Raw genomic sequence first — 119,026 nt, 5'->3', positions numbered from 1 at the left:
TAAAGGGGTTTTGTCATTAGTAAAAACCTAGCCACTTCTCCCCAGGCAGTCTTACCGCATCTTTTAGCTCATCCCGTTCCCCAGGTCACGTCCCCCTCCAGCCAGCTCCTCTTCCTGTGATATGCAGGAAGCAGAATGCTGATGTGTGCTATATCAGTTCACTGCCTGGTTGGAAATGCCAAATCCTATGCCGAGCGATAGTGCACGTGTGCTGTCTTGCCTCAAGTGTACATTTACTACTGCTGCGAGACAGCGGAGGGGGGGGGGACGAACACCAACCGCCAGCCCTCCCACCCACCACGGAGAGGGGGGGGGGACGGGACGGACACCAACCGCCAGCCCTCCCACCCACCAAGGAGAGGGGGGTGGACGGGACGGACACCAACCGCCAGCCCTCCCACCCACCACGGAGAGGGGGGGGGGGAGACACCAAGCCACCCACCACGGGGGGGGGGGGGGGGGGAGACACCAAGCCACCCACTACGGAGAGAGGGGGGGGGAGACACCAAGCCTCCCACCCACCACGGAGGGGGGGGAGACACCAAGCCTCCCACCCACCACGGAGAGGGGGGGGGGCAGACACCAAGCCTCCCACCCACCACGGAGAGGGGGGGGGGCAGACACCAAGCCTCCCACCCACCACGGAGAGGGGGGGGGCAGACACCAAGCCTCCACCCACGGAGAGGGGAGGGGGGGCAGACACCAAGCCTCCACACCCACCACGGAGAGGGGGGGGGGAAGGACAACAAGCCTCCCACCCACCACGGAGAGGGGGGGGGAGACACCAAGCCTCCCACCCACCACGGAGAGGGGGGGGGCTGACACCAAGCCTCCCACCCACCACGGAGAGGGGGGGGGGAGACACCAAGCCTCCCACCCACCGCGGAGAGGGGGGGGGAAGACACCATGCCTCCCACCCACCACGGAGAGGGGGGGGGGAAGACACCAAGCCTCCCACCCACCACGGAGGGGGGGGAGACACCAAGACTCCCACCCACCACGGAGAGGGAGGTGGGGGGGAGACACCAAGCCTCCCACCCACCACGGAGAGGGAGGGGGGGGGATGACACCAAGCCTCCCACCCACCACTGAGAGGGAGGGGGGGAAGACACCAAGCCTCCACCCACCACGGAGAGGGGGGGGGAAGACACCAAGCCTCCCACCCACCACGGAGAGGGGGGGGAAGACTCCAAGCCCTCCACCACCACGGAGAGGGGGGGGGGAGACACCAAGCCTCCCACCCACCACGGAGAGGGGGGGACAGACACCAAGCCTCCAACCCACCACGGAGAGGGGGGGCAGACACCAAGCCTCCCACCCACCACGGAGAGGGGGGGGGGGAGACACCAAGCCTCCCACCCACCACGGAGGGGGGGGGAGACACCAAGCCTCCCACCCACCACGGAGAGGGGGGGGGAAGACACCAAGCCTCCCACCCACCACGGAGAGGGAGGGGGGGAAGACAGAAAGCCTCCCACCCCACCACGGAGAGGGGGGGGGAAGACACCAAGCCTCCCGCCACCACGGAGAGGGAGGGGGGGGAAAGACACCAAGCCTCCCACCCACCACGGAGAGGGAGGGGGGGGAGACACCAAGCCTCCCACCCACCACGGAGAGGGGGGGGAAGACAGCAAGCCTCCCACCCACCACGGAGAGGAGTGGGGGGTAAGACAGCAAGCCTCCCACCCACCACGGAGAGGGGGGGTAAGACAGCAAGCCTCCCACCCACCACGGAGAGGGGGGGGAGACACCAAGCCTCCCACCCACCACGGAGGGGGGGGAGACACCAAGCCTCCCACCCACCACGGAGAGGGAGGGGGGAGGGAAGACACCAAGCCTCCCACCCACCACGGAGAGGGAGGGGGGGGAAGACAGCAAGCCTCCCACCCACCATGGAGAGGGGGGGGGGAAAGACAGCAAGCCTCCCACCCACCACGGAGAGGGGGGGGGTAAGACAGCAAGCCTCCCACCCACAACGGAGAGGGGGGAAAGACAGCAAGCCTCCCACCCACAACGAGGGGGGGGGAAGACACCAAGCCTCCCACCCACCACGGAGAGGGGGGGGGGAAGACACCAAGCCTCCCACCCACCACGGAGGGGGGGGGGGGAGACACCAAGCCTCCACCCACCACGGAGAGGGAGGGGGGGGAAGACACCAAGCCTCCCACCCACCACGGAGAGGGAGGGGGGGGGAGACACCAAGCCTCCCACCCACCACGGAGAGGGAGGGGGGGGGGGAAAGACACCAAGCCTCCCACCCACCACGGAGGGGGGGGGGAAGACAGCAAGCCTCCCACCCACCACGGAGAGGGGGGGGGGAAGACACCAAGCCTCCCACCCACAACGGAGAGGGAGGGGGGGAGACACCAAGCCTCCCCACCCACCACGGAGAGGGGGGGGGGGTAAGACAGCAAGCCTCCACCCACCACGAGAGGGGGGGGGGGGTAAGACAGCAAGCCTCCCACCCACCACGGAGAGGGGGGGGGAGACACCAAGCCTCCCACCCACCATGGAGGGGGGGGGGAGACACCAAGCCTCCCACCCACCACGGAGAGGCGAGGGGGGGGAAGACACCAAGCCTCCCACCCACAACGGAGAGGGAGGGGGGGGGAAGACAGCAAGCCTCCCACCCACCACGGAGAGGGGGGGGTAAGACAGCAAGCCTCCCACCCACCACGGAGAGGGGGGGGGGGTAAGACAGCAAGCCTCCACCCACAACGGAGAGGGGGGAAAAGACAGCAAGCCTCCCACCCACAACGGAGGGGGGGGGGAAGACACCAAGCCTCCCACCCACCACGGAGAGGGGGGGGAAGACACCAAGCCTCCACCCAACCACGGAGGGGGGGGGGGGAGACACCAAGCCTCCCACCCACCACGGAGAGGGAGGGGGGGAGACACCAAGCCTCCCACCCACCACGGAGAGGGAGGGGGGGGGAGACACCAAGCCTCCCACCCACCACGGAGAGGGGGGGGGGGAAGACAGCAAGCCTCCCACCCACCACGGAGAGGGGGGGGGGCAGACACCAAGCCTCCCACCCACCACGGAGAGGGAGGGGGGGGGAAAGACACCAAGCCTCCACCCACACGGAGAGGGAGGGGGGGGGAAAGACACCAAGCCTCCCACCCACCACGGAGAGGGGGGGGGAAGACAGCAAGCCTCCCACCCACCACGGAGAGGGGGGGTGTGACAGCAAGCCTCCACCCACCACGGAGAGGGGGGGGGAAGACAGAAAGCCTCCCACCCACCACGGAGAGGGGGGGGGGTAAGACAGCAAGCCTCCCACCCACCACGGAGAGGGGGGGTAAGACAGCAAGCCTCCCACCCACCACGGAGAGGGGGGGGGGAAGACACCAAGCCTCCCACCCACCACGGTGGGGGGGGAGACACCGAGCCTCCCACCCACCAAGGAGAGGGAGGGTGGGGAAGACACCAAGCCTCCCACCCACCACGGAGAGGGGGGGGGTAAGACAGCAAGCCTCCCACCCACCACGGAGAGGGGGGGGGTAAGACAGCAAGCCTCCCACCCACAACGGAGAGGGGGGGGAAAGACAGCAAGCCTCCCACCCACAACGGAGGGGAGGGGAAGACAGCAAGCCTCCCACCCACAACGGAGGGGGGGGGAAGACACCAAGCCTCCCACCCACCACGGAGAGGGGGGGGGAAGACACCAAGCCTCCCACCCACCACGGAGGAGGGGGGGGAGACACCAAGCCTCCCACCCACCACGGAGAGGGGGGGGGGGAAGACACCAAGCCTCCCACCCACCACGGAGAGGGAGGGGGGGGGGAAAGACACCAAGCCTCCCACCCACCACGGAGAGGGGGGGGAAGACAGCAAGCCTCCCACCCACCACGGAGAGGGGGGGGGAAGACACCAAGCCTCCCACCCACCACGGAGCGGGAGGGGGGGGGGAAAGACACCAAGCCTCCCACCCACCACGGAGAGGGGGGGGGAAGACACCAAGTCTCCCACCCACCACAGAGAGGGGGGGGAAGACAGCAAGCCTCCCACCCACCACGGAGAGGGGGGGGCGTAAGACAGCAAGCCTCCCACCCACCACGGAGAAAGGGGGGGGGAAGACAGCAAGCCCTCCCACCCACCACGGAGAGGGGGGGTAAGACAGCAAGCCTCCACCCACCACGGAGAGGGGGGGTAAGACAGCAAGCCTCCCACCCACCACGGAGAGGGGGGGGAAGACACCAAGCCTCCCACCCACCACGGAGGGGGGGAGACACCAAGCCTCCCACCCACCACGGAGAGGGAGGGGGGGGAGACACCAAGCCTCCCACCCACCACGGAGAGGGGGGGGGTAAGACAGCAAGCCTCCCACCCACCACGGAGAGGGGGGGGGGGTAAGACAGCAAACCTCCCACCCACAACGGAGAGGGGGGGGGGGAAGACAGCAAGCCTCCCACCCACACGGAGGGGGGGGGAAGACAGCAAGCCTCCACCCACAACAGAGAGGGGGGGGGGGAGACAGCAAGCCTCCCACCCACCACGGAGAGGGGGGGGAGACAGCAAGCCTCCCACCCACCGAGGAGAGGGGGGGGAGGGGGAAGACACCAAGCCTCCCACCCACCACAGAGAGGGGGGGGGGGAAGACACCAAGCCTCCCACCCACCTTGGAGAGGGGGGGGGGGGAAGACACCAAGCCTCCCACCCACCACGGAGAGAGAGGGGGGGGAGACACCAAGCCTCCCACCCACCACGGAGAGGAGGGGGGAGGGGGGGGGGGAAGACACCAAGCCTCCCACCCACAACGGAGAGAGGGGGGGAGGGGGGGAAGACACCAAGCCTCCCACCCACCACGGGGGGAGGGGGGGGAAGACACCAAGCCTCCCACCCACCACGGAGAGAGGGGGAGAGGGGGGGGAAGACACCAAGCCTTCCACCCACCACGGAGAGAGAGGGGGGGGGGAAAGACACCAAACCTCCCACCCACCAAGGAGAGAGAGAGGGGGGGGGAAGACACCAATCCTCCCACCCACCAAGGAGAGAGAGAGAGGGGGGGAGACACCAAGCCACCCACGCACCACGGAGAGAGAGGGGGGGGGAAGACACCAAGCCTCCCACCCACCACGGAGAGAGGGGGGAGGGGGGAAGACACCAAGCCTCCCACCCACCACGGAGGGGGGGGAGACACCAAGCCTCCCACCCACCACGGAGAGGGGGGGGCAGACACCAAGCCTCCCACCCACCACAGAGAGGGGGGGGCAGACACCAAGCCTCCCACCGCCACGGAGAGGGGGGGGGAGACACCAAGCCTCCCACCCACCATGGAGAGGGAGGGGGGGGAGGACACCAAGCCTCCCACCCACCACGGAGAGGGAGGGGGGGGAAAGACACCAAGCCTCCCACCCACCACGGAGTGGGGGGGGGGGGGAAGACACCAAGCCTCCCACCCACCACGGAGAGGGAGGGGGGGGGGAGACACCAAGCCTCCCACCCACCATGGAGAGGGAGGGGGGGGAGGACACCAAGCCTCCCACCCACCACGGAGAGAGAGGGGGGGAGACACCAAGCCTCCCACCCACCACGGAGAGAGGGGGGAGGGGGAGAAGACACCAAGCCTCCCACCCACCACGGAGAAAGGGGGGGAGGGGGGAAGACACCAAGCCTCCCACCCACCACGGAGAGAGGGGGGGAGGGGGGGGAGACACCAAGCCTCCCACCCACCACGGAGAGAGAGGGGGGGGAAGACAGCAAGCCTCCACCCAGCACGGAGAGGGGGGGGGGTAAGACAGCATGCCTCCCACCCACCACGGAGAGGGGGGGGAGGGGGGAAGACACCAAGCCTCCACCCACCACGGGAGAGAGGGGGGGGAGGGGGAAGACACCAAGCCTCCCACCCACCACGGAGAGGGGGGGGAAGACACCAAGCCTCCCACCCACCACGGAGAGGGGGGGGGAAGACACCAAGCCTCCCACTCACCACGGAGAGGGGGGGGGGGGAAGAAGACACCAAGCCTCCCACCCACCAAGGAGAGAGAGGGGGGGGAGACACCAAGCCTCCCACCCACCACGGAGAGGAGGGGGGGAGGGGGGGGGAAGACACCAAGCCTCCTACCCACAACGGAGAGAGGGGGGAGGGGGGGAAGACACAAGCCTCCCACCCACCACGGGGGGAGGGGGGGGAAGACACCAAGCCTCCCACCCACCACGGAGAGAGGGGAGAGGGGGGGGAAGACACCAAGCCTCCCACCCACCACGGAGAGAGAGGGGGGGGGGAAAGACACCAAACCTCCCACCCACCAAGGAGAGAGAGAGGGGGGGGGAAGACACCAATCCTCCCACCCACCAAGGAGAGAGAGAGAGGGGGGGAGACACCAAGCACCCACGCACCACGGAGAGAGAGGGGGGGGAAGACACCAAGCCTCCCACCCACCACGGAGAGAGGGGGGGAGGGGGGAAGACACCAAGCCTCCCACCACCACGGAGAGGGGGGGGGAGACACCAAGCCTCCCACCCACCACGGAGAGGGGGGGGCAGACACCAAGCCTCCCACCCACCACGGAGAGGGGGCGGCAGACACCAAGCCTCCCACCCGCCACGGAGAGGGGGGGGAGACACCAAGCCTCCCACCCACCATGGAGAGGGAGGGGGGGGAGGACACCAAGCCTCCCACCCACCACGGAGAGGGAGGGGGGGGAAAGACACCAAGCCTCCCACCCACCACGGAGTGGGGGGGGGGGGAAGACACCAAGCCTCCCACCCACCACGGAGAGGGAGGGGGGGGAAGACACCAAGCCTCCCACCCACCATGGAGAGGGAGGGGGGGGGAGGACACCAAGCCTCCCACCCACCACGGAGAGAGAGGGGGGGAGACACCAAGCCTCCCACCCACCACGGAGAGAGGGGGGGAGGGGGAGAAGACACCAAGCCTCCCACCCACCACGGAGAAAGGGGGGGAGGGGGGGAAGACACCAAGCCTCCCACCCACTACGGAGAGAGGGGGGGAGGGGGGGGAGACACCAAGCCTCCACCCACCACGGAGAGAGAGGGGGGGGGGAAGACAGCAAGCCTCCCACCCAGCACGGAGAGGGGGGGGGGGTAAGACAGCATGCCTCCCACCCACCACGGAGAGGGGGGGGGAGGGGGGAAGACACCAAGCCTCCCACCCACCACGGAGAGAGGGGGGGGAGGGGGGAAGACACCAAGCCTCCCACCCACCACGGAGAGGGGGGGGAAGACACCAAGCCTCCCACCCACCACGGAGAGGGGGGGGGGAAGACACCAAGCCTCCCACCCACCACGGAGAGGGGGGGGGGGGAAGAAGACACCAAGCCTTCCACCCACCAAGGAGAGGGGGGGGGAGAAGACACCAAGCCTCCCACCCACCACGGAGAGGGGGGGGGAAGAAGACACCAAGCCTCCCACCCACCACGGAGAGGGGGGGGGGAGAGGAGAAGACACCAAGCCTCCCACCCACCATGGAGAGGGGGGGGAAGACACCAAGCCTCCCACCCACCACGGAGAGGGGGGGGGGAAAGACACCAAGCCTCCCACCCACCACGGAGAGGGGGGGGGAAGAAGACACCAAGCCTCCCACCCACCACGGAGAGGGGGGGGAAGAAGACAGCAAGCCTCCCACCCACCACGGAGAGGGGGGGGGAAGAAGACACCAAGCCTCCCACCCACCACGGAGGGGGGGGGGGGAAACAGCAAGCCTCCCACCCACAACGGAGGGGGGGGGAAGACAGCAAGCTTCCCACCCACAACGGAGAGTGGGGGGGGGGAGACAGCAAGCCTCCCACCCACCACGGAGAGGGGGGGGGAAAGACAGCAAGCCTCCACCCACAACGGAGTGGGGGGGGAAGACAGCAAGCCTCCCACCCACAACGGAGAGTGGGGGGGCAAGACAGCAAGCCTCTCACCCACCACGGAGAGGGGGGGGGGGAGACAGCAAGCCTCCCACCCACCACGGAGAGGGGGGGGGAGGGGGAAGACACCAAGCCTCCCACCCACACGGAGAGGGGGGGAAGACACCAAGCCTCCCACCCACCACGGAGAGGGGGGGGGAGACACCAAGCCTCCCACCCACCACGGAGAGAGAGGGGGGGGGGGGAGACACCAAGCCTCCCACCCACCACGGAGAGAGGGGGGGAGGGGGGGAAGACACCAAGCCTCCCACCCACCACGCAGAGAGGGGGGGGAAGACACCAAGCCTCCCACCCACCACGGAGAGAGGGGGGAGGGGGGGGAAGACACCAAGCCTCCCACCCACCACGGAGAGAGGGGGGAGGGGGGGGAAGACACCAAGCCTCTCACCCACCACGGAGAGAGGGGGGAGGGGGGGGAAGACACCAAGCCTCCCACCCACCACGGAGAGAGGGGGAGGGGGGGGAAGACACCAAGCCTCCCACCCACCACGGAGAGGGGGGGGAAGACACCAAGCCTCCCTCCCACCACGTAGAGGGGGGGGAAGACACCAAGCCTCCCTCCCACCACGTAGAGGGGGGGAAAGACACCAAGCCTCCCACCCACCACGGAGAGAGAGGGGGGGGGGAAAGACACCAAGCCTCCACCCACCACGGAGAGGGGGGGAAGACACCAAGCCTCCCACCCACCACGGAGGGGGGGGGAAGACACCAAGCCTCCCACCCACCACGGAGAGGGGGGGGGAAGACACCAAGCCTCCCACCCACCATGGAGAGGGGGGGGAAGACACCAAGCCTCCCACCCACCACGGAGAGAGAGGGGGGAGGGGGGGAAGACACCGGACTGTCACACGGACTTGTCGCTGTGGGGCGCGCTGTCACACGGACTTGCCGCTGTGGGGCGCGCTGTCACACGGACTTCTTGTGGGTCGCTGTCACATGGACTTGCCGCTGTGGGGTCGCTGTCACATGGACTTCTTGTGGGGTCGCTGTCACATGGACTTGCCGCTGTGGGGTCGCTGTCACATGACTTGCCGCTGTGGGGTCGCTGTCACATAGACTTCTTGTGGGGGTGCTGTCGCACGGACTTGCCGCTGCGGGGGTCGCTGTCGTACGGACTTGCCGCTGCGGGGTTCGCTGTCGCACGGACTTGCCGCTGCGGGGCTCGCTGTCGCACGGACTTGCCGCTGCGGGGCGCGCTGTCGCACGGACTTGCCGCTGCAGGGCGCGCTGTCGCACGGACTTGCCGCTGCAGGGCGCGCTGTCGCACGGACTTGCCGCTGCGGGGCGCGCTGTCGCAAGGACTCCTCGCCGCCGCGTAGACTCGCTGCCAGGTGTAATCCTGCCTGTGCAGGGAGGGGAGAGCTGTGTCTATTGTGAATGGTGGGTCCTGTGTTATCTATATACAGGTGTCACTGTACTTGTGTTGGGGAGGGGTGGGGAGTGCCTGCGTGTGGGCACTGTTGGGGGTGCGGTGGGGGCACTTAGGAGGGTCATTAAAGGGGGGGGTACTGTGGAGTACACTGGGGGGGGTCATTGTGGGAGGGCACTGGGGGGTGCACTGTGGGGGGGGTAACACTGGTGGGATCATTATGGGGGTGACACTGAGGGGTATGTGTGTTGGGGGCACTGAGGGGGTTACTGTGGGGGGGGGCACACTGAGGGGTCATTGTGGGGGGGTCACTGGAGGGGGACAATGTGGTAGGGGCACTGGAGGGGTTTATAGTGGGTGGTGCACTGTGTGGGCACTGTGGGGGTGACACTGGTGGGGGAAATTGTGCGGGGTGACACTGGAGGGGCATGTGTGTGGTGGGGTTACTGTGGAGGGCACTGTGGGGGGGACGACTGTGGGCACTTTGGGGGTGCACTGCGTGTGGGCACTGTGAGGAGCGGGCATGTGTGTGTGTGTAGGGCATGTTTCGTGCTACTTTCACTTCTGCTATTCCAAGTACTGCTATAGATCACGATCTCCTGCTACTGCTGTGACGGCTGTAGAAGGAGATTCCTTCATCTCCCGGCATGTCCTCTCATCACTGGACACTGGGACACTGTTGTCACCTTGTCCAGTGATGAGGGGGCACGCCGGGGAGATGAAGGAATCTCCTGCTACAGCTGTCATCTGTCATCTGGAATCTGCCTGCTACAGCTCTCCCATTGCTTTGAATGGGGCCAGCTGCCGGCTCCACTCAAAGCAGTGAAGCGTGCGTCTCCGTTATGACGCCGGTCCTCCAGTCATGTGACTGGTGTCATCTGGAGCGCGCACAGCTGAGGAGAGAGGCGCAGCAGTGCATCATGGGAACTTTCCAGCGGCGCCATCTTGGAAAAATTCTTCAGACCAACTTTATAAGGGGAAGAAAAGGAATAAAAAGGGCACACTGAGAGGGGTCATTGTGGGGGGGTCACTGGAGGGGGACAATGTGGTAGGAGCACTGGAGGGGGGTTATAGTGGGTGGTGCACTGTGCGGGCACTGTGGGGGTGACACTGGTGGGGAAATTGTGCGGAGTGACACTGTAGGGGCATGTGTGTGGTGGGGTTACTGTGGAGGGCACTGTGGGGGGGACGACTGTCGGCACTTTGGGGGTGCACTGTGTGTGGGCACTGTGTGTGGGCACTGTGAGGAGTGGGCGTGTGTGTGTGTGTGTGTGTGTGTAGGGCATGTTTCGTGCTACTTTCGCTTCTGCTATTCAAGTACTGCTAGAGATTACGATCTCCTGCTACTGCTGTGACAGCTGTAGAGGGAGATTCCTTCATCTCCCGGCATGTCCTCTCATCAATGGACACTGTTGTCACCTTGTCCAGTGATGAGGGGGCACGCCGGGGAGATGAAGGAATCTCCTGCTACAGCTGTCATCTGGAATCTGCCTGCTACAGCTCTCCCATTGCTTTGAATGGGGCCGGCTGCGGCTCCACTCAAAGCAGTGAGGCGTGCGTCTCCGTTATGACGCCGGTCCTCCAGTCATGTGACCGGTGTCATCTGGAGCACGCACGCTGAGGAGAGAGGCGCAGCAGTGCATCATGGGAACTTTCCAGCGGTGCCATCTTGGAAAAATTCTTCAGACCAACTTTATAAGGGGAAGAAAAGGAATAAAAAGGTGGGCAAAATATAGTTTTTTATGTGTAAAGCTGTTGTGTGTGATGCTTCTACTCTGCACTGCATTAATGGGGGGGGGGGGGAATCCGTTTGGGCGGCGGGACAACCTCTTTAAGCATCTCCTCACGGATATGGGGCGGAGGCTGGCCGGAGAGGAAGGATTGTTGCCAGGTTTCGGGATAGTAACCACTGTAGCCTTAAGCATTTACTAAGGGATATGGGGTGGAGGTTGGCTGCGGAGGGATGATTGTTGTCATGTTTATGGGATTGTAACCACCGTAGCCTTAAGTATCTCCTCAGGTATATGGGACGGAGTTTGGCTCGGGAAGAAAGGATCGTTGCCCGGTTAATGAATAGTAACCACCGTATCTCCTCAGATAAATGGGGTGGAGGTTGGCCGGGGATGAAGGATTGTTGCCCAGTTTAGGGATAGTAGCTACCGTAGCCTTAAGCATCTCCTCAGGGATATGGGGCGGATGTTGGCCAGGGAGAATGGATCGTTGCCAGGTTTAGAGATGGTAACCACTATAGCCTAAAGCATCTCCTCAGGGATATGAGGCGGAGGTTGGCCAGGGAGGATGGATCGTTGCCAGGTTTAGAGATGGTAACCACTATAGCCTTAAGCATCTCCTCAGGGATATGGGGCGGAGGTTGGCCAGGGAGGATGGAACGTTGCCAGGTTTAGAGATGGTAACCACTATAGCCTAAAGCATCTCCTCAGGGATATGTGGCGGAGGTTCGCTAGTGGGAAGGATTGTTGCCAGGCTTAGGGATATTACCCACCGTAGCCTTATGCATCTTCTCAGGGATATGGTGCGGAGGTTGGCCAGGGTGGAAGGATCGTTGCCCCCAGTCGTAGTAGTGGCCCCCCACAGTGGCCCCCAGTCGTAATAGTGGCCCTCAACAGTGGCCCCCAGTGGTAGTAGTGGCCCCTGTCGTAGTAGTGGCCCTCCCCAGTGTCCACCTGTCGTAGTAGTGTGCCCCCCCCAGTGTCCGCCTGTCGTTGTAGTGCCCCCCAGTGTCCGCCTGTCGTTGTAGTGCCCCCCCAGTGTCCGCCTGTCATTGTAGTGCCCCCCCCAGTGTCCGCCTGTCGTTGTAGTGCCCCCCCAGTGTCCGCCTGTCGTTGTAGTGCCCCCCCCCAGTGTCCGCCTGTCGTTGTAGTGCCCCCCCAGTGTCCGCCTGTCGTTGTGCCCCCCCAGTGTCCGCCTGTCATTGTAGTGCCCCCCCAGTGTCCGCCTGTCATTGTAGTGCCCCCCCCAGTGTCCGCCTGCCGTTGTAGTGCCCCCCCCCCAGTGTCCGCCTGCCGTTGTAGTGCCCCCCCCAGTGGCTGCCTGTCGTTGTAGTGCCCCCCCAGTGTCTGCCTGTCGTTATGGTGCCCCCCCCCCAGTGTCCACCTGCTGTAGTAGTGCCCCCCCCAGTGTCCGCCTGTCGTAGTAATGCGCCCCCCTCCAGTGTCCGCCTGTCGTAGTAGTGCCCCCCCCCCCCGTGTCCGCCTGTCGTACTGGCTGTATGCGGTTTCAGTCATATGATCACCGTTATCCATCGGATAACGGTGATCATATAAAGTTAAAAAGTAAAAATAAAAAAAGTAAAAAGTTTAAAAAGTTAAAGTTTCATCTCCGATTACGGATCGTATTCGTAAGGGGGAATAAAATTACGTACCCAAGGTCTCCGGATTTGTTCCCTGATGGGATGTTGATCCGCGGACCTTACCCCAGCTTCTGCACATGCGCCCGTCAGCATGATGGCGGACGCATGCGCAAAAGTGAAAGATTGCCCAAGAAATTTGAAATCTCCCTGCTGCTGGCTACCAAAGGTAGCCAAGAGCCTGGAGATGTCACGGGGAGCCGCGGTATGCGGTTACTGGTTACTGGTCACTGGTCACGTGATCGCCGTTATCCAATGCATAATGGCGATCACGTAAAAGTTCTTTAAAAAGTGGAAGTTTCATCTTCCCTCACCGATGCAATAGGTGAGAGGAGATGAAATATCTTCTCAGAGGCTTCCGCATTTGAATCCAGATGCGATTATCCTCCATGGACGCTTCCGGCTGCTGCGCAGGTGTCCGCCGGCAAAATCGCGGACACATTCGCAGGAGCCGGGGAGCCCAGGAAATTTTAAATCTCCTTACTCCCAGCGACCAACGGTCTGAGTGCTTGGAGCAGTGACCGGAGGCCTCATTGAGCGGTCCCTGGTCACGTGATAAATTAGCGATATAACATTAGGCTGGTTACGCATGACCGGAGAGGAATTATGGGTTCTGCATGCGCTTGATCAGCAGTAATCCACGGATCAATCGCATGCATTGGATTACACAATTCCCCCCAATTAGCGGGTCGGAATTACGGAATCCACTCGCAGAAAACAGAACACAGCATGTTATATTTTACCGCGGATATCCGCGACCTAGAGCCCATTGTGCTCTATGACCGCGGATATACTCGCAGCCCATATGCAAACACATTGTGAACGGGCTGCGGGTACCCGGGTCATCTCTAAGCCACGGCGCAGGAAATATAAACAAAAAACAGTGTACTGCGCATGACCGCCTATGTGAGTAGGCAGTTATGCGTAGTACATTACGTGCCTGTACACAGGGTCACAGCTGGAATCCGCTGCCGGCCTCCATAAGCGGATTCCACATCCGGCTGTGAGAGCCTGGCGTTATTTAGATCACTACCTGTAATCCGTAATTTACAAGAAGCCCCGGGAACGCTCGCCTTCATGCAGTTCCAGGAGCAGCTTATTGAGTGCCTTCTGTGTGAGACTGCCGTACCTCAGCAAGATTACAAAGCCTCACAGCTCCACTTTTACACCCCATCCTCGCCGCTGAGGTCAAGAAATATCCCAAAAAAAGCAAGAGGGGGGGGATACCCGGTTTTCTTGCCCCATGTGCTCATCCCAACCAGCCTCCGTAATTACCCCTGTCTTCGGACATAAATTGCAGTTTATATTACTTTTATCTAATAATTTAGGGAATGCCAAAAAATGGGGATGGCGGGAAGAAAGGGGGGGTGTATTTTTAGGAAGTCAATTTTTTTTCCGTATAAGTGGGCAATGGGGCCTGGAATTTATTCAGTTGTACCCTGAAATCCAGCGGGCATTCCCTCCATTATGGGCCTAGCCATGTGTCCTGTAAGTAGATTAGGGCCACAATGCGTATGGTTCTGAACACTGGACAAACGGGGGTATCCATTTTGGGGTGACCGTCTTCATTCCTATGTACACTGTACCAAAAAAAACAGTTTTTAAATTGACAAAATTGCCAAAAAATGAAAATCGTTATTTTTTTCCTTCTGCTTTGCTTACATTCATTCAAATACTGCGGGGTCAAAATACGCAGTACACCCCTAGATGAATTCGTTAAGGGGTCTAGTTTTCAAAATGGGGTCATTTGTGGGGGTTCTCTGTCGTTTTGGACGCTCAATGGCTCTACAAGTGGGCAATGGGGCCTGGAATTTATTCCGTTGTACCCTAAAATTCAACGGGTGCTCTTTCCATTATAGGCCTAGCCATGTTTCCTTTAAGTAGTTTAGTGCCACAATCGGTATGTTTCTTAACACGGGACAAACGGGGTTATCCATTTTGGGGTGAACTTCTTCATTCCTATGTACACTGTACAAAAAAACGTTTTTAAATTGACAAAATTGCCAAAAAAATGAAAATCATAATTTTTTTCCTTCTGCTTGGCTTAGATTCATTCAAAAACTGTGAAGTCAAAAAAGTCATGGTACCCCTAGATAAATTCGTTCAGGGGTCTAATTTTCAAAATGGGGTCACTTGTGGGGGTTCTCTATCGTTTTGGTCACTCAAGGGCTCTACAAGTGTGCAATGGGGACTAAATCTCCTTCAAGCAAAATTTCTGTTCCGAAAGCCACCGGTTGCTCCTTTCATTTTGGGCCCCATTGTGCATACAGACGTAATACTAGGGCCACAATGGGTATGTTTCTGAGCACGAGACAAACAGGGGTATCCATTTTGGGGTGAAAGTCTTCATTCATATATTTGCCGTACAAAAAAACTGCTTTTAAAATGACAGAATTACCAAAAAAATGAAAATCGTAATTTTTTTCCTTCTGCTTGACTTAGATTCCTTCAAAAACTATGAAGTCAAAAAAGTCATCGTACCCCTAGATAAATTCGTTAAGGGGTCTACTTTTCAAACTGGGGTCACTTGTGGGGGTTCTTTATCGTTTTGGTCACTCAATGGCTCTATTTTGGGCCCCGTTGTGTATACAGACGTAATAATAGGGCCACAATTGGTATGTTTCTGAGCACGGGACAAACAGGGGTATCCATTCTAGGGGGCAAATCCTCATTTTCATGTGTATTATAGAAAAAAAGTCCTGTCTTTTAAAATTACATATTTGCAAAAATATTAAATTTTAGTTTTTCTCTTCTAAATTGCATTGACTCCTGAAAAAAAAACTGTGGGGTTAAAATACTAATGACACCCCTCAGTGAATACATTAAGGGGTGTAGTTTTTAAAATGGGGTCACTTGTGGGGGTATTTATCATTTTGACTCCTATGAGCCTTTCCAATCTTGGTTTGGTGTAGGAAAACAAAGTGTTCCTCAAATGCTGAAAAGTAATGTTAAATTTGTACATCTCCTAAATGGTTAAAAAAATGAAAGTTTTTCCAATCTGCGCCCAAAATAAAGTAAACGGATGGAAATATATATCTTAGCAAAAATTTCTATATTATGTTTGCACATATTTGAGATATTGCAGTTGGAAATGTGAAAAAATTACGCTTTTTTTCAAACTTTTCCCAATTTTGGTGCTTTTAATAAATAAACACAAATTCTATCGGTCTTTTTTTTCCGCCTAAATGAAGTACAACATGTGGCGAAAAAACAATGTCAGAATCTCTTGGATATGCAAAACCTTTCTGGTGTTTTTCCATGTTAAAGTGACACATGTCAGATTTGCAAAATTTGGCCTGGTCATTAAGGCGCAAACAGGCTTGGTCACTAAGGGGTTAACTAAAACTTTGGAAAAACTTGGACTTTGATATGCTAAAGACGTTACAGTTACAAGCCAGCAAGTAAGGAAACAACAAATGGACTAAATATGGGAGCAGCAGAAACAGGACGGTGTATGGCGAACAGTCAACAGAACTTGCCTACTACAGTCCCTGTGCCCCATGATGGCCCAGCTGTTGCACGGAAAGACGCACCTCTCAAAGCAGCAATGATGTCGACGCTTGAACGAGGACGAGTGGCTCCTGGGTTTTCTATAGCTGCTACATCATTTGTCCAGTTTTGCATGATCTTTGCCTTAAGCAACAGGGCAGAAGTAAAATTTGCCACATAACACTTGCCTGGGCCACTCTTCCCATTTCAGGGATTGCAAATTGACTACACTCAGCTCCCACTTGTTGGGAAGTATGAGTATGTGCTTGTTGATTTCTTTTCAGTTCGGAGACCTACCCTGTTACCAAAGTAAATAAGCAGGTAACCGCACAGAAGCTCATGAATGAGGTAATCTGAAGATACGGGGTACCGGAAGTGATTGAGTCAACAAAGGTACACACTTCAGAGGTGAAATAATGCAACACATCATGTCTACTTTGGGTATATCCAAGGCCTTTCACACACTCTACCATCCACAGAGTAGTGGGAAAGTGGATCCAAAAGGCAATGGAGGAAATGGGCAAATTTTGAATTGAGTGGCTTCCATTAGTTGGTTTTTTTTCCCGCCGGTGGGTGCATGCCACAGTGGCCAAGTTTGGGGAATGATTCTCTTGTTAATTTTGTCATAGGTCTCTCTAAGGAATTGTCAATTACTAGAGATGAGCGAACGTACTCGTCCGAGCTTGATACTCGTTCGAGTATTAGCGTGTTCGAGATGCTCGTTACTAGAGGCGAGCACCACGCGATGTTCGAGTTACTTTCACTTTCATCTCTGAGACGTTAGCGCGCTTTTCTGGCCAATAGAAAGACAGGGAAGGCATTACAACTTCCCCCTGCGACGTTCAAGCCCTATACCACCCCCCTGCAGTGAGTGGCTGGCGAGATCAGGTGTCACCCGAGTATATAAATCGGCCCCTCCCACGGCTCACCACAGATGCATTCTGACATAGTTCAGGGAAAGTGCTGTCTTGCTGGAGTTGCTATAGGGAGAGTGTTAGGAGTTATTTTAGGCTTCAAGAACCCCAACGGTCCTTCTTAGGGCCACATCTGACCGTGTGCAGTACTGTTGAGGCTGCCTTTTGCAGTGTTGCACTTTTTTTTTTAATATCGGCTGTGCAGAGCATTGCGTCCTCAGTCTGCAGTAATTTTACATAGTATAGGGCCAGTAGTGCTGAGGCAGGGACAGTGAAAAAGGTGAAAGACATATACTGTCTATATAGGCAGTGGGCTTTTCCAAAAAAATTTGGGAAAAAACATTCTATTTGGGCTGCCTGTGACCGTCCTGAGTGTACTGCGTCTCTGCTGGGGGTAGTAGTCCTAATTAATACGCAGCCAGCTAAGTGTTACAGCAGGCTTGCGCAAAATTCTTTCCTGGCTCTGCGTTGGCCGTTACATCACCGCTGTCATCCTGTCCAGAGGGAAACAGTCTGCAGTAATTTTACATAGTCCAGGGCCAGTAGTGGTGAAGCTGGGACAGTGAAAGAGATATACTGTCTATATAGGCAGTGGGCTTTTCCCAAAAAATTTGGGAAAAACCTTTCTATTTGGGCTGCCTGTGACCGTCCTCAGTGTACTGCGTCTGTGCTGGGGGTAGTAGTCCTAATTAATACGCAGCCAGCTAGGTGTTACAGCAGGCTTGCGCAAAATTCTTTCCTGGCTCTGCTGTGCGTTCCGTAAGCGAAGTCAGCCTCCAACCACAGGCCAATAAGCGGCACATTTAATTACAGCGTTCTGTTTCTGCACTACTGGTAATACACCATGCTGAGGGGTAGGGGTAGGCCTAGAGGACGTGGACGCGGGCGAGGACGCGGAGGCCCAAGTCAGGGTGTGGGCACCGGCCGAGCTCCTGATCCAGGTGTATCGCAGCCGACTGCTGCGGGATTAGGAGAGAGGCACGTTTCTGGCATCCCCACATTCATCTCACAATTAATGGGTCCACGCAGTAGACCTTTATTAGAAAATGAGCAGCGTGAGCAGGTCCTGTCATGGATGGCAGAAAGTGCATTCAGCAATCTATCGACCACCCAGAGTTCTGCGCCGTCCACTGCTGCAACTCTGAATCCTCTGGCTGCTGCTCCTCCTTCCTCCCAGCCTCCTCACTCCATTACAATGACACATTCTGAGGAGCAGGCAGTCTCCCAGGAACTGTTCTCGGGCCCCTGCCCAGAATGGGCAGCAATGGTTCCGAATCCTCTCCCACTGGAGGAGTTTGTCGTGACTGATGCCCAACCTTTGGAAAGTTCCCGGGGTCCGGGGAATGAGGATGGGGACTTCCGGCAACTGTCTCAAGAGCTTTGCGTGAGTTAGGAGGACGATGACGATGAGACACAGTTGTCTATCACTCAGGTAGTAGTAATTGGAGTAAGTCCGAGGGAGGAGCGCACAGAGGATTCGGAGGAAGAGCAGCAGGACGATGAGGTGACTGACCCCACCTGGTTTGCTACGCCTACTGAGGACAGGTATTCAGAGGGGGAGGCAAATGCAGCAGCAGGGCAGGTTGGAAGAGGCAGTGCGGTGGCCAGGGGTAGAGGCAGGGCCAGACCGAATAATCCACCAACTGTTTCCCAAAGCGCCCTCTCACGCCATGCCACCCTGCAGAGGCCGAGGTGCTCAAAGGTCTGGCAGTTTTTCACTGAGAGTGCAGACGACCGACGAACAGTGGTGTGCAACCTTTGTCGCGCCAAGATCAGCCGGGGAGCCACCACCACCAGCATGCGCAGACATATGATGGCCAAGCACCCCACAAGGTGGGACGAAGGCCGTTCACCGCCTCCGGTTTGCACCACTGCCTCTCCCCCTGTGCCCCAACCTGCCACTGAGATCCAACCCCCCTCTCAGGACACAGGCACTACCGTCTCCTGGCCTGCACCCACACCCTCACCTCTGCTGTCCTCGGCCCCATCCACCAATGTCTCTCAGCGCACCGTCCAGCCGTCGCTAGCGCAAGTGTTGGAGCGCAAGCGCAAGTACGCCGCCACGCACCCGCACGCTCAAGCTTTAAACGTGCACATAGCCAAATTTATCAGCCTGAAGATGCTGCCGTATAGGGTTGTGGAAACGGAGGCTTTCAAAGGTATGATGGCGGCGGCCCCGCGCTACTCAGTTCCCAGTCGCCACTACTTTTCCCGATGTGCCATCCCAGCCCTGCACGACCACGTCTCCCGCAACATTGTACGCGTCCTCACCAACGCGGTTACTGCCAAGGTCCACTTAACAACGGACACGTGGACAAGCACAGGCGGGCAGGGCCACTATATCTCCCTGACGGCACATTGGGTGAATTTAGTGGAGGCTGGGACAGAGTCAGAGCCTGGGACCGCTCACGTCCTACCCACCCCCAGAATTGCGGGCCCCAGCTCAGTGGTGGTATCTGCGGCGGTGTATGCTTCCTCCACTAAACCACCCTCCTCCTACGCAACCTCTGTCTCGCAATCAAGATGTGTCAGCAGCAGCAGCACGTCACCAGCAGTCGGTGTCGCGCGGCACGGCAGCACAGCGGTGGGCAAGCGTCAGCAGGCCATGCTGAAACTACTCAGCTTAGGAGAGAAGAGGCACATGGCCCACGAACTGCTGCAGGGTCTGACAGAGCAGACCGACCGCTGGCTTGCACCGCTGAGCCTCCAACTGGGCATGGTCGTGTATGACAACGGCCGTAACCTGGTGGCGGCTCTGCAGCTCGGCAGCCTCACGCACGTGCCATGCCTGGCCCACGTCTTTAATTTGGTGGTTCAGCGCTTTCTGAAAAGCTACCCACGCTTGTCAGACCTGCTCGGAAAGGTGCGCCGGCTCTGCGCACATTTCCGCAAGTCCCACACGGATGCTGCCACCCTGCGCACCTTGCAACATCGGTTTAATCTGCCAGTGCACCGACTGCTGTGCGACGTGCCCACACGGTGGAACTCTACGCTCCACATGTTGGCCAGGCTCTATGAGCAGCGTAGAGCTATAGTGGAATACCAACTCCAACATGGGCAGCGCAGTGGGAGTCAGCCTCCTCAATTCTTTACAGAAGAGTGGGCCTGGTTGGCAGACATCTGCCAGGTCCTTGGAAACTTTGAGGAGTCTACCCAGATGGTGAGCGGCGATGCTGCAATCATTAGCGTCACCATTCCTCTGCTATGCCTCTTGAGAAGTTCCCTGCAAAGCATAAAGGTAGACGCTTTGTGCTTGGAAATGGAGGAGGGGGAAGACAGTATGTCACTGGATAGTCAGAGCACCCTCCTGTCTATATCTCAGCGCGTTGAGGAGGAGGAGGAGGAGCATGAGGAGGAGGGGGAAGAGACAGCTTGGCCCACTGCTGAGGGTACCCATGCTGCTTGCCTGTCATCCTTTCAGCGTGTATGGCCTGAGGAGGAGGAGGAGGAGGAGGAGGATCCTGAAAGTGATCTTCCTAGTGAGGACAGCCATGTGTTGCGTACAGGTACCCTGGCACACATGGCTGACTTCATGTTAGGATGCCTTTCTCGTGACCCTCGCGTTACACGCATTCTGGCCACTACGGATTACTGGGTGTACACACTGCTCGACCCATGGTATAAGGAGAACCTTTCCACTCTCATACCCGAAGAGGAAAGGGGTTCGAGAGTGATGCTATACCACAGGACCCTGGCGGACAAACTGATGGTAAACTTCCCATCCGACAGCGCTAGTGGCCGAAGGCGCAGTTCCGAGGGCCAGTTAGCAGGGGAGGCGCGGAGATCAGGCAGCATGTACAGCACAGGCAGGGGAACACTCTCTAAGACCTTTGACAGCTTTCTGGCTCCCCAGCAAGACTGTGTCACCGCTCCCCAGTCAAGGCTGAGTCGGCGGGAGCACTGTAAAAGGATGGTGAGGGAGTACGTAGCCGATCACACGACCGTCCTCCGTGACGCCTCTGCCCCCTACAACTACTGGGTGTCGAAGCTGGACACGTGGCCTGAACTCGCGCTGTATGCCCTGGAGGTGCTTGCTTGTCCTGCGGCTAGCGTCTTGTCAGAGAGGGTGTTTAGTGCGGCTGGGGGAATCATCACGGATAAGCGTACCCGCCTGTCAACCGACAGTGCCGACAGGCTTACACTCATCAAGATGAACAAAGCCTGGATTTCCCCAGACTTCTCTTCTCCACCAGCGGACAGCAGCGATACCTAAACAATACGTAGGCTGCACCCGCGGATGGAAGCATCGTTTTCTATCACCATCAAAAACAGGGACCTTTTAGCTTCATAAATCTGTGTATTCTATTCATCGTCCTCCTCCTGCTCCTCCTCCTGAAACCTCACGTAATCACGCCGAACGGGCAATTTTTCTTAGGCCCATAAGGCTCAGTCATATAATTTTTGTAAACAAGTTTTATACGTTTCAATGCTCATTAAAGCGTTGAAACTTGCACCTGAACCAATTTTTATTTTAACTGGGCTGCCTCCAGGCCTAGTTACAAATTAAGCCACATTAACCAAAGCGATTAATGGGTTTCACCTGCCCTCTTGGTTGGGCATGGGCAATTTTTCTGAGGTACATTAGTACTGTTGGTACACCAATTTTTTGGGGCCTTCGCCTACAGTGTGTGAAAGATGTAGTTTGGTTCACTGACATTGGTTCACTCTGCAGATCCCTTTAAGGCCTTCAGAGAAGAACACACTGGCCTGGTCATGAACTGTGTGCTGATTTAGCAGGTCACGTACACATAGTGATTAATACAAGGATGTTTGTGCTGGAAACTATCTTTATTATGGAACCAGGATGCATTGAGCTTGTGGGGTGCGTAGGGGTTATCCTTTCATTGTGTGATTTCTCAACATCTGCAAATTCCAATGTTTCTATGTCAAATGTGATATTTCGAGCTTGGGAAAGTCATTAATTTGCCAATAATGTATACTCCCATATGTCTTACCTATATCTTATTTGAATATGCCTTCCCTCATCTATATGTTGATTACGCCTTTCCTGTGTACTCAATAAAAGGTGGGTGCCTGGCTCGCCGAGCGCTCACTGCCATTAACTACATTCGGATGTCGTGTCTGAATTCTGGTTAAGGGTTAAGTCACTAGTGACTCTTATATTCAATTTTACCTGATCTAGGTGTACTTCTTTAGAAATTCTTTAACAAGTGTAATCCAATTAATTTTTTGCCCACCTGCATTAAAGCTGACGTTACATCAGCTGTGCTGGGCACTGCAATGGGATATATTTATGTACCGCCGGTGGCTTCCTGGGACCCACCCATGCTGTCGGTCCACATGGACTTCCCATTAAGGAGATGTACGTGCCTGTGTATACTTATTAAAAACTTGAGCCGAAGCCCACCTGTATTTAATCAGACGTTAGCTCTGCTGTCCAGGGCACTGCAATGGGATATATTTTTGTACCGCCAGTGGGTTCCAGGGAGCCACCCATACTGTCGGTCCACACGGACCTCACATTAGGGAGTTGTACCTGCCTGTGTCTATGTATTAAAAACCCCGGTCTGACTGGGGCATGCAGTGTGGGCCGATGCCCACCTGTATTTTATCTGACGTTACCTCAGCTGTGCAGGGCAATGCAATGGGATATATTTATGTACCGCCGGTGGCTTCCTGGCACCCACCCATGCTGTCGGTCCACACGGAGTTGTAACTGCATGTGTCCACTTCTAAAGAACCCCAGTCTGACTGGGGCATGCAGTGTGAGCCGAAGCCCACCTGCATTAAACATGACATTACCTCAGCTGTGATGGGCAATGCAATGAGATATATTTATGTACCGCCGGTGGCTTCCAGGGAGCCACCCATGCTGTGGGTGTACACGGAATTCCCATTGCGGAGTTGTACCTGCCTGTGACTATAAAAAAACGCGGTCTGACTGGGGCATGCAGACACCTTGACAGAAAGAATAGTGTGTGGCACATAGGTTCCCCATTGCTATGCCCACGTGTGCAGCTCCTGATGGAGGTGGCACAGGATTGGATTTCTCATTGCTTCTGTACAGCATTGTGGGCTATCGCCCCACCCCTTTTAAAGAGGGTCGCTGCCTAGCCGTGCCAACCCTCTGCAGTGTGTGCCTGCGGTTCCTCCTCATGGCAGACGCACTTATAAATAGACATGAGGGTGGTGTGGCATGAGGGCAGCTGAAGGCTGCGCAGGGACACTTTGGTGTGTGCTGTGGACACTGGGTCGTGCGGGGGGGGGGCAGCATGTAACCCAGGAGAAGTGGCAGCGGAGTGTCATGTAGGCAGTGATTGTGGGTTTCTAATGAGAAATTTTAAGAGGCTAATGCGACTAGCGGGGGTCCCATTGTCCGAAGAGAAGACGATGGGCCCGGTCACGTGTTTGACGTTCCTAGGGATAGAGATCGACTCGGCGGAAATGGTTTTCAGGTTGCCGGCAGACAAAGTGTCAAGACTGCGGCAAGCGGTCGGTGATGTGGCTCTTTGTAAAAAAGCAAGGTTACGACAGATTCAGGTCTTGTTGGGTTTATTAAATTTCGCTTGCAAAGTGATCCCCATGGGGCGGCCGTTTACCAGGAGATTATCGCTGGCAACCGTTGGGGTCCGCGAACCACACCATTTCGTGCGGGTGACTACGGGAATAAAAGCAGATTTGCATATATGGAGGGTGTTCCCTTATTCTTTCAACGGGCAGGTGGTATGCCCGAGGGAAGAAGTGGAAGGCACTGAAATAAGCTTGTGCGCTGACGCAGCCAGTTCGGGTGGTTTCGGAGTAATCTTTAAGAACCATTGGTGCAGGGAGCCCTGGCCAAGGTCATGGAGAGAGAAGCGGTGGACCAAAAATATCACGTTGCTGGAATTCTTCCCGGTAGTGGTGGCGATTGAGTTATGGGGATCAGAGTTACGGGATCGGAAAATTTGTTTTTGGTCGGATAACGCAGCGGTTCTGCAAACGATAAATAAACAATCGTCGGCGTCCCCGCCGGTTTTGGCTTTGCTGAGGCACGTGGTATTAAGATGTTTGCAGGGTAACGTATTTACGTGCAAAACATGTCCCAGGTTGTGACAATGGAGCGGCTGATGCATTCTCTCGCTCACAGATGGAGCGGTTCAGGGAGCGGCACCCACAGGCGGATGCCGAGGGGGTACGCTGCCCGCCTTCCTTATGGAGTCTGGCAGACGAGAGTTGCTGAAGCTGGTGGAGGCATCGGTGGCGGTTACAACGTGAAAAAATTATAATACCATCTGGTCTGCATGGTTAAAATTTGCCGGTGGAAGGATGGTAGGAGGCGGGAGAGCAAGGTCGGCGACGTTGGATATGTTGACGGAGTTGCGTGGTAGACGGTTGTCGGTTGGAGCGGCAACAAAACACTTGGCGGGAGTGGCCTTTTGCTAAAATTACACGGAATGCAAGATGTGACTAAAGATTTTGTGTTCCAACAGATAGTTCGTGGTTGGAAAAAAGAAAAGGTTCAGATGGATACACGCCGACCCATTACATTTTCATTGTTAATTAAGTTATTAACGGTTTTAGAGACGGTATGTTCAGATGAGTATGAGACGTTATTGTTCAGAACGGCCTTTTTGCTGGCGTTTTTGCTGCTTTGCGTATCGGTGAGATGGTCCGGGCAAGCAAAGTAAAGCCGGAATGTTTATGGGTAAATGACGTTATTGTTACGGGAGCGTCTATCCGGATAGGCATCAGGAAGTCGAAAACAGATGTTTATGGTAGAGGCGATTGGATTACCATTAATCGATTGGGGACACAATGGTGCCCAGTGGAGGTGATGGGCCAGTACATAAAAAAGCGCCCCCATAGTGAACAGTTCTTGGTACACGAGGCTGGGTCCCCCCTTATTCGTTTCCAATTCTCGGTGTTTTTTGTGGTCAGCATTAAAGAAATGTGTTTTGGATCCGGTGGAATGTGGAACCTATTCATTTAGAATTGGGGCCGCGACAACAGCGGAAGCCCACGGCATGACGGAAGATCATCATTTGTGGGGGGGGGGGGGGTTTCGGGGGTTTTGGGTCGGTTGTTGGTAATTACAGGGGTATTTTCTACGTCTATTTTCTTTCAGCCCTGGAACCGTGGCACGTTTGGATTGTGGGCTATTCATTTATTTACTGGGCGGAGAGAAGAGCGGCTACTCGACCTATGGGGAGGAATCTGGGTCTGAGCGGCGCACTCATAAACTGGATCGGTGTATGGGGGCTGCAATGGCCCAGGATGTTGCAATTTGTTCTGAAGATAAGCAGGTGGACCCCCCGGAGAGTCATACTGGTCGTTCACGCCGGGGGGAACGACTTAGGAAAAACAAAGATGAGCGAGCTGCTAGTGCTCATGAAGCAGGATATGCTTTGATTTCGAGACTGCTTTCAGGATTGCATTTTAGTTTGGTCGGATATCGTGGCCCGGAAATGCTGAGGAGGGGCCAGAGACTCGGATGCGATCGAGCGGGTGAGGAGATTAATAAATCTCAGGATGTCCAGGTTCGTGCAGTCGTTGGGCGGAGTGGCAGTCCGCCACTGGGAGTTGGAGGACAAGGAGAGAGGAGCATTAAGGGACGATGGTGTGCACCTCAACGAGGTGGGACTGGATACCTTTTTGTCTGGACTGCAAGACGGAGTGGAGATGGCGTTAGCTCGGGTTGGCGTTGTGGGGCGGGATGCGCCATAGGTTTACAGTGCATACCGCGTGGCCGGGAGCTTCCCATGCGGGCTACGGCGTAGAGGAAGGTTTTCAAGCCCAAGGAAGATCAGGCGCTTACGAACATCCTGTGGCCGTTACGGTTTTAAATTTCAGCAGTTTATCTTCTGTCTAACACCTTCCCATGCCGTAGTTAATATTAAGTTAAATTAAGTTAAACGGAAGATTAAAATATGTTTTAAATATGTTAATAAAGCTGTGGCCAACCCACGTTTTCAGCAAGAAGTTGTAAGTATATATTTGTTATAGGTAAGTGAGCATACAGTTACGGTTAGTGTGCCCCCAATCTTGTTCCTCTGAGAGTCTCGGCAGACTCATTGTTTCTAAGAAACTGTAAATGTCTTGTATATTGGCTGGCTCTGCCCGGTATAGGTTTTCAAAGTATTCGTATAGTATTTGACTCATCTCTTCCTGTTTTGTCGTAAGGGTGTTGTCATTAGTGTGTCTTAGTAATAATAATAATAATCTTTATTTGTATAGCGCCAACTTATTCCACAGCGCTTTCAGGCTTGGATAAATGCAAAACAATACAACAATTACAATGTGAGATACATTGGGTTAGACGCAAATGGGTTGGGGGTGGTACAGGAGGTGCAGGGGTTGGGGAACACAGGCAATAGGAAATTTTATGTGCAGATCATTTATATGAAGGCAAGGTTAGTAAGGTTAGTATTGGTTTGTGTGGCTGTCTTTGTTTGGCTAGATTTGCTAACAAACGTCCTGTCTTGTTGCCCCCACCTGTAAAATTTGTTTTTTGTTAATTGTGTTTGCCAGTGTGCGTGTGTATGAATTCGTTCAGCAGGTGTTTTGCTGTGAGAAATATTTGGTATGAGTCATCATTTTGGGAGTCCATGTGTTCTTTTTGTGCTGCCAAAAGGAAGTTATGTAAGGCCTCAAATTCTGTTTGAAATTTTTTCCTTCTGTGGGACACGTAGCCTATGATGTGGCCTCTCATCACTGCCTTTGAGGCTTGCCAAAATAGTGTTATATTGTCTGTGTTCTCTGTTATCGTCTGTGTAATTGTTCCAGTGTAGTTTTAAGTATTCTCTGAAGTCTTCCGATTCCCGTAGATATGAGGGGAAACGCCATAGCCATGACAATTTCCGAGAAGGGATAATTTGTAATGTTATTACGATTGGTGTGTGGTCGCTTAGGGATATTGGGTGAATTATGGACTGCTGGTGGCAATCAACGATTTTGTTTGATATTAAGAAGAAGTTAATTCGAGAAAACGAGTGATGGGCGTTGGAGCAGCATGTATATTCTCTGCTACTGGGGTTCGAGAGTCGCCACGGGTCACACACGTGGAGTTGGTCTATTCGTGTGATTAGTGCGTGCGTGGTTGAGATTGGTTGAATGGAAGGTCCCGTTCTGTCTAGTGAGTCATCTTGTATGCCATTAAAGTCTCCCCCTAAGATTATGTGGTCATTTGAATAAACTTGTAATTGTTCTATTAGTGTAGCATAGAATTTTGGTTGGTCTGTGTTGGGGGCATATATGTTCACCAAGCAGTATGTTTGTGAACCTATGTCAACCCTCAGCACCAGGTATCTTCCTTGCGGATCTGCTATGGTTTGTTTCGTTGTGTATGATCTTCCTAATTAAGGTGGCTACTCCTCGGGATGCTGATGTGTGCGAAGCTGTGTAACATGCGTCTGTCCATGGTGCCTTGAGCTCACCCTTCCCCTCTTTTTTTCCAGTGTGTTTCCTGCAGAAACACAATGTCTGGCTTGTGTCGCTTCAGGTGTGTTATTACTTTTTTTCATTTAATAGGTGTGTTAAGTCCATCTACATTCCATGATAGAATTTGTAGTGTTTGGTTGGGTGTTTGGTATTCTGTCGTCTCTACGTCTATGGGCATATTGATGTGTATGTTTTGGTTATATTTACCGTTGTGTTTGCCTCTTTGTTGTTGTCGCGTCCCCCGGTCCCAGCGAGCTGTGGGTGCAACTGAGTGGTGGTCGTGCCGTGTCGGCGGGGTCCCCCGATCTCCTTGTTAGGCTTTTTACTAGGAATCAAACGGGTCATAATGAAAAACATGGAAAAAAACTTGTAAACATTAAACATGGATATAGTCTTTTCTTTTGCATTAGTGTTGCCACATCCGCATTATTTGGAACAGGGTTGTGTTGGGGTTTAGGGACCCAGTTCTCTCTTCTTTTTTGTCTCATCCTTGTTCGTCATCTTCTTCCAGGCGTAGGTGTCTTCTTGCATCTTATGGAGTGTTGAACATCAGGAATCTGTTGCCGCCTTGGATCCGAAGTTTTGCTGGGTATAGTAGTTGGAAGCGGGTGTTTTGCTTGTGCAGGGCTTGACAGATTGGGGTAAATAGTTTACGTTTTTGTGATACTGCTACTGAGAAGTCCTGGAATATAAGAATTTTTGTTCCTTGGATTATTAGTTCTCCTCGTCGTCTGTAAGCCTGCAGGATGTTTTCTTTTGTTGCCCAATGCATGTATTTGGCTATCACTGGGCGAGGTCGGGTTCTGTTGTTGCGTCTGTCTCCTGGTGGGCCAATTCTGTGAGCCCTTTTAATTGTTAAGGGGTCATTTGGCACGTTGAGTTGAAGAGCCTGTGGCGAATCTGTGATTAGATATGTTAGGAGTTGGGCGTTGGTTATTGATTCCGATATTCCCACAAAGCGTAGATTATTACGTCGGTGTGTGTTCTCTAGGTCGTCTATTTTTTCCCGGAGTGTTTCGGTTTCTAATCGGCTTCTTTGTAACGAGGCTTCTAGAGTTGCAATGGAGTGTTCCGTGTTTTGGGTCTTTGCTTCTAGATCCATCAGTCTTTGGGTGTTGTCCGTGATTTGTGACAGCGCTGAGTTTATAGATTTGTGCAGTGTCTCTAGTCTGCTATCAAATAGTGGGAGTAGTATTTTTGAGACCTCTTGCGCCACCATTGTGGCCTGTGTCATTTCTGCGCTGTTGTCCATCAATGGTTCAGTGGTTTGTGGAGAGTGGGCTTCGGGATTTCGGTCAGATGTTATTGTAGCTCGGGGTGGGGTATTTTTTGGAGAGGCTGTAGATTGTTGTATGCTCTTGCACTCTTTTTCTTTGGTGCTTTTGATGGGTCTACTTTTCTGCTTTCCTCCTATATTTGTTTTGTCTGCGTCTATCTGGCGCGTTGCTCATGTTGAGGTGTTTGTGTTATGTTCGTTTAGATATTTGTCCATATTTTTGTTTTTCCAGTTCTGGTGAGTATGTAGATTATGCACGTAAGGATCTGCTTTTCCCCTGTGTCCAAAATCTCTTTTGCTTTGTTGCAGGTTTTTTAGTGCGGACGTGGCTTCTCATTTAGTTACTATTCTTTCATTTTTTTGCTTGTGGGATTTTGTTGGGATTTTCTAGCAATTGTTGTTTCTGTTAAATTTGCATTTTGTCCCCCTTTCTCACTTCCACTCTATCCGGGGGGGGTCTGGGACTTGTGAGGCTGTGTTCATATCTTTCTTGTTTTGTTGGGGCCCTGTCCAGCACTGTGGCCCGGTGGGGTTTGTTTACAGTTCTTTTTGTTTTGATGTTTTATTATGGGGGCTTTTGTGTGGCCTTCTCCTGGGGTGGTGGGGGCTTCCCAATCGTCTGGGGAGATTTCTGTGCCCTTCCCCTTACTCACAGGGTCACAATGAGGGTCCTACCAGCGTCGGGCCTCAGCTTCAGGCCTTGTCGGCGGTCTCCTGCCCATTGGAATTGGCGTTCCGGGTGCCGCTGGGCCGCCGTGTGTCAGCGGTCTCCTGATGGGGAAGTTGCCCTCTGAAGAGTCGCTGCGGCAGGTGTTATGGTGGGCGGGGCCTGTCGATGGTATCGCGGCCGGAAATTCAGGCCGCGGCTTCTGGTGCCGCTAGGCCACGGCGTTCCGGTTGTTTTGCGGGGGGATCGCCGCTCTGGAGAAGTCCCTTGGACCGTCCAGACGTCTTCCGGGGCTTCTCCCCTTGTGCTGCGTCGCGCAGGGGCTGTCGTGGCCAGGCGGCTGAATCGCGGCTCTCACCGTGGCCCGGCCTCCGTGTTTCCGCTGTCTTCCGGCGGACTTGCGACTCTCGACTGGTCTCCTGGGCCTCCCTGCGACTTCTCGGGGTCTTCTCTCGCAGCTCCGGTCAGCAGTTGTCGTGGCCCTCGCAGCCGGAAATTTAGGCCACGGCTTTGGGCGTCGCCGCAGCGCCGCGGGGGTCTTCGGCAGGTCTCGGGCAAGGGCTGGCGGTCCAGCAGGTCCTACCAGGGGTCTCCAGAAAGGTAAGGTGCCGGTATGTTGTGGGCTCCACTCCTCCTTCTCCCCTTGTCTATGTCCCGGTTCTCCGCGGGTCGTGTGAGGGGGTTTACCGGAGGCTTCCCGGGTGTCTTTCGGGTGTGGGGGGCTTCTGCCAAGCAAGCGGGGGAGGTATCCGTCCCCTACAGCTGCTTTTGGGAGGCACTAGAGGGTCCCGGTGTCTCTGGGAAGTAGCATTTGCAGGAGCTCTGAAAGGCACGTCCTGCTCCCTCTGTGTCTTGGGTGGAAACGTATCTTGCTTGTTTATTACTGAATTCCTGAATACCAGTTAAAAATGTTTTCAAAGGGTTGTAAAGTAAACCCATTGTTGCAAATACCAAAGTTAATAAATCTGCTCACTCTCAGATTACTAAACTGGATTTGTCTGTTATTTCTGTGACATATCATCTAAAGTGTCTAAATTAAAGTGTGGCATCACCGTGACAAACTGTATGTATGGCCGGAGGCCTAGTCTAAGTTCAGTGGTGCATTATAACTACCAAATCTTGGCGTCTACAAACAGGATAGTTCCTTCTGTGCCTTACAACCATAAAATCAAGATAACCTTGTGAGGGGTTAATTCACGTTTATGCCTTTTAAATCGATAAGTGTATTTCACAGAATACTTATGTGTTTATAATTTGCGTCTTCTTACAGCGACTCCATTTTGTATCTTTATGCTTGTATTGCTTCAATCATGTATCTGTATTAATTTCACCTCTCATACCTAGAAAATGTTAGACCCAATTATAATAATGACTTCGAATTCTTATCAGCTTCCCCTCTTTCTCATGCATTCTTTCCCTTGAGAGAGTTCACTCCTTTCTAGCAGAGGTGTCCAGGAATGTTTTGTTTTGTTACAGGTGTCACCGGACATTGATACATTGTTCGTGTAGGAGATTTCTTGAAAGATGTGTAATGCTAATTAAAAATCCGCAGATGTTATGCATGCCTGGGGCATGCGCAGTAATCAAATCAATACGTCAGCAAACCTTTCCTATATCATCTGTAAATTCTTTGAATAAACTTACTTCACTCTGGCAATCTCATCCTGCATGTGGTTGTCCATTTGTGTCGTCTTTGGGTACCCATATCTGAAGACTAATTTGGAAGCAGGCAGCATCCGCTCAACGGTCAGAGTTTGATTGACCCCCGACATTACTTGGCGCATCAACGAGGGGCAGAATTTAACTCCTTACCTGCAGCCGATATCTGACAACCCTGCCTGCCGACCATCCGGACTAGGGGACACGGGACCTCAGATCTACAAAACACCGGTGTAAGGTAAGCCATTTGACTTACCACTCAAAGATCTAAGCCCCCCTGTCTTCAAAAGCCACGTGTCGACAGAAAGGTTTGTTGCTGCATGTTTATAGGATACTTCTGCCTGTGTTATTTACGGTGTTCTTGATAACCGTGCTAGACGGAAGAACCCACATGTGTATATTGCCATGCTGTCTGCTGGAAGCATTGAACTGATAGCTTTTTGTTGTACTTTGACTGCCGCACTCATTTTTCCTAGCTGTAATTTGTTATAAGATTACAAAAGCCGCGTATAGAGGTGAGCCGTGGTCTCCTCTCTCTCCATAAAAGTCTACTCTGCTCTGTGCAACCTGAGGATGTTTGTGCATCCTCACTACTCTGCTCTGTGCAACCTGAGGATGTTTGTGCATCCTCACTACTCTGCTCTGTGCAACCCAGAGGATGTTTGTGCATCCTCACTACTCTGCTCTGTGCAACCTGAGGATGTTTGTGCATCCTCACTACTCTGCTCTGTGCAACCCAGAGTATGTTTGTGCATCCTCACTAATCTGCTCTGTGCAACCTGAGGACGTCTGTGCATCCTCACTAATCTGCTCTGTGCAACCTGAGGACGTCTATGCATCCTCACTAATCTGCTCTGTGCAACCTGAGGACGTCTGTGCATCCTCACTAATCTGCTCTGTGCAACCTGAGGACGTCTGTGCATCCTCACTAATCTGCTCTGTGCAACCCGAGGACGTTTGTGCATCCTCACTACTAAAGGTCTTTGTGACAGCCAGATAGGTCTTTGTGACAGCCAGATTTACCCAGAGGACGCTTTGTGCATCCTCACTACTCTGTGATTGGGTAAATCAAAAATGGCAAGCCCAATTATTAGTATGGGGTCCAGACAGTCTACGACTTTCTTGACCCCTATTGAGATAATCAAGGAGAGAGAGGGGGAGGACAGTTATAAACAAGCCCGTAAAGTTTACAAGCTGATAGGGCTTAAAAGAGCAAGAACTTTCAACTATGAGTTCTGGCGGCAGTACAGAACAAAACACACGAAAGCTATCAAAGACGCCGGTCTAGATAAAGGAATAGAGGCCATAATCAAATATAGTAGAAAGGCAAACGTAGAACGGTGGGATTGTGAGCCGAGGTTTGAGGGCATACTTGTGTATGCACCCCCGGTGCGTGATCCGGCCAGAATGCACCCGATTTTACCAACCGCAAGCAGCTCTGAAATTCTTCCTGAGTATCAGAGTTGTACCGCTGCAACTCCGCCACAAGAGCCCCAAAGAGAAAAAAACCTTATTGGCATTGTCCCAGATGCGGACAACAACACCCTTTACGAAAAAACAGCTTTAACTATGTGTAAACAGGAAAAGAATGAAACCGTTGAATGCTATTTTGGCAGACTAGAAACAAAGGCTAGAGACATGGGTCTCACCCTCCGTACAGACGAAGTGTACTACCCAATGATGTGTGAAGCGTTCATGCAAGGCATTGGCCCATCATTGGCAGATAAAATAAAAGCATGTACCCCTGATTGGCAACAAGCCAAGCCCAGAGACTTGTATAAAAAGGCAGTAGGGTTTGCTATGGATGAGAAGCGCCCTGCAGTGGTGGTTAAATACTATAGCTACCAGGAAGGGAAGGTCCAGCTCCGGTACAGGCCCCATAGAGAAAAACGCAGGTGTTATAATTGCGGCAAGGTAGGCCACCTGGCCAAGAATTGCCGTTATCCCAAAGGGTCCCGTGACCAGGAGACAGATCAGGGCGCCACTCCCAGCGACAACGCCGCGTCGCCCGAATCCGTCCCAATGAAGTCCCGGCGATCCAGCCCCAGTATCCCTACCGTGGAAACAGAGGATAGAGGCACTCAGACTCTCGAGCCTGTTTCCATATGAAGTGAGGAAGTGCCCTTCCTTATAGACACTGGGGCTACAAATCCTGTCTCAAAAATTCATGTGAAATAGTAGAAATGTTTAAGGCAAGGAGTATGCCTATATGGAAAAGCAAGTTAGAGAAATAACAAAGGACAGACAAAGCAAGTTAGAATTTTGGGGATCTGAGACCCACAAAGTCTCAAAGATTCAGAGATAAGCAAAAGTTGGGGAACGTATGTTAGAATAGATGGATTGAGAAACGTGTAGATACGGTAATTATCAGAAAAAGGGAATTCCTTTATAGTTTGTGTCCCTTTGGGACATAAAGCAAGTTCATGTAGAATCTGTGAATAATTATGTGTCAAATAACCAATATTGTCTGTGTGTCTTCATGTTATGTAATCTAATTTTTGTTATACGTTTAGTCTTTTGTCCTTTCTTTTATGTGTTTAACCATTCCTCTGCTGTCTGGGTTTGATAGTCAGTGCAGAGAAATATTAGGTTTTTTGTTTTGTTTTTTTTTTGTTGTTGCTTGGAGCCTGGATATTTCTGGCTGTTTGCCAAAAATATAAGATTGTTCTGTTCCAGAGAGAGAGAGACAGAGGAATGTGTGCTTTTTGTGAAAGCCGCAGCTGCAAGTCGCCCCCATCCCTTGTCTCCGAAAGGGGGGGGGGGTATATTGAGAGTTTACAGAGAAGGAATGCGTGCCTCTCAAGGCCAAAAAGATTAGAGCGGAGAACACTGGACGAGTAACTCTGCTTGCTTGAATAGAATGAAACCCATAATGAATCCAGTGAATCTTACTGTTTTTGCTGTTCTTTGTGTAAATGTTAGTTCTGTCACTGGTCGGACGTGTGCATAATTGCTAAATGTGTGTTCCTTTAATTAGTTTTACAAAGTGGTTGTTGTGGAATCTGGCAGTGATTGAATGCATTTGTTTGCAAGATGAGGACAGTTGAATCATACGCGTTACGTCCTGTGTGAACTCTTACTAACATTTGAATGAGACTTGACTGCATGAACGGATGAGAATTAATGTGTGATTGGTGCTGTGTGCTGATAATTTGGAAGCCTGCCAACAAGTCATAATTATACTGTTTCTGAGAATGCTCTATAGAAGAAACGTGCGGACGGCCATACCTGTACTTACACCTGCTGCCAAACTCCGCACCTTTCTGGGCCTTGTTTTCATACTGCACCCATTGGTCCACTTTGTTTTCGCTCTTATACAACTACTCATTCTTTTCTCTCACCCTTTTATACTTCATCCGTTATTCTTTTCTGTACTGAATTTTCTGGCCCGGTGACAGTATTGACACAAAAGTCCAGGGGACAACCACGGCCACCTGGATGCTACTAAGCTGTATCCAGTGGCTCGAGGAGCTCCCTCATGTGTTTGTGCGGTGGCAGCAGTACAGGCAATGGTTAACAAATCTTCGGAGTTGATATTGAACCAACTCCCCCTAGTGGTCCTCACCCCCCCATGACACCCGGAGCATATACACGCAAGTGCAACCCAAGCACTTATTTCTGGCCCGTCAAATCCAGCTACAATGTGCTCTTGTCATTTTTCTACTACCTTGAACTCGGTTACCCTTCCAATTAAGTACCCTAGTTCAAAAGGGGGGGAGAGAAGATATAGGTGATCTAGGTATTGCAGGTCAGCTATTTTTAAAGCTATTTTTAAATTTTTAAATTTTTTCTTTTTCCTTTTTACAACAAGGTTATGATCTATTTGAAATAGAATACCAATCTGATTGTTTAGCGGTAATTTGTGAAAGGGGCTTCAGAAGTGCCAATTCAGCTGGCAGAAACTGAACCGCTTGAGGTAATGTTTAAAGGGTCACGATACCTCACGCGCTTCCTTATGCTGGAAGGTCCTGAAAGCATATTGAGAATTGTGTGATGGGACCCTTGGGAGGTTGTATCAAACTTCACCTGTCCGGGGAGGCTCGTATACACCCCGGGTCTGAAAGTCACCCGACCTTATGTCGGATGGCAGCAGACCAAGCGACACCTCTACCCGTCCTCACTTTTACGTACGCAGAGGACCAAGCTCTTAGCCCCCTTGGTCCGTCAGTACCCCCTGGCACATGTCCAGGAAGATGCAATTGCAGACACTGTCTCTTCTTTACGTTAATTTAAAGCCCTTAAGAAATGTGTCTTCCCAGCCAATACCCCTTTTTGTTCCCCATTAACAGAAAGAGTTTAAAGGGCCAGCCAGACTGTCAGCATTTGTTTGCATTTATTTTCAGAGGGAAGCAGTACTGTTGGACAGTGCTGCCATAAGGGGCACAGAATAGCCCAAAACCAGTTTACCAGATGCATGAAGCTGATATTAGACGCCTGGCCAATTCCCGAGGGCACCACCCTCTTGTAATATGTTGATGATTTACTTTTTTTATGTACTCCTGACCCAAATAGTTACCTCAATGTATCACTAAGCCTTTTGTGTTTCCTCCATCAAGAATAGAAAAGCTGTAAGTTTACTAATGGAAGCCATCATGTTGCCAGAACAGGTGGCCATAATAAATGTTAACTGAAAGCCCTTGTTAATAATGTATATTCTGAGTTGTTTTTGTAGATGGTACCAGGGTAATTGACGACTCCACGCTGGATATGCAGTGGTCACGCGACAAGATGTCCTAAAAGCAGAATGCCTCCGCATGTCCCAGGACAGGAAGCGGAAGTACAGGCCCTCACTGAGGCGTGTGGAGTGGTAGAAGGTAAGACGGTAAACATTTACACTGACTCCCAGTATGTATTTGGCATAGCTCATGATTACGGCCTAACATGGAAGGCCAGACAGCTTGTTACCTCAGCAGGACAACCAGTTAAGAATGATGCAGCGGTGACAAAGTGGAAAGCTCATACCAATTCCTACAGCAGAGAAACAAGAGGCAACGCCATCACAGATCACACAGCAAAGGCAGCGGCCCTTAAGCCGTGGAAGAAAAGAAGAAAAGAAGAATTTAACAATAACTTTGGACTTTGATATAAACCTTGGACTTTGAATACTTTGATATGAACTTGGACTTTGAGATGCTAAAGACTTTACAGTTACAAGCCAGCAATGAAGAAAAAGACAAATGGACTAAATAGGGGAGCAGCAGAAATAGGACGGTGAATGGCGAACAGTCAACAGAACTTGCCCGCCAAGGTCCCTGTGCTCCATGATGGCCCAGCGAATGCACGGAAAGACACACCTACCGGGGGTCCAGAAGTCCGCCTTGAGGTCGTGTCCTCTGGCCTGCTCCGTCGCTTCCGGTGCCGTCCGGCATGACGTGCCCACAAGGGTCTTTCTGACTTTATTCCTGACAATGTTGCCTCCTGTGGCTAGAAATGCACTGACGCCGAAATCTGCGATCTGCACGGAGCCGTCTTCACCCAGAAGGATGTTTCCAGCCTTAACATCCCTGAGGATCTGGCCGTTCTTATGCAGGTACTCCAGGCCTTCTAGCACCTCCTTCAGCATGGTGGCGATGCTTGCCTCATCCAGCACCCCGTTCAAAGCAGCAATGATGTCGACGCTTGAACAAGGACGGGTGGCTCCTGGGTTTCCTGTAGTTGCTGCATCATCACTTGTCCAATTTTGCATGACCTTTGCCGTAAGCAACAGGGCAGAAGTAAATTTGCCACATAACACTTGCCTAGACCACTCTACCCATTTCAGGGATTGCAATTTGACTACACTCAGTTCCCACTTATTGGGAAGTATGAATACGTGCTTGTTGTTGTTGATGTCTTTCCAGGTCGGAGACCTACCCTGTTACCAAGGTAAATAAGCAGGTAATCGTACAGGAGCTGATGAATGAGGTAATCCGCAGATACGAGGTACCGGAAGTGATTGACTCAAACAAAGGTACACACTTCACACCTGCAGAGTTTAGACAAAGTTAACAGACTAAATGGTACGCTTAAGTTAAAAGAAGTGTTGTTTGGCTTTATGCCAAAATTGGGGCTGTATCATCCACAAGCCCTGCAGCAGGGCTATGACATAGTAGCCGGATGTGTAAAGCACCTGTGTGACCAACTAATGGTAACCCAGAATCTAGTCTTTTTCTCCCATTCCAGGCCCAGACAACCTAGGGGAATCTTATTCCCTACTACCTGGAGATTGAGTGGTCGTAAAGAGACGTGTCCGGAAATCCCTAGGGCCCAGAGTCAAAGGGCCCTGTCAAGTCCTGCTGACCACACCTACTTTAGTAAAGTTGAAAGAACTGTTGTTTGTTTTAGGACTAATGGACTTTTCACGCCCTACCTTTGCCCCCCCATGAGAAGGAAAATGAAGGACATTTTGTTTATTGATGGACTTTTGGACTCTTCACTCCATGCTTTGCCCTTGTGAGAGGGAGCAAAGGGACAATGCCCAAAACCACCTTGTTAGGCACCACCAAGTACTGTTGGACTTGTACACACACCTAGTGCCACTGGTTTTCCTTTCTTGGCTGTTCCTGTTCCATCAAAAGAACTGTTTGCATGGACAAATGAAAACTCAGAAACCAGAGATAGCTGGTGGGGTAACACATTTAGTTCTTTGAACCCTGCCAATTGGTTTTCTGGTTTAGGAGGTTGGTTTATGGGGATCCTACAAAGTATATTACAAGTTGTGATGATTTTATTATGCATTTATAGAGCAATTAAGGTTATAATTTCATGTATTTCTAAATGTACTGAAAAAGCTTTCTTTTCGCCGATATGAATCACGTGTTTATGGACTAGGAGTCATACTTGTCTTGACTCCATGTCCAAAACGGGGGAATGTGAGGGGTTAATTCACGTTTATGCCTTTTAAATCGATAAGTGTATTTCACAGAATACTTATGTGTTTATAATTTGCGTCTTCTTACAGCGACTCCATTTTGTATCTTTATGCTTGTATTGCTTCAATCATGTATCTGTATTAATTTCACCTCTCATACCTAGAAAATGTTAGACCCAATTATAATAATGACTTCGAATTCTTATCAGCTTCCCCTCTTTCTCATGCATTCTTTCCCTTGAGAGAGTTCACTCCTTTCTAGCAGATGTGTCCAGGAATGTTTTGTTTTGTTACAGGTGTCACCGGACATTGATACATTGTTCGTGTAGGAGATTTCTTGAAAGATGTGTAATGCTAATTAAAAATCCGCAGATGTTATGCAGGCATGCGCAGTAATCAAATCAATACGTCAGCAAACCTTTCCTATATCATCTGTAAATTCTTTGAATAAACTTACTTCACTCTGGCAATCTCATCCTGCATGTGGTTGTCCATTTGTGTCGTCTATGGGTACCCATATCTGAAGACTAATTTGGAAGCAGGCAGCATCCGCTCAACGGTCAGAGTTTGATTGACCCCCGACAACCTCACTGGCAACCCTCAAGCCATCGATGGCCCTGCAAACGTTGCTGTGCTAGTTAATGCTGCTGCACCAGTTGTTTAACCTGCAGAATCGGCCCCGGCGACTACTAGCACCCCTAGCTTTGCACCGCTAACCATACCCTATTGCCTAGGAGCACCATGGCTATTTAAGTACAGTGGCGAGCGCCACACCCTCAGAGAATTTAAGGAGAAAGTGGGATCAGTGTTCCGTTTGTACTCATTAGCCATGGACCAGAAAGTAGAAATTCTCATAGGCCAGCTAGAAGTTCCTGCTGCCAGAGAAGTTAAGACATGGCCGCGCGAGTACAAAAAGGCAGTAGAAGATATGGATATGCTGCAGGCTATCTTTGATAAACATACCATGTCAGAAATAAAGAAAGTGGGGGAAACCTTAAGAGAATATGCACTGTCCCTGCAGGAGGACATGAAGGCTGTAATAAGGGCCAACCCTACAGAGGCTGCTTGTGCAGACCAGGCTCTTAGGGAACAGTTTATTGAGGGCTTATTAACAGAGACTCTCAGGAGCCAGCTGAAGATGTTGGTGTAGCACCACGATAGTACATTTTTACAATTCACAGAACTGGCCATTGCTAGTCTGGGTACGGAACCCCAGACCACTGAGGGGGAGGAGCCTAAAGATGGGAATAAATGTGTTGTGTGAGTGCTTGTCCAGCTCCCGCAAGTGATGTGTATCGGCAGGCGGAACAATCAAGCAGTGATATGTCTGCTCCACTGTTTGACATTTGCTTCTGCATCTCTGAGCTGACTCTGTGTTGCCGCGCTGTGTCAGAAAGCCCATGCTCTATCCCTCAGCCATTACTGCCCGAGCGCCGGTTACCACTGGGATCGTATCGGCCGTCCGGAGACTATACACCCCCCTCGTGGCCATTTTGTGAGCATTGCCGCCAAAACGGACATGATATTCAAACATGCTACCGTTTAAATGGGCAACCCCTGGGCAGAAGGACTGCACCCCAGGAGGTCAGACAATAGGTCCACATGTGGCAAAGCGCATTTCTAAGTATGTAGACCCCTGTCTAGAAGTGATATTATATGTGGATGGTATGCCCCTGCGCTCATTGATACCGGGTCACAAGTCACCACTAGCCGCAAGCGTGAATTTGAGAAATACTGGTCCCTAGAAGTTTTCAGTTGCTTGCCACAACATTAACTGTTAAAGCGGACAACGGCCTGCCTGTACCGATAATGGGGTACTGGGAACCGATCGTTATAGCTGGGAAGGCAGAACGACATCAGCAAGGGATACTGGTGGTAGATGTGCCCGACAGTAATGCAGCAATCATCACGTTGGGCATAAATATACTAAACTGTTATGCAGAGATGTTGAAAGTGCTGCAGAATAATGTGCCCGCAGCATCACAGGCACAGAGAGCTGTACTAAAAGAAAACGCTATAAAAGCCTTAGCTCAGCAGCGGTTTGCCAATCCACAGGGCCATGTGGGAAGAGCCCGCATGCAGGACATCAGACCGGTTTTAGTTCTGTCGGAGTTTTAATTTGTCTTCTGGTGCCAGACACGTCCAGGCCTACATGGCCGTACTTATGAGGCAATAGTTGAGCTAATACCCATAGATGGTCACCCATATCTAGTGGCTGCCCGAGCCTGACTACTGTGACTAATGTGAAGGTGGTGGTCTGCCACATCAATATTGGGAATATCCCTGCACCGCTGAATAAATATACTGCTGTGGCACTAGTGTTCCTGCTGGAGCTACTGATGTGTTTAAAGGGGTTGTCTCGCGAAAGCAAGTGGGGTTCAGCACTTCTGTATGGCCATATTAATGCACTTTGTAATATACATCGTGCATTAAATATGAGCCATACAGAAGTTATTCACTTACCTGCTCCGTTGCTGGCATCACCGTCTGCATGGCTCCATCTAATTTCGGGGTCTTCTTGCTTTTTTAGACACGCTTGCGCAGAAGGGTCTTCTCCTTCTGATCGGTCCAGGCATGAGCGGTGTTCTGGCTCCGCCCCGTCACGTGTGCCGATTCCAGCCAATCAGGAGGCTGGAATCGGCAATGGACCGCACAGAGCCCACGGTGCACCATGGGAGAAGACCCGCGGTGCATCGTGGGTGAACACATCCCTTGGGTTTGTCCTGCGACGACCGGGGGGGGGGGGGGGGGGGGGGGGCCTATGCTAAAAAAAAAACCCTGTTTCGGCGCGAGACAACCCCTTTAAGAGTAAAACTGACAGTGTGTTGCAGGGGGCACAGTCCGTATAGGCAGGTTCCCCTCAAGCGCCCTCCTGGCTCTGTGCGCTACATATTGGGGATACTCAGACATCACCTGAGCAGGTGCAGGGAATAAAAAATGTGGCTCTAGAAAAGAAAGATGCTTTCAGCAGACATAGCCTTGACTTTGGCTAGGTCAAGGATGTCTGTCAGTCTATCTCCACCAATGGTCATGTGCCCATTAAGGAAAGATATAGGCCTATTCTGCCTTCCTCCTATCAGCAAGTTAAGAATAAAAATCAAGAAATGAAAGATCATAATGTTATTCAGGAGAGCCATAGCCCCTGGGCCGCTCCCATTGTACTTGTTAAAAAAAAAAAAAAAAAAAAATGAAGGCATCCGTTTCTGTGTGGATTACAGGAGGGGTTGTCCCGTGGCAGCAAGTGGGGTTATATACTTCTGTATGGCCATATTAATGCACTTTGTAATATACATCGTGCATTAAATATGAGCCATACAGAAGTTATATACTCCCCTTCCCCGCGCTGGCGCCCCCGTCTCCATGGTGCCGTTTAATTGCCCAATCAGGAGGCTGGAATCGGCACACGGGGCGGAGCTACGTGATGCCGCGTAGAAGAGGGCGGAGCCAGAACGCTGCTCGTGCCCAGACCGACCAGAAGGGAGAAAACCCTTCTGCGCAAGTGCGTCTAATCGGGCGATTAGACGCTGAAATTAGACGGCACCATGGAGATGGGGACTTCTGTATGGCCAATATTTAATGCACGATGTATATTACAAAGTGCATTAATATGGCCATACAGAAGTGTATAACCCCACTTGCTGCCGCGGGACAACCCCTTTAACAGTGTGACACACAAAGATGCCTATCCTCTCCCTCATATTAAGGAGTCTCTAATGGCCTTGGGTTCTGCTGCATATTTCTCCACGCTGGATCTGACCAGTGCATATTGGCAGGTACCCATGAGTGAGGCAGATAGGGGGAAAAAAACTGCCTTTATCACCCCTATGGGGTTATTTGAATTCAATTACATTCCCTTTGGCCTCTAACGCCCCTGGCACTTTCCAAACACTCACGGAAATATGCTTAGGCCATAAAAATTTTGAATCTGCCCTACTATTCTTAGATGATGTAATCCTTTATTCCAAAACTTATGGAGGAGCATAGCCCACATCTCAGTGAAGTGTTTCAGACTCTCATTGAGCATAGCTTGAAAATAAAGCCCTCTGAATGTCATCTGCTACAAACTAAAGTGCGCTATCTCAGACACATAGTCAGGGCCGAGGGGGTATACCCAGATCCTGATAAGGTGAGCGTTGTAAAGAATTGGCATACTCCTAAAACCTTAAAAGATGTCAGAAGCTTTCTAGGGTTTGTGGGGGTATTACAGGCGCTTCATCCCCAAGTTTGCGCAGATTGTGGGTCCGTTACAAAAGGGTTTTGCGCAGGCATCAGAAAGAGACTTAGTAGGCCCATTCCTATAAACTGTGAAGAAGAGCAAGAGCAGGCCTTCCCGGTCTTAAAAGAGACGCTAAGTACCCCCATTCTTGCCTATCCTCAAAGCACTGCAGAATAAGTTGGCGCTATAGAAATAACAACCCTCCCCACGGCTCCCCAGCCCACCATCAGCCTCAACATCCCAAGCATGGTGAGAAGAGGGACATCCCAAAACCCTTGATGGCAAGTTATCTGTAATCCCCTTGTCCCCCTCTGCTCCGTGAGATGTGGGTTACATGAAACTTCCTTCTGGATTACAAGTCTGGAGAACATTGAGGAACCGGATCAGGACTAGAAGGACTTCTGATAAGATGTTACACACTCCTGTTTATCTGTAGGCCTTCCTACCATGAAACCATAGAGGAGGAAGCTGCAAGAAGTTACAGGTCCTTTCCATCGTGCTCCATAGATTCCTCATCTGCTTCATAACGAACACCAATTGAGAACCTCCCAGCAAGGGACACAACATGGCAGGAGGAGGCCCAGCCATGTGTTATGGGCATGACCATGAGATCAGGGAGCAGGTCACCGGGCTACCGTCCAACCACAGCTTCCATCAGGGTTGCATCGTCACCCGGCTCTGCTCGAACCCTCGCTACCCTCTATGCCATAACCACTGCTTCCAATGAAGCACTAAAAGAACCACTTGGAGTTTTAGGAAGGAACTGAAGATTATGGAGCAGATGGGGAAGACAACATCTTATATTCATGATCCGAAGATTCCTCATCTGCTTCATAACAGACACCAATTCCATCATAATGACAGCAGAGGCTCAGACTCCAATCTTACCAGATTTTCCATCTATTGACAATCTTCCTATGAATACATATTATTTATCATCTTTCCGTCTGGTTGTTACTTTGTAATCTGCATAATTATGTTACATATCCTCAGAGAATCTAATGATATGGGGAGCAGGAAGTAGCAGTAACAGTTACACTGGGCCCTGTATCTTGAGGGGCCCAAAGAGCCCTCTACCACATAAGACTACACCAGAATTATACACATGGCACGATAGGTGGAGCGCTCCTTACCGGCGGATGGGTGCAGTTGATAAACTATTCCCCACTCCATACCTGATGGGTGCAGGGTGTTTCTGACTGTCACCTGCCTGCTAGCCCATGGTCAGAGTAAGTTCCACTTGAAGTTATTAACTGTTTGGATGCTTTTTGGGAGCATAGTGAAGGGCTCCCAGGTCTGCCATGCATTGCAGTCTATTAAGCTCTGCCTGTGCAGGGCTTAAAGGGGTTGTCCAGGGTTAGAAAAGCATAGCTGCTTCATTTCTAAACAGCACCATCCTTGTCTATAGCGTTGTGTGTGGTATTGCAGCTCAGCTCCTTTGAAATGAAGAGTAGCTGAGCTGCAGTACCAGACTCAACATGTTTTTCTAACCGTGGACAACCACTTTAATAAGTTGTAGTTAAAAATAAAATCTATAGCAATAATGAAGGATTACAGTATATTGTAAAAGTAATAAAACATTTGTAAATTCAAGTCCCTTACGGAACTATCAAAAAGTACAAGTTAAATAACATTTTTAAAAGTATTTTACAAAAGTGTTAAAAATCCTTTTGCCCTTTCTCATGTTAAAATTTTTTTTTACACATTTTTTATATACACACACACACACACACACACACACACACACACACAAAATTGCTATTGCTGTGTCTGTAGAGGTCTTAACTATTAAAGTATATAATTTATCCTTCATGGTGAACGTCGTGAGAAAAAAAAAAAACAGTATATATAATGCTTAAATTGCAGTTTTCTGGGCAGCCCGTGTCCTACAAAAATTGAATAAAAACTTATGAAAACATCATATACACCCTAAAATGGTAGTGACAAACTGTTGATTGGCACACACAAAAAAAGACTAAGCCTCAGAATATGGCGACAGAAAGCAATTCTATTTTTAAAGAGGATTTTTTTTTTAAAAGCAGTAATACATGAAAAACTAGAGAAATCTGGTATCCCCACATTTGTACTGACTGCAGAATAAAGATAAAATGTCACATTTACCTCATTACACCGAGAAAGAAAGTAACACTGAGAAAGCAATTAGTAAAAAGACAACTGCCAAAAACATGTCTATAAAAACCCTCAGAGAACTGCCACAAGAGTGCACAGATATATTTCTTCAATGTGCAGCCTATTTAGGGGGTTTCTGTACAACATTCAGCCTATATAAAGGGGTCTCTGTTAGTGCAAAACCCATGCTCCAGGTATATTTTCAAGTAGCCAAATTCAAAGAGTCAATGTTAGAGCTTGAGGAAGCTTATAGATCACACACAGCATTGAATGTGATTAGAAGTCTCCTGTTACTTGACACTATAAATTAAGACGCAGTGCTAATAAAACAGAACATATTCTTGGGAAACTGGTGCTGATAACATCAATGTCGCCAGTCTGGATTTCTTGTACCACTTTGGCAAGACTAAGATATTATGTCTGGAATGCTCTAGTTATGGAGAAAAAAAAAATCACACGGTTTTATGCTATAACAGCATATAAGCATATAAGATGGATACATATTTACTGCTCTCACATTTCCCCCCCCTTTTTGTGAACACGTCAAAACCTCAATATAACTATCTGTCCCTACTACTACAATAGGTGCTGCTTGTTTATTTGCCATTGATAAGCAGCTGTACGCTATTCATCTAAATAATATGCAGCCCAAAAGTTTACAACCAGGATGCTGAATTATAATCTCCTTCACTATAACTGTGGGACAGGAGCTTCTGATCATCATGTGTAACTGAGATAGGAGTTTCTGACCCCTCTCACCATGAAAAGCTTCTGCGATATCACACAGCAATTGTTCAGACTGGGAAAAAACGACCCTTGAAAGAACGTAAAGCCAGGTAAACCTCAGGTGGTCAGAATGAGATCACATGACCCACCTGAAGAGAAAGACTCCAGGAAATTTCAGATAGAAAGGAATAACTGACCAAATTAATACTAGCTGACATATCTATTGAGGGGTTAGTTACATAAGGAACGCAAAGCCAATCGTTACCCCTTCGCACTTACAAGCAAACGTTGACTGGGGATGATCCAAAAAGCATTTTTAACCATTAGACCAAAAAGAAACATGGAGGTCCTGGGAAGATGTAAAAAAATAACTAATACACTTCTACAAAATGTTAACCAAAAGCAGTGAAGCAAAAATTGAGATGGTTAAAAGAGTTCTGTCACATGAACTGCCACCTTTTTAGATTCACGTTTTGTGGCTCCCCACACAAGTACCATGCATGCGTGAAAACCGCTGAACTGTGTTGTGTGTGGGGCTGTCTGTGTCCAAGTCTGTGAGAACACGTAACAAGGAAACCTGTATCAGAGAGTCACAATAAAACCAGTTGACTAATGAGAGTTAAAGTGTACTCGTGCTTTCAGAATAAGCTGCCAAGTGTGTGCAACTGAGGAATAACACTATATCTGGCTATTATATGACCTGCAACTGGCGGTAATCACTACTTTACCCCCTCTGTACCTGTAATTATCGGTTCTTTCTGAGCTGGTCAGATGAGTTGCAGCTATGCCGTCTTTTATTCACGGTGAAGAAGAATGCCTATGTTCTCTAACTCTCTAGAACGCACACAAATATCAGCATACAGGACAATGTACAGCAGTACTGAGCAGTGGAGATGCGATTTCAGTATCTGACAGACACTAGTAATATACTAAATACTATCGAGGCAGAGTTAACAGAAAAGCCTTCTATTGATAACAGAGTAATCTCATAGAAAGACTAGAAGACATTTTATGATGAATTTCTAATCCAATCCCAGACTGCTTAGGCCATTGATTTGGACACGTAATCCAAAATACGTCTGCTCTACCCATGACTTGATATTTATTTGTGGTAAGTTATGTATATTCCGTTTGGAAGGGTCCGAATTTACATTTGTGCTTTGGGCCCAGCACACAATTAACCCTGGCATGCAGGAAAACCCTACTTCTCTTGCAGACGACTCTCACCTGCCCCTACAGACTGACAGCTCTTAAATGGTTTTGTTATAGAAAAATTTTATTCTGTATAGTTTGTTTTTTTTGCTTTTTCTTGGTGACTACTCCTATAAAAATAAATTGTGAAATCCTAGAAGTGTAGAAACTTGATTACAGGAAAAGTGGGGGAGCTGCCATTGGCTGATCATTTCCCCTACAGTATTTACCACCAGCATGACATGTGTGGATGGCCTTTAATATGGACTTTGCAGTTCCTCTGGTTGGAGCTGTTCATATGCCCTGAGAGCTCATATGGAAAGGGGTTGCCAAGAGGCGACAACCTCATTTAGTCAGTAAGGGGTCAAATGTCAATTACCAATCTGTCAAGAGGGCGATTTCAATATTTAATGGCTTCAATGTGTCTCCAAATAGGTCCAAATAATTAGTGCTAGCAAAAATGTTCCAGATACATCCAGATGACAAGATGTTCAAAAAGCTTCAGAAGATACATTTATTATTTCTATACCCAAACTGAACAATATTACGCAGTGAAAGGATTGATCAAACTTTTCTTGCAACTTTGTGTACAGAATAGATAAATACAACTTTTTTCCCCCATTTTCTTTTTATGCCCAACAAAAATAGTCAGATTGGAATATCTTGTTCATATGCCAGTACAATCAGTTAGTGGTTACATAGCAGGAAAGTTTCGTTCTTTGGTATAAAATATACACAGGTTGGGGTCTTTAAAATGTACACTGCAGGCAAAGCTTGTACTTTGTAATCTGCCTGGTGCAGGACCTGAGGGGTGGAGCATGGCACAGGGATTCAAAGAACACTAAAGAGGTAATGCCTGTGTCAAAAACTGCTAAAAAGTATAATATATTTTAAATATATATATATTAGTTATCCGGGTCCCAGATATTTATGACCTATCTGCAAGATCAAATAGAAAACGGTAATTTTTTCACGTATCAAAAATCACACTTGCCTGTGTGAATACAACCTAGGGCTGCGGTCACACGTTGCTGATTTGCTGCGGATTTGTCACAGATTTCTGTGCAGATCTGCGCAGATTTCACCATTTCATCTGAATACAAATTGTATGGGGTCAAATCTGCTGCAGATCGGCACCAAAATCCATGACAAAATCTGCAGTAAGTCAGTGATGTATGAACGCACTCTTAAACTGATATCACACCAAAGCCTTTCAGACTTCAGAAACTGACACTTTATAACTGTCATTCTCTTGCTTGGCTATAAATATAGTGACCCTTGAATGAACAGGGGACAAATACATTTTAAGGCTTTACAAGAGTCTTCATAGGCGCTCCAGGGTGAGAACCTAAAAACAACCACATTGAAATCACTTAACATTTCCACCATAAGTTAAAAATCAAATATGACAATGCAATAAATAATCAAGAAAATATACAAATATCATTGGCTACATAAAATACAACGGTTCCAGTGTAATTAAAATACAAAGTCCTATAAAACAAATGGGAACAGCAAAAATCCAGTTTCTTCTCGGTGATTTGGGATTACTTTGCCTTGGCCATTGTGGGTCGGAGCTGTAAAGATCCTTCTGCCCAGGATCCGGGATACTGTCTCATCTTGGTCCAGAGACTAAGCTCTTCTCCTGTAGAGTCCATCCAGTCTACAGGTTGTCCATTGTAGAAGCCTACAAGGGTAAATAAGGTTAAAACTTACTTTATACACCAGCAGTATGTGCTTTTTTGCATGGGACGACCTGTCCGGTGCAGATTCCCTGCAGGTCATCTCAATCATTGCTGTGATAAATCACTAGTTAATGGAGGTGCAGCGGGTCGGGGATCGTTCCAGATTGTTAGTAGCATACATGAGGTTCTGGGTTGGATTGGCTTGTCTCTTTGTTGCTGTGAACAGTGACATGTTCAGTGTCCATTTACTGGTATTCAGACATGAGGTGAAAACTGTCTTGTTCAGTTTATGTTGCATTTTTCCTTGTTAGATGGTAACAGGCAGTAACCTCTATGGCGAGCCAGGCTATTAGGATCCAGCGTGGGACCGTCCCTATTGGATCGATCGCCCTGCTTGCTGGCAGGACTTCCAGGGGTTTAAGTTGTCTTGTTAGAGTAGGAACTCAAAAGACAACAAAGATTCTTGACGTGGGATCGTGAGCTTAAGTATTTTGGCTGAAATACTGATACCTGGTATGTGCTTTAGCTATGCCATCTGCCCAAGTGCCTGTACTACTGGCAAGCATTTTGCCACCTGTTGTCATTGTCCTTGCGGTTGTTTGCATGCACGCCCGGTTTAGGTTTGATGTTGGTGTCCGTTCATGTATGCATGAACAGCAGCTAGCGGCATCACAAGACTGCTCATCCATGTACTCGCTAAGGTACTTGAGCACAATGTAAAGTCAGAAAGTTATACGGAGCACGTGTGGGAGAAACCCGGCTGCAGCCGGACAGCCCTTCCGGCACTCTGACCTTCCACTCATTGTCCCATCATGCACTGCTCACAGGATGTTGGAGCTACGGACAGAGGAGGAAGTAGCAAATGTGGACAAGATGTCAGAGGAAGTGGAGGTATATTTCAGGCGGAGGGTCATGTGAAAATGAAGAAAAATATCCAGAGCGCTACAGAAGGACTTATTGTGGTGATGGACATTTTACGTTAGCCTGTGCACGGAATACCCCTATAAAAAGGTCAAAAAACCTGCATAATATTTCAACTTCATAATTATCACAAATCATGAATTTTTCTGAAACTAGCACAACTAACTGGTAGCTTCTATCTAAATCGGGACAACATAACCTGACCTTTCTGGAGGCTACCAGAGTAGGGTCTCAGTAAAATGGCAATACTAACTATCGGAAGGATCTGCTCGATACCTCCAACTCCTACACAGCATAAAATGCTATTCTAGTTAACAAAAGATATTAATTTTAGGTGAAGAAAAGACGTGTTGGTGGGTCATTCAGTAGAAGGCATATTCATCATTGAACTCCGAGCACAAAGCATCTATGTGTTCTGCTTGTTCATCATTGCACTCTGAGCATACTCCGGGCACACAGCATCTATGTGTTCTGCTTGTTCGTCATTGCATCTCTGGAGCACTCTCGAGTCATTCGTTATTATGGCCTGAGCATACGCCACATCCACAAATGCCTCAATCACGGTGAACCAACAACAGCGGTTGCAAGAGGTCGACTGGTTTGTTTACTTAGGAAGTACAATCACTAATAATGGGGACGCAGAAGATGGTGTCCAGTGTCGTATCGGGAATCATGTGTAAAGAAATGGGAGAAAAATGGGTGGAGCAACTCCGGTGGAGAGGAAATAAATAATGGAAGTAAGACGCTTAGTACTGTCGTGAAGTGAAGAAGGTTTCTTGTATGTGGATAATGCTGCCCACTCTAAATGACGTTATACCATAAAGAACTCTGTTTCAGGATAAACAGTTAGCATCTTTAGATGTGTAACCCCAGCAAATATTGAGTAAGAAGTTTCCAAACCTTGAAATAGATATACAATCTAGTTTTAATAATAAACAGAGTTTTTTTTGGTAAAACACCTAAACTCATGCAATTTTATTACGTTTGAAGGTTGCACTACGTTCACTATTCCAGAAAATACATTTTTCTCTTTCTTCACTCATTGGAAAGTTGCCCATGCTTCCCGATACGTCGTCTACATCCTACAGGAGCTACTGCCGCATTCCAATCTAAAAGAAGACATGACATCTGAACACTATCGTGATCCCAACTACACTATATGTATCTGAAACATGGAAGGCTACTACACGAGTCAACTGGCAACTTGAAGGTATCGCTGTTGGGAAAACCTCGTCACCTGTCTAAGGTCACTTACCACGATCAGGTTACCAATGAAGAAATCTACCACTGCTCTGGTAAGTGGCCACTCCATTCCCGAGTCACCAAAAGCCGCCTCAGTTTTGCGAGGCACATTCTACGCCTCCCTGAGATGAAGCTGGCAAGAATCACTATCTCTTGGAATCAAAAAAATGCGAAGCATTGGTGAAGAAGGCAATGTACATTTATAGAGGACCTGCGTATTGTTGACCTTTCAAGGGATGATACAGAAACTACTGCCTTTATCGCCAACAATGGCATGGTTTTGTTACCTGATGCGTCAAAATACATGTGGGGACCTAAGTCTAAGTAATGTGCTCCAGAGATACTCAGTGCCATGATGAACAGGTAGAATATGGTTATCACACTCTGAGCAGCATGCTCAGAGTGCAAGGATTACTATGCCTCGAAAAAGCCGACCATTACTGAAGAGGATCCACATAAGTTACAGGACATGAATTCCTAACGTAAATCATGGGACTATCAAGGTAAAACTGTCTTTTAGATCATCTACAAGACAAAATGTTTCCTGCACTCACCTGTCCCCGGGCCAAGTCTTACTCCGCCCAGAAAATCATTGCTGGACAGCGGCTCTCGATCCCAAACGGTCAGTTCCAGACATGTGGTCTGCAGGTCTTCAGGCTTAATTCCATTATACACAAAGGTGTGATTGTAGTGCGGATTCAGGCTCTTCTTCATAACTGGTGTTTTACGCTTGGTACTCCTGCTTTTGATCGGCAACATGTAACTATGGAGAACAGAGAGAAAAAGGCAAAAATTCCTAATGGGTCAAAACATAACCACCCCAAGTACCGTATATGAGCAAAGTAATCACTGTGAAGAGTCAGCATGCCTATTTTAATTAGAAGGCAGTAAACCACTAGCCGCCTTCTCTGGCAGTGGCTCATCTCGTGTGCAAACAAAGGATTGAGCATGTTAAAACCCAATATGTCCGAGCCTTCCTTACCCAGTCCTCTGCCATTGGTCGAGATGCAGGTGGCTCCACATACAGATGATTGGACACTCCTACCGAAATTGATGGGTTCTGCTGTTATGGCAAATATGTATGGGCACCTTCATGTTGTCAATGAATTCAGCTTTACTGCAAACTGTCCCAGATAGGGAGGCAGCTCCCAGGGCTTCGGTGGGTGACAGGCCCGTTATTTATGTGTGTGGATGTTTTATTTCTTTACTAAGCAAAATATAAAACTATTACACAGTACACACTATCTAAAGCTGACCAAACATATAAGATATTGGTCAGACGCATTATGGCCAATAGATTGTCCTTCAGATTGTTCATAATAACGATCTCACCAATAACACTACATGTGTGAACAACAAACGGACTCCATGGGGACTGAAAAGTAAATGGTCACATGGATCAGGCCAGTCTTGCCCTACACTTGCAATTGCAGATGGCCAAAATTTTCCAATAGGACAGAAGAAAGAAGGTTTCTACACAGACATAGGAGGTACTTTACGGTAAGAGCAGTGAGACTATGTAACTTTTCTGCCTGAGGATGTGGTGATGGCGAATTCGATAAAAAAAAATAAATAAAAAAAAAAAAAAAAAAAAAAAAAGAGTACAAAAGGGGCCTGGAAGGCTTTCTTGAGTGATGCAATATTATAGGTTATATTCATTAAAAAAATTCAGAAGGGTCGGTGATCCAGGGATTATCCAGATTGGAAGGAATATTTTTCCCTTAACCCCTTGAGTGGCGGGTTTCCTACCACCCTGTCGTGCCCACCAGGGCAGGTTTTTTAAAATGGTCTAATCATTGAATTTCAACTAATTTTGCAGTTGCGTTTCAAGAGCCATAACTTTTTCATTTTTCCATTGACATGGCCATATAAGGGCTTGTTTTTTGCGGGACAAGTTGTGATTTTTTAAACAGGGGGGAGGAAAAAAAGAAATAGGGGAAAAATGAAAAAAGGGGCCATGTCATTAAGGGGTTAAATAATGTATTAACTTCCTTCTCTGGGTCATTACGACGCATGGATACCACATGTGTGATTGTATTTTTGATGTTTTACAAAGTAAAGGGAGACAAGTGTTTTTATTATTTTTTTTATAATTTTTTAACTTTTTAAAAAAAAAAATGTTTTTAATTTTTTTTTTGTCCCTTTAGGGGACTTCCACAGGGACCCATCAGGACCCCTGATCACATTCCGGGGGTCCGATGGTGACAGCCCTTTACATGCTGCAGTCACATAGACTGCAGCATGTAAAGGGTTAACACAGCAGAGATCAGAGGTTTTCTCTGATTTCTGCTGTAAGAGCAGGTACCTAGCTGTCCTCTCACAGCCAAGCACCCAGCTCTCCCTGCCACAGAGACCATTGGCTTGCTTCTGACAAGCCGATGGTCTCTATGGCAACCTGTAAACAAACCAGTGCAGGAGATTGCCGGCATATCGGCAATATCTTCTGCTGGTTTTTCAAAGCCCTTGCTTTGTTCTCTGTGGGACAGTGCAGGCAGAGCACACTGTCACAGCTTGTGGCATTGTGCTCTGCAGCTCCCATAGTGATACATGGCCCGGAAATCTTCCGGGCTATGTCACTATGAGCAGTGGAGCTCGTCCTGGAAAATTTCCGGGCGTGCCACTCAAGGGGTTAAATGAGGAAAATTGGCTTCTAACTCATTTGGGTTTTTTAGTTTTTTTTGCCTTCCTCTGCATGAACATTGGGGGGCAATAGGCTGAAGTGGATGGACATGTGTCTTTTTTCGGCCTTACCCACTATGTTACCATGTTAGATTGCATATATGGCAGACTAAAGTTTGCCATTGTGAATGATCGCTCATGTTAATTTTTCAATCGATGGCGATGTGAAATGGCCAAGAATTGGTCACTTTAGGCAACCACCTTTGGCCACCTTTAAGTTATTTGGGCTCCATATTTCTCACCCCTTGACAAAGCTGTCTGAAGTCCCGCCAGGTTTCACAGCAGTCAGATTTTTAGCTTCTTTAATCCAAACTTGAAGTTCTCCTCCTTCGTCTGTTTTGCCTGGAAAAAGAAATGAGGATTTAAAGAAATATGGAGGGAAAAAAAAAAAGAAACAAAAACCCAACATAACTACCGATAAAAGTGTGAGAGGATACAAGAGGTGCCAGGTTTAGTCTACCCTTCATCATGGTTGGACTTTACAACCCCGTAAAACTGAGAAGTGTGATCAGACAGAGGGTTCGGCTCTCCAGATACAGGTCCCCATGAAATTACAGGAATCTGAGGGAAGAAAGCTGCGATCTCAGGGTAACTCACTTTTCCTCCTCTCGCTTCCACTTGTGGACTTAGACGGTGGGATGTACTTTAACGACACAATCAACTCTCCTTTATAAGTGCCAACATCAGCTGTACCCTAAAACAGTGAAGGAAATATGGTATTAAGAAGATGGATAGAAGAAAGTATAATAGTGCTTGCTGTACTTATTGTTTTGATGCTGATTTTTGGGCGAGGATCAGCAAATAACAGCTATATAAACGTTTAACAGTTCCCTCTGGAGAAGACAAGGCTCATTAAAAAGGTCAGACATTGACCTGCAGAAATGCTATCTTCCAATAGGTAACGCTGTAGAGACATTGTTTCATCTCCCATTCGCTTATGAAGGGTTCTTTCAGCCCTCGCATCTGACCACGATAAGTTACTGGCAGCCAGGTTGGATGACTCGCAGTGCTGACACAATGTCATTTTGTTTTGTTTTTTTCATTCTGCTCATTTATATAAGAAAAATTTCCTAAACCGCTAAAAATATAAAAAGTTTGCAGCCAACGTCAAAGAATAATTCTAAAAGAATCTAAAAACTATAGCTCTCATCCTAAGCATACATAAGAGAATAGCCGTCTGAATTAGCTGATTTTGACCATTTTGGACAAATAAACGCAATAATTCGCAGAAGCCGATGGCAGATTACAGTCTGCCAAGGATGTAATCTGACCTGTTAGAAACTTTTAGCTGACCGCAGCTAAAATTGCTGATGTTTAGTATGATTGGTCGAATCTGGCCCATCATGCCATGCCGTGTAAGCATGTCACATAAGGATTAAACTGCTGTAACAGAAAGAAGCCTAGCACTCGCCTCTTAAAATTAGCATCCATCCCCTTCCCGTTCGGCACAGGAGTCCCGGTCACTGCAGATCAGAGTACAAAAGAAGCTTGTAGCAGTAGCGTGCCAGGCTTAGTGACCACTACCAGCTTCTTACAGAATTTGAGCAGCAATGGACGGGCTCCAGTGCCAGACGGGAAGAGGAATGGATACTTTTGAGAGGTAAGTATTAGGCTGGTTTCTTTATTTTAAAGGGGTTGTCCCATGAAAGCAAGTGGGGTTAAGCACTTCTGTATGGCCATATTAATGCACTTTGTAATATACATCGTGCATTAAATATTGGCCATACAGAAGTTATACACTTACCCCCTCCGGTGTTGGCGTCCCCGTCTCCATAGCGCCGACCGAAGCCTTCTTCTGCCCGGATTAGACGCGCTTGCGCAGTCTGCCCTCTTCTGTCCGGCTCCGGCGTGCTCACGCCGCAGAGGTCTTCTGCGCATGGATGCCAACACCGGAGGGGGTAAGTGTATAACTTTTGTATGGCCAATATTTAATGCACGATGTACATTACAAAGTGCATTAATATGGCCATACAGAAGTGCTTAACCACTTGCTTTCGCGGGACAACCCCTTTAAGTAGCCTATATATTTGGGACCGGTTTTGATCTTTACTATATCTGGTGGGATCAATCATGCAACGGATTCCACAGATGATCAATCAGCCACATATCCCAAATTTATCCCCAGCTAATCCATACGTTGGGCGATAGATGTGAAGCTTGAAGAACATCAAAAGAATCACCTTTCCATGAAGAGGAAGACACTCATCCATCATACTGTCAAAGTTCCAGGAATCCAGCGGCACGTTGACCTCCCCAAGAAATGTATTCCTTCCAAAGCGATCATGATGCCACACAGAGAGTTGTAGAGTTCTAGACAGCAGAATGGACTCTGGGACTATATACTACAAGAAGAGAGTACATGAACACAATGATGATCCAGAACAAGGACGCACAACCTTTCCGAGGCCGAGGGCCACTGTCAGATCAAACCAATTCCACCAAGATACAACATGAAAGAGGCATTACCATCCGAGACATTTATGGTTTATCGAAATGATATGCCATAAATGTCTAAAAGATGAGAGTCCTAGAACTGGAACCAGCGCCAACTGGGAGGATGACATCCCCCTTCTCCCTGGCTCACACTCCAGAAAGGAAGACACTGTCCATGCTTGTGGCTTTCTACACTGTAATTTACATGGATTAAACATTAAGTATTTCACTACTCCTATAAAACTCCAATGTAGACACTCACATGAATGCGGGTCCACCTCATCTACTCCTTGCTGGACTGCTACACAGGAGTCAGGAGACCCCCATTCTGTTAATATATGGGCATCCCACAGATGAACACACAAGGCATCATCAGTACTTGTCCTTCTGCGCTGAGCATAGCTCCTCTCCTCTCTGGCATAGGTCTGGGGAGGAAGAAGTTTATCTTTGTGGACAGCGCCACAGTGCAATCTTCTAGGACACGCAATGCTCCCTGGGTAAAAAGGTATGCAAATAGGGGATGGAAAATTACCTTTACAGAGCCTCCTATTGACTTCCCTATAAATTAAAGGAATTATCCAGGAAGTGCCTGCTGGGATACTTCGGGGTCAGAGCGGATGCACTGCTCTGACCCGTGTAGTGGCTGGCACTCGTAATTGCAAACGTAGTTCTCATTGAAATCAATGGGACCCAAGCATGTAATTAAAAGCGCTGCTACCATTGATTTCAATGAGAGCTGTGCTTGCAATAACAGGCCCCAGCCACTCCACAGGGGTCTGAGCAGCGCATCTGCTCTGACCCCAGTGTATGCCCTTTAATGTTTGACATTTCGTCAGGCCTTGACAAAAGAAAAGGAGTAATATATCTGTCTTCCGTATAAGGAAAAGAGAACCATTTGCCGAAAGGCAGTTTCCGAGTTTTTGCCCCTCATCAGTGCAGAGTAGGCAGTATTGCATGGCCTATGTAAGATTCCCTATGCCAAATTTGCACTCAAGAAACTCTAGTCTCTCGAACCCACATAAAAGGTCTGTCACCCAGCACCCTGCCCTGCTGAGGGGTAAACCCTTCCTTATTGAGAAGACTCTGGTTTGTCTTATACTGTATCCTTAATCATGTTGTCAAGACCTACTGAAAAGTTGTAATTGACTTATAGGGAAGCCACCTTCCAATAGTTGGTGCTCTGGAGGTACTTTTCCATTCTCCATTTACATAGAAAATACATGTGAGCAGCAATCAGACACAGATGACCATGTCTGTGAGCAGATGGTTGAAGGTCCCAGATTGCGGGCGGCGGATTGTATAACCCCCGATCCAGGGTCTTTTAATGTGATACCACCAGAGTCTTCATTCACATCATGCATTTACTTACCTGTAGCGTTTCCCCATATAATGGGTTTGTAGTGTTACGTTTGATTGTAGTCTTGCGTTTGCCCTGTCGAGATTTATCTGGCAGCAGATAGGACTTCACGTAACTGTAAAATAGAACAACCGGGATTAGACGGTGACCAGGGATTTTTCAGAAAACAGAAGTGTAATCCAAGTTTCCGGTTGACGGGTCACCACAGTCTAGTAGGTCAGTTTTTTCTAGTTCCTCCGCAGGACTTTTTCCTTTCTAGGCATCTATAAACCAGGAGTGCTGAGACTAAAGAATAAAAACCACAGGCGTTACTCACGGATTAGATCTCCGCTTCATGTCATCCCCGTAGGCCAAGTTCCGACACTCCTTCACAACAACGATGAGTATCTGAGTTTTGCCATCATATTTCATTGAGAACATGATTTCTCCTGTTACAATCACATTTCCAAAATCTCCAGCTTCGCTATAAATGCTCATCATGCTCCCAAGTGTGCTCTGCGGTGGAAGCCAGAAGCCAGTTAGTAAATGGGGGGGATGCATAGTGATGGCAAAGATGATGGTCTCTCCTATCAAGTTCTCTATTCCAGCCAGTCTAAGAATTGGCTTTCAGTAGTAACCGCTAATTGACATTTAATCTTTAAAAATCCTAAACTAGCCGGCACTTCTTATATTGCTTGTCGCGATTGGCTGAGTCATAAAATTGGGCCGATTTTTGCTAAATTGGATTGGGAAGACAAAAATAAAAGAATCACCAGAATATTGGCTATTTGCTTTGACCAGGAAGGACAGGCGTGTTGGCTCATTGCTGCTGCCGTGCTGGAGTTCTAGGTTTAAATCTGACCTTGATGGAGATTTGAACCTTGGCTGTCGCCAGCAACACTATTGTTGAAAGAAGCCAAATTAGAGAACCGGATTTTTACTCCTATTGATTTTAATGGAAATCTGAATCAGGAGTTCGGATTCACAATAATTATTTTTTTTTTAAATTGTGCCAGTCACTCCTGACCCGATTTCAATAAAATCGCTCAACACTCATTACTTGTTTGAAGGGAAGAAAAGATCTTTCATGAATAAGGTTCCACAGGTGGTAAACATTCATTCTGAAAATCCTGGACTTCCCACCAATGGGAGTGCCCAAATGTTCAACATTATATACACCTTGTGCTGGCGAGGGGAATTGCTCAACGAGTCCAATGTCTCACAATCTCCACTCAGGCCACAAATTCATGTTTTGCCCATGCATTCTACCAGCAGGATTATTTTGCATTCTAGTATTGCTAAATGTAAACCCAAAAGGTCTAGAAATAACCCATCTAAAAGATGGAAAGTGAGCACTGAACACTAGTGTCACAAACCCATCAGTTATCAATGACCTGTGTGCAACGTGGATCGCAGAAGTTACAATGCAATAGAGATAGAAGTGCAGAACCATTATCACTAGTGGCCCCAGTACCACACTGTATAAAAGAATCATCAAAAGTAGTGCAAAGAAAAGGGAAGCAGTTCTCCAAGACAAATAATCAGAGTCCACTTCTGATTTTTCAGGGTTCATTTTAGCAGCAACTTCATTGACAGTCATGAGTAAGTCCTCCGTGTTTTCTTTACACCAGCTTTCATAGCTTCCTCAAAATTCATATTCCAAAGGATCTTAAAGGCATATGGCAGTTAGAGAGCCACTTAAAACCGACCTTATTGATTCCCGCCGCCCCTGATTTGACACTTCCTGGAGTCCACCTCTCTTTTCTGTACTTTCTCGTTCCTGTTGACAAGAACATGTGACAGCTGCAGCCAATCACTAAGCACAGCTTTAACCTGCTCAGCCATTAATTGGCTGCAGCAGTCACAGATCTGCGTAAGACACTACGAAGTATAGAAACTAGAGTGGGACCTCAAGAAGCATTAGAATGGAAGTAGTGGGGGATCGGTAAGGTGAGTACTACTACTTTTATTATTTTAAAAGCATTCTGTTTATTTCAATTTTTTTTAGTGGAAGGACAACTTCTTTAAAGCCCTTTAATCCCAAGGATGAAATTTGACCAGGAACCGGAGGGGGCAGGGGGTGGAAGAGTTATATTTCTTGGTGCCCCCTTTCCTGTTCTGCCACTGATTCTCTGTTCCTTGGACCCCTTTTTGTTCTTTCAGGATGGCCACGTCATTACCCAATGCACACTGTGCTCCAATAGACACTGGATGCGGCTATCCTATTGGCCTGCCCTGCTCATGTGAGCAGTGCTGACCAATCAGAGCAGTGTGTCAGGTCTTCGTCTACCACCAGTACTCCATGTGCATTTGGCAGTCTAAGAATCTCTGCAGCCATTTTGGAAGCCCGGGGGGTCCTGAGGAACAGACGGATCGATGGCAGAATAGGGAGAAAGGACGGAACCAAGTAATATACCTCTGCCCTTCTGGTCCCACAATATACTTTGTCCTGGGATTAGAGGGTCACTTTAACTAAAGGCAACATAATAGCTTGTTAATGCAGGTTTACAGAAGTATCTTATCTATATATATTTATGCATATAAAATTGAGGTAAATTTCTGTACATTTTCTCCATCCTGCGATATTTTATTGGTACAATTAGCATTAGTAGAGACGTACTGTGGAAGCTCCACTGCGCAGGCTGCTTCTAGCTGTGGTCAACCGATGAATTTCCACCAAGTTATCAATATCTTCATCTTCCTCTTCCTAGGTGTAAAGTGTTGTACAACCTGTTAAATGATGATGCCCAAAGCAAGAACAACCCAACAATGAATAAAGCGAGCCGATATCTCTGGACAGTATTCTGGTCCCATTACACAATCTTACTGATGGGGGCTTACGGACCCGAGAGTCTTCCCAACAATAATGGCAGTCAGACAGGAGCAATAATCGCTCACTGAATGGTGAGAGCTCTTCCGGCCATCTGCCTCCAAGTCACAGTGAGCCAGCAGTCCTTCAGATATGAACAACCGACTGTTTACATTGCCCGTTGGTTGGCAGGTTTTCATGTCTGCATAAACTAGACGACGAACGATAAGTGAACGAATTGTCATTCAGGGTTGGCCGTGTTTACACCAAACAATTATCAGCAACTAACTGAATGATATCAGTCAGTGTATAAGGGCCAGTAGGCAGAAAAGAGGAAACGCGAGTCAGCAGTAGTCGATCCCTTTTAATGGCCAACTGAAAAGATGCTGAAAAATATCAGCTCTCCAGACTACTGATGAATCTCACTTTAAAGTCATTTTAACCTAGTAAGGGCCAAGCACAGTAAATTCACGGTGCTTGGTCTTGGGCTTTAATCGCAGTCGATCGTAAAAATATGGCGGGGGATTAAAGCCTCAACTCCTGCAATCAATCAGAAGCAGGTGGGGTTGTCAGCTGTTAGTCACAGCTGATAACCTGGAGGAGAAAGGAGAAGTGCTTTCCTGAGTACACCGTGCTGAATGAGCGCTATGTACTAAAGAGTGAAAGGGGAAGTGTTTCTTTCACTACGCGAGCCGGCAATCAGGTGACCGCCAGGATCCTCTGGCACAGCAGAGCTACAGGGTCCTAGCAGACCCCGATCAGCTCTGCCAGTGACTATTGTCACTACAGGGGATGTTTTCCCTGTAACTGGGGCTCCTATGGATGCCTCAGCTACAGTGAAAAAAATGTCAAAGAAAGAAAAAAAAAAAAAAAAAGACCATGTGAATGTCCCCCAGAGGTCTTATATGATAACATGGGGGACATGGATAGTAAAAAATAATAGTTACATGAAGAAGTAAAACAAAATTACAGAATGAAATAAAAAAATATATACATAAAAAAGAAAAATAACCCAAAGTCACCGCCAACCAAAACAGTCGCCGTATGCGCCCTTTAATCCGAAAACATACATATATATCAAAACGTACGAAACAAAATGAGGAACCCGTTCCATACTTCCTTTATTTTATTTTAGCGTAAATATTCTAATTAAAAAAAGAACTATAAAAGTTTTTTTTTTAAACTTTTTTTTTTAGCATTTTACACCCAATAAAACTAAACAACGGGAAAAAAAAGAGTCAGTGAAAAAGATATTAAAAATTAGCCCTATATGTCACAAACAAAAAAAAATGCAGCAAAAATAATTTTGGGAGCTGAAGGAAAAAAAAATAAATAGGGCAGTTAAACCACCACATGCATAAAATTCCTAAAAAGGGTCTGGTCCTTAAGGTACAAAACAGCCTGGTCCTTAAGGGGTTAAAAGAAGACCAAGTCAAGAAGCAGCTTGTGTCCACCTGAAAATTGCATGTGCGGCCTCAGGGACACGGCACCGCCATACGGACAATGCCTATACACATACATAGTCCTGAGGCTCAATAGGCTGTCCATACACCACCATCCAAGAGTCTCCACGTACCTCCCTCCCCTGCTGGGGTAGAATACCTGCATAACACAGCAAGCAAGGCAAATGGGAGATGCTACAATGCCCCCTATTGGAAGTCTGTGTCTCTGTAAGCCAGTGTGTGCAGAAGGATTCTGGCTGGGTCAAAGGATAAAAACCTCCGTAACAACCTGTCTGTAGAGTGTTACCTCTTCCTTCTGAGGACGACACTGCTTTGGCTTATATCTCAGATGTAGACCTACAAGGAAGCCACCTTACAATGGGTGGCGCTGCAGAGGCATTGTACCATCTTCTATTTGCATACCTTATCTCCCAGAGAAGCATTGTACAGCTTACAAGTCTTCTCATGCCAACTTAGCACTTTCCAGAAGGACAAATAATAGCCCCTGACCCACAGCAAGCAAAGGAAATCTGGGAGTTTTAAAAAAATAAAAATAAAAAGTTCCCATCTGTATGAAGTTGGAGGCCTCCCTAAGTGCAATAGAGGTTGATAGATTTCTACAGGCGCCACATCACGGAACCGTACAGCACAGACCTGTAAACAGCCATATGCTTAAGCCAACCTGTTCAAGACTAGCCACGACACGTACCATCTCAGCATTGAGTCCAGGAACGGATTTGCTGCGGTCACCCATCGCGTTTCCTTCTTCTGGCTTTTCTTCTGGGCGTAAATCTATTACTGACTTGCTGTAATCTAAACCACCAGAGAGTAGAATGAGGATGTAGGGTGTTTTATGCCAACGCCATATTTGTGATTACACTGAGGAGGAAGGTGTGAATTGCTCTACCTGATGGCTTGAGGAGTCTTCGAGGATTCTTCTTGAATATAGCATCACTCTCGTCCGCAGAGCCCGCGCTACGATTACCTAAACGTGGTTCCTGATGGAAGGGGTAACACATACATAAAACCAGTAAGTATAGGTATATATCAGTCCACACGGCAATCAAGGGTGGGTGGAGGTGGTCCTGGATCCCTGGACTGCTTACAGCAAGACATGGCTGAAAACCACACTTATGGAGGTTGTGCCATAATGCAAAACTGCTCCCAGAATGCAAGGCCTTGGGGTCTGCTCCTAGCACCAATCAGCTGATTTTGAAAGGGAAAATGTCAGAACAACAAATCAAATGTATTGATCAGTGGGGATTCTGGTGCTGAGACCCCCACTGATCGCTGAAATGAAGGGGCTTTTGAGCTCATCAAAGCGCTGTGTTCCTTGGCAGTCGTCATTGCCCGCTGGCTCCTCTTAGCTTGATTCTGTCGTCCGCTGCCATCTATAGAAGTGAATGCGTCTGTCTTGAGCTGCTGAGGGAAGCTGACAAGCAATAGAGACTGCTGAATGGGCACAGCTGAATGGGCACAGCACTTGGATGGGCTCTGCAGACCCTTCATTTCAGCAAATCAGCAGGAATCTCCACACCAGGCCCCCCCCCCCATGATCAAAAAGTTTTGACGTGTCACTATAAAAATATCAATTTTTTAAAAAAGTGCAGTTAGTTAGTGTTCAAATGCTGTTCAAGAATTTTGCTTGCTTTCAACTACAACTAGATGGAGCTAAAGAGGTGACGGTATACAATACACTGAACTCCATAATAAATGCATATACCGTAAGCGCCCCCTAGTGGTGACCACAGGCAGACAGAATTTCATTATTTAAAGTAGACCAGTCACCAACTACAAAATGTCAGTATTCCTAAATACTTGTATTTCCCATAAAACAACTATTCCGGAGTGTCTTTTCTTAGAATTCTTCACTGTGCCATTCTTGTTATTTCTCTTGGATATTTCTGATTAAATTGACAACTGCGTGTTACTATTCACCTTATTAAAGGGGCGCACCCTTACACATTGACCATCAGCAGGATTTGGCGGACCACTGCACCTCGTAACACGTCGTTGTCAAGTTATTACAAATGTTTTAGTATGAAAAACTGATGCAAAAAAAATAAATAAATAAAAAATAAAAAATAAATAAAAAAATTAAAAAAAACCCACACAGGGTTAGAGTAAACCTTCTCTTTAAGAGGGAGGTTTGTGCCCGATAAATACACCTACCCCTTCTGAATCCGAATGTTGATGATCCCGCGAGCGGACAGGGACAGTCAGGGTGTCCACTTTCGCCCCGCTGGGTCCGTAGAGTTTTCTGCGATCTGGAGAAGCACTGAGGTTCTCTGAAGAATTCCTCCTTGAACACAAAATAAAAATGATTAATTCTCCATTTCCCAGCACCTCAACACCACAAATTCCTGAAAGCAGGCAGGTTTCATAGAAAAACAGTCCTTCCACATGGCCCTCATGGAACAAATGCCAATTGGTGCCCAAATACTACAGCTGCACATTGTGGTTTATGGAAGTGCTGTCAGTGGTTAGTGGTGGTGTCCCTGGTGGCCCAGGGCAGTGAAGGCTTATATGCTCCACTTTCAGGTTGCTCTTGAGCGTTCAGTTCTTCGGAGTCACCTATGAAATGGGGGCCTTGGAGTATTGTCCAGTTTACGACCTCCTAAAACCTTCTCTGCCTTGAAAACTAGTGCTTTTTCTTCTTTATGTGACCCTCTGGTCTTGCAGCAAAATTCCATACAGAGACTGGAGGGAGAAATTTCCTTCTGTTAGTCTCAAGCACTGATGTCCCACAATTGTGCCCGTTCTGCACCCCATTTTCACTTGTTTGAGATGGCTACCACAATCTCCTAACTGCCTAACTTACGCTGTGCCTTGGAGTGTTAGGGAACCTTCACAGATTCAGAACCAAAATTCACTCCAAACCGAATGCCAAATCTGCATTGCTGTTCTCACTATGCTAATTTTTATAAACAGGCAGCTGTTTTGGGGGTTTTCACAGCTGTCTGTGTATGGATTCTGACTTGGTTTTCAATTCCCAATCATTATTCTAATGAGTTGCATACATGAGGGTCGGACATCGATTTTCAGTAATGCTGCCATCCAACAGGTGGCGCTGCAGAGGTATTGCTCCATCTTCCTTATTAGAAAACAGAGCCTAAGGCTGAAGCTAGACGGCAGCTTGACCAAAGATAGCTGGGTAGCCCTGTGACTTTGGACTGCCATTGAGGTCAATGATGTTGCAGTGTGACTAGTCAGTTTCCTCGGATTGGCAGCTGGGTTTTTGTCCAATATGGTTTCCAGGATTTTTTCTCCAAATGAGTTGTTGTTGTGCTTCCGTCGCTATAATACCGGACAGTCACCTGGACAAGTTGGGTGTGCTTCTCTTGGAGTCGGTCTTGTAACTGCTGAGGCTCATCTGCTCTGTGGATTCGGTGTCGCTTCTCTGGTCCCTCAGATCTGGAGATCCACTCACTCCACTGCAATACAAAAGAAACCGCTGGTGTTGCTGTGCAGGGTGTATACCAGGGCACAAGCCGCCAGCTGCCAGGGGGAGCGCCAACAAGTCGCCAGCTGCCAGGGGGAGCGCCAACAAGTCGCCAGCTGCCAGGGGGAGCGCCAACAAGTCGCCAGCTGCCAGGGGGAGCGCCAACAAGTCGCCAGCTGCCAGGGGGAGCGCCAACAAGTCACTCGCTTTTGCTCAAGTTATTTAGATTCAGTGTTATGGCAGCAAGCTGAACCTTTGCACCTGGTGAAGGAAAACGTAACAATGGCTCTGTTCAATCGAACCTCTGTGCAGGTTCGGTGGTTTAATAGTTAAAAGCTATGACGCAAACCCAGCTGAAACATTTAACTTTGTCTAAGTTTTCCATTAATAATTTAGTCCATGACCCCCATAAAATCAGGCGCTCTTACTGTGGCCGGCGCTAGGGATCTACAGGATTTCTGCCATGTTCAGTAATGGAAAATGAGGCCCCGATGTATTAAAGGGAACCTGTCAGCATGTTTCAGCCCCATAAAATACATTATGGCACTCATAAGTGAGGGGACGGAGGGTCTGGGGAGCTGTGTCACAAACTCACTGGGTTCCCCATTCCTGCGCTGTGCCCCCAAGTAACCAGCACAACTCTTTTTAGAAGGCGCCCATGGAAACGAGCGAGACAGTGCGTGCAGAAAACCTTCTGGTAAGAGTCATTTTGTACCCCACGCAGAGTTCTTTGGGGCACGGCGCAGGAAGAGGGAACCCGCTAAGCATGAGGCACGGCTCCTCTGACCCCCCTCACCAACGAGCCTCATAACTTAGCTGATGGGGCTCAAACGTGCTGATGGGCTCCCTTCACAGTTGTGATCGCCCGATGTTTCTACTCCATTGCCAGAGATCCGCTCTCTAGTTACCCAGCAGCCTTTGCTCTCTCCTGCGGACTCCTCTGCCCTCTTCTTGCCTTTTGATCGGCCTGTTGTGATAATTCCAGCAGCGTCTGGCCAGTTGACTCTCGTTTGTTGACTGTAAACATGAATATCAAGGAGATCAAAGTCATTTCTTCCCTCTGAGATATGTTACAACTAAAATGTTGTGGCCCAACTCTATACTCGTCCTTCAGAGTCAGCAGGCACCAAAGACAACACTCTGTCTTACACCTTAAAAAGATTGTATCAAGACGGACCACAGGACAGGTGACAAGTCTGATCAGTGGGGCCTCACAGACTCCACTGGTCATCAAAACAGGGGTCCCGAATCCCCCCCCCCCATACGAATCAAGTGGCAACCATGTCCAGGGCTCGGAAGTCTCCAACAGTCCATTTTGGATGCCAGGCGCCATTCATACGAGGAATACACAGCGGGACACAGAGGTCAAACCTACAATGATAAACACTTCGACCCCCTGTCAATAAGTTCAGATACTTTGATAACACAATAAAACACATCAGTCAACAGCAGCTTGCCGACAGTTTCCAGTTTGGCACAAATACGGTTTTACATTTTCCACCACTGGATAGTTGACCGATCGAGCTTTCATTGAAATAATTTAGGTTATCGTACACAAAAGCAGACAATTTACTTTAGGGAAATTTAGGACATTTCCACTTCAAATCAATTATTTTACCTGGAGCCGGAGGTTTACGGCGTAACGATATCCTCACTAAATCGCTGCCGAGCCGGTTAGCAAAACGGTTCACCCGCTGATCGTAAAACCAGTCGCCCGTCGCCTTCTTCAGCTCACTGCAAAGATTGAACACATATCACATGGTTTATATTCTACCTCCTCATGCAAGAGGCAGAAAAACCTGATCCACGGCGGCAACTACTGCAACGCTCCTGTAATCCGGAATAATTGGGACGTGACAGGTTGAGAAATTGGATATTCTGGATTATTAGAGGGTCACCAAAATACTCATAAAACTCACTTGTAAGATGCGAAAGAATGCCAGCCATATTTACTAAGACTGGCGCATCCCACATCGGTACCAGTAGCGTGACAAAGACCACAACAGGCGAGTGTAGCATCTGTTTTTTGGCATGGTGGGGAAAAAATAAAAAAAAATAAAAAAAAAAATCACTTGTTTTTGCACCTTGATATGCTGCCACATATTTGCATCAGTACGAGGAAACTGCTGGAGCGACTTGTGGCAAGTTTGTTAAAAGGCGCACAGCTCTTAATAAGCGTCTTACATTTGGGACTGAAACATTCAAACAAAATCTAATCTACGTCCTCTTTGCTCGGCTCCATTTCAGACTAAAGTTTCTGCACATCTTCCTGGAGACGCTTTTCTCATAACTTTTCAAATTTGTCCAGTGATGACAAAAGTTCCAAATTTTAGATCAAATTTGCCCACAACCTCATTTACAAATTTCAGTACAAAACTGGAAGCAATGTGGAATTAAAGTCCCAAATTATAAGGCTTATGAAATGTTAGCTCGAAGGATACCTAAAGCAACCCCCCAGCTTCGGGACAAACTTTTGTCCTTGAACCAGAGGGAATTATATTACCTGTCGATAATCTTTTTGGCCGGCCCTCCATTACGGGTGCTGTTTGTGAGATGCCAAGATGGCTGCTGCCATTTTGTAACTACACTGTCCACTGCTCAGTGATTGGTCAGCGCTGATCACATGAGCAGCTCTGGCCTATCACAAAGCATGTATAGTGTATTGGCAGTAACAATGTGATTAGGCGGTCTACAGATTTTGCTGACCATCGTGACAGATTGTGGCAACATTGGGAAATGGCAGAATGGAGAGATTGCTGAGAAGATCTACAGGTACTGTATGTCCCCACCCTCCAGTCTAGGGACAGAACTTAGTCCTGATGCAGGAGGGTGGCTTTAAGGTGTTTTTACATCAGCCGAATTATTGGCCCCGATGTAATCAGTGCCAATCAATACACACATTAATCAGGCTGAATACTATTGATGACTGGGGTTGCCACCCAGCAACTCACCAGGCGGCCGGTAATCATGTCCAAAGGCATTACTGCCATTTATTTTTTAATCGCCATATTAACGGCAGGTAAAAAAATAGTCAGTGGAGAGCATGTCCGACTGGGCAGCAACCATTTCACTCTCTGTAGTCCTACTTCGGCCACTGCTGTAGTAATCAAAAACCATGACCCGACCTCTCCGGCATTTGTATTTCTGCATGTCCTGTACGCAGCACAGACACCAAGTGAGTGAAATACTGGATGGTGCTGCCCACTGGAGGTCAACGGTGTGGAGGGCGAGAGGGGGCATGATAGGTCACTATTACTAATGGGCCACTAAGGAGGGGGGCGGGCACTTATTATTGGGAACACTATTAGTCCTGAAGCAACTAAAGGGGCACTATTACTATTGGGACCACTGGAGGACGACACTATTGATCTCGTATATCTGGACTTCTCTGAATCATTTGACACTGTGCCGCATAATAGGTTGATATATAAAATGAGGCAGCTCGGTCCGGGCAAAAACGAGTGTATCTGGGTAAAGAACTGGCTCAGAGATAGAAAGTAGAGGGTGGTACTAAATGGTTCATACTTTGATTGGACCACCATTGCTAGTGGGGGTCATAGGGTTCAGTACTAGGCCCCATTCTGTTCAATACATTTATCAGTGACCTGATAGAGGGGCTGCACAGTTAAATGTCAATATCTGCAGATGTATTAATTATCTTGTATAATTTCGTATCAACGGAGGACAATGTGCAGCTACAAAAGGACCTAGACAAGCTGGGGGCTTGGGTAGAAAAATGGCAAATGAAGTTCAATGTGGATAAATGTAAAGTTGTGCACATGGGCAGGAGCAATAGAAGTCAGCAATATACACTATATGGGGTACAGCTAGGGTAAAGTGATATGGAAAGAGACCTGGGGGTACTAGTGGATTGTAGATTTAACTGGAGCAATCAATGCCAGTCAGCTGCTGCAAAAGTCTTGGGGTGCATTAAAAGAGGTATAGGGGCAAGGGACAAGAACATTATTCTTCCACTATATAAGGCACTTGTCAGGCCCCACATGGAATACTGTGTACAGTTCTGGTCACCGATGCTCAGGAAAGATGTTGCAGTGCTTAAGGAGGTTCAAAGAAGGGCAACTAAACTAAAATGAGGGGACCGGAATACCCAGAGAGGCATCAAAATTAGGACTTTTCACCCTGAAAAAAAAACAAAAAAAAAAACAGGCTGAATTTGATGGACATTGTCTTCTTTCAGCCTAACATACTATGTTACTACGGGGAGGAGGGGTGTCACTGTTGTGGGCACAATTACTACCCGGGGCCAATAAAATAATGGAGGTAAAAATATACATTGTGATAGGCCAGTGGCATTTAAATGTCCCAAACGGCCTTCCTGTTGTCGTCTAGGTATCCTAGCAGCCTAGGGACTGCTGAAGGCTCACAGGGCCGCCATGATTATTTGCTTATTAGAGATTTGCTTGTAGTAGGTCTTTGATCGCTTATACAGTATAATGGAATTGTATTATACTGTATTTTGACCAGCTGCCTATTAAACTATTGCAAGTTCAAGTCCCCTACGGAGGCCAAGTAAAAAGATGATAAAGGCAAAGAATCTTCAATTATTCTAAAAAGAAAAAAAAATTATGGGTATTGCTACATCGCCAAAGGTCCAATTTATTAAAATATCAAGTTATTAATCCTGCATGAGCTTGTCAGAAAAAAAGTACACCATTGCAGAATTGTGCTTTTTTGGTCACTTCGCCTTAAAGAAAGAAAAATTGAATATAAGACTAGTAAAAGTTGTATGCTCCCCAGTTGGTACCAATACAACTACCGGTCGCCCCGCAGAACAACGAGCCCTCACAAGCCCTATGGTGTTAAAAGCTGGAGGCCGAAAGCAATTTTTTTCAAAGGGAATAAAAAAAGTTTTGTAAACTATATACATTTATCACTCACAGGATAAAAGACAACATGTTATTTTTACTGCACCATAAATGCTGCAAAGAAAAAAACAAAAACAAAAAAACAACCACCTCTCCAAAATGGAGCTGGAGCAATTGTGGGTTTTTCCCACTTCGCCCCATTTAGAAATTTTTCAAAGTCTTGTAATACATTATATAGTGCCACTGAGAAACAGAACTCGTCCCACAAAACAAGCCCTCGCGAAAATAATTTAAAAAAAACAAAAAAAAAAAACACATGTTATGACTTTTTGAAAGTAGGAATATCAGGACTGCAGGGCATGACCTGGACGCCGCTGCATCGATGGCCCATAGTCATGAAGGGGTTAAGCTAGTAGTTATCTGTGGTTGAGCGCTTCCCAGTCATACAGGTTTGCATTAAAGACATAAGACGACTATATATGCGACTCACGCCTCCTTGATGCAGACGTTGCACTTCCATCCCCCCATGGAGGTCTCCATCCGGCAGTCCTTACACACCAGGTGGTTGCAGCTCCGGCAGGTGTTTGCCTTGGGGTGCAGGCGCCCCACATTCTGCTGACATCGGGCGCAGGTACGGTCACTGTAGCGCTGACTCCCCCTTTTTGCACCTCGTCTTCTTATATCCAGAAGCTCGTTCTTCAGTCTCCTATTGAACAAAGTAGCAGATGAAGTATTGCAGGCAATATCCATCAATGGTCATTTACCTACATCATATAGACTTCATCTCACAGGCGTCACTAGAGGAGCATGCACAAGGGACCGCAAGCGCAAAAGATTCTTTGCTTACTAATATAGGATATGATAATTTGATCAACTTCAGCCACCACTAGGGATTGGGCTCAATGAAACTGTATGACTCTGTATGCAGTGAGCTCCCCCTACTGGTGGTGGCAGGTAACCCAGACATCCATCCTGAAAAGAAGAAGCAGGAATTGTTTTGCAGCACGTTACTCTCACCCCATAACTGCGTCCGCTGCCCTTGTGATGGGTACATCACCGCTTTACTTCTTTACTCACTTCCTAACCCCATTAAATGTGGCTACGAAGGCTGCATGGAGCAGGCTCAATAACCAAGTCTGCTCCATACCCTATGGCCATCAGCCGCTTTCGACAGCTGACAGCAACTGCTGCGATCGAGCCATTTAAATGCTGTGGTCACATCTCACCTCAAAAGTGGCACTATTGCATTTTTTCCCCTTCATTTAAAATATTTAAAAGTTGTTCAGTATATTATATGGTACCATTGAGAAAACAGGATTTTTTACTTACCGTAAAATTCCTTTTTTTTTTTTTCTTTACCAGGATATCGGGATAGTGGGAAGTTGCTGCCACTAGGAGGCGACATAACACTTGAACAAAAGTTAGCTCCTCCTGTCAGCTATACACCTTCCTGCCTGCTGGGGAAGGTCAGTTTGTCACCAAGCAGTGGTAGAAGTCCTAGCAGAGAAGCACAACCAAAAGCCATGAAACACAATGACACGGTTTAAAACAGCATACCACCAGTAACATCATGTAAAATCTGAGAACTCTAACCGGGAGCCACAGAACTTGGTAACACAATAAAGGGGGTGCTGGATCACCGATATCCCGGTCAAGAAAGGGATTTTATAGTAAGTAAAAAAAATCCCATTTTCTTGTCAGGAATATCGGGGATACAGGATACAGTGCGACGTATACGAGCCCCCGTATGGGGTGGGCATTATAGCGTGCGGCCGTTGTCAGACCACAGTAGATTGTAGAAGCTTGCGGCCAAGGGTGGCATCAGCCAATACCGCCACATGCACCCTGAAAAATTTGGTAAAGGTGTGCATAGAGGACCATGTACCTGCCTTACACACTTGCGCGGCAGACGCCCAAGGTGCACTGCCTGTGATGCTTCCACAGCCCTGGTTGAGAGAGCAGTCACTCGTAAGGGGGGGGAGTCTGGCCCTTGGCTCGATAGGCCTCAGCCACCGCTGAATGAATCCAGTGAAAAATTGTGCCCTTGGAGGTGGCTTGCCACGAAGTGCTCCCTGAGGCAGCACAAATGAGCATCAGAATGCCGGAACGAGGCTGTCTGTGCCAAGTAAATTCTCAGAGCTCAGATGAGATAGAACTTGTGAAGGGCCCTCTCTGTGCGATGCACTGCATGCGGATAATAGGAGGGCATCACAATGTCCTCATTTAGGTGGAAGGCCAAAACCACCTTTGGGAAAAAGGAAGGATTGGGACGCAGAACCACTTTGTCCTGATTAAACACCACGAATGATTGTAGAGCTGAGAGTGCCGCTAATTCTGACACCCTCCGAATGGAGGTGATGGCCACCAGGAACGCCACCTTGATGTTCATCATGCAAGGCGACACGTCCGTAAGGCGTTCAAAGGGATATCGCTGTGGATCATCCAATACCACATTGAGATTCCACACCAGGAGAGGTGAATGGTACGGCAAAACCATATGTGCCACCCACTGTATGAAGGTGCGGACTGATGGAAGAGTAGCCAGCAGTCTCTGGAACAAGATGGTTAAGTGCCGACACTTGGCCCTTAAGGGAGCGGAGACTGAATCCCAACTCCAACCCGGCCTGCAAGAAGGCAAGGATCCTTGAAAAAGTAAGACCTTCATGGGATGCACGGATTGACGTTTGCACAAGGCAAAGAAGCGCCTCCAGACACGATAGTAAATCTTCGAAGAAGACTGCTTCCGCGCCCTAAACATGGTGTGGATAACCCGATCTGTGAATCCTCAAGCTCTAAACATTGCGGATTCAACTTCCACACCAAACGCAGTGTTCGTAAATTCTGGTGGAAGAGGAGCGCTTGCAATAGGAGATCTTCGCAGAGCTAAAAGACACCACGGCACGTCGATAAGCATATCCATTAATTTGGCAGACCATACCTGACGTGGCAAATCTGGAGCGAAGAGCAGCACCGAAATGCGTTCCCTCTTGATGTCCCTGTATAACAGGGAATTGTGAGAATAGGTATGGGTACTGGAACCCAGACCACGGGATGACGAGGGCATCCACTGCTAAGGCCTGAGGGTCCTGGGACCTCGATACGAGCTATGAGGCCTTGCAGTTGAGCCTGGAGGCCTTGAGGTCCACGTCTGGCCATGCCCAACTATGACAAATTTGCTGAAAGAGGTTTGAATGTTGTTTGAACTCACCTGGATCTACCGTCATTCTGCTCAGGTAGTCGGCGATCCAATTGTCCACTCCAGGTATGTATACTGCTGATATCGCAGGTAAATGGACCTCAGCCCAGGTTAGGATGCGGGCCGCCCTGCCATCGCCTGAGTGCTGCGGGTTCCACATTGTCGGTTGATATATGCGACAGCCGTTGCTTTGTCCGTCTGGACTCGGAGTGGGTGACCTGGTAATCGAAGTGCAAAGTTAGGAATCGACAGATAAATTGCCCGAAGCTCCAGCACGTCCAGGAGACGTGCTTCTGCAGCAGACCACAGGCCCTGGGTCATGTGAGGAGGAAGCGTTTTCCCCCAGCGTGATAGGCTGTCGTCGGAGGTGATCACTCTCCAGTGGAGGTTGAGGAATGACTGACTCTAGAGTATGAGAGGAGACGATACCCACCACTGCAAGGGGTGGCAGAGCGACTCCGGAAGACTGATCTGCTGGTCCTGGCTCGAGTGAAACGGCATGAAGGGTATTGCCGGAAACGACGCTACAATAAGAGCCAAGACTCCCATCGCATGTCGGATAGAAATGGAGCGCCGTTGGTGAAGGTTCAGAACTTGACACTAAAACACTTGGCGCTTTGCGACTGGTAGAAACACGCATGTCTGCACAGTGTCTAGGGTCATCCCCAGGAACTCCAGAGATTGTGAGGGGACAAGCGATAACTTAGCATAATTAACCCTCCAGCCAAACAGTTCCAGAGTGAGCAAAGAGATGTACAAACTCTCCAGGTTGGCCGTCTGCGACGGACCCTTGATGAGGACATCGTCCAGATAGGGTATGGCTAGGATTCCACTGGAGTAAAGGAGTTCCATTATTGCTGCCAACACCTTAGTGAAAACCATGGGAGCTGCGGCAAACCAGAAAGGGAGGGCTCGGAACGGATAATGCCTGCCTTGAATGGCAAACCGCAAGAACTGTTGATGTGCTTGCCAAATTAGAACCAGTAGATACGCATCCAGGATGTCGATGGATGACAGGAATTTGTGGTCAGTCCAGGGACGCTATGACCGAGTGCATGGACTCCATGCGAAAATGCCGTACCTGAACATACCTGTTCAGTTGCTTGAGGTCCAGTACTGGACGAACTAATCCATCCTTCTTTGGCACGATGAACAGGTTTGAGTAAACCCTGTAAAGTGCTAGTCTTGCAGGACTAGCACTATGACCTGCTGCGCCAATAGATGGTCGATGGCCCCCAGGAGTTTTCTGGCCTTGGTGGGGCATCTGGGAACAGGAAATGCAAAAAAATGAGCCAGTGGAGTGATGAACTCGATGGCATAACCGGAGGTGACGATCTCCTGAACCCAGGTGCCTGGCACAAACTGGAGCTATGTGGACTAGAACTTTTTCGACTGACCCCCTACCGCGAGGATCGGTGTTGGTCGACTTTCATGGAGAGGGCTCGGAGGAAGAGGGCTTTGTGGGGCGAGGACGCTGCTGTCATGCAGGGCACAGTTTCTGAAAGGGACGTTCCTTGTGCTCCTGCGAACGCATAGTACGGTCCGCTAATCATGAACTAGAGCAATGAAAGGAACGAAAAGACGTGTGGCCTTTGGGTGCCGGCCGAGTACATTTTGGTCTGTTTTGAGGTAACAGTGCTTTTGCCCCCTGTAGCATCCACAATAATCTCATCCAGCTTGTCTCTAAACAAGCAGAAGCCCAGGAAGGGAAGATTAGTTAGCTTTTTCTTAGAAGTGGTGTCTGCATTCCATGCCTTTAGCCGGAGGATGCGATGTCCCATCATCTAGGGAAGCCTCACAGGTGAAACCACCACGTACCTCTAGTTGCGCGAGAAGCATCTCCGCTTGCAGGGAGAGACGTCCGCAGGGGTCTTGAAGTTGTTTGGCCCATGCGACAACGTTATCACATGCCCATGTTGCTGCGAACACCGGTCGCAGAGCAGAACCCACAGATTCAAAAAAAAAACGCCTTGCAGAGGGATTCTATCCTCCCATCACAGAGAATTATGCACCATACTCCACCAGAATAGTGGTATGCTTTGATAAGCAGGCAATCAGCGGGTCCACCGTAGGGGTCAAATCCTACAGAAAAGGGTATAAAACATCAAAACCTTTCAACTTAGCAGGACGTCTGTCAAGCTTTCTTCATTCCAGGGAAAGCTAAACCCACAAATCCTGTGTCTTGATAAAAATAAAAAATTATTCTTGCAGAGACGAGGCATGTCGGTCCTCCTTGGACAGAAAGCTAAAACTAACCTTACCCAGCAGGCAGGAAGGGGTATAGTTGACGGAAGAAGCCAACCTTTGTTCAAGCTCTATGTTGTCTCCTAGTGGTAGCTAGCACCCAATGTATCCTGTATTCCTGACAAGAAATACAACTCGTCCTAAACAAACTGCCATACAGATGCGCTGAAGGAAAAACAAAAAGAAGTCATAACCCTTGGAAGGCGGGGGACGCAACAACTGATTGCTGGAGGTAAAAATAAGTTGACAATTTGCTGCAGATTTTGGTGCAGAACTGCAGCAAATTTCACCCCTTCAATTGGAGTTCAATCAAATGGGTGAAAACAGCTGTAGATCTGCACCAAAATCTGCAGCACATCAGCAAGGTGTGAATGCACCCTTTAAGTTGCAAGAAGAAGCCAAGCTCACTCCTCCTCACCTGATCCGCCGGTCTTCGGCTCTCCGCAGCTCTTCATCTCTCTGGAGGACTTGCAGGATGAAATCCTTTTCTGTTTCCGACAGATAGGACAGATTTACCATTTCTGAAGGTTGTGTCATGGCTGCTCCTCAGCTACCACCAGACAGTGCCGTTAATTCCCGGGTCAGACCGCCTACGGAAAAGGAAAGAAAATGATAGGATATTGGTGCGCTTAGCGGCGCTGCTGGTACAATGGCAGCTCCAGAATTGGGCACGGGCACAAAATACAAAAACATCACACACTTTGGTGCACAAAATGCCATATGTCAAAATTTGTGAATTTAATACACCAGAAAACTGGTGTAAAGAGTTCAGCAAACCTGTCAGAAAAATAAAATACCAGGAAAGAAAAAAAAAAAAAAAAAAAAAACACAAACACTTGCAATTTATTGATATTTTAATATATAAAAAAAAGTTTTGGTTACACACAGGATTTTTGCTTAGTGTTTTGGTCCAATAGGGAAGACGGGGAAGAGAACACTTGCCTGAGCCTGCTATAGTTATTTATTGAGAAGATTTTCATTTAACAATGCACTCAAATACGAAATCAAGTTTCACATATTCAAACATAAGTAAATATGAAATCTTGCATTTTCCATTTCAGTGTTAAAATATCAGAAGCAACATTTTAGCTCTAAGGTTTCATAAAACATTCAGATATACAACAAAAATTTCAAATCAGGGTACTGCATTTAAATTTACCACAGTCCTATTTTGTTCATAGAAGGATTTAGTTTTTAGTAAAATAAGTATAGTTTTGAAAAAAGTACCATATAATCAAAAGAAAAAAAACAAACAAACAAAAAAAAAAAAGAGACAAAGACTGCCTGTCCAGGGGCGTTGCGGTATCCCGCGGGGGATCTCTGTCACGGGAGCCACCGCCCGGGAGCCGGATCTCCGCTGTCAGCTATCTGACAGATAGGCTGACCACAGAGAATCACGGCAATTCGCGGAGTGATGCAAATTGCTGGCTGCGAGCGGAGAATTGCAATGCTTCTCCGCTCGTGGACGGGGGGGGGGGGGGGGGGGGCGGCGCTTTCCATAGCAACGCTATAGAAAGCTTCAGACAGCGTGATTCGCCGGCGATTTACTGCCAGCGAATCATCGCCCGTGGACAGGAGCCCTAAGAATGAGAGGGGGAAAAAAATATATATCACTAAGCACATTTGTAGCGCACTTCATAATCCCCCCTTGACCGACAGTTAATGTGTGGATACAGGTTTGTTTTTTTAAACCCAACAGGAAACGCCTGCAGGAAAACCCCCAAATATGTGGCATTTTTGCAGACTGAGAGACGCCGCCAGCCTTAAGGAAGCAAGACTAGCAGAATAACCCATGTTACTCAAACTATATCCAGTGGCAACCATAGGAGACCAGTCCCCATAGCAAAAAAAAAAAAAAAAAAATTTGTATTACCCCTACATTATGGCCCCACCCAGGGGCGTAACTAAAGGCTCAGGGGCCCTGATACAAAAGGTGAGCTGGGCCCCCCTCTATCTGTATCTGTACCCATACCTAAACCATGCTGCACAGAGGCATAACTTGAAGCTTCTGGGCCCCAATGCAAAACTTGTAACAGGGCCCCCAACTATAATGCTTTATTCATAGTACTGGGCTCCATATATGGAGAAGAGAGGTCTTATGGGCCCTCTAAGGCTCCTGGGCCCGGGTGCAACCGCATCCCCTGCATCCCCTATAGTTACGCCCCTGGCTCCACACAGGACAGGAGGGCCCAGTGTTGGTTTCTAATTTCATGCCCTTTAAAATTACCCTTAGGCCAATTCTCAGACTCATTTGCTGACAATTCAGTTGCTTTTTCGTGAAAGGTCTTGCTCCTAAGGCCTCCTGCACTTGGGTGGAAATTCAGCGGTGGGATTTCCCGCAGAATTTCTGCCCATGCCCGCCTGCATAGGATTGCATTACGTAACGCAATCCTAGGTAGACAGCCGTAGTGTGTCCGCATGAAAACACAAGCGGAAAACAAATCGCGGCATGTTCTTTTTCTGCAGGTCTCGCAGAGGCCTGCACAGAAATGTCAGTGGTGACGGACCGCCTCCTGTCTGCGCATGCGCCGGCTGGGCGGAAGCCGGCACACAGCGCAGAGAGGAGATGCCGGGAGCGGGTGAGTCGCAGGGCTGTGCAGGGGCACGGGTCCGCATCCCACTGTGAGAATTCTTGCAGCGGGATCCGACCCGGCCGTCCGCAGGCGGCCCATGTATGTTCTTACTATCCAGTAGCAAAAGGGATGGTGCAGCCAGAGCTGGAGCCCTCTCTGCATGGGCCCTACAGCAGTTGCATGGCCTGCCTCTACGATACATCCACCCTTGTACAGTGTCCTGTAGGGTGAGTCAGGACACATGCTGAGGAGCTGAGACGGTAGAGTGGTAACTTGTAACAGTGGCACTTACCAGGCTTCCTCCCGGAGGGACACATGCAGTCTCAGCCAGAGCAGCGCTAGGCCTCTTCCGCACACCCCTAGGAGAGGTATGGCCAATATATATGGAACAAGAACATGAACATATTTTTGTCCTTTACCCACCGGTATGACCCTCGGCGGTAATAAAGCAGCTTCAGACAGTGTTAAAGTACCTCAGGTCCTTGATAACGGTCAGGGCCCAGCAAAACTTTACTTGAAGAAAACTTGGTACAAGGCACAAATACAAAAGACGGCCGTGCAGGCAAAACAACAGATTTGAGTTCGGGGAGGAAACATAGGATGACACCGGTCCTGCAGTCTCAGTTATCTGACAGGAAACGCTCCTGGCAGTGGAACTCTCCAGAGGAGGATAGGGGTAGGGTCAATCCACAGACACTCTAGGAGTACAGTACCTCTGCATGGTGATCTCAGCCTTTTCTGAGCACGCTCACTCACAAACTCTCTTCCCCTTACTTCTCTTGCTCTCTCTCCCCTCCACGGTTCCTGGTATAGAGACCCTCAGAAACCACTCCCCTTCTTCCATACTTCACCACATGAGGGTTGAAGGTACCCCCGTGTGGCTGGCACTCCACTCCTCTCACTGCGATGGACTAACTACCACACCCAAATCACTCATATTTATAATCTCTCACATACCAGGTGACAAGACATGAATTGATACATTTGCAGGCATCTCCCAGTCTCATGCAAAGATTAACCTCTCATTTGCTGCAGCTGTGCAATACACATAACAAGGGACTAAACAGTTTACACAGCTCATCTACACCAAATACATTACATGTATGACACTTATGGAGGGGCCAGGAATAGAAGTTCTGGGCCACTACACTTGGGGGAAAAAAAAAAATCTGCCTCTCAGCTTATGTGTCTTGGCCAAAATACTGAACACACACCCGCATTTTATTAGTGTTTCCTTCATGCAGTTTGCTATAGACGTCTGGGGAAGTCCAATGTGTCAGCCAGTGTGACCCACTGTTGAGATACAGGGCAACCCACTGCTATGTAAGGGTGAGTTGTAATCCTGTATTGTGGGACGCACCCATCTATTGGCTGGCTTCTGTGGTATCGTTCACATTACAGATTTAGTTGCATGCAGTCACTCCTCCCCAATCTGGGCTGGGTTGAGTGGGTGGCTGCATAAAAGCCTGCAGTGGACAATTTAGCCACTCCAGTTTATAGTCTGACTTGCTGTTTGTTGTTAGGGTCTACAGCCATTATGCCTACCATATGGCAATTGTGTCTGCGGCGATCATGCCTGTTCTGCACCTTATCAGGTGCTGCATTTTTGGCTCTTTTCCAGTGAAATGGGTCACTACACTTGGGTGTATCACCATTGCCTTTCTATATGCAAGAGGAAAAGTCACTCCATAGGAGAAAAACCGAGGCACCAGCTACACGTTACTACATTTTTACAGGATAAATCCAGATAGGCCTTCGGTTTTAGTCATTTTTTGACTATCTTCAGGATGAGCCACCAACATCTGATCTGTAGGTGTTTGCTGTCCAGGGCCCCTCCAAACAGCTGACTGAAGAGGCCACCGCACCGTGACCCTTTCAATGTTTATCTGTCCAATAAGCTACGGTACTTTAAGTGGCTTCCATTCCAGTATTGCAGCATTGTCCCATTGAAGTGACTGGGACAGAACAGCAATGCTCAGAATGGCCACTGCAAAAAGTACAGCGCTCTGAGTAATCACTGCAGCCGGATAGATTAGACATTGAGGAGGCCAAGAAGCCCTCGCTGATTAGATATTGAAGGCCATTTATTTTAAAATCCCAGAATATCCCTTTAATATCAAGTTCAGTTGGAACTGAATAAGGGCACTCTCCCATGGGTGGAATTAGCCGACATCGTGCACCGCAAGACGGAGTAAATTCTGTACAAAAATCTGCAGCTTCAAGGCAGATTGTGATGCAGTATTGAAAATGGCGGAAGCAGAATATCGCAGTGGCAGATTGAGGAGACTAGTCGCCTCCATATAAACCGAGTTATAGTGCGGCTAGGAGATGACAGGGAGTGGTGGATGGATTTTTTATACTCCCCTCTGCAATCCATCCTGAATGCGGCAGCCAGGCTTATCTTCCTGTCCACTACTCACTACCTTCATCCATTAAGCTCTCCATAGCACCGCGCTGCCCTACATTGTATGTATCAGTCATCTCAATCCACCACCCAGCCTGCGCCCTCTGCCAACGAAATCAGATTAACCCCTTCCCATCACAGGACATAGAGGGGTACTTAACGCAACAGGACATACAGTTACGCCCTGTGGATAGCACAAGATCAGAAGAGATCTTGTGCTATCCGGCAGCGGGAGCCAGCTGTCACTGATAGCCGACTCCCGCTGCAACAGTAGGGGAGCATCTATGTATATCGTGACATGTTAAGGTTCACAGAGGGAGCGCGCTCCCTCTTGATGTTATCGGGCTCTCGCAATGTAATCGCTGAGAGCCCGGCTGGTTGCCATGGTAACAGGATGCCACCTACAGGTGTCCTGCATTACCAGTACCTATGATCGCTAACACAAGCTATAAGGCATTGCAGGAGAGAAGTCCTGCAACGCATTATCATAGCGATCATAGTTGCTATGGTGCAAGTCCCCTACAGTGACAAAAAAAAAGTGTTTAACAAAAAAATAAATAAATAAATAATAATTTTCCAGATTAACATAAAAAAAAAAAACATTTAATGAAAATCCCACATATTTGATATCATCGTATTCATCAATAAATTAAACACGCTTTTTATCCTGCATAGCAAAAGTGTAAATGCTTATTTTTTTCATTTTGTCTCCCAAAAAACGTAATAAGAGTGATAAAAAAAAAAAAAAAAAAAAAAAAAAAAATCTATATGTACCCCAAAAACTACCAATAAAAACTACAGCTCGTCTCGCAAAAAAATAGGCCCTCACAGAGCTCCGTCCATGGAAAAATTAAAAAAAATTTTACAAATTATGTAGGACTTTGAATGCAGCGATTAAAAAAATAATAAAATTTCCAAAAAAAGGTTTTTATTGCGAAAAAAAGGGGGGGAAAAAAATTATAGAAGAATTTCGGTATCGTTGTGATTGTAGACTCGCAGAAAAAATGTAGTGTTATTTATGCTGCATGATTAATGCTGTAAAAAAAATTTAAAAAAATAAAAATCTATGGCAGAATTTTTTCACCCTGCCATCATAAAAAAAATAAAAAAAGTTTTAAGATAGTCTTATGCACCCAAAAATTCCACCAATAAAAACTACAGTTCACCACACAAAAAGCAAGCCCCTATACAGCCACACCTCCCCACCCTGCCTATCACACACGAACTCTACCGCTGCACCTCCTTACCGCCCCACCCCATTTGTTTTCTAATAACTGATTTCCACATGAAATCCCCTACTGCCTGTGTTTCCCATGCCTCACTACCCCCCCCCCCCCCCCCCCACACACACACACACACACACACACACACACACTATTTGTTTTTAACTGACAGCACAACAATTACAATGTGATATACAGTTTGAGTTTCTCCCATGCTTGAAAGCGCTGCGGAGTAAGTTGACACTATACAAATGAAGATTTATTATTATTACTACATTTCCAGCCCCTTTACCTTCTGTATCCCCCCCCCCCCCCCCATTATCTACAGTATGTAAAATCCATCAACTGATTACTACATGTAACCATGGGTTTTGCATCTTTGTCCGTTTCCACCTGCTTTGCAAGCGCTGCGGAATATGTGGGGCCTATATAAATAAGGGTTATTATTTGCCCACTGCCTGGATCCCGCGATGTCGGCAGCTATTTTCCGCACGACACACAGAAATCTGACTCTTTTCAGAGTCCCGTGTGCCCGTCTATAGGAGACCCCTCACACAGGACTTTGAAGAGAGACAGATTTCTGTGTACCGTGCAGACCATAGCGACAGACACCACGGGATCCAAGGAGTGGGAAGGTCTAAAAAAATAAATAAATAAAATTATATCAATCTATATCTCCATCCCCGATTCCTGGACTGCCTCTTCTAATAGTACTATTTAAATGGGGACGGGACTAGTTCCTTTTAAGTCACATCTGGTGTTTTGCGGGCTAATTCCACCCATGTGAAAGCACCTAAATGTGTCTTCAGTCGTCTACAGCCCCCCCCCCCCCCTTCAACAAAATAAAGGGGTATTCTAGTGATTAAAAGTAAAAATCATGAGCTTCATAAGGCGGTAATGTTTTACAAGGCTGCCGAGATATCCCCCCGCACGCTTAGTTCTCCGCTGGTTACGTCCTGTAGGCTCCACTCCTCGCCGGTCGCACATGCTCAGTGCCTTCAGTTCTTGTAATGGCGACAGTGTGTACAGTCGTGAAGGCGCACTCGTCAGTAAGGCATTGTAGAAGAGGTCGTTTTTGCACTCCATGGTGGAAATTGTAAGTAACAAAGTGGAAATCTGAAGATGGCTGGAGTGCAGCAGTGGCGCAGGTCAGCGGAAAAGTTGCATGAGTTCAACTGAGGATTTAGATGGATGTTGGAATAATGTAAATAAGTGGGGGAAATGTATGCAGCGTCTGAGGAGCGGGCCACGGCCAAGTTAATAAACTGAAAACCCAATGTTGAGTCCTGTTTTGCGTCACGCGTGTTGCCACCATTTTTTCTGCCGCAGGGGAATTCCTGAATGGTGGAGTAAACTCGCCCTCGCGCGGCCTCCATTTGGGGGGGCGGGGGGATTTCTGGTTGCCGGAGTAAATTCACACATGGGATTCTTTTAGGACACAGCCTCCGGAAACGGACGGGCGACTGGTCCCTTTACGTGAAGTAACTTCATTACAACTTTGGAATGCACACCAGCAGGAAAACAGTGCAAAACGTCAAAGTGGTGTGACAGGGAGGACATAATGGTGAACAGGAGAAACCAGTATCATTATCTGTATGGCCTGATCCTGGGAACACGCTCTCTTCTCTCCAGCACTCTACCGGTCAACACTCACACTTGATAACAACGGGTACGTTGCATAGCAATTCCTTACTTTCTTCTAGCACAGGAAGAGTCCTTCCATATCTCCTGGGTATGGCAGTCCCAGGGCAAGCTGTAGACTCCTCTCCGCCTCTTCCATTCTGGGCCGCACAGGCTGAAGGTGCCTGTGTGGAGTACTGTTGTACCTTGTCAACACCGGAAGTTAGGGGTGTGACAGCACTTAGCAGGAAGGAACGTCCCTGTCAGGCCCCTAGCTTCCGATTGGGTAGTACTGCAGCAGGGAGGTCACTGCTCCCATACAACCTACAGACACTGCTGAAGCCGGGGCTGCTGCTGTCACTAAGCTCCTCGCTGCTCTCCTCAGCGGATTGCCCCCCCCCCCCCCCGGTCGTCCGCTGCTGATGGGGACCGCTCTAAATGTGCTCCAGACTCTTCTCCATGCCGCTCTGCCAATCTGGACGTCCGATCCTTCTGTGCCAGCTGCAGCCGGGAGCGCTGTCACTGGGGGTCTCTGCTGCTCTCCCTGACGTACTCTCATCTCTCACTGCGAGTATGCTCCACGCTCCTCTCCCCGCCACACAGGCATGGACAAAAGCTGTCGCCTGACATGATGGTAGTCTGCCGGGGACAAATCGCCTTGTATGCAGGGTTAGGGTGAAACAAACCCTAACCCTCCATCCAAGGAAAACTTTAGCCCCTATGCTGCTAGGACCTTGCTGCAGGCAGCCAATCACTAACTTCTAGGCATAGAGTGGGAGTGTACAGCCTATCACTAGGTCTCCACCCATACTTTTGGTGGACACAAGATACACCAATACCCCTGCCGTGGTCCTCTTGCACTCTCCAGAACAAAACTCTCTTGACCCAGAACGGAACTTCGAACTAAACTCAACTGACTTGCACACACCTTTCAAACACATATCTCACAAGGTCACATGACAAAAACAGATACATTTTCCAGACAGTCAGGTCACATACCAGACACTTAACCCTTTCAGTGCTGCAGTTATGCAATACACATCATTCATGCACCACAGAAGACACTGACATTACAAAGACAAATGCATGCATACAGTTATGGAGGGGTCCCGTTGTACTGGGCCAATAAATGTAAAAAAATTTTTGCCAGCCTCCCGAATACCGCTGGGGTTGTCGGAGTTCTGTAAACGGCACCCCATAGGTCCGCTGTGGTGTAAAGTACAGCCGCCAATACTCATCACTCCCCCTTCCCCTCCACTGACTGCTCCTTACTCCCTGTGAACGTCATGATTATGGTCTGCGGTGAGCCTGCGCCGCCTCCACACAAGCTGCTGCAGCCAATGACAGCGCAGAGCCATCATCACTGACACTTTGTCATTTGCTGCAGCAGCAGGTTTACAGGATGTCACAGGCAGCCTGCAAACAAACAGCAGAGACCGGAGTCAGCAGTGGAACAAAAGCGGGAGCAGCGCTTCACCATGGGGCACCCGCTGAGATGCCCTTTACATAACAGACAACCCCTTTAACAATGTTAGTGTCTGAACAGGGATGCAGACCGGACCCAGCAAATATAATTGTGGCCTGATAAAGGCCCAACACATCATAACAGACCTGATTAGGCATCTCCAGGGGAGGAAACACGAGCAGATACCTACAGGCCAATTTACATGTAACTAGAGTTAGGTTTTGCACGATAACGGCAGTGCCGCCAGTTTAAGGGTATGTTCAAATGTAGCGGATTCACCCCAGCAGAAAACTCTGCAAAAGAAACAGTCCACAGCCAGAAACAGCCATTTTTCAGCAGCCGCAACGCTCCTCGTCACCTCGCAATTCTTTGCGCAGTCATTGCACTCAGTCACCTTGCACCCCCTAATGAGCACAGCACTGCTGGTCAGGTGATGTCACTGCAGCAATAAAAGCGATTCAAATTTCATCACTCAGTCATAAAATTATCCATCATTCCGGGCACCACTAGTCGCAACTTGGCTTAACCCTTTCCAATCCAATTTTGGATTCAGGGTTTCCTAAAAGGCTTTCTCTTTTCGCTGTTATACAACGGTGCCATCTAATGGCTAAAGCCAGTGTGTGCGACAAAGAGGCTCCAACAGCAAAGTGTCTGGCAATTGACGGTAAGAACACCCTGTTAGACGTCTTCTCACATTGGAGCTGTACAAGTTTCAAATCAGAATGTAGGAAGACGTCAGACAGAGGATTGGAAAGGGTTAAGATACCTTTAAACAGCCGATTCGCGACTACTAGAATATATGGCCACAATTTCATTCAAAGCATTGTGCTTCCAAGTGTTCAAGTTCTGAAAAGGGATATTGAGCTGTGGCTGCCTTTCACCGGGCCTGAAACCCTGAGTGTACCACAAGAGACTGGACCCTCTGCTATAACGTGGCCTTCTGGGCTACATTCTATCACACATCGGCTGGTACCCAGGAACACAACCGACAGGAATTATGTGAGGTACGTAACCCCTAAAGAACAAAGCGGACATCAATTGGCATCGACACCACAATTCATACAAATTTGAAATTTGTGTCACGGAAACAAAACCTAAATTATGGAGAGTCAGTGTTCGGAAATTCAAGTGCAGATTATCTCAATTGAATATGGCTAATCGGCTTATGGATCTGCGGCATCAAGTTAAATTCCGCTACAGAATTTGACATATCATGTGAAGCAAGCATTAGCATAATGGCTCATTGGCACTCTGGATTACAGTTGAAAAACTCAAATTGCAGACGTCTAGTGGCGCCACCTGCCAGGAGGGTCAGGACGCTCCCAGACACATTAGATGGTGGTCCATCCAGCCAACAATCAACGGTACTGACCACTTCTATCATCTTGGGCACCTGAGGTCTGAATTCTCTTATGGCTCAATGCTGGTTTTGTTTTGCATTTTCGCTTGGCTTCCCATTCTCTGCTTTGCATGTCTCCACACCTCTTCATGTTAGCGGACACTGCTCGCGGCTTCACAAAGTTCTGTAGGAATGAGGCGAGACCAGTACGGGAAGTCAAAGGTCACTGACTGATGACAGCAGAACTACGGATCCAGGGGGTGAAAGGCCAGTCGGGTTGCTGCGGGGGATGGAGGTGCTCGCAGCTAGCAATCATCCTTTACCAGCCGGTAATATGGCCAGTAAAGAATAAATACCGGCCAGGCTGGTGACTTACAGGCCAAGTGGCAATCCACTGCCACCCCTCGGAGGTCCTGCAGCTGGTCAGGTCACCTCACGGTAGGGGCAGCCATGTTCCCAAGTGAACCAGCCAATATTTAACAATAACTGTGAACTCTCAATACTGTAGGATAGTTTCACACTTCTGCTGGGGATTTTGCAATGCGGGAAGCAAGAAAAGGGAATCCCCGTGGCCGAACGGTTCTGTCACTGGACTAAACTGAACAGCACCGAGTGTACCCCATTGACTATAATGGGGTCCACCCGCTTTCTGCCCAGCTGCCCAGTTTTGGGACGGAAGAAAAAGCACTGCATGCAGTGCTTTTTCTTCCGATATTTGCAGCTGGATCTGCGACGGAACCTCCCACTGGAGGTCCCAATGAAGATGTGAATTAGCCCTTACAGAAGCTCTTCCAACCTCTACCGGATTTGGTGCATTGTTACCCCTGGCCAGGGTGGACTATAGAGTCGCCTGCGGTTACTATAGGGTGTACACTAGAGATGAGCGAGCATACGCGATAAGGCAAACTACTCGAGCGAGTAGTGCCTTATTCGAGTACCTGCCCGATCATCTCTAGAGGGGGGGGGGGGGGGGGAGGGAGAGAGAGATCTCCCCTCCATTCCTCCCTGCTCTCCCCCGCTGCTCCCCACCCCCTGCTGGCAGCCAAATCTTTAGAGACGAGCGGGCAGGTACTTGAATAAGGCACTACTCTCTTGAGTAGTTTGCCTTATCGAGTATGCTCGCTCATCTCTAGTGTACACCTATTACCGCCACTACCGGCTCGATAAGATGTTTGCCATACATCGCTACATATCCATAGATGGTTTTTCCTGTAATAGCAAGCTTCAAAAATAAAAAAAGGTCTTTCCGCGCTCCTGCTGGAGCTCCTCTTTGGACAAAATAAATTGTCGTAGCGGACAGTATTTGTATAAATTAATCATACATTTATTTCCAAATAAAAGAATGCATGCAAGTGGAAATCTTGCAGCGATAGTAAATCAGTTATACAACGCGTTTCAGCGTTCTACAAACACCTTTCTCAAGTATACAAAACGATTAAAGTGCAACATTTAAATAGCATGTCTTACCTTTTTGGAGGTGGGAGTTCCAGGTGCTTGGCGCGCACCTCCGTACCGTGTCGCTCTGGCGCGGTGTCTAGATGTCATAGCTGTGTAACGGAGAGGGTGTTCCAGCGTAAAAGTGCGCTGATACTAAACGTAAACTCCGTAATTCTAGAAGGGAAGGCACGCTAGAAGCGTAACTCCCGATCTGAAATCAAACGGAAGGGGACTCCGACCTCCAAAGAGAATGGTACAATTATATCGAATTAATTATGTTAAAATTGGATCTAAATCGATTCATTGGAAATGTAAATATCAAAATAGAACACTATATGGTGAAATTATATTACTTCAAACAACCAACTATATATACATCAATAATAAATATTAAATATTATAAGCGATGTTACACAGTTATGACATCTAGACACCGCGCCAGAGCGACACGGTACGGAGGTGCGCGCCAAGCACCTGGAACTCCCACCTCCAAAAAAGGAAGACATGCTATTTAAATGTTGCACTTTAATCGTTTTGTATACTTGAGAAAGGCGTTTGTAGAACGCTGAAACGCGTTGTATAACTGATTTACTAATCGCTGCAAGATTTCCACTTGCATGCATTCTTTTATTTGGAAATAAATGTATGATTAATTTATACAAATACTGTCCGCTACGACAATTTATTTTGTCCAAAGAGGAGCTCCAGCAGGAGCGCGGAAAGACCTTTTTTTATTTTTGAAGCTTGCTTGTTTTAACCCATTGAGGGGAGTTTTTTCTCTTTGGGATTGCTTCTTTCCGGCGGCTCTCCTTCCTTACCGAAGGATATCTGAAGTCTCTTCGTAGATCACTACAGGCATACTCGGACCACAGGTGCTGGCGGGTTGTTCCCTTAGGATCTAACGGTCTATGGGAACCCCGCTGGGCACCAGGTGAGTTATTTTTATTAATCATTACATGGTGGCGCGGATCGTTATTTTGAATCATATTTGATTTGAAGCTTTTTGAATTCCAGTTTTTCTAAAAGTAATTTTCTCATCCATTTTCAGTAAAGTGCTAATAACGTGGTCGTCGCGTGGAGCCTTTCCATCGGCAGCGCCATATTCCGCGACAGTAACAGTACAATATAAAGTTGCATCACATCTGAGATGACATCATGGCAGAACCAGAACGGCTAGCGGGTCTTCAGGGAGGAAGCTGACATGCGGACGCCCGGGGCTGTGACATGAGGCGTGGTCGGTGTAAGCTGCGGATTGAGGTCACGTCTGCTAACTGCACCTCTGGCAAACAAGTGCATTACTACAGCAATCATTGGAGGGCTTCTCTCGTCTCACGGGGAACAAATCTCTGGTTTTACAGCCGGCCGGAGTTACAGATGTTCTAATCAGTCAGTGATGCCATTAACTGTGATGAAACGGACACTGCTGGGCTCCAACCTCTGAATGCAGACCAAAAATACCTCACGTTAGAACATTAATAAGACTAAGTTATTGTGACCCCTAAATATTTCCATGCTATTATCCGTACTAAGCCACATAGGGACAAGTCCGGATAGTAGCCACAACAAAAATAGAAAGCAACACAGGAAAGTGGTTGTAAAAGCTGTTTTTTGTTAACAAGGACTTGAATCGTACCCCAAACATGGAGCTCCTGCGTCACTGGGGCCAGAGGCGTAACTTGAAGCTCTTGGGCCCCAATGCAAAACCTGGAACGGGTCCCCCAACTATAATGCTTTATTCATAGTACTGGGCTCCCTATATAGAGAAGAGAGGCCTTATGGGCCCCCCAAGGCTCCTGGGCCCGGGTGCAACCGCATCCCCTGCATCCTCTATAGTTATGCCCCCAACTGGGACTCTATAGTATCGGTCTGCAAGTGCCGCCATGGGGCATCTCTGTTGAGGACTCCATGGGAAAGGTGGCCACTACCAGGTCTGCCCATAGGGGGAAGACCATGGGCTGTGTAGATCATAAGGCAAGGTCATCGCAGGTATCAGGAACCTCACAGGCATAGCTGGGTACAATGCATCACTAGCTTGTGGACAGGACAATTTTTTTTTTTTATATATATACTTATTTTGCACAATTAATTGCAATTTCTGAATGCAGAGCAAAAGCTCACTTCTTCCTCCAAGGCAGCAGAGCTTAGGAGCAGAAGAGTAGAAGCAGCGAACTACCAGCTACATCCACAGGAGAATAGTCCAATCAGTATCTCAAAAATACCTTCTCTCTATCACTCTTCAGGCTCAGACAAAAATGATAACACTCATTGTGTATCCAGCATTCTGAAGGGCACCTTACTATTTATCTGGACCAGACCTTCATCCATGTTGATGCGCTGCTTCCACTCCTGTCAACTGAAGGCATGCATCTTAAATAAAACATTAAACTAGTGCCATCAGTTAAATCACTAGAACCCCATTACTAGGGACGGTCTTTGGGGTGCGTGACCTGTGCAATTGCACAGGGCACATCACTCCATCTAGAAGAAGGGGGCGCCATCTGGTGCCCTCTTGTGATCAAAGGCCACCCTGCTCCACCCCTAAAACTGTGGATTCTGGAAAGGGTTAATGCATTCAACACATAGAGGCCGAGTCTGCTCTGACAGAGTCTGTGTGCAGTCTTCCATAGTGGAGCTTCTGCACTGCTCCGCTGGCCAGCTTGAGCACTCAGACTACAGGGAGCAGAGCAGAAGCTCCACTATGGAAGACCGCACACAGAGTGTCAGAGCAGATTTGGCCCCCGTGTGTTAAACTCATTAACCCTTTCCAGAAGCCACAGTTTTAGGAGCTGCACTAGGTGGCCCTAAACATGCATGAGAGCATCAAGTGATCCTATTACTAAGTGGGGGACCAAGGGATCTTAAAGGGGTTGTCCCGCGGCAGCAAGTGGGTCTATACACTTCTGTATGGCCATAATAATGCACTTTGTAATGTACATTGTGCATTAATTATGAGCCATACAGAAGTTATAAAAAGTTTTTCACTTACCTGCTCCGCTGCTGGCGTCCTCGTCTCCATGGTTGCCGTCTAATTTTCGCCGTCTAAAATGGCCTAATGGCCAAATTAGACGCGCTTGCGCAGTCCAGGTCTTCTCCTGTTCTCTATGGGGCTCCGTGTAGCTCCGCCCCGTCACGTGCCGATTCCAGCCAATCAGGAGGCTGGAATCGGCAATGGACCGCACAGAAGAGCTGCGGTCCACGGAGGTAGAGGATCCCGGCGGCCATCTTCACCGGTAAGTATAGAAGTCACCGGAGCGCCGGGATTCAGGTAAGCGCTGTGCTGTTCTTTTTTTCAGTCCCTGCATCGGGGTTGTCTCGCGCCGAACGGGGGGGGGGGGGGGGGGGGGGGGTTGAAAAAAAAAAAAAACCCGTTTCGGCGCGGGACAACCCCTTTAATACTAGCTGAGGTCACAGAGGAAATCCTACTAATACGTGGGACCACAGCAGTCACATTATTACTATAGGGAGTCACTGAAAAGTTTTAGTGGTTGCAGCAGTCTGATGGGAAGACTGTGCAGAGGTGAGTTGTGGCTGGAAAAAACCTCAATGCAGATCTGGGGCCCCCCCAAACAAACAAAAAAACTGAACACGGTCGACTCCAAAAATCAAACATCTGTGATTACTGGAGGTAACTGCACTGTAATCACTAACCCTGCATAGATCCAGTATTTTAGTACATTATATAGTAACTATTTAGAGTATACTGAAGCAGAGCCACAGTATCCAAGCCTGCCACGTCATAAATGTTGGGTTATAAATATATATAATATTTTCAGGGTCCCTGGTGCTCATTTACCCTATGAGCTTTATTCTGGTGATGTGTCCATGTTCTGAGCTTGGTTGTGGTGCTGCATAGTTATGTACTGAGGTTAGTTCTGGTGCCGTATTTATAAACAGAATCCAAAAGAAGGGAAGGATAGAGAAACTACTATATGCGGGTGTAATAAAAATGGTAAGGCTGTCCTTGTGAGATAGTTAGTAGGGTGCTGCCATTCCAATTATCATCACCTTGGGTAATGGAGCATAATAGTGCCAATTTAAAATAAAAGGGAAATCATGGACCAAAAGAGGTGCAGCCTTTATAATGTAAATCGCATTTAGGCAAAAAAAGGGATAAAACACGATTCTTACTTACTTAACAGCCATCACGTATATGACGTGTTTCAGGGACACAGCCCCTTCCTCAAAAACGGCTGGATGGAGTACTACACAGTACAAGTATACAGAGAAAGATGGGGGAAAACAACAAGTTAGGGGAAAAAGAAAAATATAAGAACAAGGATAAACAAGTAGACTCAAATATAATAAGCAATAACAAAAAGATTAAAAAAAACTAGGTAGTTGATCAGTATGGACGATGGTCGTAATAGTTGGCCTTTATATAACATAACAGGGAGGTACATTATCAGCATTAATTGAAGTGTCACCTTAGAGGCAAAATGAGTAATACATGCAATGCATGAGTTCATAGAGTCCTAACGATAAAAAGAGTATGTGTTAAACACCCATGAAATTAATATACTGATTATGTGCAAAATAAAGCATAAAACCATACGGAAACCGTGATGGTGCGAGAATAAAAACCGTACCATTAGCAAGAGCAATATATTTGGCGCAAAAAAAAAAAAGTAAGAGCAAATGAAAATTTGCTTATTTCAAAATCCATGGAAAATGGTGCAGATTTTCATAAAATCCGCAGCAATTCCACTACGTGTGAACGTGCCCTAAGGGTGGCCTCTACTCACAGGTTAATGTTTTGAGCTGGTCCTCCAGGCTAAAATTTGCCAACCACCCCTGTGCTGCACTCGGCTGGGGGATTGCAGCTCGCCTCTTGCCCGAGGTGATATCCCGACACGGTTTCCTTTAGGGTTTCTTACTATAATGGGGAAGAGGGGCACCCAAAAAGATTTTACAAAGGGCGCCATCTAACCCGAGGCCGGCCCTCCCCATCTCCATGTGGTGTTATACTACAGTGGTATTCTACCCCAACAGACATACTTCTAGGCTAGATCAGTGCCATCATACTACGTCCAAGGTTGAACACCCCAATATATTTTCTGTTGATCTACATGGAGGTACAGCAGGGTTCCAAATACTTCACTGGGTGCTCAAGTACATCTCTATATAAGGGTAGTGCATGCAGCGGTAACAAGGCCGCCTGTATGAGAGCCAAGACTAACGTATAGCCAACTACAGATTTATATACAACTAACATCTGTGAAAAACAGACCCACAATTCCCAGAATCCCGTATTCAACAACTTCTACCTCCAAACAGCAGCTAATAACTGGGGAGGTTCCCACAAGAGGGACCCCCTCATTGTGCAACATTCTGTAGGGTGACCCCGGACACAGGACGTATGATGAGGATGCGAGGATAACACGCTGGCTTGTCACGGCAGCACTTACCACGCTCCCTCCCAGAGGGACACATGTAGCCTCGGCCAGGGCAGCACTGGGTCTTTTCTCGACACCTTTCGGAGAGGGATGCCCAATAAACATATGGACAAGGATAGGGTTGGTCACGGGTGACGCCACCATTCCATTACCCACCAGTATGACCCTTGGCGGTAAATAAATGAGCCGCAGACAGAATTAATGTACCTGTGAGGGGTTAATTTACGTTTATGCCTTATTGACTACAGCGACTCCATTTTGTATTCTTTGCCTTTGTTAAATACATGTGTAAGGGGTTAATTCTAGACTTTCTTCCCCTTTTAATAAAAATAAGAAAGTACATTTAATTTCTTCTTCTTACAAGCTCACTCCTTATCTGTTCTGTTCCTGCTATACGACCCTGAACTTTTACTAACCATCCTCCCATATATGTTATCCTGTTTTCTTGTTCATGTTCCGAGAAGCGTGTCCAAGGACGTTATGTTTTGATACAGTTGTCTCCGGACATTGATGTAAGAAATGTCTTTGAAAGATATATTGTTCAATTAAAAATCTGCAGATGTTATGTAGCCTTGAGCATGCCTGGGGCATGCGCAGTAATCAAATCATACGTCAGCAAACTTTTCCCTATAACTTCTGTAATACTCTGAATAAACTCACTTCACTCTGACAACTCATCCAGCATGTGGTTGTCCATTTGTGTCGTCTATGGGTACCCATATCTCAAGACTAATCTGGAGGCAGACAGCATCCGCTCTACGGTCAAGACTTGATTGACCCCCTACATTACTTGGCGCAACCAACGAGGGCCAGAATTTAACTCCTTACCAGCAGCCGATATCTGACAACCCTGCCTGCCGACCATCCGGACTAGGGGACACGGGACCTCAGATCTACAAAACACCGGTGTAAGGTAAGCCATTGACTTATCACTCAAAGATCTGAGCCCCCCTGTCTCCAAAATCCACGTGTCGACAGAGAAGGTTTGTCGCTGCATGCGTATTGAATATTTCTGCCTGTGTAACTTACGGTGTTCTTAGTAACCGTGTTAGACGGAAAGAACCCACATGTGTATATTGCCATGCTGTCTGCTGCTACTATTGAACTGATAACTTTCTGCTGTACTCTGACTGCCGCACTCATTTTCCTAGCTGTCATTTGTTATAAGATCACAGAGGCCGCGTATAAAGGTGAGAGGTGGTTTCCTCTCTCTCCATAAAGGGTCTACTAGTAAACATCCGTACCCTGCCAGCCGTAGGCTTGGCAGAAGGGACTGTGTCCTGATCTACCCGAAGGACTGAGGTAGAGACAGCGGACACCAAGTCCATAATACTAATAAGTGAATATTAAACATTCATACCCTGCCAGCCGTAGGCTTGGCAGAAGGGACTGTCCTGATCTACCCGAAGGACTGAGGTAGAGATAGCGGACATCGAAGTCCATAGTGTCCTGCCAGCCGCGACCTGGCAGAAGGGACTTAAAAGGTCATCGCGACCGCCAGATTTACCGGTGAATCAAAAATGGCAAGTCCAATTATTAGTATGGGGTCTCAGTTCTTGACCCCTATTGAGATAATTAGGGAGAGAGAGGGGGAGGACAGTTATAAACAAGCCCGTAAAGTTTACCAGCTGATAGGGCTTAAAAAGGCAGGAACTCTTAACTATGAGTTCTGGCGGCAGTACGGAATAAAACACAAGAAAGCTATCAAAGACGCCAATCTAGATAAAGGAGTAGAGGCCATAATCAAATATAGTAGAAAGGCAAACGTAGAACGGTGGGATTGTGAGCCGGTGTTTGAGGGCATACTTGTGTATGCACCCCCGGTGCGTGATCCGACCAGAATGCACCCGATTTTACCAACCGCAAGCAGCTCTGAGATTCTTCCTGAGTATCAGAGTTGTACCGCTGCAACTCCACCACAAGAGCCCCAAAGAAAAAAAAAAAAAAAAAACCTTATTGGCATTGTCCCAGGTGCGGACAACAAAACCCTTTACAAAAACAAACAGCTTTAACTATGTGTAAACAGGAAAAGAATGAAACCGTTGAATGTTATTTTGGCAGATTAGAAACAAAGGCTAGAGACATGGGTCTCACCCTCCGTACAGATGAAGTGTACTACCCAATGATGTGTGAAGCGTTCATGCAAGGCATTGGCCCATCATTGGCAAGTAAAATAAAAGCATGCACCCCTGATTGGCAACAAGCCAAGCCCAGAGACTTGTATAAAAAGGCAGTAGGGTTTGCTATGGATAAGAAGCGCCCTGCAGTGGCGGTCAAATACTATAGCAACCAGGGGGGGAAGGTGCAGCCCCAAGACAAATCCAAAAACAAAACACGCACGTGTTACAACTGCGGCAAGGTAGGCCACCTGGCCAAGCATTGCCGCTGTCCCAAGAAACCTTGTAACCAGGAGACGGACCAGGGCGCCACTCCCAGCGACAACGCCGCGTCGCCCGAATCCGTCCCAATGAAGTCCCGGCGATCCAGCCCCAGTATCCCTACCGTGGAAACAGAGGATAGAGGCACTCAGACTCTCGAGCCTGTTTCCATATGAAGTGAGGAAGTGCCCTTCCTTATAGACACTGGGGCTACAAATCCTGTCTCAAAAATTCATGTGAAATAGTAGAAATGTTTAAGGCAAAGAGTATGCCTATATGGAAAAGCAAGTTAGAGAAATAACAAAGGACAGACAAAGCAAGTTAGAATTTTGGGGATCTGAGACCCACAAGGTCTCACAGATTCAGAGATAAGCAAAAGTTGGTGAAAGTAAGTTAGAATAGATGGATTAAGAAACGTGTGGATACGGTAATTATCAGAAAAAGGGAATTCTTTTATAGTTTGCGTCCCTTTGGGACATAAAGCAAGTTCATGTAGAATCTGTGGATAGTTATGTGTGACAAATAACCAATATTGTGTGTCTTCATGTTATGTAATCTAATTTTTTGTCATACGTTTAGTCTTTTGTTCTTTTTTTTTTTTTTTTTTTTTTTTTTGTGTGAGCGTTTAACTATTCCTCTGCCGTCCAGGTTTGATTGGTGTGGTTTGGAGCCTGGATATTCTGGCTGTTTTCCAAAAATCTTAGTTCTGTTCCAGAGAGATAGAGGAATGCGTGCCTCTCAAAGCCAAAAAGATTAGAGTGGAGAACACTGAACGAGTAACCCTGCTTGCTTGAATAGAATGAAACCCGTAATGAATCCAGTGAATCTTGCTGTTTTTGCTGTTCTTTGTGTAAATGTCAGTTTTGTAACTGGTCGGACGTGTGCATAATTGCTAAATGTGTGTTCATTAGTTTTACAAAGTGGTTGATGTGGAATCTGGTATACTTCTCTGGTATTACAGACAGTCAAAGTTTGACTGATCCCAGGGAGGGGTGAGAATGATTGAATGTATTTGTCTGCAAGATGAGGACAGTTGCATCATACCGTTACGTCCTGTGTGAACTCTTACTAATATTTGAATGAGACTTGACTGCATGAACGGATGAGAATTAATGACCCGTGTTCAGACTGTAATGTATGCATAATGTGTGTGATGTAGGCGCTGTGTGCTGATAATTTGGCAGCCTGCCAACAAGTCATAACTATACTGTTTCTGAGAATGCTCTATAGAAGAAACGTACGGACGGCCATACCTGTACTTACACCTGCTGCCAAATTCCGCACCTTTCTGGGCCTTGTTTTCATACTGCCCCCATTGGTCCACTTTGTTTTCGCTCTTATACAACTACGTATTCTTTTCTCTCACCCTTTTATACTTCATCCGTTATTCTTTTCTGTACTGAATTTTCTGACCAGGTGACAGTATCGACACAAAAGCACAGGGGACGACCACGGCCACCTGGATGCTACTCAGAATCCAGTGGCTCGAGGAGCTCCCTCATGTGTTTGTGCGGTGGCAGCAGTACAGGCAATGGTTAACAAATCTTCGGAGTTGGTCTTGAACCAACTCCCCTAGTGGTCCTCACCCCCCATGACACCCGGAGCATATACACGCAAGTGCAACCCAAGCACTTATTTCTGGCCCGTCAAATCCAGCTACAATGTGCTCTTGTCATTCTTCTACTACCTTGAACTCGGTTACCCTTCCAACTAAGTACCCTAGTTCAAAAGGGGGGGAGAGAAGATATAGGTGATCTAGGTATTGCAGGTCAGCTATTTTTAAAGCTATTTTTAAATTTTTAATTTTTTTCTTTTTCCTTTTTACAACAAGGTTATGATCTATTTGAAATAGAATACCAGCCTGATTGTCTAGCGGTAATCGGTGCAAGGGGCTTCAGAAGTGCCAATTCAGCTGGCAGAAACTGAACCGCTTGAGGTAATGTTTAAAGGGTCACGATACCTCACGCGCTTCCTTGTGCTGGAAGGTCCTGAAAGCATATTGAGAATTGCGTGATGGGACCCTTGGGAGGTTGTATCAAACTTCACCTGTCCGGTGAGGCTCGTATACACCCCGGGTCTGAAAGTCACCCGACCTTATGTCGGATGGCAGCAGACCAAGCGACACCTCTACCCGTCCTCACTCTTACGTACACAGAGGACCAAGCTCTTAGCCCCCTTGGTCCGTCAGTACCCCCTGGCACATGTCCAGGAAGATGCAATTGTAGACACTGTCTCTTCTTTATGTCAACTGAAAGTTTTTGTTAATAATGTATATTCTGAGTTGTTTTTGTAGATGGTACCAGGGTAATTGACGACTCCACGCTGGATATGCAGTGATCACGCAACAAGATGTCCTAAAAGCAGAATGCCTCCGCATGTCCCAGGACAGGAAGCGGAGTTACAGGCCCTCGCTGAGGCGTGTGGAGTGGTAGAAGGTAAGACGGCAAACATTTACACTGACTCCCAGTATGCATTTGGCATAGCTCATGACTACGGCCTAACATGGAAGGCCAGACAGCTTGTTAAGAATGGTGCAGCGGTGACAAAGTGGAAAGCTCACACCAATTCCTACAGCAGAGAAACAAGAGGCAACACCATAACAGATCACACAGCAAAGGCAGCGGCCCTTAAGCCGTGGAAGAAAAGAAGAATTTAACAATAACTTGGACTTTGAATTACTTTGATACAAACATTGGACTTTTGATATGCTAAAGACTTTACAAATACAAGCAGCAGAAATGGGACGGTGAATGGCGAACAGTCAACAGAACTTGCCCACCAAGGTCCCTGTGCCCCATGATGGCCCAGCAAATGCACGGAAAGACACACCTACCGGGGGTCCAGATGTCCGCCTTGAGGTCGTGTCCTCTGGCCTGCTCCGTCGCCTCCGGTGCCGTCCGGCATGACGTGCCCACAAGGGTCTTTCTGACTTTATTCCTGACAATGTTGCCTCCTGTGGCTAGAAACGCACTGACGCCGAAATCTGCGATCTGCACGGAGCCGTCTTCACCCAGAAGGATGTTTCCAGCCTTAACATCCCTGAGGATCTGGCCGTTCTTATGCAGGTACTCCAGGCCTTCTAGCATCTCCTTCAGCATGGTGGCGATGCTTGCCTCATCCAGCACCCCGTTCAAAGCAGCAATGATGTCGACGCTTGAACACGGACGGGTGGCTCCTGGGTTTCCTGTAAGTTGCTGCATCATCACTTGTCCAATTTTGCATGACCTTTGCCGTAAGCAACAGGGCAGAAGTAAATGTGCCACATCACACTTCCCTAGACCACTCTACCCATTTCAGGGATTGCAATTTGACTACACTCAGCTCCCACTTATTGGGAAGTATGACCACGTGCTTGTTGTTGTTGATGTCTTTCCAGGTCGGAGACCTACCCTGTTATCAAGGTAAATAAGCAGGTAATCGTACAGGAGCTGATGAATGAGGTAATCCGCAGATACGAGATACCGGAAGTGATTGACTCAAACAAAGGTACACACTTCACACCTGCAGAGCTTAGACAAAGTTAACAGACTAAATGGTACGCTTAAGTTAAAAGAAGTGTTGTTTGGCTTTATGCCAAGATTGGGGTTGTATCATCCACAAGCCCTACAGCAGGGCTATGACATAGTAGCCGGATATGCAAAGCGCCTGTGTGACCAACTAATGGTAACCCAGAATCTAGTCTTTTTCTCCCATTCCAGGCCCAGACAACCTAGAGGGATCTCATTCCCTACTGCCTGGAGATTGGGTGGTCGCAAAGAGACGTGTCCGGAAATCCCTAGGGCCCAGAGTCAAAGGGCCCTGTCAAGTCCTGCTGACCACACCTACTTTAGTAAAGTTGAAAGAACTGTTGTTTGTTTTAGGACTAATGGACTTTTCACACCCTACCTTTGCCCCCCCCATGAGAAGGAAAATGAAGGACATTTTGTTTATTGATGGACTTTGGACTCTTCACTCCATGCTTCGCCCTTGTGAGAGGGTGCAAAGGGACAATGCCCAAAACCACCTTGTTAGGCACCACCAAGTACTGTTGGACTTGTACACACACCTGGTGCCACTGGTTTTCCTTTCCTGGCTGTTCCTGTTCCGTCAAAAGAACTGTTTGCATAGACAAATGAAAACTCAGAAACCAGAGATAGCTGGTGGGGTAACACATTTAGTGCTTTGAACCCTGCCAATTGGTTTTCTGGTTTAGGAGGTTGGTTTATGGGGATCCTACAAAGTATATTACAAGTTGTGATGATTTTATTATGCATTTATAGAGCAATTAAGGTTATAATTTCATGTATTTCTAAAAGTACTGAAAAAGCTTTCTCTTCGCCGATATGAATCACGTGTTTATGGACTAGGAGTCATACTTGTCTTGACCCCATGTCCAAAACGGGGGAATGTGAGGGGTTAATTTACGTTTATGCCTTATTGACTACAGCGACTCCATTTTGTATTCTTTGCCTTTGTTAAATACATGTGTAAGGGGTTAATTCTAGACTTTCTTCCCCTTTTAATAAAAATAAGAAAGTACATTTAATTTCTTCTTCTTACAAGCTCACTCCTTATCTGTTCTGTTCCTGCTATACGACCCTGAACTTTTACTAACCATCCTCCCATATATGTTATCCTGTTTTCTTGTTCATGTTCCGAGAAGCGTGTCCAAGGACGTTATGTTTTGATACAGTTGTCTCCGGACATTGATGTAAGAAATGTCTTTGAAAGATATATTGTTCAATTAAAAATCTGCAGATGTTATGTAGCCTTGAGCATGCCTGGGGCATGCGCAGTAATCAAATCATACGTCAGCAAACTTTTCCCTATAACTTCTGTAATACTCTGAATAAACTCACTTCACTCTGACAACTCATCCAGCATGTGGTTGTCCATTTGTGTCGTCTATGGGTACCCATATCTCAAGACTAATCTGGAGGCAGACAGCATCCGCTCTACGGTCAAGACTTGATTGACCCCCTACATACCTCAGGCCCCTGGTAACGGTCGTGGCCTGGAAGAACTTTACTTGAATCAACTTTTGGACAATACAAGGCATACTTGACAGTTTTGGAAGTGCAGGCATGAAACAGACTGGAGTATTAGTACCTCCACACGGAGGCACCTCCAAGACGTCAGGACCGCCGTGTGTGACAAATGAATAAAAGTACCTCTACGCTGTGATGCAATAACTCCAGACAGCCGTGTAGGAAAGTAAGATAGCAAGTACCTCTGCACTAGGCCTTAGGAAAAAGTGCACTTACTGATTGCTCACGCTCTCTCCCTCTCTCCGCTTGGGGCTCACTCTTCTCTCATCACTGGTACATGCACTCTAGGGAACCTCTCTTTCTCTTCACCACATGAGGGTTGAAGGTACCCCCATGTGGCCGGCACTCTTGATCAGGAACTCAAAAGAAATGGAATGCTTTCCCGCTCTCAGGCACTCCTATTTATAAATCACACTCATACCATGTGACAGGACATAAATTGATACATTCACAGTCAATCTGCAGACACTTAACCCATTACACGCTGCAGCTGTGCAATACATATAACAGAATGACTAGACAGTTTTGCACAGCGCACCAACATAAGACATGACATGTATGACATTATCAAGGGGGCCAGGAAAGTAAGTACTGAGCCACTACAATTATGATCAGTTTTACCCCGGTGGGCAAGTCCATAGTGTACAACCTCAACAATCCTATTTCTGTTGTCTTGTATATTCATAAAGCAGGACGCCACAACCCTCCACTGCATACAAAAGGAGGGGATATATTTCATTAAGTGGGATTTGCTGTTATTTTGTAGTTCCACGAGTTTTATTTTGGTCTTACTGTCACTTATTTTGGCTTTCAAAATTTTTCTTCGCTTTACAATATAATATAAATAGAAATGAGATTTTCTGTAACTCCGTAATCATCAGTCTTCTCCTCGCTAAACTGACAAACTCTCCCCTCCCCAACCCATCCTGAATGCAGCAGCCAGGCTCATCCTTCTACCCTGCCCTGTGTGCAAGCTAGCTGGATAGCCAGTTTCCTAAACATTCCATCAGGTATCAGCAGGAGAATATTCACCCACAATCAAAACTTTTGCTTAAAGGGGTTGTCCCGCGAAAGCAAGTGGGTCCATACACTTCTGTATGGCCATATTAATGCACATTGTGCATTAATTATGAGCCATACAGAAGTTATCAGAAATTATTCACTTACCTGTTCCGTTGCTAGCGTCCTCGTCTCCATGGTGCCGTCTAATTTTCAGCGTCTAATCGCCGGATTAGACGCGCTTGCGCAGTCCGGTCTTCTTTTCTCAATGGGGCCGCTCGTGCCGGAGAACGGCTCCGTGTAGCTCCGCCCCGTCACGTGCCGGTTCCAGCCAATCAGGAGGCTGGAATCGGCAATGGACCGCACAGAAGCCCTGCGGTCCACCGAGGGAGAAGATCCCGGCGGCCATCTTCAGCCGGTAAGTAAGAAGTCACCGGAGCGCGGGGATTCAGGTAAGCGCTGTGCGTATTTTTTTTTAGGTCCCTGCATCGGGTTTGTCTCGCGCCGAACGGGGGGGCTGTTGAGAAAAAAAAAACCCGTTTCGGCGCGGGACAACCCCTTTAAACTTGTTAAAATGGCAGTTAAAAAAAAATAAAAAAATCCAGATCTGCACATTTTCCCTTCTATATGAGCCAACGACCGGTTTAGACGAGGGAGCCTTTTAATACAGTTATATATAATGCCTCTAAGGTGCTTAAAATAAATACAAATAAATAAGTACATCTAGGTCAAGTCAGCTCCTTACTCGTCGGATACACCGTGTGGAGCGCCGGAACTTGTCTGCAGCACCTTTGGCAATAACCGGCTTCATGAGATTCTCTCCAGCAGAGGCAGAGAGGTGTAGAGCTGACTGAATAAATATGCACCAGACAAACATTACGCAGCTCACATGTCCCGCTGCCAAGTTATTTCCCTGTTTTGTACCGTTTCCTGGGAATCGGTAGTGAAAACACCCACATTTGTTGTGGCAGATTAAACTGTTTGTTTTGTATTTATGTTCTTTCTTGATCGCAGATACTTGCAACAGCAAACACACGTCATGCAAAGGAGAAACACTAATTCCTTTCCTCCGGAGGAATTTGAGTGCTTCCCGAGTTTAAGACCATAATAAAGGTCATGAAAGTGCAACGTCTGTAGCAACAGCTGCTTAGAGAAGATCCACCTGTATTTTTAAGTGGTCATATTTCAGTGTGCGAGCTCTGCTGATTTGCCCAGGTTAGTGCCCTGCTGGGGCCTTCCTCCTCGCTTGGTAGTGCCCTGCCAGGTCTTTCCATGTCAGGAGTGCTCTCCCCAGAACCAGCCATCAGATAGCTGGGACTGATGTCAGCGGTATCTTGGGAAAGGAGTGTTTGCCTAAGGCCTCCCTCACACAGGGCGTTTTATACAGCGTTTAGCGCTGCCTTTTCAGCCCAGCGCTAAACGCTGTACAACACTCCCATTCATTTCAATGGGGCTGCTCACACAGGGCTGAAAACGCTGTGCTTTGACAGCGATGCGAGTTCTATTTTGGGGCATTTTCAGCCCTGCGTCGCCCATTGAAATGAATGGGCAGCGGTTTTAGCACTGCTGAAAACGCGGCAACACTTGGTGCCGCGTTTTGGCAGCGTTAACCGCTCGCCGATTTTCGGGGTGAGGGCTTGCAATAGAAGCCCTACTCCGAAAATCTGTCCCAGCTAGGTAGAGAGAAAAAAAGAAAGTTAATACTCACCTAGCCGCTGCAGTCCGGGTCGCGGCCGCTGGTCTCTGCCGCTGATCCTGGCTTCCCCTGCATTCACAAGTCTATTGCCGTAGGCCAGGTATGAGAACCCCGCCTCCGGCAATAGAGTGCTGTAATTGGGCATCGAGCGTGCCGATAACCAATCACAGCCCTTCATTGACTGTCTCAGCCAATCAGCGCCGGCAAGCTCTGATTGGCTGAGACAGTCAATGAAGGGCTGTGATTGGGCATCGAGCAAGCACCGACAACCAATCACAGCACTCTATTGCCGGAGGCGGGGTTCTCAAACCTGGCCTCCGGCAATAGACTTGGTAGTGCCGAGGAAGCCCGGATCAGCGGCAGAGACCAGCGGCTCGACCCGGACTGCAGCGGCTAGGTGAGTATTACTTTTTTTTTTTTTTCCCTTTTCAGCATTCTTGGCTGCGTTTTCAGCCGTGCTGAAAACGCAGCCAAAACGTTGGCATAAAGTATGCCAGCGCTGCTGAAATGGGGCGGGATCTGCAGTAACGCAGCGTTGAAAAATGCTGCGTTTCTGCAAACGCCCTGTGTGAGGGAGGCCTAACGCAAGAGTGTCGGAAGGAGAAGGAAAGAAAAAGGTTCCAGTAATGTTGTAATTGAGACTGTTGCATTAATGTACTTGGAAAACCAAAGTTGGAAATATCCAGTCAAAACAGTGTGCCTCAAGTTTTTAAAAACTACCCTTTGACTGTGGATTCTTTATTTGGTTTCATCGATCCGTTACTGGAAAGGGGCACTGGCGTCACATGAACAGTTGAGCTATCCTTTCTCTGCTAGCTTTTACCCCTACATGCTTCTAGGACAGTATGTGCTTTGGGGTGTGACTGTAGAGCCATCGTGACCCACCATTTTGTTCCCCACTTTCTTCCTCACCCAAAATGTGCCCTGGCCGCTGCATAAACTGTTTCAGTGTCCTGTAAATGCTAGTCGAGTCGGCAGCGGTGCTTACCCAGGATTCTGGGTTATTGGGCTAGAAGTCCTTGGCACCTTGACAGTCCCAGGTGGGGCCAGCCTCACTTACGGTTTTGTTGCACAGGAGCTTCAGCTTTTACTGATCCAAGCTATTTTGCACTATATTAAGAGACACAATAGGTTGGAAGTCTGTGGACAGTTTTACATATGAGCCCAGAAGAGAAAAGAAAACAAAACAAAACACATTTGTCCTCTGCATTAACAGCTCAATGCTCATCTGTTGTGTAAAGGGGTAGCATTGCAGTGCTCCCCCTTACAGCTGTTCTGCCCCCGACTCGGGAGCCGTGCAGTGAAACTCCATCCGCTCTGGTCGAGGATGCAGCTGGAGCGAGATGGGGAGGAAAGTTCTATAAATGGCCCTGATAATAAAGGGTCCAATGATGTGAACTGCCAGCAACAGAGCCCTGATGACCCGGGGGCTGAAAAATTACATTCCGCGAGGAAGGAGAGAAAGTCTGCCTTCCCGTCGGGTCTTGATCCCGAAGCAGATGACAGCACTATTGATCCAAAAAACACATAGATAGCAATGCTACAGGATTTGTAAGACCAGTCCAGGGAGACAACAATGTGCACAGTATCGGCATTGTGATGGGCTGATGGAATCTCTCCCAGGGACTGTGATATGGAGAATGCGGGAATGTGATGACGCAGTATGATATTTAAGACTAGAATAGGAAATGTATTGCAAAGCACTTTGTGCAAAGTGATGATATGTGATATACTGTAATGAGTGAACCAGGCATTTTGAGTAGTGGCGTTATGCACCAAAAAATGACGTGAGACCTAGGGTATGAGAGATGTTCGTGTGCACCTTCGGTGTATTGAGTCTGCAGGGATGCGGAGCACCTAAATTGGTGATGTACTCTGGAACCGACGGTGCATGGGGTTGAGATGTTGCCATGCCACAGACCTTTGAGAATATAATACGGAGTACGTAGGGACACAAGGACAGCAGTTGGTAATGAGTGAAGCTCGAAGTGCCTCATCTCGCTACATGGAAATATGGATATTTGGTATAAGTGTGGAGTTTGGGTAAAAATGTGTCACGTTCTGGTATAAGATGCCCCCATGTAGAGCGACGTAGTACCACGTTAGCAAAGTTTAATTTCATTTAGAAAAGGATGTGCTGCCTCCGCCCATCACCGCCACACCATACATATATGTGCTTCCCGCCTCAGTTGTAGCAGCCAAGAGACAAACGACTTCTACCTTGGCTCCGGAAAGGGAGATAAGGTGGATTTTGTAGACTTCTACCAACAAAAAGGTAAAACTTATAATTACCATTGATTCGTGCCAGAATCCAGGTCTGAGAGCTGCACAGAACGTGGCAAGCACCCGCTCGTCCCGCCCTGCAGGCTCAGGAGATACGATCTGTCCGTATCCAGCTGAAGAATAGGTCTGATAAAGCTACGTGTTCACCATTGCTGACGTCAAGTAGCTTTTATCCTGCCCTCCCTGCGAAATACACTAATGCGGCACAGAAGTACTTCATTAGTGGACAAAGCAGACCCCCCCACCCGAAACTCCGCTGCTAGAAGATGTCCGCTAAGTGCTCTTTCAGCCTTCTTCCCATTTTAGAGCAAGGGATCCTAAAAAGATGAAAAATATGTCCAGTTTGGACTGTGAAAATTTACAAATAAATCAAACCCAGCAACAAAATTTACCCCCCTCCTGTAAAACGGACAAATATAACGGGACGGGTGGCAGTGCCCATGTTGCAGCCTACGTGATGGCGCAGTGATGACAGAGGCGGACATTTGCAGTCATTCGCTCCATAAGAGGGTTCGTGTACTTTTAATATTACATAATAAATCAGCCTAAACTTTCTTTAAAAAGTGACAGTACTTTAATATCGTCTGCGACACAAAATATACTTCTGGTGACTTGGTGTCTCTTACCGACATATACAGCTCTGTTAAGGTGCTTTTACACAGGAATGATCATTCCTAGCGACACAGGAATGATCAATCCTAGCGACAGAGCGGCTTCGATCATTCCAGCCCGCCTCCATTCACAGTAAACAGGCAGTCGTCTATTGTCCGTTTGCCCGGGCCGATTAATCGTCGGGTTTTTTGCATGCTTTACACTCGACAGTGAACGAGGCGAATGACTTCTTGTTCATTGTTCAGTCGGGGCATCTACGCCCAACAATAATTGTTTGGATTCCCGCAGCCATGATTTCTGGTGCCTCTTTCCAGTCCAACTCCATAGCAACCATAACCCTTTAGGGCGAGTCCCTTACACAAGAACTCAAATTTTTAATGGCCAAGAAGACTGCCAAAAGTTCAGCGTAACCAATAAATCCGAGCCAAAATACAAAGAAAAATATAAAGTGAGGAAGTGTGCTCCCCGTCATGCAAATGACCCCAGCAGCTTACATGCAGATGTTTCCTACAGGCTGCGCTAGCGGTGAAACCGGCTGTGGGACTTTGCAGTAAACAGTTGGCACGCTGCAGATTTAAAATTCACATCACGTCAATTCCACACTTATTTTTTTCTTTTAAAAACACACCATGTGGAGGAGATGTGTTACAATCTCATCCATCTGGCTTGTACTATAAAGCTGCGGATTCTCCATATGTAGCATTTACACTTAGTAGGAACATAACCCTACAGTTAGTTATATGATTAGGCATCTGCTTAAACAAGGATTTCAAGATAAAAGCCAGATAACCTTATAGAAATGGCCTAAACCAACATAGATAGGCATACAGTACTGGTGGTACAAGGGTCGCCATGGACAGCTAAAAAATATATGAACTAGTGTTGAGCAAACAAGCAGTAGAACCCCTTTCTGGGTCAAACTTTGCTACAAGTTCAGTGCAAACTCCAAGCGGTTTGTCTTGGCCTTGTAAGAGGCTACCCACAATGATGCTGTCAGCCCGTGGACATAGGGGGGAGAGTGGATAGGGGTAAGCCCACCCACCACTGTTCCCAAGTCATTAGCAGCTCTGGAAGATATAAGAGACTTGGTAACAGTCACAGGAAGAGACCGGGAAGTGTGAGCTGCAGCGAGAGGGGCCATCTGAAAGAGAGACCAGAGACATTGAGGCAGACAGCAGGATGCCGCGCCAGGAAAAGGGGAAGCCTCGTCACCGGAGAGAGGGGGTCCTGGGAGCTGACCAGAGCAAACTGAGAGAAGATGCCATTAGGAGGCTCCAAGCTACAGGAAAGGCAGCGGCTGCCAGTGCTCGACTGAAGAAACCAGTGCAGACCTGGACAAAGCTGCTGGAGATCATCTAAAGAGGACATCGGTACAAGTGACTAACAGTCAGTGAGGTCGACCTCCATCAGAGTAGTGCTGCGTGTGCACAATCCTAGCGATGGAATCGGGATACAGGCTGGTTCTGTATATACAGACATGCTGCAACAGATTACATTTAAAAAAGGGATATCGTTCGCAGGTCACAGACAGAGACCCAACAGGGTATATCAGTGCAAGCCTTAAGGACACTGAGCATGGGTAATTATACTATTAACTGAGTATTAACCCTTCTCTGGGACACTATATATTACAACCTGCCAATAGGAATAGATTAGATAGTATTATAGGACAAACCCTTACAAGAAATCACCAGTACTGGGTTTCAAATACAGTTCTTTTACTGTGTAAGTGAATATTGTCCATCGTACTGAGAAGCTGCAAGTAGCAGAGTTAGGCTGGCTGTCCACAGGCAATGATCAACGGGCGTTGCTATGGAAAACGCAGCGCCTGCGTCCACGAGCGGAGAATCATAGCGATTCTCCGCTCGCAGGATTTAAATTGCGGCATGCTGCGAATGCCGAGATTCTCTTTAGGTGAGCCTATCTATCAGACAGGCTCATCTCAGAGACCTGTCAGGGCTCCCCCCTGCTCCCCCACGGCTGAATATCGCTAGCGATATTCTGCTTTGACCGTGGACAGGGGAGGCCTTACTGTAGACCAAAGTCAAAAAGTTTGCTTACTTCTATTTCTTATTTACTCTCAAACAGTCATTTGCTTACGGTGTCCTTCAATAAATACTGTTTATATTTTGGTAATTCTGTTGACTCAATCGTATTCCTGAAACCTGCACCTCGCACCAGAAGAAAGAGGGAAGAATTTTTTTCCTCCCTTTTCTTCATTAATTAAAGGGGTTCTGACATCAAAAAAAAAAAAAAATTGTACTCACCTTGCCTGATCGCCAGGCATGTCCCCTCCAGCCGGCATCTTCTTCTGTGCCTTTAAAGCAGAGCAGGAGCGGTCAAAAAGACCGCTTCCTGCTCTGGTCCGTCCGTCAGGCACTTCCGAGGTCAACGGACGGACCGCCACAGCAAGCACGTCACAAGCAGTGCTTGCTGTGGGCGGCCCGTCCGTCCGGCTGAACTCCGGAGTGCTGCGCATGCGCAGTGGAGACGCAGCCCGTCCTGACTCCTGTCAGAGGGCACCTCTCCACTGCGCATGCACGCGATCCCGGAGCGGTGCGGCTCGTGCAGACAGAAGAGGAGGAACAGCGCCTGCCGGGAGATGACCCCCCGATGTCAACAACAACAGGAGACAAGGTAAGTATTATCTTTTTATGCTTTAGCAGCCATTAAACCATGGGTTCCCTGGGTCCATTAGGCAGACCAGGGAACAATGGCTGCTAAAGCATAAAAACATTATTCATGTCAGAACCCCTTTAAGCATTAACAACAGCTCAATAATGCTTCAGAGTTTATCTAAGACTGTTACACGGGGTTTTATGCCTCTCAGACAGGGTTATACAGCAGTTATGGGGTGTTGGTGGAGTTTCGGTTAAAGCTAATTTGGATTAAACTTTTTGCCGAAATTCAGTGAACCAGCTGAACTTTTGAAAAGTTTGCATATCACTAATCCGCGCACACACATCTTTATCCGTTTAGTCAGGGCGATTCTTGGACACTTTATGGATCAGTCCTCTCTACGCGGTTCTGTTTTGTATGACTTCGCTCAGTTCAATCATTTGCATGTTGGTGTCAGCTTTGATACTATCAAGCCTCTGTGTTCTTTGGCGGCCAGGTCGTGTTTTGCCACTGACCGCTTCACGCATTATCGATGTTTTTAATGAATGAGCTCGCATTATGTGGCCAAAATTTGAGAGTCTCCATTTTGCCCTCCAATGAAAATACAATAATAATCATCTTTATTTGTATAGCGCCAACATATTCCGCAGTGCTTAACTTTGGTTTCTGCAGTCTAGGACTGTTTTGTTCCTGATCTTGGCGGTCCAAGAAATTCATAGGAGTTTCCTCCAGCACCAAAGTTCAAAGGCATCAATTCTACCCCAGTCTTTTTTTTTTCTCTCCTCTCTTTTCCCTCAGTCCCTAGGAATCCACGTGGGCCACCCACACAGAAGATTGGCAATTCAAGTTGCCCATAGGGAAGCATGGGCGTCCGCATCTCAATTAAAACATGGAAAACAAATCCTAGCATGCTTCATTTTAGTCAATGGAAGCCATCCGATCTGCAGCGCATCCGTGGATTCCACGGGAAAGTAGGAGTTTAAAAAGATAAATAACTGTGCATGTGCCAGCCAGCACTTCCACACATATCCACAGTACAGAAAAAAGAAGAAACCGAACAGGTACGTGTGGTCACCAGCCGCAGGCCTGGTCAGATTCCGCTGTGGTCTCCCGCATGCAAAATCCAACCCGCCAGTGGACATGAGGCCAAAGGCTGACGCCTATACATTATAACTATCATTCATAATTCCAATGAATAATTTTCCTGGAGATTTATATGCAAGGAAAGACTAGAAGCAATGGGATGAAACTGAAAGGGAGGAGGCTTAGATTAAATATTAGACAGTGAGGGGAGGGAGGGGGGGGGGGGAAATCAATAAGTGGAGCAGGTTGCCATAAGAAGTTGAGTTCTCCTTCAATGGAAGTCTTCAGAGGCTCGGAAGACATCTGTCTGGGATGATTTAGTGATCCTGCACTGAGCAGGGGGATGGACCCGATGACCCCGAAGGTCCTGATGACCATGGAGGTCCTTTCCAACTCTACCATTCTATATAGATTGAAAACAGACACGAAATATATATATGGGGATATATTATCGCACCCAGTTATACAGCATATGTCACTTACTTCTCAGGGGTGTTTATTGCAAAGCACCCCTGGATCCCGGAAAGCAGGCAGAATCCAAATAGTAGATAAGGAAAATCTTTATTGTGCGACGTGTTTCGGCCGAGCTGTCGGCCTTTCTCAAGCATAAAATAATATACAACATGTTGGCAATTTATAGAACATGCAAACCTATGAAGTCAAGGGCATTGGGTCATGTGTCCTTTAGATGACGTTTCATCCTGTCAGCTGACAGGATGTCGTGTCTTTCGTGTCTGTTTTGAAGCACTGGAGCGCTGGTATTTTTTGTACTATATCCATCTGTCTTGTCTATCCCGTGGTGTCTACTTTCCACTGCTGGGACCTACCATGACGCTCTCCATGAGAGGTCTCAAATGACCAGTGTAAGAAAACCTAACTCACGCTTCGTGATCTGCTACGCAATCTTGGACCTTGACGTACTGGAGCCCGCTTCACGGGCCCGGCGTCACGGGTGAGTCCTTTTTCATAGTGTCCTCTATACATGAATTGTATCCTGATATTATGTTCCGTATTCCATTATCTGGAGCGCTACCCATTATTACCTCTTTTCTATTCTATATAGATTGCAATGGTGGGATGGGATTTGTACTAGCAGTAAAATCGGAGTGATCCACTGTCTCCGGTGCTGCCATTGACATGTATAGCCATTGACGTCGGTGGACGTTCGAGCCGTCAGCCCCCCCATAAACTTTTTCTGCCTGGAGCAGGGAGGCATCAAAGAAACGGATGCGCTGGATGCCTGGAGCGGTCCTGCAGATAACTGCGGGTTCATTTCTGGCATCAGTTTCCTTTCTGCATTTCATTACAACGGCAGGGGGAACTAGAGGGAGGAGCAGACATCTGGCAACCGGTCTTGTAGTAGCAGGCGGTAGGGGACAGATGGAAGGCCGAAGGACTGCAGAAGCAGACGGCATAGCGTTAGTTGCCATGGAGATGCATAACCCGGCACACAACGCAATGCAAAACGGTAGAGAATTAATAATAAATAACAAAGCAGCTTTATGTCTCTTTTGTGGAGGCGCCGGAGCGATAAGAGTATATTCCTGCCGAGACGTACATGTCATTATAGGACATCACTGCAATACCTACTCCTGCGGCATTCGCTGTGCCGTTGGCGGTAAGAAGAGAGAAACAATAAGCGCTCTCATCTGTCATGTACAACTTCCACGGACCACCCCGACGGCCACCCAACAACATGGAGGTATTCATCAGACACGACTGTTAGGGAATATGGGAGAACCAGAGGACACAAGACAAGGATTCTTCTGGGAAAAGCAAAGACTAAGGGCTGATTCACATGGCCGAAAATGGTTAATGCCACGTATTTCACCCGCATAATTACACTACGTGTTAATAAACGCAAAAAGAAGCGTAGAAGGGCGCATGTATTTGCTGTGCAGTAAGCAGTGAAAATGCCGGTTTCCGGTGTATTTGTGCCACTCGGGTCTCTTCAATGGCCTATTACAATGTGTAAATCGCGCCAAAACAGGAAGAGACGCGTAGTTTATTCACGGGATCAAACATCATGGGAGAAAAATACGCTCCTGTGAACGAACCCAAGGAAATCAAAGCCTTCTGTTCACTGCGTATTATGAATGGTGCAAACATTGCGCGAGTCACACCCTTGTGTAAACGCACCCCTAGATCTCCAGCGGACAATAACAGTGGAGATCATCGCGGTCAGCGGGACAGGAGAACCCCAAATGTAGCACGGTGCGGCCACATCATGCCGCAATTTAGATGCAGCGCCTCACTTAGGTCCGTGCCAAGCGACATGGACCCCCGGCTCCGCGGGCACAGACTATTGGCGTAACGTTTCTTCCTCATACCAACACCTTTGGCTCATCTCACAGAGCGCCAGTGAACATACTCTGTTGATTGCCGCTTGCTACATCGGGCCCCTGTAAAAGGACCCTCATAGGGGCCAGTGATCGTTAGAACACTCATCCACCCGATCATCATGAATAGGGCAGTGGTCACCTAACAAGCGAGCAAACACTCATTCGCCACTGATCGCTTTAGTGTTGCCTAAGAAATAATTGCAGCCCCATCGGCCAGCTGACGGCGGGGATCCCAAGAGCCACTCGCCAGCCAATGAGATATGGTGACCTACCCCAACGGCCATCACATTTTAAAACAAAGTTAACCCCTTTAAGAAGTCCCCCCCCCCCCCCCTCTGCAGAATTGCAGGTTTTCCCTTATTTATAGGATAACCTGCTGATTATTGGGGGGCCCCTGAGAATGAGAGTCCAGAGTGTTCAGTAATGAGCGCAGCATCGCCGCACGTGAGCCAACACTGAATTTATTTAAAATAAAGCATTGAAAATCTAATATATTCTATGTATATCTATCTATCTATCTATCTATCTATCTATCTATCTATCTATCTCACACCCCTTGGCCTGATTTGTTATCAAAACGACTCTGCTCCTATGTGGATGTACTAGACGCTATGCCTCACCCTCCCTCATCACCCCCATAGCATCTCCAGGCGGCCAAGGATAGGTAGGCCAGCCCAAACTCTTATGAAGGTTGCCCATAGCAACCAATCACAGCTATGCTCTTATTTCTTATACTGCTGAGGTAAAGTGAGAGCTGCGCTGTGATTGGTTGCTATGGGAAACAAAGGCAGATTTTTCTTGCGGTGCCTGGATCACTTTCCGTGGCCCCCTGTATTCTGGGTTTTATGTCTCACATCTAAATCCTGGCAGGGTCTACAAAAGTGGGGCAACACGTAGCGCGACCTCTGCGGTGGTTGGTCCAGAGTATTTCGTGAACTGGAGATGGCCGTGTATTACAACTTATCCACGGAATAATTGTGAACAGCGCTGCATTACTGAGCGCTCCAGACAGCCAGTCTCAGGATCGCTGGGGGTTCGGCGGGCGAGCCCACTGCTCAGCAAGTTATTGCCAATTATCTTGTGGATAACTTGTGATTTTGGGAAAACCCCTTTAGCCCCTTCCAATCCGGTGTCGGATGTCGTCCACCATTGAGGTTTGCAAGGCCCCGCTGCTGGGCGAGGTCCGACATCCTGCATAGCGTAATACAGAAATACACATACAGCGTAATATACACATTAAGGCCTCGTGTCCACGGGGAAAAAAATAAATAAAAATCAGGCCCGATACGGATTCTCCGTGGAGAAGCCATAGCCGGTCCCTCCTGCCCCGCGGACATGAAGGCTGAAAATAACAATTACTCACCTCTCCGCACACTCCGTGTTCAGAAAACGGCGCTCAAAATCACTGCATTTTTACAGCGATTTTGAGCGGCGGTTTGAACGAATGTCACAGCACTTATTAGCGTTAAAAAGCACTAAAACGTGCAAAAACAGAACAGAAAGCGCTCGAAGATCGTGGCGTTTTGTAATGCCGTGTTCGAGTGCAGGTCTATGAGACCACATTGAAATCAATGAGAGCGTTGGCGCTCGGGACGCCGCACTAATCGCGGTATGTGTGAGAGCGGCTATATTCCCAGAAACTCTCACCATCAGAGTGAAACCGGTGCAGAAGCATCCAGCGTCCCACAGAGAGCAGGATATCAGGGAACGTGGCAGCCACTGCGGACAGCCACGTGCAACGTCGCCCGTCTTCTGTTACTACGACAGTTTGTCTTCACAGCGGCGCTCCTTTGGTAAACTGCAGCCGGCAGAACATTCCAGTCTACGAGCGGACACCAATGTGAGGCTTTATTACAAGTCGCTCCACTGATGTCTACCCTACAGATGCAGCCCTTCTGCCGCTGCGATCTGTTTGTACGAGGACGAACAACATGGCGGCACGTCCGAGACATCTCCGCAGGTTTGTGAACCAGATCCTGCAGGAAGAAGAATCTCCGTAAGATCCCCCATTCCTTCTGTCTTTGGCTGCATTCACATGCGGCCCCTTTACAAGCCGATGACGGCGCAAGAAGTTTTAAATAGAGCAGGATATTTTGGGGGTCTTCTATTCCTCGCCGGTGGTCCGCCTTTAATTTCTTATTAACAGGATGTCGAATTAATCCTTAAATGTATCATAAACGATTTAGATGTACAATATATTAAAGAAACCACAAACTGTGTGAGCAAAAACATGCAAGAAGCGTACCGCAAACATATAGACTTGTTTATACCTGCCAAAGTGCAAAAGGTAGAATTAAAGGGGTTGTCCAGTTGTAAACTATTTTTGGCCTATCCTTAGGATAAGGCATCAGTGGCAGATAGGCGTGGTCTGTAGCCTAGGACCCCTACTGACCAGCCATTTGCTAGGACAATGCACTTGTGCACTGAGCTGATTTCAGAAGGAAGCAGCTCCGTTCTTACTGCAGTGGCCAGGCTTGGTATTACAGACAAAGCTCCCATTCATTTCAATGCCTGCAATCAGTAGTAGATCGACAGGGTCTGTTGCCTCGGCACCTTGCCGATCAGCTGTTGACTGGACGGCGCACTGAATGCTCATTACCTATAAAACCAGCACACAACTAGAATATCTAAATCATGACAGATACTGATGGGAAAGCAGCACATTGCAGTCACACGTAAAGGCGAGTTTCATGTGAGTGCGATGCAATTTTCTAGTTTTACTATTGGAACAGCATACAGTTTTTCATATGTGTGTAAAAATCACATTGCTGCACTAACTTTTCTTAAAAAACCCATTGCAATCCCATTTTTAAGAAATTGCAGGTTTACAAGTGCGACATTGGTACGAGTTTTTCTGACCGATATCACAACCGACTGTGTAAATACGCCCCGACTATAATGGGGTTCGTCTGCTTCCATCATACCAGCTGGCATTTTGGCAGACAGAACAGTGCGGCATGCTGGGCTTTTTCTGCAGTCTTCTGCTCGCTCGGTGCCGGCAGAGCAGAAGACTGCAGTCTGTTCTGTTCAGACTGCAAGTCTGAACAGTCCAAGATGTCCAATATTGATCGTCTTTCAGCTTATGGCTCTTCTATTGGAAAATATATTGTGGAAGATTAAAGCGGGTTGGACCACCATGTATCACCTATTCATACAACCGGATCGTGAGGGTCTCACTGCTGCCAAGAACAGGAGCTGCTCCCAGGGGCTCACAGCACCCATCCACAGCAACGGCCAGCACCGAGGTCAGAAAAGCCCGATGAGATGTAAGAGAGCGGAGGGAACACGGGGGACGGATCCCATCTGCTCCCCTCCAATCATTTCCTAATAGCCCATTTAAAGGGCTTCTCTAGAACATCCAACCCAGAAGTAGTAAAACAAGGTAGAGCAGATTAGCAGCCGACGACCGAGGGGTTACACGTCCATCCAGCGAACAGGCTTCCTGAAACCACCAGCTTTCCATTAAAGGGGGACACATCTTAAAGTTTACCTGCAGTATTCCTGAATGCACTCTATTGTTTTCTGGTAACAGCTATTTTTGGCAATAAGAGAGGCTAGTAGTTGTATTTTATAATGGGACAACAGAACAACCACTAAGGCCTGTCACACAGTACCCGCGTGTGAGGGCATCTCGTGGAGCTCATAGACGTGTCCCATCCAATTTACACGAAGGCAGCGCAATCACACGCACCGGCGTGTCCTCTCTCTTGTCCCTGAAATGGAGAGGAATAAGATACGCTGCGAGTTCTATGATGCGAACCATCGGTGAAAAAAATGGCAGTGTGCACGTAGTCATAGGCTTTAGTGGTCCGGGTGTCTTACACTCTGACATGCCGCTTTCTACTGCTGTGTCCTGAGCAGCAATGGGGTCTCGCAGACATACACTTGAATGCGTCGTTTCTAAAGCTGCGATTTATAAGTGCTGTCTGTACTATTTCCATGCTTCTTAACACGCCTCATCACCCATCACACTGATGGGGTGTGTTATGGAATGCAGTAAAATGCTGTGAAATGCGTTCAAAATTGCAATTAAAATGCTGCGATTTCGAGCGTTTTTGAACACATGAGAGAGCAGCCTAAAGCGGCCTTCACAGTCGCGCTTTTCAATGACTTCATTCACATTGTGATGTTGCAAGATTTGGAACTCGCGACCTGCCCTATCTTTCTGCGACTTGCTCCCCCCCATGTGTCCCTATGGAGCCTCCGCTTTATTGCATCGTACAAACTTGCGATGGGTTTTTAACATTAGCAGCGCCTGTTGTAGTCTATTACGTGAGAAGATTACAGGCGGCAGAGATGTGCTGACACTCAGACGTCGCGTGAGCAAATATGCGATTCTGCTGTAGTTTTCTCGCTGCGATATCGTGCTCACCAGTGGAAGGAGCCCTAATCCACCCGCAGCCAGGTTGGGGCAGGTTTTCCACAGTGGAAAACCTGCATGGGGAAAAAAAAAAAAAAAAACCACACACACACACACCACACAAAATGATGCAGATCCACACCAAAATCTGTAGTGCTAAATATGCTGCAGACTTTGCCAAGGATCCACACCAGAACGCTACGTGTGAATACACCCAGACAGCTTTATTGTATTTTTGTGCAGATATGCTTTGCAGATTTGCATTTTTCAAAAAATTGCTGGAACTGTTAAGTCACACGCATTCTTTAAGGAACCTTGTGCAATTTTTTTTTTTTTTTAACAAAGTGCTTTTTTTTTTTTCTGTGATACAAAAACGCCAAGTGTGAACGCAGCTTAACTCACAAATCTCCAGCTCTGAGAAATCCGGCATCCAGTAATAGCAAATGTGTGACCGACGGCCGCACTGCATGTAGAATGCACTTTACTACCGTAATCTCGCTACTGGAGGTTTAGCGTCAGTTTAAATAAAGAGTCGCCGCTTGCTTCTAGGTTCAGTGCAGCTACAGGGAGTTTCAAGGGCAGCAGCATCAAGATCCATTCAGTAATCTAGCAGATCAAGATCCATGCAGTAATCCAGCAGAGATCTGGTGGGTTTTCTACAGCTTTGTAAACAATCAGCCACAATGAAAGCAAACAACCCAGAAGATCTACAATGTAACCGGAGAACTGCAACACAACAAGGGGTTCCATGCAGTGAATGCCCAGGAGGCAGGTGGTGGCACTAGGGCACAGGTACCTTATTTTGTAGCACATAACACCTGCCATGTAACCACGAAGGGTCCTGGACTTACCTGCTCGGCTGCAGAATCCGCTTCCTGTGGCCACAAGAAGGAGAGGGACAAAGAGAAGAGAAACTTTCTCAGGAACAGCTGCAGCCAGGGAGAGGCAGGCAGCTCTTAAAGGGACCACGCTCCAATTTCTCTCAAAAAGGAACTGGAACAATTACTTGGTGTCCTGTTACATAGTAGAGAAAACCCTAAATCAGGCTGCTACACCGGCTTTGAGGGACAGAGGAGTCATTTCAGGGCAAATATCTGTCATTTCTGTAGAGGAGAACACTTTGCAGTTTATCATATGGCTTTTCTTTACACGTTTGTGGCGCAGCCTGGATTTTAAAGTGATTTTATATTTGTAAAGTGATTTAAAAAACAGTAGATTTGGGAAACAGTTGAATTTGTAGGTCATTCTGTAGGTAGATGAAGATTTAGCAGTTAGCTCTGCTTGCTGCCAGTGAATGGAAACATTTGTGTTTATATCACAAATACCTGTATAATCATGTCCAGCTGACAAAGGTGCAGCCCTCGTTACAGTGTGTCAGCTTTGTGGTGTGTTCTGTTCAGGGGACTGATTGGTAACTATGAGCAAAAAGCAAGATGTCTTTGCGGGCGTTTATGGCATGAGCCACAGCTGCGGGAGACGTGGCAACAGTGCCTGACATTGTTATTTTCCCCATTGCAGACGGCTTGAGGTATCAGCCACACTCATGGGTCTACATAGAGGTACAGGGGTCCCATTGGATATTATAAAACGAGACCCTTGTAGGACCTGTGGAACCCTCGGATTTGCTTCTATAAGGCCGCCTTCTCATGTGGCGGAATCACTGCTGGCATTTTGCAAGAAATGTTGTATTTTAACCCTTTCCAATCCAATTTGTACCCTGGTTTTCCTAGGGGGCTTGCTCTTTTTCTGCTGTTATACAACAGCGCTATATGCTGGCTTAAGCCAATACTGCATGAGGTGACACATTGGATAGGCTCTGACAGCAGAGAGGCTGGCAATATACAGTAAGAGAACTCCGACAGGCGTCTTCCAACATTGGAGCTGTACAGCCTTAAATCATAATGTCTTTAGACGTCAGACAGTGGATTGGAAAGAGTTAATGTGCAGTTTTGACCGCACCACAATGCAATGTATGAATACAGACTGAAGGCCCTTTCATCAGAATACTCGTTTGCCTAATCATCGGACTGTATGAGGCTGCGTTCACACGTTGCGCAACTTTTAATTGCAGAAAAACAGCAATTATAAACTGCAACAAAAGCACCAAGTGTGAACGCATTCCGAAGGTGCATCCAATCAGCCACTGAATGAGCAGACAAATCTTTTGTGCTGCGGGAAAAACTCGTTACCGGCAGCACGTTTTCCCGTTTGAACAGAAGGGTGCGCCGCCAACAATGGTCATACGTTATTGGGGGTGTATGATTGTATCAATAATTGCTCATCTGCAGCACGCAGCGCACATCGGCCCGTGTAAGGGCTGAGATGATCTCATTGATTGGCGCTCATTACACAACTCAAACTGAGCCGAGTGAAAGGACCCCCAGAGCCCTTTCACATGCAGTGGAATATCCCACCGTGCTGGAATTGCCAGCAGAATTAGGCCGCATTCAGACGAGCAAAGTTAAACAGTCCGTAATATGGATCTGTATTACGAACGATGTGACATCATCGGTGTGTCATCAGTATTTGCCTCCGTATTGTTCTTATTTTCTACTAGACAAATCCTGATCCATATTTGCCCAATAGAAAATAATAGTAAGGAGGAGACAGAAAAACAAAAACTAGGTCATGTGTTTTTAAAAAAACATCTGTGAAAATCCGGCCATGTGAATTGTTACATAGAGTTATATCAGCTCCATTAGGGTCCGCAAAATAGATCAAATATGGATACAAAATACGCTCGTCCGAAACCGGCCGTTAGCTATTCCCAATTCCACACATTAAACACACAGATTTTGGTGCAGTTTCTTGCTCGATGGCAAATTCTGCTGCCAATTTTGTCCCATAATGGGGAATCCTACATATCTGAAAAGTTATAGAGCCCATAAAAAAGAAGCATCTTAAAGCAAACTTCGGCATCATGGTGATTGCTAAGAGTCTTGCACACGATGTCCCACTGAACCCCAGGGGTGCGGCTATCGACGCCAGGCAGAGATCTCCGAGCTAAAAGTCACAGCGGGCACCATAATCTGACTTCTTCATTAGGGGCTCGTAGGCTAAACCCCACCAGTACAATCCTCTCACATGTTTCTATGACATATTTGAAGGTTTCTAAAACCAGAGGATCATTTTAAAGGGAACCTGTAATGTTATGGCGCTTAAAGGTGAGGGATCAGGGCAGAGGCGTAGCCAGGCTTTCTGTCACTCAAGGCAAAAAATTAGTTTGCCCTCCTGAAACTTTAATCTTCACTTGCAGGAGTCCATGATGATGTCACCTACACCAGGGTCATGTGACTGCTGCAGTCAGTCACTGTTCCCTTTAGCTGTTGATTAGTTGCGGAAGTCACATGACCTGTTGTCAGTGATGTCAGCACTCTGCACCCAGAAGTGAAGGACCAGCAAGAAGAGTGAGTAGAATTTTAATACAGTAGACATATTTTTCAACATAAATGTTCCTGCATAACCCACTGACCCCCAGCGACCCACCATACGGAGCTAAATGGCGGTCTTATTATCGGCACGATGATTAGTAGTTTTCCCGGATGCCAGATTGAGGTATATACAACTTTTTGATTAGGATTGTTTCCTGTTCTATGGAAGCGAAACAAACAAAAAATTTGAAATTTTTAATTTTTATTTATCGCCGACGGAAATGACGATGCTAGATAAATCATATTTTATACTGTGGGTTGTATGGATGTGGTGATACCAATTACCGGTACTTTTTATTTTTTTTTATTTTTTAAATATTAAGTCATTGTGTTAGGGGGGAGAAAGGGAAAATGTCTTTTTTTCTGTAAAAAAAT

The 119,026-nt window shown here is 48.1% G+C and overlaps 1 protein-coding gene across 3 annotated transcripts; it reads right to left on the bottom strand.

Annotated features, from left to right (window-relative positions):
• Positions 1 to 46,612: 46,612 nt before the first annotated feature.
• SYTL4 (synaptotagmin like 4) lies at positions 46,613 to 116,164 on the bottom strand. 3 transcript variants are annotated; one of them, XM_066581408.1, is made up of 17 exons: positions 116,072 to 116,164; positions 74,786 to 74,957; positions 69,418 to 69,633; positions 65,720 to 65,835; positions 65,010 to 65,118; positions 63,977 to 64,093; positions 62,832 to 62,961; positions 61,567 to 61,657; positions 61,369 to 61,472; positions 59,029 to 59,115; positions 56,746 to 56,924; positions 56,442 to 56,544; positions 54,820 to 54,981; positions 53,237 to 53,333; positions 52,882 to 52,981; positions 50,515 to 50,723; positions 46,613 to 47,799 (listed from the first exon to the last, which is right to left on the bottom strand). In XM_066581408.1, exons 2-17 carry the CDS (start codon positions 74,902 to 74,904, stop codon positions 47,660 to 47,662), a joined length of 2,079 nt encoding a protein of 692 aa, XP_066437505.1. In that variant the 5' UTR covers positions 74,905 to 74,957; positions 116,072 to 116,164; the 3' UTR covers positions 46,613 to 47,659. The 3 variants fall into 3 exon arrangements, with proteins under 3 accessions (XP_066437505.1, XP_066437506.1, XP_066437507.1); XM_066581409.1 differs by lacking the exon at positions 116,072 to 116,164 and adding an exon at positions 90,561 to 90,580; XM_066581410.1 differs by lacking the exons at positions 74,786 to 74,957; positions 116,072 to 116,164 and adding an exon at positions 70,257 to 74,264.
• Between the last annotated feature and the right edge of the window lie 2,862 nt (positions 116,165 to 119,026).

This window comes from Eleutherodactylus coqui, chromosome 10 (assembly GCF_035609145.1).
Source record: "Eleutherodactylus coqui strain aEleCoq1 chromosome 10, aEleCoq1.hap1, whole genome shotgun sequence".
NCBI classification, from domain to species: Eukaryota; Metazoa; Chordata; class Amphibia; order Anura; family Eleutherodactylidae; genus Eleutherodactylus; species Eleutherodactylus coqui.
Note: the sequence above shows the minus strand (reverse complement) of the source record. Positions and strands in the feature narration are given on the sequence as shown.

What these genes read in the sequence shown, in the direction of transcription:
- SYTL4 (XM_066581408.1), bottom strand. Translation starts at nt 74,904, where the DNA reads ATGACACAACCTTCAGAAATGGTAAATCTGTCCTATCTGTCGGAAACA. An exon ending in GAGAGAGCAAAGGCTGCTGG is followed by an intron (nt 64,094 to 65,009) that starts GTAACTAGAGAG and finishes TTTGTATTGCAG; the next exon opens with TGGAGTGAGTGGATCTCCAG. An exon ending in TCAGACAGCTTTGTCAAGGG is followed by an intron (nt 50,724 to 52,881) that starts GTGAGAAATATG and finishes TGTTCTCCATAG; the next exon opens with TTACATGTTGCCGATCAAAA.